Source organism: Sander lucioperca, chromosome 19 (assembly GCF_008315115.2).
Source record: "Sander lucioperca isolate FBNREF2018 chromosome 19, SLUC_FBN_1.2, whole genome shotgun sequence".
Lineage (NCBI taxonomy): Eukaryota > Metazoa > Chordata > Actinopteri > Perciformes > Percidae > Sander > Sander lucioperca.
This window is the reverse complement of record NC_050191.1, coordinates 23,185,433-23,329,611: the sequence shown is the minus strand read 5'-3', so window position 1 is coordinate 23,329,611 and position 144,179 is coordinate 23,185,433. Positions and strand designations below refer to the sequence as shown.

The 144,179-nt window shown below is 40.8% G+C and overlaps 4 protein-coding genes and 2 long non-coding RNA genes across 8 annotated transcripts in view; 4 read left to right on the top strand and 2 right to left on the bottom strand.

Moving 5' to 3' along the window:
• Positions 1-8,605, top strand: part of fkbp1b (FKBP prolyl isomerase 1B) — a 10,617-nt gene extending 2,012 nt beyond the window's left edge. The window contains exons 3-4 of the mRNA XM_031288031.2: positions 6,218-6,330; positions 7,800-8,605. Of these exons, the coding sequence (XP_031143891.1) occupies positions 6,218-6,330; positions 7,800-7,928 (242 nt within the window). The 3' untranslated portion in view covers positions 7,929-8,605. The remainder of the gene's footprint in view (positions 1-6,217; positions 6,331-7,799) is intronic.
• On the top strand, positions 4,588-6,211 carry LOC116041950. The gene is made up of 3 exons (XR_004103063.2): positions 4,588-5,056; positions 5,228-5,232; positions 6,102-6,211. It is a non-coding gene; the product is annotated as an uncharacterized LOC116041950 (long non-coding RNA).
• A 304-nt stretch (positions 8,606-8,909) lies between the features above and the next one.
• mut (methylmalonyl CoA mutase) lies at positions 8,910-32,309 on the top strand. Of its 3 annotated transcripts, XR_004895884.1 has the most exons (14): positions 9,154-9,177; positions 10,104-10,536; positions 11,164-11,531; positions 11,985-12,142; positions 15,422-15,593; positions 15,700-15,948; positions 16,229-16,340; positions 17,991-18,106; positions 18,932-19,047; positions 20,604-20,735; positions 26,132-26,279; positions 28,405-28,572; positions 31,158-31,360; positions 31,414-32,309. XR_004895884.1 is itself a non-coding variant. In XM_031288045.2 (13 exons), exons 2-13 carry the CDS (start codon positions 10,140-10,142, stop codon positions 31,284-31,286), a joined length of 2,265 nt encoding a protein of 754 aa, XP_031143905.1. In that variant the 5' UTR covers positions 8,910-9,105; positions 10,104-10,139; the 3' UTR covers positions 31,287-32,309. The 3 variants fall into 3 exon arrangements, 2 of the variants coding, with proteins under 2 accessions (XP_031143905.1, XP_031143904.1); XM_031288045.2 differs by lacking the exon at positions 9,154-9,177 and adding an exon at positions 8,910-9,105 and having other exon boundaries at positions 31,158-32,309; XM_031288044.1 differs by having other exon boundaries at positions 31,158-32,309.
• An 8,086-nt stretch (positions 32,310-40,395) lies between these two features.
• opn8b (opsin 8, group member b) lies at positions 40,396-50,224 on the bottom strand. The gene is made up of 4 exons (XM_031288134.2): positions 50,016-50,224; positions 44,625-44,918; positions 42,113-42,438; positions 40,396-41,378 (listed from the first exon to the last, which is right to left on the bottom strand). The coding sequence occupies exons 1-4, from the start codon at positions 50,095-50,097 to the stop codon at positions 41,028-41,030; spliced, it is 1,053 nt and encodes a 350-aa protein (XP_031143994.1). The 5' UTR covers positions 50,098-50,224; the 3' UTR covers positions 40,396-41,027.
• A 7,946-nt stretch (positions 50,225-58,170) lies between these two features.
• Positions 58,171-82,233, bottom strand: opn8a (opsin 8, group member a). The gene is made up of 4 exons (XM_031288009.2): positions 82,038-82,233; positions 66,604-66,897; positions 63,513-63,838; positions 58,171-58,582 (listed from the first exon to the last, which is right to left on the bottom strand). Exons 1-4 carry the CDS (start codon positions 82,108-82,110, stop codon positions 58,190-58,192), a joined length of 1,086 nt encoding a protein of 361 aa, XP_031143869.1. The 5' UTR covers positions 82,111-82,233; the 3' UTR covers positions 58,171-58,189.
• On the top strand, positions 75,813-122,978 carry LOC118493888. Its single transcript, XR_004895945.1, has 4 exons — positions 75,813-75,914; positions 77,360-77,455; positions 104,560-104,667; positions 122,536-122,978. It is a non-coding gene; the product is annotated as an uncharacterized LOC118493888 (long non-coding RNA).
• The last annotated feature ends 21,201 nt before the right edge of the window (positions 122,979-144,179 follow it).

The following is a 144,179-nucleotide window of genomic DNA, read 5'->3' as shown; positions in this document are numbered from 1 at the left end:
TAGTCAGGCCAACTCTGGATAACAAATGTGTTCTATTTAGAACAGTGGAAAAAGTAACCTGATTTCACTTTGGGCCTGCTCTCTGCAGAGATACAGTACGTGAGGGTTTGGTAGTCACTCGCTTAGTACATTAGCAAAAGCAGATAATGAGTTTTAGTCTCCATCTGCACCTCAACCCTACTCTTAAGGTTATACTTATTGTGGACCCTGTGCTCCATTGTCACAATCACATCATGAAATGCGTTCTTTTAAAGGCAGTGCTGCACACCAAATGAAAATAAGACCTCAGTGTTGAACACAAGCCAGGAGATTATCTGAAGAATGTTGTTTTCTTAGAAGAAATTAGAGCATTTGTATTGTAATAAGTAGTGTTAGACACAGAAAGGCTTGTATGCAGTGCACATGTAAGCAAGTTTCATACCATATACTGATGCATTAAAGAGGTATTGCTCACTTTATTTTGATTTCATTCACATGTGTTGTGTGTAGTTTAACAGGCAAAAAGTAATCCTAGAACACACACAGATTAAATATCTTTATATTTTGGGAAATCCCTATTAATTGGTATTAACTGTTCAGCCAGTGTGCGTTAGTTATCCAGGAATTCGTATGAAAGCTAAACTAATGAGGATTTAAGATTACATAAATAACTTTTTGGGTCAGTAGGCTGTAATAAAGACAGACAGTTACCCACATTTGTTTTATTTTAAAAACTCAAATACGAGATTAGAGCCATATCTGATATAGAGATAGTCCTGGTAATAGAGGTTAGCTGTAGATCTGGGGCATAGGCCTGTCCAAGTCATCCAGCTGGCTGTTCGTGCAAAACCACAGACTTCACCCTCCACTGCACCCTGCACTGGTGTTAGTTTTCCAGATAGCAGAGCTAAGAGTAACAGTAAGAGAGGGAGAGAGTGATTTCCCAGTACATAATGAGATTGGAAACCACTCCTGTTTCAGCATTTACCATTAGGGAGCCTCATTCTCACAGAGACTGTCTCTCACTCGCTCGCTGCTATTCCTTTTTAATCCTCACTTTCACCTTTGGGATTTTAAACATGCAGACACACACATGCCAGAGCACATAGACACACAGATATGTGAGTGACCCCCCCCCCCCCCCCCCCCCTTCTGACTCTAGTGAGAGTTGTGGTTGCCCAAATTAGCAGAGTGCTCATTGCCACGAGGCAGGTAAGGGGCTCTGGCTTGGACAAAAATAATTAGAAAAGCTGCCCACTCTTTCACACTCATTCTTGTTTCTGTCATGCCTGACTGCCAGTCTGTTCACAGAGCAGCCGCTCTATCAGCAGCACATCTCAGAGCAGGGTTGCAAAGACAAGCAGTCTGGTGTGTAAATGTACATGACTGGCAAAAAATGGTAAAGTGCCTGATTCGAGGGCAGATCATATATATGAAGAGCTGTTAGGGGCTCAGAGGCTTCCGTCCCCTGTTTGTGCGCAAAGCTGAGCAGGCAGTCCTGCAATCACAAGCTGATTTCTCTGTCAGGCTCTCACTGGAGGAAGGAAATGAAAGTAGATCTGATATTAGTCATTATGAAGAAATCTACAGCAGCCTGTGGGTTTCCGTGATCGATGAAGTTTGGCACTAGGCTGTGATGATAAACAGCCTCGTCTCTACTGACAAGACGCATGAGCTTTGGGAGCAACAGGCTTATCAGATATGATGTCATGCCTAAATGTGAACGTCATTCCTTACCATGTTTGAGCTCCAGACTTCACCACGAAACATGCTGAAGCGGAGTCCTAATGGCCCTTGGTGTGGGACACAGAAATAGATAGAGACTGAAACACAGGGTTGTATGTCAGGGGATGCCAAACTCGCCTTTCAAGGAGAATGTTGTGATTGAATGTCGTGGGAAGTGTTCAATCCAGACATTGTTGAGTTACAGAAAGCAAGAAAAGAGTTGAGAGTTTGACTTTTAACAGCTTGTATTTTGATAGAGTAGGCACAAGATCTTCTTGCAGTGCCCCGACAGAAAAGATGGGAGAGGGATTTGAGGAGAAATATTACAGCAGTGTTATAGCACGTTAGTAATTATGCAGCAAACTGGTCCACTGACGAACCAGGACACTCCATATCTTGTCCAGAATGGACTCTTGTTTGGCATCTATAATGATAGGATTAGAATACGTTTTAAGCCACTGCTGAGGATCATTTTCAGGGTGGTGCAGCAGTGAATTTGCTATTTATTGTTTTTTTTTCTGAAAAAAATCCTAATTACCTACTCCCAGTTTCTCACACTCGATATATTAACGAAGCATGTGCAAGATTTTATTCTTTCCATTGAGACATGCGTGCTCGCAGCTGTGAAACGCGGCAACACATATAAGTTTGTCGTCGACGGATAGCTTTACGTGCATCTCATTTCATCCACACTTGGGCCAAGGGGGGGTTGTTGTTGTGCTGGCCACCGTCCTAGATGGGGGTGAGACAAGATACAGTAAACTGAGTAAAAATAACCCCACCCCTGTGGGCCACAGATTTTTGCAGATCTAGCCAGAGCATTACCAAGTGCAAGCCTTTTTATGAGGAGAGAGTCTGGGAGTCGGCCTCGGGAAGGGACTGCGTTATTTTTGCAGAGACCCCACCCGTGCTTAGCTGTTCAAAGAGTGATAACGGAGCACTGATACAAGGGCGGTGTAGAAGTAGTTTTGGATGTTTTTGCTTTGCTGCAAGATACAGTCTGACAGCCATGAGCCATGTTTAGCCTTGCTGTCTTTATATACTGTATATATTGTAGCAAGAATTGAAAGTAGCATAAAACATTACGCAATGCGTCACCATGCTGTAACTCTGCTGTGAATCGTCATCTCTCTTTAGAGCAATACTGCTTTATATTTGCTTCCGCAGGAAACAATGAGCTTGTGGTGGTTTCTTCATTGTTTTTTTTTATTTCCCTTTTTCAATCTGGTTGTAGCCAATTGCCAGTGTGTACCACAGTCCCTGTTGCTGGTAACCCCTCTGCTGGCTGCTGTTGCAGCCTCCTCCAATACGATTGGCGTAACATGGAGGAGCCTTTACAATAGCGTGTAACGTTTTCTGGGGTAGGCTTTTACACCAGCAGTCTCTGAGCAGACAGCCACAACCAACCAGTAGGACTAATAAGTGCAACGCTCAGGATATGATCCCTCACTGGCTCCCCACCTGTGGACGTTGCCTATCTGTGTTTCCTTGCAAGTTGCAGCCACCACTGCCAGAAACTGAATCCGCTATTCTGCAGTTGACGCAAGAAGGTTTTGCCTCTCTGCTACTCGAATGCCCTGCAGCAGGTGGTATTCGCCTTGGTGTGTGCACTCAATCACTCCACGGTTGGACCGAGCCCAATCCAATGTTGGACCTACTAAGTTTAGAGGGAATGAAACGGAAGAAGCAGTACAGTACCAACATTCATATGACTAGATGACTTCAGTGAGCACACAACTTTAAATGCCAAGTATTCACACTTGTTGAATTACGACAGAGGAAGATAAATCAAAGGACAATTACAGGGCAACCTCCAAAAAATGCCAAGTGGATGTTGTGGAAAGTTTTAGCTTGAAGCTACTTTGACTCACTGCTGCATGACTGTAAAACAAAAAAAAAAAAAGTTAATCATCCATATTAGGGTTGGGCCATATGGATAAAATCTTCAATCATAGTGTATGTCATTGTATCGCCTACAGTTAGATATCGCTTGTTCCTCAAAGATACGTTCGTGCAAAGAAAATAAACTGTCTTGTTGACTTGCTCTCTCGGACGTCGAAGAGGGTCAGAAAGTTCACTTGAGTTATCAGAGTAACACAACATCGCTTCAAATGGCAGCTTGGATTCCCTCAAGTGAAAGTGGCAAGGGGAAGTCAGGGAGGGCATGTTAAAGTGCCCATATTATGAATAAAATCACTTTTTCTGGGATTTGGGGTGTTATGTTGTGTCTCTGGTGCTTCCACACACATACAAACTTTGAAAAAAATCCACCCATGCTGTTTAGAGTGAGATACGGTTTCTGAATGTGTCCTGCCTTCAGTCTCTGGGTGAGCTGTTCAAAATCGGCACGGCTTGTGATGTCACAAGCCGAAACGAGCAGGCTAACCGCAAACATTAGCTCGTAGTGTTAGCGTTAGCATGCTAATGCTAGCATGCTAACGCTAGCATGCTACCTCATTCTCAATAGCAAAGCACTGCTACAACACACACAAGTTCACCATAATCTACAAAAGAACTACTTACATGTGCACCCTCATTTAGAAGTCTCCCAGCTAATCCTGCCTTGTAACTGACCGAGGTTGTAGAAACAGCCTTTCTTTTACTGTCTATGGAGCTAGCTAGCTGACATGATCTACATCTGAGCTACTGCGCATGTGCAAGTGCAATCAAAGATAGTCCAGAAGAAGAAGAAGAAGAAACGAGGTCTCACTCCGTAGCTAAAACAGAGACCAGCTGAAAAGAGGATCTGCAGCAGTGAGAGAGAGCGGTGCAGTACAACAAAAATATGGTGTTTTTTGAAAATTAAACCATGTAAACCTATTCTGGTACAACCTTAAAATACAATTATGAACCTGAAAATGAGCATAATATGGATGCTTTAAAATGACTGACGAAGTGGGGCCAGTGCCTTTAGTAGTGTTTAATGGCCCCAGTGTTATTATCATGTCTGAATGGTCAGTCAGTGTTCTGAAGGAGTGCAGTCCTGCACCGCTGCGCCTTTTGTTACCCTCTTTTCCCTGTGGTCTAGATACAGGCAAGGCATGGCCTAGTTAACTTTAAAAATAATCCACTAAACCAGGCCAATGCTTCCTGATTCACATTCCCTTTGTTCATTTGCGTAATTGAAACAGACCCAAGATCCTGATAAGAAGCAGCGCCAGAATAATTCCTCAGACTGGAGCCAAAATGACTTCATTCCTTTGATCTTAAAATGCCTCTTACCGAAAACATTAGCTACTGAGGAAAGGGTGTGCATTGATCTGGCATCACACTGTGATAAGTGACCATAATGAATTAAGATTAGGTACAGTACTATTACTAGCATTTAGCTATAGAGATGTGAAAAAAACTAGTGATTAAAAGGACAATTCCGGCGCAAAACAAACCTAGGGGTTAATAACAGATGTGTACCCACTCTGTCGTTCTCCGAGACATGTTTTTATGCTAATTGAATGTGTTTATAGCTTGAAACAAGCTAGCGTGGACCACTGATTAGCTTACAACGCTAGTATTCGGGGCACAGGGAAAGTAAAAACAAATCGCTATTTTGTACCACTAAAAAGGCTCAAAATATCACCAAACTTCAACAGTAGCATAATGAGGGTCCCTAAATGTTAACTGAAGCATTGAGAACTTGTGTACAGACAGTTTATTGAAAAGATAGATTATAAAGACACTCGCGTTCATGTTTACATGCCGCCGCCGTCTTGAAAACCAGTCATGACTTACATCTGCCGCTGCAAACTAAAATCCAAAGCAATTTGCTCAATATATCTGAAATAATCGCACTCTGCATAACTTGTCTAGTGTACTTACTCAGTGGATAACTGTCCATCTGGTCCCTCTGGTCTGGGTCGCCGTCTCCAATTTATTTTCGGGACATGGAAAACAGTTTCAAGTACAGCCATGTTTATCAGAGAGGGGAAATCTTCAGACTGTACAAAACACTGTGTCTCTTGGGTGTCGCGACGCAGCAGGTCCCACTCCGTGCAACACAGACACTCCTGTTCGGTGGCCAAAACTTCACAATGTCCGCAGGTACACCACCAGTTTCCCGAAGTACGAGGCTGTGTTGCGGCATTGACTACCGGTAGCTCTCTCTCACTTACAAAGTTCTCAATGCTTCAGTTAACATTTAGGGACCCTCATTATGCTACCGTTGAAGTTTGGTGATATTTTGAGCCTTTTTAGTGGTATAAATAGCGATTTGTTTTTACTTTCCCTGTGCCCCGAATATTAGCATTGTAAGCTAATCAGTGGTCCGCGCTAGCTTCTTTCAAGCTACAAACACATTCGATTAGCATGAAAACATGTCCCAGAGAGCGATCGAGTGGGTACACATCTGTTAAAAATCGCTAGGTTTGTTTTGCGCTGGAATTGTCCTTTAAGTAAGTAAGTAAGTAAAAATAAGTGTGTGCTTGGACCTTATTTTGTATCACATGATCATGGGTAGCTTCTTAACCAGATGCTTTACTACTCTCTGAATGTTGTTAATGTCATTTCTCTGTGGCAGGTATGCTGCAGAATGGGAAGAAGTTTGACTCTTCCCGAGACAGGAACAAGCCCTTTAAGTTCAAGATTGGACGGAGTGAGGTCATTAGGGGCTGGGAGGAAGGAGTAGCACAGGTAAGAGGGAAAGCTAAGGCAGATTGAATTCAATGGCTGATTACTACTATTATTGTATATGTTTGATGTTTAAATGGATCGTACCTACCAGTTGGTTACTGCTGTCATTCTTGTCAAACTTGTAGTGTTCTGTAATAATGCATGAAAAGGAGACATCTGAGACTGAAGGGTCAGCGAGAATTTGCTAAACAGCACCAGCATGTTTAAAGTGATACTCTTCTCAAAACTACAAACTTTTTTACACCACATTTGATGCGTATATAGGGGTATGACATGGTATAGGCTTTGGTTGGGTATCACTTTATTGTAAGAAACTACCAAACTTTATCCTTTTCGCAATGTCTGTGTTTCCTTATTGTCCGTCGTTGGAGTTTAAAGTGATGGTTCGGAGTAATTTCACCCTAGGCTGCTTTGCACCTTGACCTCCAGCCAAACAATCCCCCATAAGCTTTTTTTCCCTTGTTATAACGTTGGTCGAGTTAGCGTTATCAGCTGGTTAGCTTATGCAGGCGCTAATGGATCCACGTTTGTATCTCGTAAATTACTCCACTAATAATGCCCGGAATGATACCAAACTTCTACAGTAGTACAAATAGTTTTTGTACTTATAAAACGAGGCATTAGAAAGTTTGTAACTACAACAGAAGTACATTTAAATAACACTTGCCTGATGGAAACTCCTCTCGGCTGCTACCGTGCGAGATCCCGCAGGATCACGCACAGAGCACATCTATTGCTTTTAAACCGCAGCCGGGATATATACAACTGTGTGGCATCTTGTCCTATCGCCTCATGCTACAGTAGCTGCTTCTGCTATTCACTCGCTTCTTGATTCTTCTTTACCAGTAGTCTCTTCCTGCAATAAATGTGCTCTGTGCGTGATCTTGCGGGATTTCGCGTGGTAGCAGCCGAGAGGAGTTTCCATCAGGCAAGTGTTATTTAAATATACTTCTGGTGTAGTTACAAACTTTCTAATGCCTTGTTTTATAAGTACAGAAACTATTTGTACTACTGCAGAAGTTTGGTATCATTCCGGGCATTATTAGTGGGGTAATTTACGAGATACAAACGTGGATCCATTAGCGCCTGCATAAGCTAACCAGCTGATAACGCTAACTTGACCAACATTATAACAAGGGAAAAAAAGCTTATGGGGGGTTGTTTGGCTCGAGGTCAAGGTGCAAAGCAGCCTAGGGTGAAATTACTCCGAACCATCACTTTAAATGTCTAGTGACAGGAATGTGTAAATGTTTGGCTATCATGTTTCACCCAAACAAAAACTGGGCTTGAAATTGCATTGTCATTTATAAAACAAAACAGTGTTAGCTATGATGCATTTCCTCTCAGAATTTTATACTCTTGTATACTGAAATGAACAGAAACCAGTGGTGTGTAGGGCTTTTAAAACAGCATAAAAAAGAGCGTCAGCAGCATACTCAGTCATGTTTTCCTTTTCTCCTTTGCGTCAGATGAGCCTGGGCCAGAGGGCAAAAATCACCTGCACACCAGATATGGCTTATGGAGTGACAGGCCACCCTGGGGTCATCCCCCCGAACGCCACACTTATATTCGATGTGGAACTGCTCAAGCTGGAGTGATGCCTGAGGTTAAATACGAAGGGTGAAGCTTAATGAGGCTGAGTTTGTCACAACCTGTTTCTACAGGGAGACCATACTTGGCTGCTGCCTCCCACCATCCACCTACTCTTCTTTGATTTCTACAGTCTTCTTTAGTTCAATATTTAAACCTATCTACTGCTGCTTCGTTGCCATCTTGTCATAATAGATCCTGCGAGAAAGATTTCACATCATGCAAGACTTTTTCACTCACACCACAGTTTGGTTTCTGTTTGTTAGTCAGAGATGCTATTTAGTTTGATTGCATTTAAAGTTGTACATTTTGTTGAACCATGAGGAAATCATTCGTCATGGTAACAAGCCATACTACATTGCAATCAATACATATACTGCCTTACAGTTTCAACAACAGAGGACGGGTACTTATGTTGAAAGTACATCATTTCTGCTCTGTAACTTAACTGGGCATTATATACCACTGTCTGCATTGCCACTTTGATAAAGGTTTGTCCTGCTGAATGCTCTGAATGATGTTGCTATGTGTAGCATATTTTATATCCCTCATAAACATGTACTGCAAGTATACCCAATCAAATCTAACCCAATCCAATACTGTACAGAACTCTATGAGAGCCATTGCTACTATGACAGTTTATCGACCAACTCTTGAATAAAAATGGCATGTATTGTGTTGAGAAGTCTGTGTCCTGTGTGTGATTTGTGAGTGAGTGATTAAGTAATAATAGCAAGAATACAAAATGATTTACAGTATGTTTGAAATTGACAGCATGTAAGACAGGGGTTTCTCCAGCAACATCACCTCCTAGTGGCAGATTTTATAAAAATGCACTGTGGCTGCGTCTAAATAATCAATAGTACTAATAAAGTATATACTGTATATATAAGTATATAATAGTATCCTTCCTCCAAAGTAAATGGGCTGAACAAACTTAACTAACATCGTGTAATATTAAATAACATAATTGGAATATTACATTGGATTGTAATAACAATTGCTGGCATTGCTTATCTCTACGACATGCAACAATCTTGAATTAATATTTACTTCCGGGGTCCTAGGTCAAAGTTTACCGATTGACGGTAGCACGCTATTGGCTGACTGTCAATGTTATGAAATGTCATTGGATAGACGAACACACGCCTTTCGCCAATCTGAAAGAGCACAACAGACGCCAAGGTCAGGAAATTATCTTAAAATATGTCAAATGGGCGCTATAAAATGTAGTTACGTGTCTACAAAATGTCTAATGTTAGCGGACATCCATTTGGTTTCTTAAACGAATGCTAAACGTTCAAGCAAACACCCACAGTTAGCTAGCTCAGTGCTCAGCAGCGCAACTGTAGCAAAAGTAACGTTAGCTTACCTAGCGTTATGTCAACATTAACTTGCACGTTTTGCCTTTTTACTGTTCATTGAAAACGTTTCCACAGTCGTCCATATGAATTTAATCATCCTATGCCTTTATGAACTTTTTCAAAAGACATTTATATTTGGCTAGTTCTAGTTCAGCTAACGTTAGTTGACAATGCTAAACTAGCCAATGTTAACGTTGTCGCTGTCAAATGTTAAAACAATGTCATCTGTCCAGTGTCAATATCACATGCTAGCTGCTTGTTAAGAGGCACCAACCTGTACTAATTATTTTCAATATGACTGACAGACTGAGTGGTACGTGTCAGCTTTACATTAACGTTATAGCTAGCTAACCATTCAGCGTTTGAGCATGATATTAACATTAGCTAAAATAGTTTTTGTTGGATTTCTCAAAATGTTGAATTGTTATTTTTTTTTACAACCGCAACTAGTTTTATATATGCTAACTGGTTGGCCTCATGTTAATCATACACCAAAACAAAGTAAACTGTAAAGGGTGTCAGCATTAGCAAGCAGGAAACCAATACTAAAATGTCTCACTGTAAGATGATAGTACTTGGTGAATGATATCCATGCTGAAAAAGCGATTGTCTTCTTAATAACGCAGAAATTATCAGATTTAATGCACTTTTTTGTCTTTTCGCTAAGTCACATTTTATAAAGGGTTTGTAACATCTCCATAGAAGATGCAATAGGATGCATTGTTGTCTTATCCATGTGTACTGGCATCACTAACTCACTCCTAACCATGTTCACATTTAGCCATCACAAGTATTTTCACCTTTATTTATCTACCTCAGGTGATTCATGTCCTTCTGATTGAGTCAACATTAAGCATGCTGACTGCACAGAGGGCATGTGCAGCGATGGCTGCTCGGCGCCTGGTTAGAGCTTCTTTCTCCTCAGCACACACACACCGCTCTCTGATCCACACTTCCACGCCATGCGAGGACCAGGATGAGCTGCATCCAGAATGGGTCAGTCTGGCTAAGAAACAGTTGAAGGGGAAGAACCCAGAAGATCTGATCTGGCGCACGCCTGAGGGACTCAACATCAAGCCTGTGTACACCAAAGCAGACTCAGTCGACAGGCCAGATGAGTTGCCAGGAGTATTTCCCTACACTAGGGGGCCCTATCCTACCATGTACACATACAGACCTTGGACTATCAGGCAGTATGCTGGCTTTAGCACTGTGGAGGAGAGCAACAAGTTCTACAAAGATAACATTAAAGGTAGATTTTGCCCATGGGGGAGTCCTTAACAGTCCATTAACATTTTCCTATCCTATCTTAGCAGAATTAACACACCATTTTTGACAACATGTTCCTGGAACACATCTGAACCCTACAAAAAGTCACTGGCTTTTGGCTGTTGCGTCTCCCTAGGACTTGGTCGTTTAGCTAAATATTCTGTTATATGAATACACATATACAATCAGACTTTATAGTAGTGCAAATTTGAGAGAGAATATATTGCACGCCACACTTTAGCCAAACTGCCTGTGAAATGCATTATTATACTGGAGGCTACACGTTGAATTGCACTGAATAATTAGAAAACAAGATTAAAGAAGATGGATAGACTAAATAAATATTGATATAATATAAATAAGATGACAGTGGCATTGCAAGGTCACATTTGTGTCATGCAAATTATGTACTTATGAGTAAGGTCAGAAACTGCATGAGAAGTTTTAACCCTCTAGAAGGTCACCAAAGCTTTTATTCTGGTTGGCTCAAGCCAAAATAGTTGAGCATATTGACAGAATAAATAGTGGATGTGGGTTGGGTGTGAATTTTATTTTGCTATCTGCTCCAATTTATGACCCGTCCACTATCTCTTTTGCTCTTTCATGTCAGCTGGACAGCAAGGTCTTTCCGTGGCGTTTGACCTGCCGACGCACCGCGGGTATGACTCAGACAACCCCCGAGTCCACGGAGATGTCGGCATGGCTGGAGTTGCTATAGACACGGTTGAAGACATGAAGATGCTCTTTGATGGAATCCCACTGGAGAAGATGTCCGTTTCAATGACAATGAATGGAGCAGTGATCCCTGTGTTGGCGATGTTCATTGTGACAGGAGAGGAGCAGGGCGTGTCTAAAGCCAAACTAACTGGCACCATTCAAAATGATATCTTGAAGGAGTTTATGGTACGCAACACCTACATTTTCCCCCCGGAGCCTTCCATGCACGCCATCGCAGACATCTTTGCTTATACCTCCAAGGTAGGTCCCACTTTAGTGTTACTTAATATGTAATCTGCTCGTATAGTGCTTACTTTATGTCATGTTCAGGGTTTTCCCTATAGTATATCATTGCTAACCTAAGACTTACTGTATAATGGTATAGGGCCTATACCATTGTGTGAGTGATTTAGTGATACCTTCTTTAATAATTTTGTCTTTAAGCTTTCTGAATGTTATTTATTATCTGCCCTAGCTTTCCCAACATTTCAGACACAGATATGGTGATAATAATCCAAAATTATGTCAAATTGCATAATTTCCTCTAAAATGTGATGATTTTCATCACATTTTCTTGAGGAAAGACCCTTAAACCCCTCCACCTAATATGTGCACCTAAGTCTTTAACAAACCCATGGAAAACACTGATGTTGGTAATGTTATACTACTCATATTGGGATTTTCACTGATTCTAATGACGCTCCATGTTTCCAGCACATGCCCAAGTTCAACTCCATATCCATCAGTGGCTACCATCTTCAGGAAGCTGGGGCTGATGCCATCCTGGAAGTAGCCTACACCATCGCTAACGGCCTGGAGTACTGCCGCACTGGTCTGAAAGCAGGCTTAACCATCGATGAGTTTGCCCCGAGGTACAAAATAAGTGTGGAAGAGACCAATTTTGATTTACATATCTGTTGCTCACTGCTATGGCTGGATAATGTATTATTTTTAAATATGATTTAATTTTAATGCAATATTAAGAATAGCTTAATCAAGCATTAAGAAAATAACCCTTAGAATAGCTTTGAAGATTAAAAAAAAGCTACATATTGTGTGAACCTTCCTTCCTTTAGTATTCTTATTGAGGTTCATTTAGATAATGTGCCCGGATCACAGTAATGAGAGTCCAATACTTAAATATTTGAAAAATAATTTGATTAAAGCTATAGTGTGTAGTTTCTGTCGCCCCCATGAGGAATACTAAGTAATGACAACAACACTGTCAGCGCGTCCACATGATAAATCACTCACACGCAGTTGCTAGTGGCCAAGGAGGACACAGAGGATTAAAACACATGAGGGACTCTTCAGAAGAGGTAATTGTCTTGACTTGATTTTCTGTGCGGGAAAGTCACCGGACGACACAGTCTTCTGAACATAGCCGTACTGAGAAATCCAGAGAGAGTTGTGTGGACCTGATAGTCTTAATTAGCTTTGTAGCATCTCATCTGACAATGGCTTGAATGTAACAGACGTTCATAAATATCAAAAAGTTATGCACTAAAGCTTTAAATGTAGGATGAATGCCAAGTCTGTTTTTTTTTTTTTAAAGATTTGTACTTTTAGTTGAAATCTTAGTTATATCTATCACATCTCATAACACCATCACAGTATCCAATAATTGTATGACACATTCCATTCAACTCAAATCCGGCCAGACATACCTTCTAAATACAGTAAAAGTAACGTGTTAATATGAGACATTTTTAAATCACTGCAGTTTATTATTTTAAACATACAGGTCAGAAACAATACCCTCTCTCACTACCTTTCTATTTATAACATTCTTTTAATCCATGCCTTTTGCTCAAATAATTGCTTAATATACTAACGCAACCAGGCTGGATATAAGAGATGCCGTAAAATGAGAAATATGCTGTTGATGAACATTCATTAGGTAATGTCTTAAGTTAAAATTAAAAGTCCGATAAGTGGGTTTGAGTTCCAAATATATAGATCAATAGATGACATGAGGATAAGTATTTAACCAATCCCAGTGGGGGAAATTCCGTTTGAAACTGCAGCAAACTAAATACTGGAAAGCAAGCCAAGACTCGAGGGATACGAGATGTCAACCCTGACACTTGATTCTAAGGTGTGACTTAGCTCTTAGCACCACCAGTGTCAGTAGATGGTGTCGCTGAATTTGAAAGAGGCCACATTACCTTTACACTTATTCCCTTTTAAGCAGGAGCTGTGCTGTCAGTCAGTAACTACCCAGTTCAGTTTCACTCACTCGCTAACTGAAATGCCTTGTTAACAACGGAACTCTCAAATATGTACGCTACTACTGATACTAATACTACTAATACACTAGTTCTGCCATCCATGATGTTGGTCCTTATTAATATTCCGATGCCACTGTGCAGCCACATTAAACTAGCAAACCCATACCTTCCTCTTTATTTGTTGAACCACCAGATGGGACTCACAGACTGAATCAGCATACAATTAAAGCCAGATGGAAAGGCTGCTAGTCAAATCAGACCGTTTAAATAGTAATTTATACAAATACTTACAATTGAGCCCAACACAAAGTGGGTAATATAGATGTTATAGCCAACATTTTAGCTGTCTACTTGTTTCTCCAGGGACTGAACTAATTGTAATATGTATTCTTGCTGTTATCCATAATGCTTCTTTTTATGTAATTATCTTGGGCTCCATTGGCTCCATTGTTTCTGTTCATTTTGAACTAAATGATCTTTAATGCTGCTGTAGACAGAAGATGGTTCTTTTCAGTCAATTACACAATTGCTCCGCTTCAGCAACCCTGCCCTCTGTCCAATTCTTGTTCCTTGAATTGTACTTCCATTATCTGCTCCTCATGCCATTACTCCGACAATAGCGAAGGTATGTGTGAATGCAGTCACCACGAACATCCTGATGGCCCAGTCCAGCTTGACCTTTTCCACATAATGGCTTGAGAGACAGGCCTTATAGACTCTGAATCAATATAGAGATGTTGCTCTATTGTGTGAAATGGAATGGTTTCCACCCAAAGATATTATCTCTAATTGTTCCAAATAGTACCTAGACTCACAACCAGTGCTTACCTCCGGGTTCGCACAAATATTGGAACTTAGTGTTAAAATTGTGACTGTGACGTCATGCTTTTGGACTTTTTAATGCCACTGTTGTCGGCTTTCAGTGTACTGTCTTATTAGGTTTTTGGAGTAAGAGGAAAAGCTTCTACAGGAAAGTAAAAGGGTGGAGGTCAGAAGTTTGTATCTTTTCTTTAGGCACATACTGTTTCAGTTGTCCTTCCCTCTAAGCAATATGCATTGTTTTATTTGATACGCTGCAAAAACATGAAAGAACAGGTGTTGTAATTCGTCATGATTAATTCCAGCTGATTGATGCTCATTTTCCTTTATAAGTGGACCGATGTTTGAGAGTTTAAAATTGTATTCATACATAGCGACCGGTTGAATTTCTTTTTTATAAACGTAATTAATTAACAAACATTTTTGGGTCGCTAAAATGTTTGTATTTTTTTAAGAATCGTGACCACGGTATGTACTGAGCAGGACATTTTGCGGTTAAAAAATAAACTTGTTAGTGCCGTCTGGAGGACTGTCTATGTTAGATTACATATACACCGATACCAAAATATCTGCAATAAGCTAATATCCGCCAATTTATCGTTCAAGCTCTAGTACAGTAACCCAAATGAGACACTAAGACACTTGGGTTGGCTTCCTATTGAAGACCATATTAGTTTGCATTGTCTGTGTGAAAGGTTGCTGTACCCCGAACAATGTGTCAGCCTTAAACTAACTTGAGTAGCATCACAACCAGGGTTTTTTTTGCGTTTTTTGTCGGTATGGCAGTTTAGTTATAACTCTGGCACTGGACAGGCTGCTTGCTTCCATTTTCTTCTATCTATTTCCAGTAATAGTGGTAGTCATCACTGGGTGAAGCCTGTGACATTGCTATAAGGCATAATGAAACATAACGCTTAATTATGAAGTTCTTTTCACGTAGTGTTGTTTGTGTTTAGATACTCTAATTGTGGTGGGTTTATCTCATGATGTGTTGTGCTTGCTTATACAAATGGACTCTGATTTCTATTTTGTGCAGAATTGCTCTCATTTTCAATTTTCAGTTCATTTTAATAACTGACTATATTTCTCTTGTTTTGTCAGGTTGTCATTCTTCTGGGGTATTGGGATGAATTTCTACATGGAAATTGCCAAGCTGAGGGCAGGCAGGAGGTTGTGGTCCACGCTCATTAAAGAGAACTTCCAGCCTAAGAACACCAAGTCTCTGCTCCTCCGCACACACTGCCAGACCTCAGGCTGGTCTCTCACGGAACAAGTAAATACAAGCCAGTTTGAAAGTCCTTTAAAATGTATGGAGAAACTCACACATGTCAAATGAGCAAATGGTGATTAGAACTTTCCCCTGTGAACCCTCCTCTAAGGATCCGTACAACAACGTGGTGCGTACAGTGATCGAGGCCATGGCGGCTGTGTTCGGGGGGACCCAGTCTCTCCACACCAACTCTTTCGATGAAGCTCTGGGCTTGCCCACAGTGAAGAGCGCTCGCATTGCCAGGAACACCCAGATCATCATCCAGGAAGAGTCGGGCATCCCCAAAGTAGCAGATCCCTGGGGGGGCTCACACATGATGGAGGCCCTCACGGATGACGTCTATAACAAAGCTTTGAAGGTTTGTCATGGGGACCAATGGGCAACAGCCTGGACTTCCTTCCACAGTAATCAGTCATGTTCTAATTAACAGTTTATTATTATTTTACTCTGTCCTTTTTCTTTTTGCCCAAAATTCACTTTAAATATACAGCTAGGGGCTAATTACACTCTGAAATATTTTAAATACTGTCGTTAATGAGAACTTTAGTTGTTGTTTTGTGAGGTAAATGTCATTATACACAGAGTGAATCAATCATCATTGAGTCACTCTTTTACAAGCTGTGTTTTCCTTTGTATAGTTTATTAACGAAATTGAAGAGCTAGGAGGCATGGCCAGAGCTGTGGCAGAGGGCATTCCAAAACTTCGTATTGAGGAATGTGCTGCTCGCAGACAGGCCCGCATTGACTCAGGTACTGTATCAATATATCATAAGCTTATTTGCCTTAAAGCCTCTCATGCTTTCATCTTTTTAGCTTCTGCCTCTGCCTCAAGCACTAAATGCTCTCTATCTCTCAGAGAAGCCTGCTTTTGTTGATTTTCACCATGCAACATCTCTTTTTTTACCCAAAAACAGTGTCACAAGGCACATTCCCGTGTTACTTAAAGCAGGGTAATGTTTTTTTAATTTTTTTAAACCCCTTGGTATGATGGTCTTAAACTCTCTAGAGCAGGGGTCTTCAACGTTTTATAAACCAAGGACCCTTTAACTGAAAGAGAGAGACGGAGCAGGGACCCCCTACTACATACATTGTATAAAATGAAGTTGCATAATAAACTGGGCCTACAATTACGTGTAGGGCAGCCTAAAGCCTTTTTACATACATTTTTTGCATAGAATACTAAGCTTTTAAAAAAAGCCTTATAATTGTTAGCATGATTTTATAAATTCCATTTTAAATTTTAAAACATACATTCGGCACCATGAATCCTTAGGATGAGCTGTATCTGTGGATGGCTACCTTAGTGACTATCTTACCTATGGGCCAATAAGCCTATCAGTGGAGATTTATATTTGCTGATAATATGTTGAATTCATGTTAAGACTTTGTAATTTTTGAAAAAACATTCAAAAATTGACAATAATTTGGAGGTCCCCCTGCAGTGACTTTGAGGACCCCCTAGGGGCCCCGGACCCCCTGTTGAAGATCCCTGCTCTAGAGTTTAAACTTTCAATCCGGTAAGGTCAATGCTCTGTGTTATAAAAGCTTTAGGGTGGACTTAGCCTTTCATTGAGTCAGATAAGATTACTTTCTGAAGTCAAGATGAAATAATGTTAAACTTGAGTATTAAAAGGATTCACTTGTGTCCAGCATTCAGTCGTAGTGGCCTATTTTAAGTTTGAATTGAGCTGAACTGCAGCATAACACTGGGTTTGCAGCCTTGGCTATTAAAATGCTGATTCTGTCACTTGAAAGAACCCTTAACCCCAACACGTGCGTTGTTAGAACCCAAAACACAGATAGGAAAGCAGCTCACACAAGATCGTATCAAAGCTTGATTCAAACCTATGGTGTGTATTTTGTGTGATTTGTTAGAGGTTATCACATCCCATGATGACAGAAACGAGTGCGAGGGAATGTAGCAGAACAGACCCTTCACAGACTGTGGAGCTTTCCTCCATAATCCCCTTGATGCCTGCTCTCATTGATATTCATTGACTTTCTGATCTACCCTCACTGCACATCTTTGCTGCTGACATTTGTTTTCACTTCTGATGGGCCTTGAATTCTGATTGACCATGTTGGGCTCTCAGATAATTTTTGGTTGACATAATACATAATGCAGGGCTCTTACATTTTGATTTATCCCTAAGAGAGTAAACAAGGATATTAGCACAGTTAGTAGTGGGGAATAACATCAATAATTCAATTAATTAGATAGTTTCCTTTCTGAGTCTGTTTTCTATGTCTTCACTTTTGTTTTTCTAAAGGTTCCTTATTCTTGGATATCCATGGAAAACACCCTGAAAAGGTTTTTCACAAATGTGTGTTTTTGGTGGTTACTTGTATTTTTCCCCTTGATTCCCATACCTGCATGCTTTTCCCCCTGTTCTTCTTCAGGATCAGAAGTCATTGTCGGGGTGAACAAGTACCGTCTGGGAAAAGAGGAGACTGTGGAGGTGTTGGCAATAGATAACACTGTTGTACGTCAGAAACAGATTGACAAATTGAAGAAGGTTAGTGTTCCTTTGAGAATTAAAATGATAACACACACACACACACACACACACACACACACACACACACACACACACAAAAATCAACATTCTCTCCAGAAAATTCTCATATCGATGTTGGGATTTGAAGTCCCCACGTCTAAATAAATAATATGATAAATGTACCAATCCATCACATGTGTATATAAGGTGTTTCAAGATATAGACTGCTCTATAATCTCAAGATTTTGTTTTAGTTACTGTTCTAGTCAATACTAAAAAACAATTTCATATAATGTGAAGAATGCGATTTTAACTTTTTACCATTGTTTTGAATACTTCAGCAAATATCCTCATATACTAATATTGTGAATTTATAATGTACATGAACAATAAATGACACTTAAAATTACTAGGTTATTTCATCTTCTAAAATGTCATCTTCTAAAAGACATAATTACATAATTACCCATTGTCCTCATTATTTGAAATATAATGAGTGAATTTAAACATTTTTTAAGTGGTGGTATATTTTAAGATCAAAAAAACAACCTTTAAAATAGTGTTTACATGGAAATGAATACATAATAAGTTAACTATGAGGTGAAAAACATTGTTTTATGAGTATTTCGGGCTGAGTTAAATCATGGGTCAAATTTGAACACCAAAAATGTGTGCAGCTTTCTAACACATTACAAGGGTTAAACACCCATATGATTTTTTACCAGTTGACACATGCATCTACACTGTATATAGTATATCAATATATCAATTTGTGTTGTTAGCAGGGCAGATAAAAAAACAAATTCCATGTTTATGGTATGTTGCTCCCTTCTTCTGTTGTAGGTGAGGGAGAGTCGTGACCCAGAGGCAGCGAAGAAGTGCCTGGCAGCCATTGAGGAGTGCGCCCGAACCGAGGATGGCAACCTTTTAGCCCTGGCTGTGGAGGCAGCACGAGCCAGGTCAAAACTCCCACAGTCACTAAAATCTCTAATTGTAATGTGTAATGACCACTCTTGTGTCTGCATGACTTTAGTTTCAAAAAGGGTGTAAGAGTAAAAAATGACATAACATTATTTATTATACATTTATTTGATTCACAGCTGCTATATAGTGTTTTGACCTCCACAACCCAACTGCATTTTACCACAAACTTGCAACTAGTTAACTTCCTAAAGCAGTTTGGGAAGACACTCAGACACTTATGGCGTTTTTCCATTACATGGTACCTGCTCAACTCGCCTTGACTCTGCTCGCCTTTTTTGGTTTTCCATTACGAAAAAAAAGTACCTGGTACCTGCTAACAGGTATTTTTTTAGTACCACCTCCGTCGAGGTTCCAAGCGAGGTGAGCTGATACCAAAAGGTGACGTGAAAGTGACAGACGGGGGTGTCCTGAACAAACCCGCCATTTTTAAATAGTTTAGCCAGGTGTGTTTTTTTTTTTGCTGCCTCCAGCTTCATTTGAAATGAAATGTGTCTTCTGGCTGTGGCAACAACAACACACCTTCGATGTTCTGTGTGTGTGTGTGTGTCACGTTAGGTCATGGCAGTTTACTGCGGCGCCGCTATGGCGACCAGCCAAGCTCGCCTCACGCATGAGGCGGTACTAAATCTGCAATGGAAAAAGGAGGACGGGGCACCGCGGTTGAGTCGAGCCGAGCCGAGTAGAGCTGCTACTAGCAGTGGAAAAACGGCATTAGAATATCAATCTGAGTCTGTCAGCCGCGAAACGAGCACTTTTGTGAAGGTAAATACAAGCTGGACAATTGCCCTATTAACTTAGGGCTTGTTTCGCCACTGCCAACTGCAGCGATCTCGCTTAAAGGTGCTGTAGGTAGGGTTGTGAAGATCCAGGACTTAGCCAAAATATTTGAACATCGACAACTTCTCAGTCCCTCCCCCCTTTCCGCTAAAGCCCAAAACGATCTCCTAAGCCCCTCCCCCCACAAGGGAGATTGAATGCGTGTGCATGGGCAGTGATTGACACGCAGTTAGACACCCCCCCCCACCCCCTGGCCCTGATTGGTGCATCTGAACAGGGAGCTGTGTATTTTTGCAAATCACACTACAGGCTGTAGGTGGTACCAGAGGTGCCGGATTTTTTTTTAAATGACCTTTCATGTAGTTCTACTGGAACATAGGGTCAGTTTCAGCAAATATGACAGAAAGTTAGTTTTATAAGTCTTACCTACTGCACCTTTTTAATACAGGACCATTGTCAAAGATCGTTGTTCCCATCAGTCACTTAGACACAAAAACATAGGAAAATAGGGTCCAGGTTAAAAAAAACAGTACTTACCCTTTAACATTCTGTGATAATAAATAATACAGATAATCAAGCAGACTGCAGTAAAATGAAAAAGCAAGGACATTTGCATTTGCTTAAAGTCTTGAAGTCTTAAAATGAATTGGAACAAATTAAATAACTGTCTGCCTTACATTATTTATCATCATAAAGTGAAAACGTATTGAAGAAGATGCTCTCTGCTTTTTTTTTTTTTTTTTTTTTTATATAGATGTTCGGTCGGTGAAATAACTGATGCTATGAAGAAAGTGTTTGGTGAACACAAGGCCAGTACCAGGATGGTGAGCGGTGCCTACCGAAGCGAGTACGGGGAGCATGAAGAGATCGCTGGGGCCCACAATAGGTAGAACATAAACCGAATTAGCATCTTTACATTCATTATGCACAGCGTGATTGCTCGAAGGTTAGAGCCTCCATTACCCCCAATGTCCCTGACCTGTTTTATCCCATTATCTTGACTGAACTTTTAGAAACTGTTTCATAAAGATGGCGCCTCCCACTATGCAGGGCAGCTGCAGCGTTTCAATGCTGAGTGTTTGTTTGTTTGGTCGTTGTTTGCTGTTTTTGTAATATGCGGCTTAGCTACAATCGGGATGTGCTTATGAACATTAGGGGAACAATGCCTTCCAGCTTGATCCCTGAATTCCTGGTTTCTGCAGATGATATCATTAAGTCAGCGGCAAGAGTCAATCGACGCAGCCGAGCCAGAGGGAAGAGAGCTGGGGCTCTCTACAGGTGGAGAAAGTGGGGATACCGAGTTCCTCTCCCTGCTGTCTGCCTTTCTAACGTGCGCTCCGTCACTAACAAAATTGACGAGCTTAATGTGCTGTTACAGACCAACGGTGATTTCAGGAGGAATGCAGCTTTTGTCTTCACCAACACCTGGCTGAATGCTGACAGCCCGGATTCAGCTGTGGAATTACCTGGATTTAATATGATTAGAGCCGACCGCGACAAAAGACTGAGTGGCGGAGGTCTGTGTTGTTACATTAATTCAAATGTAGCACTGACGTTTCAGTATTACACAAACACTGCTGCCCTTTGCTGGAGTTCATTGCTATGGACTGCAAGCCCTTCTATGCCCCTAGAGAGTTTGCCTCTATTATATTTGCATGTGTGTATATTCCACCCGAAGTTAATACACAGGAGGCGCAGTACACCCTAATGGAGCTGATCATAAACATCGAGAATAAGCACCCTAACTCTGTGCTTCTCGTTATGGGCGACTTCAATACCTGCCATTTGAAACACGATCTGCCCAAATACAAACAACTAATCAGCTGTCCGACTCGTGGAGGATGCATACTGGATCATTTTTATTCTGTCTACAAAGCAGCATATTGTTCACTTCCCCGTGCTCCCCTAGGGAAGAGTTTAATTCAGATGGTCCCCACCTGCAAACAGAAATAATTCAAACTAGCCAAACCAGTTCAGCATACATCTAAAAGATGGACGACAGAGGCAATTGGGATGTTACAAGATTGTCTAAACACCACTGATTGGGAATCCATGCGTGCCGCTTGCGACTCCATGGACTCATACACAGACACTGTGTGTTCATATATTTCCTTTTGTGAGCAAACCTATATTCCCACCAAAACTGTGGTGAAATATAATAACAACAAACCCTGGTTCACAAAATCCCTAAGGCTACTTAGGAAGATCAAAGAGCAGGCCTACAGGGATCGGAATGGAGATGAATACAGACTTGCCAGACAAAAGCTAAATAAAGCCATTAGGAAAGCAAAAGCTGCCTACAAAGTGAGGATGGAGGAACAATTTGGCACTAATGACTCCTCTTCAGCCTGAAGGTCATTGAAGAACTTGACAGGTTATAAAAATAAAATACAACAAGTCACCCCATCTGCTAAACTGGCCAATGATTTTAATGTATTTTATACCAGATTTGAGAGATCTCCCTGCCCTTCCCCCTCCCCTTCCCCTTCCAGGTGGGATCTGGGTGTCATTCCCACACTGCCTCATAATCATGAAGTCCCATTCAGGGAGGGGGAGAACACTACCCCTCAAAATCAGGCCCCCTTTGATATTGAGGAGAAGGACGTGCACCGACTATTTAGCCGGCAGAATGTAAGGAAAGCAGCTGGCCCTGATGGGATCTCGCCTGCCCCCATGAAGCACTGCGCCAGTCAGCTCGCTCCAGTTTTTACAGACATTTTTAATCAGTCGATTGTCTTATGCAAGGTTCCCGTTTGTTTTAAGTCATCAACCATTATTTCAGTACCGAAGAAGAACAGTGCCGTGGGCCTGAATGACTACAGACCGGTGGCCCTTACATCAGTGGTTATGAAATGTCTTGAGCGGTTGGTTCTGTTTCATGTCAAACCCATCACAGCTCCCCATCTTGATCCACTGCAGTTTGCTTACAGGGCAAACTGCTCATTGGATGATGCAGTCAACTTAGACCTGCACTATTCTCTGGACCACCTCGACTCTCCTGGCTCCTATGTAAGGATGCTGTTTGTAGATTTCAGTGCTGCCTTTAACACCATCCTACCCGAGCGGCTGCAGAGGAAGCTGCCACTGATATCTGCTGCTGGATAATGGATTTTTTCAGCAATAGACAACAGCAGGTGCGGCTTGGCCAGCACATGTCTGATCTCCGGTACACCAATATCGGAGCACCTCAAGGGTGCGTGCTGTCACCATTTCTCTACTCACTGTACACCAATGATTGCACTTCCAACAACAGTTCCATCAAGTTGATTACATTTGCAGACGATACCACCTTGGTCGGCCTTGTTAAGGACAATGACGAGTCTGCTTATAGGCAGGAAGTGTCTTGGTTGGGTGGTGTGACAATAACAATCTGGAGCTTAACCAACAGAAGACAGTGGAAATGGTGATAGACTTCCACAGATCCTCCTCCTCTTTCCCACACCTAACCATCAAGAGTTCTGTTGTGAAGGAGGTGGAGTCATTTCAATTCTTAGGCACTGTCATCACAAACAACCTGAAATGGGAGAAAAAAAAAGTTCCACTGTGGAAAGCCTTCTATCAACATCCATTACGGTATGGTTTGCCTCAGCATCGGCCCAGGCGAAGAACAGACTGCAACGCATTGTGCGCACAGCAGAGAGGCTGACTGGACAGAGGCAGCTGTCAATCAGTGACCTGTATGAGGCCAGAGTCAGGAAGAGGGCAGCTAAAATTGCTGCTGAGCAAGTGACAGTTTTAGGCTGCTTCCCTCAGGAAGAAGGTACAGGGCAATGAGGACAAGGACCTCACGCCACCTCAGTAGCTTTTTTCCAAGAGCCATTTCCCTTCTGAATAGCTGATCCAATGCCCCCCCCCCCCGTCACTGTTTTATCTTTGGACTATTTTATTATTAATTGTTTTAAGCATGCTTATGCAGCTATACGCATATACTGTTTGTCAAGCTTCTGTGTTACTGATTGCCATGTCAAATTCCTGTGTGTCTGCTGATGCATTTGGCAAATAAAGTGATTCCTAGGTAGATTCCTAATAGTGTGTCCTTAAGCCCTCTTGAAGTGATGGAATGTGTCGGGCCCTGTTTGCTTTCTGTTTGTAACAGTTCGTTGTCTAGTGGTTGTGTTCCAGATTATTTTAAAACTGCTTTTGTGAACCCTCTGCTTACAAAGAACTTGGCTGGATCCCTTTCTCCCTCAAAACTATAGACCAATTTCCAAGTTCCCTTTTATATCAAAATCCAAGCAATTTATCTCTGGACTGGAAATAATAACTTCCATGTGGGTTTCCGGAAGTATCACAGCACTGAGACTGCCCTGCCCAAGGTTATCAACAAACTTTTAATGGCTGCTGATGATGGCATGTGCTTCGCCCTTGTACTCCTGGACCTTTGACACAATCGATCACAGTATCCTGTTAAGGCCCGGACACACAGAGCCGATAATCGGCCGTTGGAAAGTCTGGCGAGGTCAGTGACTGGAGTCTGTTCGGTGTGTTCCGTGCCGTTGTCCGTCCGAGGGGCCGTCATCCTTCATTTTGGCCGATGTGACATGTATAATCGGCGAGGCGGGCACTGCTGGCAGTCGGACTCAGATGACCCATCTGATTGGTAGAGTGCTAACCCGGAAACGGGGAGCGGAATGAGCGTGACTAGAGTCTCTCAAAATCTGACGAAAATCTTTTAAACTGACCTTTGTTGATCTGAAATGAAGACTGATTCAGCACCTGCATGGTCTATTTCTCTCTTAAAATGTTTTCAGAAACACGTTTCGGTGAACTATTTTAGTACAATATAGATCGTATTCTGAACAAGCCGCCATGACAGTCTGTCTTTGAATTTCCGGAGAAACCAGACCCATGTGACGCGTTCTCTTCGGTGTGTTCTGAGGTATTTTTTTGACCAACTCGGGGAGACTGATCAGTCCAACTGCCTTTTCTGCCGACGGTTGGCCGTCTGGTTGGTGTGTAAGCAGCTTTAGACCGACTGAGGCACTAGGTGGGGGTATAATCTGGTCCAGCCTTAGAATGGTTGAATAGGAGGTTCTGTATTTCTATGAACAACTACTTCTCTTCATTTTCTTCTGTTAAGTATGCTGTACTCAGGGGTTGGTTTGGGGATTTTTTTTTCTTTCTTTCTACATGAATCCCCTTGGGCACAAGTTTTATAGACATAGGGCCAGATGTACGTACATTTGCCATTTTCAGTTCCCGCGTTTTACCTCAGTAAAGGCCTGTTTGTACATACCTCGCCATGCTTTTACACGCACGTTCCGAAACAAATACGCCTAAAGTGGGCGCAAAAGCATTAGAACATCTGGCCCATGGTGTCTCTTTTTATTTTTAAGCTGGTGATATGCAGATGTGCTTGCACGTTAGATCCACGGACCCTGGAATGCTGAGTTCACTTAATGACTATCTTTGTGAACATTTTCTTCAGCTGAACTTGGACAAAACAGAGATCCTTGTCATTGGGTCCCATCACATGGCAAAACAAATTCTGCCTTGGGCTGTTCCCCTATTTGATCATATCAAGCCTGTTACAAAGAAATTCTGGCGTCTGGTTTGACAGAAATTTGTGTACTACAACGCTTGTTTGTATCATCTTAAAAATATTTCAGAAATAATTTTTAAAGACACACAGACTATTTTACACTCCCGGATCTTGTCATGCCTGGATAACAGCAACAGCCTCTTTACTTGCCTGAACCGAAAATCTGTTGATCGACTCCAGACTGTACAGAACTCAGCTGCCAGGGTTTCAACCAGTACCTAGAGACTTGATCACATCCCTCCTGTTTTAGCTTCTTTACTTACTGGCTCCCAGTATGTTCTAGAAAAGATTAAAAAAATATTTGACTGATTACTTTAAAGGCTCCTAATGGCCTCTCTCCCTGCTATATCTCTGACCTCTTTGTAACGCATGTGCCGCTATGTACTTGAGATCCTCGGGCAAACTTCTTTTGTCTGTTTTGTCTAAGGCCCGGCCGAAAACAGAATGGGACGATCTGCCCAGGGAAATCAGGTCTGCTGAGTCAGTGAAGTCCATTCTGAAAACATACTTTTATCGGAGAGCCTTTCCTGATTTTACTTGAGTTTTGAAATGTTTTCTCTTACACTGTATTGGTTTTTATACACCAAATTGTTTTGTATCTGTTTTCTTTTAAAACCTAATGAATTTATGAGTTTGTTTGAATTTTTCTGCCTTCTGGAGCACTTTGTAATTTGGATGTTTAAAAGTGCTCTATAAATACAGGTTATTATTACTCTACTAATTTGTTTTTCAAATCTCAGAGTTGCAGATTTTAAGAAGCACGAGGGCAGGAACCCTCGACTGCTGGTGGCAAAGATGGGGCAGGATGGTCACGACAGGGGTGCCAAAGTCATCGCCACAGGGTTTGCTGACCTGGGCTTTGATGTGGACATCGGACCACTGTTTCAGGTCAGTGTCAGAACACAGAATGGAGTAAAATAGACCTTATAACATACATTAAAGCAGTGTAGGTCAATTCTTGACTAAGGTCTCAAGTAATTGTAAGTGCCCTAAAATAAGAAAACGAATATAGTTATCATCAAAGGTAGGGAGTAAGATATAAGTGACTTAACCATTTGTTTTAGTTTATTGAGAATGACCTACAAAAGATGTGGGCTTTTGTTTATGCTAAAACCCACATTGCTTAAGGAAACTTGAGATTCAATGATATTCTAAGTCTTTTACAAATTAATGGTTTTGCGATTCTTTTTCTTACAGTATCCTGCCAAACACACGTACAAACGTACAGATAGGCGGGCTCTTAATTGGTGCTTTGTTGAAGCCAGGTGCACAGAAAAGTACTATACTTAACCCTATGCATGGTACAGACAGACAGTAGGGAGGCATGTAAACTGTACAGTATGTTGACTGCTGCAAGTACATAACAAGAGTAAGACAACTCTTGACCATTCACCTTATATCTAGGTCTGTTCCAGTTACATAAAGACACACACATTTCCCTTCTTAAGTTCTTCTTATATCTATTTTCTAATTTGATTGTATTTATAATGGGAGTTTTGAATGACATTAACTTGAAAAGGCCAAATAATTTGGTTAAAAAACCTTTCTGTTAGTATATTTAAAGTACCAGGCAGTGCAAAATTGCCCAAAACTGACATTTAGACTTGCCAGACGCAGGTGCAACTAGTTAAATTAATTAATGATTGCTGCATTCCATTCAGGTGTGTCAGCACCAGGGTCCTGTTACTGTGCGTGCTCGCTTACTGCACAGCTTACAGGCACTCAAATGGAATAAAGGCATCGTTAATCTTATTAGTTGCACCTGTGCTTTCCCTGCTATGACTAGATCAAATATTTGCTGTAAGACAGGTCTGTAAGCAGTTTGATTGTTTTTATTCTCTGTGTTAAAGTACAATTAAAACCTTTTTTATGTAATTAATTTAAAGTGCTCATATTGTGCTTTTTGGCTTTTCCCCTTTCCTTTATTGTGTTATATATCTTTTTGTGCACGTTATAGGTTTACAAAGTGAAAAAGCCCAAAGTCCACCCCAAAGGGACTTACCATCTTCCAGAGAAAACACTGCTCCAAACAGCTCTATTGTAGTCCAGCCTTTACTTCCGTGACGAACATGCGTCACTTTGTAACACACGTTACAATGCTCGCCTAGCTGCTAGCGTGGCACGCCCTTATACTCTGCAACTGACAAGCTAGCAGTACTTACTGCGCATGTGCGACTCCCAACAAAGATGGTACAGAAGTGAGATGCCTCACTCTGTAGCTAAAACAGAGAGCTCAACACATAGGGTGAAAAGAGGAGCTGCAGCAATGTGCAGTACAACAAAAATATGGTGTTTTCTGAAAATTAATTAAACCACATAAACCTATTCTGGTACAACTTCTAAATACAATTATGAACCTGAAAATGAGCATGATATGAGCACTTTAAAACCATCCAAAAAACATAACCCCATTTGATGATGTCATATGGAACATTACAATGTACTCTGACCTAAGATGGCAAACGTGGAGAGGCTCACCTCTCCATATAACACTTCATAGTGTTAGCAAGATACGTCGGGGCATACCTGAGCTAAACTAGCACAGCCAAGGCCCACTCTCTCCCACTGCATGACTTTGGTTTTCAAAGGCATATAAGAGGTGAATCACTGGCAGTGCGTCATTGATCTTTAACTTAATTACATGCTACAGTAAGTGTTTTTTGTTCCTATTCACCCAATTTAACTTAGATTTCGATGCTGGATATCATATAAGTGAATCAATGTAATGTGTAACATCCTGATGACTCCCTGTCCTGAAGCTGTTCAGGATGGATCAGTCTTTTTTGAGATAGCTTCCAGTAGTACAGCTTATGTTACTGCTAAAAAAAAAGTCATACAAATCAGATGAAATGGAAAATTTGAAAAGGTTGTACATTTGTTGTTTGGCTTTACTTTGTAGTGTTTGTATTGCACCAGATTATATAGTATTTTTTCTTTCTTCCTCATGTTTCGTACACCTCACTCAGAGTTGTGTTTTCTTTTATTTTTCCATGTCTGACTCTTGGGTGAGCAGACTCCCCTTGAGGTTGCCCAGCAGGCGGTCGATGCAGACGTACACTGTGTAGGGGTCAGCACGCTCGCCGCAGGACACAAGACCCTGGTCCCAGAGCTCCTCAAGGAACTACGGAAGCTCAACAGGCCAGATATCCTGGTCATCTGTGGCGGCGTCATCCCACCACAGGTAACCTTTGATTTTCATGATTATCTAATCTCTAACCGTGAGAATTCCCCCCTTCATTTCTTGACGTCCTGTTATATAACATTTAGTAGACATCCATCTTGCTTTGTTTCTCTTTCATTGTCTCTTTAGTTTCTCTTTGTTTTTGCTCTTTCCAACGCAAGCCCTTTAAAGGAATACTTGATCCAGTCAGTCACTCACCCCGTGTTACCTTGAATTAGGTAACACGGGGTGAGTTAGGGGTTTTCGTTAGCTGCGACTGTCCCTTCAATCCTATGTGTACAGATCGCGGCTAGTTAGCTTCATTTTCGGCGTAATTAGAGTATCTTTACAGTTTGAATTTCGTCACGCCACTTATATAACATCTACCCCAAGGTCTTATAAAGCTAACAATGGTGTCCAAATTCAATTTAATTAATTTTTGTGAACATTAGGGGTTTTGTTAGCTGCGACTGTCCCTTCAATCCTATGTGTACAGATCGTAGCTAGTTAGCTTCATTTTCGGCATAATTAGAGTATATTTACAGTTTGAATTTCGTCACTCCACTTATATTACATCTACCCCTAGGTCTTATAAAGCTAACAATGGTGTCCGATTTCAATTTAATTAATCTTTGTGAATTTCAGAGGAATTCTAAGAGGAGGCTAGCTAGTTCTCATTGATAGAGCTCCATCCAGCCGCAGGCTCTATCAATGAGACTCGTGGACAAGAGGTGTTTATTTCCCCGATCCTTTGCTAAAATAACTCAACACATTATAATTACACACATTATAAGATTAACTGGAACCTGTGGTAAGAGATTGCTGGCCTAACAAGCTCGTTGACCGCGCTCTCACTCACACACACCAGCCATTTAGCAGGAAGAGGGGAGCTACAGGCCCTGGAACTCTGTCAGGGCAGCGGCCTTTGGTAGTCCATTAACCCAAAAAAACGGTGACTTTGCGCGGGTATGGAGTGCCGTGGGCTGCCAGCCGTTACAGAGCTCCATCTACCTCACAGCAGGCCGGGCAACGAGGCAGCAACACAGGCAGCACCGGCCGCTGAACTCCGACACACAGTCGGACAAAATTTGCAATTAGACATCAATTTTCGTAAAACAGCCCATATTTGACCCCTACATAGTTGATTTCTCGCATAAAAAAGTCTCAGAAGTGAATTTAGTGGTAAAATAGCAGATGAACAATGTATACAATTTCTGAGATCTGCACGACCTATTTAGAAGACTACCTGATCTCAGATCAGTGGTGTAGCCTATGTAAATGTTTGGGCGTGACAAAGATAGAGACTAGAGCCAAATGAGGAGGAGCCACCGAGTTGACGTTAACTAGGCGGCGCGTTGAGATTTGCCCGTTTTCAGAGGCAGTTTCAAATTGTGAGATTTGCAGAAGAAAGAGGTGTCAATGGGATTTTGAGGTTCTATGTATGTCCTAGTTACCCACTAAACTGTCATTATTCAACTATGACAACCTTTAATCGATTAGTAGTTTTTTGTTACTTTGTTGTTGCATTATGACATCACAATCACTATATTTGACTACAATATCCCTAAAAGCATGTTTTGGGTGTATTTATATCAATATGGGGGTAATACTCAGGTGTCCACTTGTATATAAATTATGTGAAAATGTGCCCCAGCACATACAGTAATGCTATGCGACGTCCTAAACTGGACACATCTGAGAGTAAGTGTTTTCATGTAAAATATGAATATTTCAATGGATATTCCAAATATATTTAAGACTATAATGAACTATGTGTGGAGCTAATTCTCTGCTTTGGTAGGACAGGTGCTCACACTGACACACACACGCATCCCGTGCATGTGCCCACAGCCGCGCGTCGCTCCTCCTTGTGAATCCTAAATAGCGCGCTGAGCCACAGAGCTGGATGGCATTGCAGAGTGTCTGGTGCCAGACTGGAGCAAAGACCACTGTAGGAGTCGTTAGCGCGAATACAACTGCCCACCGGCCTGGGAGCGCACAATCCCTTTATCACTATTAAATCACTGTTTTTTATTATCAGCGTTTCATTCCTTTGAAGACATTTGGCAGAGCAGCATTGTCTTTTTTTTTTTTTACCAAGTTGGATAGCTTTCGTGAACTTCTACTATCTAGCCTACTTTTAGTTCTCAACACAGTCTGTTTCAGCCCCCCCTCCCCTTTCCCCTTCTCACACAGCTTCACAGCAAGCAGGGGCGCCAATTTGCCAATTCCCCACACAGTGAAATGATAGATAATAGAAAAAACGCTTGTTCCGCTCCCCATGTGTCATGAAAAAATGCCGCCCCGGGTGGCTGCCTGCTTCACCCGTGCCAAAAAACGCTACTGGTTGTGATCATCATGACCACACTATAGGGTTTCTTTGCTTGCATGCAGTGCAGTGTCATTTCCTGTCATCCTGTTCCTGTCAATCTTAGCGTTTGTCTTCAAAATACATTTCATCTCTTTCCTTTTGGTGATAACTTCTAATTGAATCCATTGTAGCATAATTAACAACATAGGGACTGTGTACATCATTCTTTCACTACATGAATAAATTCATTAACTGCAGTTCACATAAACTGTGTTCCACCTCTGTGTGTATGCAGGACTATGAGTTCTTGTATCAGAGCGGCGTGTCCGCCATCTTCGGCCCAGGAACCAGAATCCCACAAGCTGCTGTGGAGGTTATTGACAACATTGAAAGGAGCCTGGAAAAAATCCGGCAGGTTATGTGAACCCAAACTACAACTTGAAGAAACTGTCTATTTATGTTATATCAACAACAAAAGCCACAAGTGGGAACCCACACTTCTGTAGAGAATCAGGTTGACTTGTCACAAAAGATTGTAAAAAGCTAAAATGTAATTTCCCACCGTGAGAACACAGCATGTTCAGCAGTCAAAATGATTAAAAACCTGTTGGACAGTCATGGTTGTATTAACATTGCATTCTTAGTATACCGTATGAAATGAGATTTTTAGTGTGCTCACAGTTTGCCGTTTTCAGTCCTGTAACTTCACAAAGAAAAAAAGTGAACATGTACCCAACAGTATCTAGTTTTGTTCATTCAATATCGAAAGAAATCCTCTCCCACATGACTTCTTCAGTCAGATAAATGGTGATTTCACCCTAACAGCATGCCTGTGTGTGAATTGCAGTGGTTACAGCATTATTAATATCCTGTAAATATCCTAGGAATTCAAGAATATGAATGGGAATTGGGAATTGGTCAATACTTTAAAGTTAACACAAATTAAACTCTATTAAGACTTTTACCCACACTTAAAAAAACAATACATCATACACTACATTTCAACTAATTAGGATATGTTAAACATAATACAGTACCATGTGAAACATTGGCTTGAGATGAGCAGAGCATCTTTTTTGGCATCCAAGAATAAACCTTACATCACAGCACTATAAACCTACTTGAAATGTTATGCTTTTATTGTGAAATGTGTGTTTCATTTTCAGTTACGTAGCAGGCTGTTATTAGTGCTAGTGCGGTGGAAATGGAGGGGTAGAAATTCATATCAAAAACCTCTTATTACCCCCGGGGTTTTATGTTGATGAATATCTTCATCTTGAAAGTGGCCTTCTGTTGTCTTGATCTCTTGCATCATGTTTAATTCTTGCTTCAGTTCAAAGATAAAACCATCACAATTTATTTGGAAATAATATTTTTCTACTTGTGATTCTAAATCAGATTTAGCGCTATTTGGTCTAAATAAATTACATGAACTTTGGAAATGTGACTTGTGTCTAAAGATTATGTGAATTGCAGCACCTTTTTTCTGAGATATTCAATCACTTTTGGAAATGAAGTTAGTAAATTCAATATTTTTTAAACCCTGGTAAGATAAAGGTCAACTCTTTTATCTGAATCACAGTATCCCAAACCTACTGTAACTGGTGAGAGCTTGAACATTGGGAGGATGATTTATTTTGACATTGTTTTGACAGTAAATTGCAGTAATTGGCTTGATTGGCTTGATGGAGGTGGAGTGCGTGTACTTGTTAGACTGCAGCAGTAATGAGCACAGTAATTTCTGGTTTCAGCTGGTTATAATTGGCTTGAAATCAAACACATTTCAGTGAAAACATCAGAAGGACAGTATGTTACTTTCACAGACTGTGCTCATTTTCAGTGCAGCACCTGCAGTTTACTATACTTAATTCCATATTTATACAATAATCTTAAATTGTGCTACTAGATAGATTGCCATAACATTTGGCCTCCTTGGGATGATTGTAATAACTTTGATGATCCTTAAAAGAGAATAACACTGATTTAGCATTGCACCCTTACAACATTGTTGGACCAGCAATATTTTCATTTTTATTCTATGCATTCTTCTTTTTGTTGAGAAAACCAAGTGCCTACATTACCCACAATGCAATCGACCGCCAACTTGATTCGAGATTCGGGTGTGATGCTAGCAGCTGTTAATGTAGCCTCAAGCCGATAGCAGCGATGAGGAGCAGCCTAAACCCGTCTGGTAAGCTCACTTCATTCTAATTTCACATCTCCTGATTTTTTTATTTACTGTATTTTTAAAACTTGCAGTCCTCAGTTCAGCCCCAACAGATGCTAACTCAAGTGACATCACTTGAGGACATTTCATTTATTTATCATGTCACGCAGCTGGAGCCACACATCATTATGTTTTTGTTTTTACATATGCTGTAGTATACTTCACAAGACCTGATTTGATATGTTTTTTAATTTATGGTTTAGTAAATGCAACAGCCAGCCAATATACCAAATACCCGTACAACTAATGACAGCCCCATCAGCTACTGATGGTGAACATAGAAAACATTATATCTGTTACTTAAGACAAGCTATAGTCATTGTGAGCATGTTAGCATGCTGCCTTGAGCGTATGTCTTTAAGCCCTGCTGTTCCTTACAGCCTCACGGAGCCGCTAGCGTCTTGTTGCTAATAATGTTACTAGTGGGTGGGGCAGCATCTCAGCTCTAATGGATATACTGTATTATGACAGGGGTTCTTAAAATTTGGATGAATTTTTTTTAGGGAGCCAGCATATAATTGATAGCTGTACAGGAAAAACGGCACTCTTTTAGCATGTTCATGCACAACACTGCTGTTAGTTGCCATGCAACCAGTAGCTTTCTCCAAGCTGCTAACCTGAAAGACGCTTAGGGGGGTGCAGTAGGACGCAGTAGCTGATTAGTGTATAAAATGTAAGCTATTGAAAGGGACCACTGATGGTTAAAATATAATGCATGCAGTTCGTATTACATTCGGGGTTCGGACAAAATGTTTCTAAAGGGAGGGCCATGGGCCCGCATTCCGCACTTTGAGCAACTATGTATGATAAGATGTAATACATGTACATCCGTTACCCCTTTGGACACCAAGTCAGCTACTGTGTTGAGGATCAAGGCTAGAAATCATTGAGAAGAGATGACTGCATGCAAAGTCCCACAGTTGCAACTGTGTCTGACTGGAATTCAGGATGAGAATCACTGCTTGTTTTTTCCTAATGGAGGAAGGAGGAAGTGTGATGAAGTGATACTACAGGGAAGTCATTGTCCACCACTTTATATTATTCAATCAGTGTTTATTTTCAAACATGACCAATGGATTATGCACACACAAATGCAATGTTCATAGCTCTACATTCACAAATTCTAGACAATTCAACACTGTCAACAGTAGTTACAAGATGCAATAAAAAAAAAAAGCTACACATGACTCCCCAAAAACTGTATTTGTATCAGTATTTGCCATTCAGTCAAGCTTATTGAAAAAGGAAACTTTGAAAAGGGAATTCCTAGATTGCAGGTTAATATATGAGAAAAGAATATTCTCTGAGGAAAGCAAGACAAGAACAGTTCCCTGTTAGGCAGAACGTGTATAGTAACATGCATTGATTATCCTAACAGAAATCCTTTTTTAGGCCTAATACAATAATATAATTGTTTTATTTTTATCGTACTTTTTAGCACTCAGACACTTTACAGAGTTATAAAAATAAATCCACACTAAAATACACACACACATATATCAAACATTAAAAGCAGCTCTAAAAAGGTGAGCTTTGACTGTGATTTGAACATGGACAAATTGATGCAGTCGCAGATGTGTGGGAGAGAATACAATAATATGCTCTTATATACTATCAAGGGAATTTCCAGTGAAATCTAATACCTTGGTGACTTGAAAATTGATTGCACACTGATTTCTAAAATAGCTTTTATTTCAGAGTTGCAAATAAAGGATTTAAAAGGATAAAGCTTTATTTTTTTAATCTTTTTTTATATATATATATATATATATAATTAACAAATCCAATGAAAGGCCAAAAACAGTAATACATTTATCCTACTAACATTGACAACACAACCTGAGATAACTTGTTAGAACTAACTCCACTATTACTGATAAATCAATACCAACTCAAGGTCCACTTACTCATTTGTTCTAGTGCCTTCAACTGCATCATGTGGTTCTCATTAGCAGACTGAGTTTGACATTGAAGACTTATGGGACTTCTCATCCACTTGAAAGGTCCATAGTAACTGAGCAAACATAATCTGCTAGTGAGAACCGCTGTTTTCAAAGTCACAAATGAGCTGTCTAGGGCGCCTGGGTCGCTCACCTGGGGCCTCATTTATAAAACTGTGCGGCGACTTTGCTTCAGAAGTGGCGTACGGACGAAACTAGGATGTGAGTACGCACACAAATATTCTGATTTATAAAACCGTACGCACGCACGTCTTACGCCGGTTTCCCTTTATAATTCACAATCGACTCTAAATGTGGCACAGCTTTGGCGGCTTTGTCATGCTCATGGTTGCCCCTAAATAGTCATTAAAACTCCCCAAATTAATATTCATCCATACCGACATCATGAGCAGAGAGGAAAACAAAACAAAGGAATTTCCCTCAATGTGAAATTGTAGTTCTTATTAGAGAGGTGAAAAGAGGAAAACGTGTTTGGAGGGTACAGTGTGGGCATTACTGATGCCCACAAAGCTGCAGAGTGACAACATGTTGCAGATGCAGTTAATGCCACAGCCTCAGAGGTCGGACCATGGCCCAAATAAAAAGAAATGGTCAGATATTAAAGTTGCTGCAACAAAACGCCTAGCGCTACCCCGAGAAAGTGTTTTTGCAACGGGACACCGGAGCTGACCCCTCTTGAAGTGGGACTGGCATGGCGTGGTTTCTCCGAGTGCTCCTCTCTGTAACGCTGGGCCCAAAACAGCACAGAGATCCAACAGGACAGCTCGAGGCAGTCAGATCCTAGCCTGGCTCCGCCCTCCTACTTACTTCCGCTCAATTTTCATTTCCCTTCAGTACTCCGTCTGGGTTTGCGGTATATTCTTAGGTTTTCTCCGGTCAAATATTTACCGGTCCAATCGGCGAACAGAGGGAGTGGCTGAGAACGATGACGTTGACGACGTGCACTAGAAAAAATGCGAGCGAAGCCATTCGGTCCGTTGTGGCAGCAACGCTGCCGAATATCCAGAAGTTAAAGCCTGAGCAAGAGCAATCTTTGCTGAGTTTTGTTGGTGGCCATGATGTTGTGGCCCTCCTCCCCACGGGGTTCGGGAACAGTTTGATTTTCCAGCTCGCTCCGTTAGTGGTGAAGTAGTTGGCTAAAGCTATCGCTAGCGGTGCTAATGCTAATAGCCTTGACGGTCTCCCCTCTTGTTGCACATGCGCATGGGATACATCACGACCAAACGTTAGCAATTGGTTATGGCAGATCCAGAGTGGCTCTGGGCAGATCCAATAGTTTTAAACTTCAACAGAGTACCCGCCTTCAAGGAAGTTAACACTTGTCAATGGAGAGTGGCCAGACTCTCTGTACAAATGAAATGTACGAGAATCTGGTAGGACCAGGCTAGTCGGATCTGGCTCTGAGGACTTTCTTCCTCATTTGCCAGCAAGTCTTCTTGCTGTCGGTCTCCATTTGCCACATCTTCTAACATTGCAAAGCCAGCCATTGTGCGTCTTTACGCAAGACATGCCTTTACCCATTCATTGGATTGTATCTAAAAAGCTAAAGGTGTCGGAATTAATCTAATTGTAAATGACAAATAGTTCTGCGCAAGGAGCACGTATAATTAGTAAAACGTTCTATTGCACCTCTCGCAATGGTTAAAACATGCTTTAGACCTGCAATAAAAACAAACATTTAAAACAAAAATAAAATGATCTAAAGCCAGCAACAGTGTATGATACTGTATATGATGACCATATTAAAACGATGTGCGCCGCCAGACGGAGGTATCGAAAACAGCATTAGTCTATTTGTCGTGTTTATCGTATTGTTCATGAGAATAAATTCCAGAACGTGCCAATATAATTAAAGAACATTTGAGTTTTCTTTGCATAAATATCTTTGTTTGAATTTACGATAGTATCTTGTTTTATTTTGTCTGTTTTTCACCGCGGATGGATCAAACAGGTGTTTATATAGGATATTAATTGTAAGAATAGCTTTGTGAATTCGATTGAATATTTCGATTTATTTTACGTTTCATCCATCTGCCGTCGGTGTCACCGTTTCTCACGTCACCTGTTTCTGTGCGTACGCCTGGGTCAGCGTGTCCGTGGAGGACCACACATTTTCCCGTCAAGTTTGCTTTTTATAAATCCCAATTATTGCGTAGAGCGCGGCGTACGTCTTCTTTTTTGCGTACACCGCGTTTATAAATGAGGCCCCTGGTAGAGCGCGCGCGCACATATATAGAGGCTCATTCCTAGACACAGCGGCCCAAGGTTCGACTCCGACCTGCGGCCCTTTGCTGCATGTCAATTCCTCCCTCTCTCCCCTTTCATATCTCCAGCTGTCCTATACAAATAAAGGCCTAAATTGCCCCAAAAAATCTGTAAAACAAAAACAAATGAGCTGTCTAGTTGAACTCCTTTTTGATGTTCCAAAACTTGAAAGCAGGGGTCTTCAAAGTTTTTCAAGACAAGGACCCCTTAACTTAGAGAGGGACAGAGCAGGGACCCCCCTATTACGTATATTGTTTAAAATGAAGTTGCATAATAAACTGGGCCTACAATAATGTGTAGGGCCACCTTTATACCTTTTTGCATAGAATACTAAGCTATTAAAATAGACTACTAATTGTCGGCATGATTTTATAAATGTAGCACAGTGAACCCTTAGGATGAACTGTATCTATGAATGGCCTTAGTGACTACTTTACCTATAGGCCAGTAAGCAGTGGAGATTTATGTTTGCTAATAATATGTTGGATTCATCTTAAGACTTTTTAATTTTTGAAAAAATTTGGAGGCCCCCCCTGCATTGATTCTGAGGACCCCCTAGAGGCCCCGGACCCCCTGTTGAAGATCCCTGCTTTAAAGTGCTCATATTATGCTCATTTTCAGCTTCATAATTGTATTTAGAAGTTGTACCAGAATAGGTTTATGTGGTTTAATTTTCAGAAAACACCATATTTTTGTTGTACTGCACATTGCTGCAGCTCCTCTTTTCACCCTGTGTGTTGAGCTCTCTGTTTTAGCTACAGAGTGAGACATCTCACTTCTGTACCATCTTTGTTGGGAGTCGCACATGCGCAGTAGCTAGGTCAGCACTGCTAGCTTGTCCGTTGCAGAGTATGAGGGAGTGACATGCTAGCAGCTAGGCGAGCATTATAACGTGTGTTACAAAGTGACACACGTTTGTCACAGAAGTAAAGGCTGGACTACAGTAGTATGGAGGGAATATTTATTCATAATTCAAATTGAAAGTCCAAAGAAAAAACGAAGCAAGATCAAATTAAAAATAGTATTATTTTAATTAAAAATAGTATTATTTTACTACGCTACTAGGAAAAATCATGCCATAATTAAATGTGAAATGTAAAAGCTTAAATGGAAATACTTAAATTAAAATCTCAAATAGAAAAAAGAAATTATTTTATTTTAGCCTTTCCCCTTTATAATTTTCAATTTTCAATTTGACATTTTATCTTTTGAATTTTACGTTTTACATTTGACATTGACATTTTAAGATTCACCTTTTACATTTCGATTTAACGTTAAGCTTTTCATTTAGAAGTGACAGGTGTCAATTTAAATGAGGAGGTGTGGCCCAACGGTCTGAAACCACTTCCAGCTGACAGCGGTTGCTGTGAGGATTACTGGCCGCTAGTAAGCAAGCGATTCCGGCCACCGCCAGCTGGCTGTCACCTAAGACTGGAGCTTCCAAGTCCGACAACATATCAGAGAAAATGTGCAATTGGCCATCCATTTTTGTAAAACTGCCCATATTCACTGTACACAGTTAATTTCTCGCATATAGACAGCGACGGACCACGTCGCTTTTTCTTTCTCTCATTTCGGCCGTGTGGCGCGCGTGGCCGCTCGCGGTGTGAAGCGCGTCCGCGCTATTGTCCGAGATACACTTGACGGCCTTTTGTGCAGCGGATCTTTTTTGATGACCCAGTTAAGGCGGTAGGGTTCCCCAGCTTAGGCGGCCGCCCAAGCTGCAAAGTGCTGCGGGAAACCCTGCACAATAATGGAAAGGGGAAAAGCCAAAAAGCACAATATGAGCACTTTAAAAGAACAAGTTAGACTAATTCGCTTTCTTATCAAGAGTTAGATGACAGGATTGATACCACTCTCACACCCCTGGACTCAGTTTATCACTCGGCCCTCAGATTCATTACAGGAGACCCCCTATCACGCTCACCACTGTACTCTGTATGACAAAGTTGGTTGGACCTCTCTGGCGTGAAAAACATTTGTATCTTTTTTTTTTTTTTATCCATAAATCTCTCATTGGGCTGTCACCACCATATATAGCATCTATGCTGAACTGGATCACAGGACCTTGCCAAATTCGCTTAACAATTTGCCTTATGCTTCATGTCCCACAGGTTAACTCTGTTAACTCCAATGGAACCACCTTCAGTGTTCACTGACACTGGACACTCTTACTGTTACTCTTAGTCTAAGTTATTTCAGATCATTTCACTTCTGTGTGCAATTATTTTCATTGAGTATTATTTATTTGTTTTGTGCTTTATATTTTAAAGATTATTTTTTGGGGCATTTAAGGCCTTTAATTCCACAGGACAGATGAAGACATGACAGGCAGGGGAGAGAGAAGGGGAATGACATGCAGCAAAGGGCCACAGGTCGGAGTCAAACTCACGGCCGCTGCGTCGAGGAGTAAACCTCTATATATGTGCGCCTGCTCTACCAACTGAGCTAACCCAGCCACATTGTGCTTTATGTTTTATGTGTCTTGTATCTCGGCATCATTAATGATCATAAATCATAAATGAGGGAGACCTCAATGATTTCCGAGATTTTAAATTAAGGTTATAATAATAATACAAATAATAATAATAACAATATGAAGCTACCACCAGCAGCCAGTTAGTTTAGCTTAGCACAAAGACTGGAAGACAGAAGGAAACAGCTAGCCTGGCTCCATCCAAAGGTAAAACAATCTGCCTACCAGCCGGGAGCTTGCTAATTAACACATTTGGTTTTTGTAAGTAGTTTAATTTGTACAATACCTGAAAGTGTAAAAAAAGACACTCTGTCACCTTTTGACAAGTTTTCCTGCATTCCACGACATTTCTCGGCAAAACACACCCTGTGTAGCAGCAACAGTTAGGCAGGTTGTGCGTTGACCTCAGGATAGTCTTGCATTGCCGGACCTACAGTACATACCATACCCTACATCTGCATGTGTTGAACAGCCAATAGGATCACTCTCTCTGTTTGAAATGACCTGTGATTGGCCAAAATCTAGATTTTCTAAAGCCTTAAAACAGAGCCAAGAGAAGTTTTCTCCGAGACCACTTGATCTACAATATGCTGAGAGATTATTATGGAATTTTTGCTTGCCATATACCACAGCTTTAATTAAAACATTTAGCACATATACAGTAAATGTTATTCCTGAACTGAAAGTATTCCCCACTACCCGGAAAAATAACTGATTTGGTGTTACAAAATTATAAAAAAAGTTATGTAGTTATTAGTTATTTTTAAACTAACAAGTGTCTATCACAGATTAAACCTGAAACATTAAACATCTCAAAATAAGGTTTTTGTCAAATTCTGCTGTACAACTTTTGATTTGTAACGTATTAAAATACATGATTTTCTTTAATCCTATGTGGCTGCCACTTGTTGATTTCACTTCTATCACATCTGGCTGTTACTCAACAGGGAGTAGGACTTAATTTCTGAGCTACAACGGTGTAGGGTTTAGCCACGTGTAAACATAGAATTAACTCTAATCAATAGCTCAGTTGGCTGACCTTTCACAGCATTTAACATATTGTGCAAACATGCCCTTTCATTAATCAAAGCCACACACATAAGAGGCCAGCATTACTCTACTAGGTGTTTTCTATCCTGATAACATTTGTGAGATAACACATTATGAGATTACACATTTTTTCCCCCACATTTAATAACACAAAAGTCTGTCTTCTCATATCCCAAAAAAATCCTTTCAACCCAAAATCACTGTCTTTCGCTCCTCCATCTCCTGCAAAGTAGACAGTGCTTGTACTCTGTACGTGACGTCAGCACTGACCATATACATTTTGTTGTCATTGATGTTGTTGGAGACGTGGCATGAGTTAGAGCAAAACCAGCGCAGCTGCTTGACCTCCCTTTTGAAGCCCGGGCTGAAGATGTAGTAGATGAGAGGATTGTATGCAGTGGAGCTCTTTGCAAACATGCACGGCAGGAGGCTGACTTCAGGTGGGATGGTGCTACTGTCACTGAAAAGAGACCATATGCTGACTATTCCATAGGGCGCCCAGCAAACTATGAAGCCTAAACTGACAAGCACAGCGATCTGCAACAGAACAGGAGGATAGAGTCGTGAAAATAAAAACCTGTCTTGACCTACCAATATGGAACAGGCAATATGTACACTACAGATGTGTGTATGTGTGTGTGCCAAGTAAAATTTGAAAACACTTCCATATTCTGAACGTAACCCTAAACAAACTTGGTTTGCATGTTGCTAAAGACGATGCATTCTGCTTAAAGGACAATTCCGGCGCAAAACGAACCTAGGGGTTAATAACAGATGTGTACCCACTCTGTCGTTCTCCGAGACATGTTTTCATGCTAATTGATTGTGTTTGTAGCTTGAAAGATGCAAGTGTGGACCGCTGATTAGCTTACAACGCTAGTATTTGGGGCACAGGGAAAGTAAAAATAAATCACTATTTTGTACCACTAAAAAGACTCAAAAAATGGTAAGAAAAATAGGTGTTGGTTCTATTTCTAGCATGCACGCGTTTTCGGCGCAGCTCGAGCCGCACCTGAGACGTGCGTGTCACGCAGGCAGTGTGCAAGCTCTAACCTGTTAACATGGGAGCCAAAATAAAAAACCGCGCAGCTGACATGCTCACGCCACGCAGGCAGTGCGCAGGAGCCCTAAGGCTTTTCATGTATGCACATGGAAGGGCAGGGAGGCCCCAGAACAGAGCCATAATTGCAGATGAATTAATCTATTTACTGAGAAAGTGGTTCTGACTGAACTATAACAATAGAGCTGTCTCATGAGTAAGAGTAACTCACCGTTAACAGCCTTCGTTGGAGCTTGACAATATTGGGGACTCGGTTGCTGTTCATTGACTTTTTGTAGGCCAAATAGAGCTTGATGGAGATGCCAAAGTAACAGCAGATAATGATGACACAAGGCATGATTAGGTTGAAGAAGAACATGGAGATGACCATAGAGTAGCCCTCATGTTTCATTTGTGCCCAGGCAAGAGAGCAGGACAGGCCGAAGGGCTCCGGGCCGTACCGTCCCCAGCCCAGAATGGGGAACAGAGCCCAGATCAGAGCGTATAGCCAGGTCCACATGCACAGCATCTTCACGTTCTTGAAGCTGATTTTCTCATCTGTAGAGAGAAAAAGAAAGGCTGGTTGTTTTCTTGTTTCTTTTGTTGTTTAACCATGCTGTACAGTATAGATAGGTGGTGCTTTATTATAGCACAATGTGAAGCAGCTTACAATTTATGCAAAAGAGAGAGGCTATATTCCTAAGTCTCCCAAAATGACATGTTGATTGCAAGGATGCGAGAGCGTCCAAATACTGTAATAGAGATAAAAACATATTGCTGATATAAGACCTGACTAGACTGAGCTGACTGACTGTTGAGCCCTATAGAAAACTGTGCACACTGACAGAAGGTCGAGGACGCACTTTAAATTCAGAGAAACGGGCAGTTCAATTTCATATTCATGATAATAAATCACGAACTTCAGAACTAGGGTCTGTGATCATGATCTGCGATCATCAATAATTTAATCCCCCTTTCCAATACCATGGATACGGTGCCACACGGCCAGGCATACCAAAACACTTATTTATGAACTTCAATATTCAATGGAAATAATCTCAAAATGAAATAGCAGAAGCCGGGGAGCAAAGTGCACTTTCCGGAGAAAACAAAATACTTTCACCCAGGAAACGCCTGTTCGTTTCTCTGGAATGTTTAAGTCCAAACCGTGATCTTTTCCCTAAAACTAGTCGTCTAACTAGTCGTTTTGGTGCCTAAACTGAACTCTCTTCGTGGCATAACGCTCACTTTTTCTTGGCTATAAACTCAACTGCCACGGCCTCTGAAAGGACCGTTATCTGGCCGTGCCTGTAGCCGGCTCACACTCACCTATTGGCAACTGACGCCTGCTCGGTTTTTATCGTTTTATCGTCTATCGCACTATAGACTGTTCACGTACTTAGTTTAAAATACCTAGACCTATGTCCACAGACCTTTCTTCCTGTTGAAGTCGGGTAGAAGATACCGGAGACACCAGGCCAGCACTGAGAGGGCCACCCCCCCTCCCATACACATATATTTTATTATTATTACTGTTTTTAATACAATTTTGTATGATTTCACGTGAAAAATGTGGGTTGATTGATTGATTGATTGATTGATTGATTGATAGATTTGATTGATTGAGTGATTGATATCTGTAAATATAAGGCGATAGCCAGCAGCTGGCTAACTAAGCTCAGCACGAAGACTGGAATCAGAGAAACAGTTAATCTGGCTTTGTCCAAAGATAACAAAATTTGCCACCACCACCTCTAAAGCTCACTAATCAACATGTCATATACTTCAATTAAAAAAAAAAAGTGCAACATATTTCCCATTTCCAGCTAACTAGCAGCTGGCCATAGCCGTATATTTGCTGGAGAGATATGAGAATTGGTAATTGGTATTAATTTGCTACTACTGAAACTAAACAACTGCTGTAGGTCCCTAACGGGCTGCTCAATTTTCTCAGTAAAACAGTGTTAAAAGAAGCTAGAAATGTAATGTAGACATTCTTTATTGAAAATATTAAGTAAGTAGCCTAGAAATCTAGACGCACCCTAGCAGCAGCAAATTTAATTTGCAGCCGGGGGGGTCTAGCAACTCTCCGTTGGCTTGCAAGCTGGAAAAACCAAACTCTGGCCGGGCCAATCACATTGTGTATAGAGTCGGTGAGCGGGCTTATGGCTGCTGCTGCTGGGAACAGCGGTCTTTCGAATCGGCTTTGGCCGCGACTCTGGAAGACTTGGAGTTAAGTTTTTCTTTGAGAAAAGAACAAAGAACGGCACTGAAGTCATTCTTAAAAAAGGAAGATGTGTTCGGAGTTTTGCCGACTGGATACGGCAAAAGTTTAATCTATCAACTAGCTCTGCTACCTTCTTCGTTGCTCTGCCTGGTTGTAGCGTTATCCTATTGCGTGCAGAGAGAATTTGAAAGACAACCGTTTATCCCGCCCCTCGGATTGAGCCCTGCCAATGGTGAGTTCCCAGACCCAACATCTTGATGTGGGTCTGGCTTGTCAGGCTATTAAGTAAGAGCAGCCAATTACTATCTTGCATGCAAAGTATATTTCAAAGGTTTCATCACTACTAGAATGTATCACCCATCAATGATGGCATTGTCTCCTGGAGCATAGAACATGGAGTTCACAGTGGTTAAAAGTTGCTGCATAAAATGTGCATTGTGATTATGTTCTCCAAATGATAAGTCTGAAAATACCAGGTAGTAATCATATCAGGCTTTTTGAGCCCTGAGTTACTCACTGGGTGACGTCATATTGATGGCCACAATGAAACGCACTATGGCCAATATAGTCAGGTTCATGATGCTGGCGACGCCAAAGAAGAACCCTGCCAGACCGTAACATAAACAAGTAGCATCTCCCCCGAGCCAGTGGTGGCTCCAGGCAGAGGCTGCAGCCAGGGGGTACATGGTAACAGCTGCTCCCAGGTCTGTCACTGCCAGATTCACGTTTAGCAGCTCCGGCGGTTTCATCCTCGATGACCTTTTGGCTGCCACGATGAGGACCAGCACGTTTCCCCCGATGGAGAAAACAGCTGAGACAGACAGGATGAGGAGGAGACAGAGAGAAAAGATTCAGGTGTACTCCCGCTTTCTTTTTTGTTCGTGTTATCGGAGCCCTGTTGTTCTGTGTTGGCTAATGCTGTCCCGAATGGCGAAAACTTAAGAGACAATTTACTAGGCACAAAATAAAACATAACCTTAAATCCAGTTAGAACTGTCAGTCACACTGAGTGGATTTGAGCGGGTTTCCATGTTATTACCAGCGGAGTTATAACATCGTTATTTCTCTTTCATGGGACAGGCAAATGACATGCATGAATGACCAGGTGTGACAACTTGTTTAGGACGTAACTCCTAACCCCTCCCCAAGTCCTCTGTTTGTTTTGGACACTGCTCACCTTGAATGATTGCATCCAAAAAAAAACACAGGATGTATTCCTTCTGGAGCAGCAGAAACACAGAATGAAAACATTGATCAGAAAAAAAAGGGTACAGAGCGGTCATGTGTGTAATGTACGTAAGGGTGAGGGAAAGTACAACAAACACAGGATGGAGGTTGCCTGGGAGCCAATAACAGACATTTTATAGTGTAGAGGAGATGGACAGGTTTGGCTAAAGACCCTCAACTCCACCTACTAGCAGCCTTCAAAAGAGAGGCACAATGATAAGCCAATTAACTACAAAATATAGTTATACCTTAGGAATAGGGAGAGAAAATATATCTCACTGTGAGCACCACATCTAAGAAAAGTACCTATTTTTTATCTCATTTCCAGAACAAGGACATTCACCTCAGTGTCTGACTCAGAAGAGGAAGACAGCACATAGGGAATTGAATGCCCCTGTTATAGCTTTAAAAATGTATAGATACTTTCACCTCAGCCCACATGGCCATAAGTAATTTATACAGCACAGTCCAGTCTATGTACACCTCCTTTTGGGGTGACTGAACATCTGCTACTGCATTAGCTTTCTCTGCTCGTCAAGTTAAAGGCTGCAAAATCTTCCGAGCTGAAATACATTTTCAATTTAAACTTGACTTGAACACCGGTGTTACATGTGCCTCTTGTGTGTGTATGTGTGTGTGTCTTGTTTTCTCCCTCGGTCTGTCTGTAATGGAGTGTAATCAGTGCTCAGGTAGAGTGGGGGAGGTGATAAGAAGGCAGAGAGTGAAGGGACAGGGGCACATGGACAGCACACCAGCAGCACACCAGTGAGGAGTTTTCTCCTCATCTTTTTTTTCTCCACAATAAGCAGGTTTGTGTTTTCCTCATCTCCATGCACATTTAGGTGCCGGAGTTTAGTTATTTTAGTTTGTTGTGTTAGTTTGGGCTGGAGGTTACCGGTAGTTCAGTTATTCGTCCTTTTTTTTGTTTGTTCCAGGTTTAGGTTACCCTTTTTAGTTAGTTTAGGGGGAGACGCGGGGAGTGACGGCCCACTGCGAGGTTGGTCCAGCGTCTTCCCATCTTTTGTTCTTTTTGGCCGGGGTCTCGTTTTTCCTTGTTTGTTAATTTTGGGAATATTCTTTATTTAATAAAGCTTGTTGGTTAATTCTTAACTTTGTGTCTGGCATCCTTTGTATATGTTGCATCCTCCAATACCTTTTGAGCCTTGGTTTATTCCTTTAAATGGAGGCCGTAACATATTTGGGGGCTCGTCTAAACGCGGTTTCCCGCATGAGTGGTATTTGTAGGCTTTGAGGTGTGGTGGAGCGTTGATGGCTTTTGTTTTTTGCCTCAGCGTGTGGCTGTGCATTTTTGCTTTTGGCGCGGTTACTTGTGTTGGTAAACTTGCATTTCATTTATTTCGACTTACCTTCCCCAAAGCAATAAACCAACTGCAATTCAGTGTACCCAACGAGTTTGTGAAGCCCAAAACCTTTCAGACACCTCACAAGCTCAATTTTCAGGGTTAGAAAATGCAACAACTTTCGAGCACCAATTAATATACTTAAAGAAATTGGTAACTACCACTATTGACAATCGTAAAAAAAAAAGGCCTTCTGGCTGTTACGAAAGAGAACAAACTGAAGTAGTATTCAGACTAAACGTGGGAATTTGCTAAATGTTTAAACAGTTAAAAGGTCCTTTTTTGCTAAACCGGACAATAACAATAGATTAACAGATATCAAATGAACGGAGTGTATGAAACACAAGTGTCAAAACATTGAAACTTCACCTGCATAGCTTGAGGCTTTTTACCGCTATAGACCAAATCAACTAACAGCTCGCTGATAATCATGTTAATGGAAGTGCAGCCGAGCCAATCAATCGCACCCCTTACTGCACAAAATGAAAAAAGGAATCAATGGGGACACCTCAAGTGATCCTCACTGCTGCGGATTATAATGAAAGTGGGTCTTATATAGCTCAATGAGAAGCACAGGGCTGCAGACCTTAAAAAGCATCGATAAAGTAAAAAGCAGGTAATGAAATTCAGAATATGTGACTCTCACTTAAAATGAATGCTGCATTAAGCATCCATAAGCATCAGCCCTAATTGAGTCTAGGAAATCGAATTTCTTACCACTTGGTTTAAGGTTAGCAGAAAAATGGGAGTACACACACACAGAGTAGTTATTTAACAAACCTTAACCATTTTTATATTATATTATATATTAACCATATCTCAAGCATAATCACGAGGAGTGTGAAGATGGCACAGATTGCCGTAGAGTGTTCAATGTGCATGTGCATGAGTGAAAATGTGGGAGTTTTAAGAAGGGGCAACTGCCTGGTCGTAAAAGAGTAATTGGTTACACTTTACTTGAAGGTATTTACATAAGAGTGACATGACACTGTCATGAACGTGTCATTAACATTACAAACATGTCATAAACGTTTATGACACAACACTTCTTTTAGTAAGGGTCATTCGGTTTTATAGTTAGGGTTAGGGTTAGAGTTGGGGTTCATGTGTCATGTGTTCATGACACTGTCATGTCACTCTTACGTAGATACCTTCAAGTAAAGTGTTACCCAGTAATTTTATACAGCTAGAAAGATAGATAAAAGAGGCAGATGAGGATGATTTCTTCACCCTAATCCTAACAGGGCTCAGTAAGGGTCTCAGACGGTACACTATTCACTGAAAGGGATTACATGAGAGATGGTGTAAGGTGAAGGGAGCAGTGGGGGAGGGGTGGAGGATGCAGAATGGGGGATTGAAAGGTAAAGATGGACATTATCTACAACCTTCCTTCACTTACTCTTCAGCTTAAAGCTTTAGTGAAAACACTAATTACCCTGGGGAGTTCATTGCTTTTCCTACCACACCTATAATTTTCATTTAGTTTTTAGCTTTTATCGCAACTCTTGAATGAAATTGGTACGTACAGTATATGAGCACAGACTGACACTCAGTATGACATTTTTTGTGCCTGTGATGGCACTGAAAAAAACATTTTCAATTCACAGCAACCTTATAATAAGCCAATAATCCTCATATTGAATTTCCTTTAATAAAAAATGAGGTAATCAAAGCCCTAACAAAGTGTGAAACAACTGAATGTAACGTACAGTATGCCTCATACACAGCTGTAAAAGCCAGCAAGCCTTATCTTCTTTCTATCCTTTTTCTATAGTTATTTTTGATGTGAATTGTTTACACACTATGTTCTCCTTATGGTTGTTAAAGTCTCAAACCATGTCTTTTGTCATCTTGGATGTTGTCATATTGCCCCAAAAGAAAAGAAAAAAGAAAAGAAAGGTCATAAAGAGCACTGATATGGGAGTTCTTTAGCACATGTCTTTGTGTTAATGTTGAATCCGTTGACATTTCTTTTAATGTCAAATGCACTACACAGATAGAATCAGGCACATACTCCTTCTGGTGGCTAGCAGAGAAATAAGAAGGGAGGAACTGCAGATGTGAAGTGAATGTCAATGCTCAACCACGAGGTCTACACCAGCTCCTTTTGGCCATTACAGAAAACAAATCCCTTCAGAATGTGGAGGTTTTATCACATGACAATTTTTTTCCCGTTGCCCCATTGTGCTTCAGCTGTCTGTGTGTTGTTTCGCCAATTAACATAAAGTGTGTCTGTCCTAAGCTTCTTTCATCCATCTTTCATTTCGCTCTGTAAATCTACCAATCTGCCTTTGGTTGCTCAGTAGATTTACTGCCTTATAATAAAGACAGTCATCATGTGTGGAATAGCAGGAGGATGGCTGCAGCTTTTTTCATCCAGCAGATTACCTATTATTACTAATACTATGATTACTACTGCTGGATCTAAGTGGCTGTATGAGATGACATGAATGCAATCCTGTTGAGGGAGGATGTGAGCAGTTGCGAGCTGCAGGAATCTTACTAAAGGTGAGAGCTACATTTTCACGTAAATAAAATGGAAATGAATGTGATATACATACATACAGTATTACAGTTAACATATCAGTAAGAGAATAATATCCACTGGATTAAATGCTCACAAATGTGTGCTATTTATAGCCCACATGAAGTAACTTAATGTATATTTGAATTCCTCTGATTAACTCAGTTATAGCACTATACATAGATACTGTTCTATGTTATATGAAAGGTTATGTGTCCTATGGGGTTGAAAGCTGCCCTCTTACACATGGACTCATTTGTTTTTGTCACTTTGGAGGACATTACTTATTCTCTATACACTAACCTTAATCATGACCACTTCATGCCTAACCCTAATCCTAATTGAAGACGAAGTCTTCAAATTGAATGGCTAACATTGTGGGGACCCTATTGTGTGCTTCTGTCCCCACAGCGTGATTAATATGATTAATTTATGGAGATGTAAGCAACATGGTGGCTCTCATATCCATTTAAAAACACTTTTTAAACATTTCTAACTGAGTATCGTCTTAAAGTTTTAGATGAGGAAGAAAACGTTACAGCAGAGACTTTAGCCAGGTCTAAATGACACGTGTATCCATCAACTTTAACGTGCGTAAAAATGAATTATGGAAAAGTGCAATTTAGTGCTTTTTGATTCTTTTTACAAATCTCCACATCGTGGGGAAGAAACTAATCCAGTTTAACTGTCTTTTTCACCTACACATAACTGAGCCGAGCAGGGATGCGCAGATTTAAGAACGCTATAGCATCTTGTGAGATTATTCACTCAAGTTTACGCGCGGCTTGTAACTTACCTACAACAAGCATAAAACAACCTGTGCAGATGTCCAGCGCGGGAGATAACGTGGAGGAGTAGATATCCATTGGAACTGGCATCAGTAACAGACCAGAAGGATAACAGAGAAGAAGTGATCTGTCTTCATAGGCTGGAGAAAGTCAAAATGTGCCGCTGTTGATGCTTCCTGGCGTCAGATCCATCTGTCCTCGAGTAGGTAGTAGGCAGAGACGCATAGGCGCGGGTGAGTGTGTGTGTGTGTGTGTGTGTGTGTGTGTGTGTGTGTGTGTATGTGGGGGGGGGGATTTATACATCACAGAACCGTATAAAAATAAAGTGCAATACACTTACAATAAACTAGATTTAAATTTTTTTTTGCTGTACACCGTTTTCAGATATGAGGAAACAGAACAGAAATAAAGTGGTACACAATTTATTTCTTACAGCAACAAGTGCTCTACAGCGAGTTCAATATGTTTCTACTTCTAAACTCTCAACAAAGTACACAGTTGCCATACAATGTGTGTTTAAAGTATACACTGTGTTCCAAATTATCATGCAAATGATATTTTACACTGATTTTCCTAAATAGCCGATGCAAATGATAATATATATATATATATATATACCACACACCATGAGTTTCTCTCCCTTTATGCCCATAGCAGCCTATGACACAGAGGTTCTTTGCAGCATGAGATGGTGCATTGTCATGCATGAAGATGATTTTTCTACAGAAGGCACGGTTCTTCTTTTTGTACCATGGAAGAAAGTGGTCAGTCAGAAATTCTACATACTTTGCCGAGGTCATTTTCACATCTTCAGGGACCCTAAAGGGGCCTACCAGCTCTCTCCCCATGATTCCAGGCCAAAACACGACTCCGACACCTCCTTGCTGACATCGCAGCCTTATTGGGACATGGTGGCCATCCACCAACCATCCACTACTCCATCCATCTGGACTATCCAGGGTTGCACGGCACTCATCAGTAAACAAGACTGTTTGAATATTAGTCTTCATGTATTTCTACTTGTGAGCATTGGTTAGGGGTGGCAGAATAGTAGGTTTATGGACAACTGCAAGCCTCTGGAGGATCCTACACCTTGAGGTTTGCGGGATTCCAGAGGCACCAACAGCTTCAAATACCTGTTTGCTGCTTTGTAATGGCATTTTAGCAGCTGCTATCTTACGCCGATAAATTTGTCTGACAGAAACCTCAGTATTTGAAAAATCTTGGTTATGACCCTGTTTGTTATAATGTTCAATAGGTTTGGCTTACCAGCATTTAATTGTGCAAGATGCGATGCTATTTTCTTCATCTGGCCTTGACAACATATCAACAGGCCTCTTGTATCCAGGTTACAGTCGGTCAGGGCCAGTCCACTATGAAGAGCTTTGGCTGAAATTGCTTCCCTCTTTCCCCCACAGTAGCGCCTCGGGTCAAACAAATTCATAAATGTCACTGTAAATTGAAATCCTAATTAATTACATCTATGGGGACTTCAATTAGCTTTGCAATGAACATGAGCGACAGTTATGACACTAATTATTAAATAATGATGGTTGTCTTATTGGAAATCCAGAGCCTTTTGACTGACACAATCTATTAAAGTAGAGTAACATAAAGAAATGTGTGGCAAATGTAAAAAAAACAAACTGAAAGGCCTTGTCTTTTTCAAGATTGAGAGATTGATTGAGACTTTCTCTTTGGAGTCTCTACATCATTGTCTAAAGGCCCTGACACACCAACCAGACGGCCGACCGTCGGCAGTAAAGCCAGTCGGACTGATCAGTCAGGTCCCGAGGTCCAAAAAATGCCTCAGAACGCACTGAGGCGACGCCGACTTGAGCGTACACTCTGTGCGTGTGCGAAACGTAATACGTCTCCATAGCAGCAGGCGGCGCTGCTCTGTATTGTGTCCATTAACAGTCTGATTATTTCCCAGAAAATGAGAACCGTCAGCTGATTGGACAAACGCGTCACGTGGTTCTTTTTTCTCCGGAAATTCACAGCCAGACTGTCATGGCGGCTTGTTCAGAATACGATCTCATATTGTTCTAAAATAGTTCACCGAAACGTGTTTCTGAAAACATTTTAAGCGAGAAATAGGCCATGCAGTTGCTGAATCTGTCTTCATTTCAGATTGACAAAGGTCAGTTTAAAAGATTTTCGTCAGATTTTGAGCGGCTCATCCGCTCGCCATTTCCGGGTGAGTCCCGACTGCCCTGTCCTCGACTGAACATGTCGGGTCGGCCCAAATGAATGCCGACGGCTCCTCGGATGGCCGACGGCAGACTCGAGTCACTGACCTCGCCAGACGGCCCGACGCCCGATTATCGGGCTGGTGTGTCTTCTCTCTAACCTGCAATAGAAAATCCATTGTGGAGACTCAGTGACCCTCGCGGTCCAGGGTCAGACAATCTGGCAGAAGTGACGCAGGACAGAGCTCAAGTGTGATGTTTTACCGCTGCGTAGGAGTGGGTGAGTGTGAAAAGGGACAGTATGATAATAGCAGGCTGTTAAAGGTAAAAAGCCTTTCTGTGGCGAGAGAGTACGAAGCAATTTTCAAAAGATTAGAAAATGTTGGTTTTTGGAGGTGTGAGGTGTTGATTGGAGTGGTGTTTGTCTGACAAAAAGTGGATATAGCCAGAAAGGAAGGCGTTGACGGATGTGGACCAAACACAGTTCTGACGACATCCTGGCCTTTTTCTGGCTAGAGGTGTCATGTAAAGGCATCAGGACCTTCAGGTTAAGGTCAAAGCCCACCACAACTTCTGTTTTGTTTTTCTTCAAAGTTCAAAAATAACTTTCTCTATCTGTGATAGAATCAACCTCAGGACTGTCCAGGCAACAGTCAACTGTAAACAAAAGCGCTTCTGTTTACAGTCCACAGAAACACAATAAGACCTGTGTTGAATGCAATTCTTATCTTTTAAAACATTAACAAACTTGCGCTGTTTACATTGTTGCCGTCCCCCTTCCTCTCCTTTCTTATTGGGACATTGCAACATACACTTAAAGGCTCCATGCACCCCAACTCTACCTCCACTGTCCTGACAGCTGTTGCCAAGAAGTTAAAGCTGCAAGCATTGTTATATTAGCAATGAATAAAATGACTACGTTTAATGTGAAAGGTGTTGCTTGTAGTGATGACCACAGAGAACTGTCATCCCACTCTCCAGGTTCTGGCAGCTCTATGAAGCCATATAGTGTATTCCTTATTGTCTGAGTTTTTACAGCCCTGTTTTGATTCACTCTTGCCGCTCCCACTGTGTGTTGTTTTTGTCAGTAAGCTGCTATTCTATATACTCTGATAAATCAACTGTAATCTAATTGCCAAACAGCTGACAAACAAAGCACATCTGATATTGTAAGTGGAGGCTTATGATATGGAGGCTTATGATGTGCTTTTATATAAGGTGTGAGTATACTGTATAACTATTCTCGGGCTAGTTTTGTATGACGGCTGTATGTCAGGGAATCAAATTAATCATATACGTCTGACCTCAACCCCTCCTTTGTAATATTATATCTAAAGGTCATATCTAGTAGTGCAGAAACCTGATTAAAAAATTACATAATCCTTACAATATATATATATATATATATATATATATATATATATATATATATATATATATATATATATATATATATATATATATATATATATATATATATATTACATTTGTGATAACATTTAAGATGAGGACAAAAGGTCCTTTCATTCTCTACAACACCCCAGCCAATAATAAGCATGAAAGAAGCTTCTCCGTGCAGAGACTAATTATGATCCTCGTCATTGAAAAAAATCTTAGATAACCACCAAGGAGGTTTTCTTTTCGATCACAGCACATTTCAACATCCAGATAAGGCAAGGTGGGCACAGAGGTGTTGGGTTTATTCTTTTATTTCTATTCTTGTTTTGTTTTTTTCAAGTCCATATCATTACAAAAATCCTTCACATTCCTGCACACACCTTTGATTTGCTCACAGTTAGAAAGAACCGGCTTTGAGGGAATTCATTATTGTTGTGAAAGTACTTTTTACCCAACAACCAACTGCAAGTCTTGCCTGGCAGTAGTGCTGATTTTACCTTCTCTTCCTTTTCTGTGGAGAAAAAAAGCACGATCATTTGTTCTGTGGTTAAAGGTACCATGTAGGGTTTTTTTGACTACTAGAGATGCTGTTTAGACAACTTACTTTTAGTGGTATCTATAATGCAGATAGTTTGGTCTTTACTTGTCCAGGTTATGAGAGAAAACAAAACGAGACTTGGTTTGAAGGAAATCCCCTCTTGATGGGAACACTTTCACACGGTCATTACATAATGATTTAATCTGCAGCACCATGTTCAGTTTTGTTTTGTAGATGCGTTTGATTATTTACACACACTAAATTATTTACACTAAATTATGCATGTGTTATTGCTAGTGGCACATTAAACCAGTGCTCCAAATACTTACTGTAAAGTTATGCTAGTACTATTCCTATTTACTCTCTATTTATTTGTAATGTTTTTTCCAGTGTTGCTGCAGTTTACCTCATTCAACTTTAATAGCATACAATATATCTAATATATAATAATCTGTGGCGGTAAATATTTACTCAATATTTACTCCATATAAAAACTGTTCTCCTCCAGTTCCAAATTGTGAATGTGTGTGAATGTTTATCTGATGAGCAGTAACATCTTGTCTGGTAGGCAGCCTGTCTGTTCGGTGTGTTCCGTGCCGTCGTCAGTCGGAGGGGCCCTCGGCCTTCATGTGGGCCGATTTGACATGTTGAATCGGGAGGCGGGCAGTCGGACTCAATGGCCAATCTGATTGGTGGAGCGCTAACCCGGAAATGACGAGCAGGATGAGCTTGACTAACGCCTCTCAAAATCTGACAAAAATCTTTCAAACTGACCTTTGTCGATCTGAAATGAAGACAGATTCAGCAACTGCATGGTCTATTTCTCGCCTAAAATGTTTTCAGAAACATGTTTTGGTGAACTATCTTCGTAAAATATGAGATCGTATTCCGAATGAGCCGCCATTATGCTCGGTTGTAAAATCCGGGAGCAGCCAGACGCACGTGACGCATTCGTCCAATCAGCTGCCGTTTTTCATTTTTTGGGCGACAATACAGATTGGCGCCGCGTGCTGCTATGGAGATGTATTACGTCTCGCGCACGTGCAGAACGTACGCTCAAGTCGGCATCGCTTCGGTGTGTTCCGAGGCATTTTTTTGACCAACTCGGGGAGGCAGTCACTCCGACTGCCATTTCTGCTGAAGGTTGGCCGCCAGGTCGGTGTGTCAGAGTCTTACCAGTGTGTGAAGGCGGTGAATGGTAACTGTAGTGGAGAGAGCGCTTTGAGAGGTCGCAAAGACTAGAAAAGCGCAGTCTATTTACTTTATAATAAGTACCTCCCTCTACCTCCTTCCATCTCCTGAAATAACACCATGTGAGCCTGACTTCTTGGCCTCATCTTCAGTTAGCTCTGATGAACCACTACCAGGTACAATGGTTTCAACACAGATTGGACCCTGCCCGCCCCGTTAATGGAAACATTTCTATACAGCTATATTGGCAGAGCAATTTACATTGTTGTGTGGGATAAAAGAGCGTAATGGTGTGGTTGATGGAAGTCTATTGACTGGACTGTCAATCAGTTGCCACTTGTTTTAAACCAGAGTAACAGACAAAATGCAAGACTCTCACAAATAACATGTGATTTTCGAAATCCAATCATTAGGATTTTTAATGATGAGGTGTTTTTTGTACAAAAACATAATTAATTGTGTTTTTAAATGAATTGAATTAGTAGTTAATAGGTGAGATAATTTACTTCTAGCCTATATCTGCCACCAAAGATAGAAAATGGTGCTTGCCTGCAGGTAATTCAGATGTCTTGATGAGGCATTTGCTGGGTAATCCATACGAGAACTAATAATAATAATAATAATAATAATAATAATAATTAAAAAAGAACAAAAAAAAGAACATAAAGATACATCCATAAAATGTATATATTATATACCAGACATACTTTGCACTACTAGCATGGGGAACACTTGCAGAATGTTGATGCAGTACAGGGGGTCGCTTAGCCATCCAGCTGCTAATCTATGAATTTTAATTAAATGATTATTTTTAAATTTATAGACATGGAAGGACAAAGGCAACAGAAAACATGTGCCTTCTGAAAAAAGAACAGTTACAAAGACATTAAGCTTCTGAATGATGGTTGAGATGTATTCTGTGTGTGTGTGTGTGTGTGTGTGTGTGTGTGTGTGTGTGTGTGTGTGTTTGCAATGAATGTGTTGTGAGATTAGTTTTATATATATGTGTTACAATGATGATGCACCTTAATAGAATGGCTCTACAATTTCATTGTACTTAAATGCAATGACAATAAAGGCATTCAATTCAATTCAGCTTAAGAATTCATAGCTTTCAAAGCTCTGTGTGCTGATAAAAGCAAAGCATGCAGTGTTTTGAAGCAAATGCCGGCGGGCTTCCAGTTCGGATGTAATCCATTTATGCCGTTTATTTGCCTTAATTCAAGGTGAACCTTGCGTCAACTGTGAAATACCTTTGTTCATATTTTGAATTTATGCGTTTGTCTCCACCACTTCTCTTTTTGTTTCAGTACGTCGCTTCAATCAGAAAACGGAACTCCTTTAGATGAAATAAATGTATGTAGCCTACTGAGCTAAAAGGTAAAAATAGAAAAGCAAACTGTAAAGCTACAAACATACCACTAAGAGTAAAACTGCTATTCCAACCCAACCAATTAGGACTAATAAATATCTAAGTTAGGGGATATAAGCTGTGGAACAAAAGCACAGACTGTAATAAATATATAAATAAATATATTGCTATTTTCTTTAATACAATTATTAAAGAAATGTAATATTTGGGTGTAACGATGTACAAAAATCCTGGTGTACCTCGGTTTTGAAGTCACGGTTTGGCTCATTTTCGGTACATTAAGGGGGGAAAAAAATGCAAAACTCCCAACAAGTAAAGCAAAGTGGCAAAAAAATGTGCTTGTTGTTTATTATGAACTTTTGTAAATAACAATCAGTTTACAATTTTCCAGTTCAGAAAATAAATCAGAAAGATCTAATGAATCATCTTTATATGCTAAGGCAAATAAGGCAAGCAATGAATTGTAATAAATATGGGGGGGTATGACTTTCTGGCTGAAATGTGGACAAGAAGGAATTTCATACCAGCAAGCATATGTGTTTGGTTTGAGTTAAACTATGCAGCACATACACTGAGGATGCTGTGGACATTGGGAACACTTTGACCAAAGTTCATCAAAGCCATAGCACAGTTGATGGAAGGCCAAGAAAAGGTAACAAATTAATATTTTCATCTTCTGTCTGTCTACCATCTCTCTCTTCACTTCTGTTTTTGTAAAGAATAAACGTAAAAGATACAATGTTTTAATTTGTGAGCTTAAAAGGTGCTTGCAGATGGATTTTGTTACGTTTGGATAGAGCCAGCTGTCTTTCTTCTAAGCTACACTGTTTCTCCTAAGCTACCTTGGTCTAGCTACAAATTTTACTACTTTTATTCTATCTTCTGTCATCTTACTAAACAAAAGACTTCAGAAATCATGATGATTTAAATACCTTAATTGATGCATTAATTAACGTATTGTTCCTGCATTAAGTCATGAATGAGATACTATTAATCATGGTAACTGGCAGCTATGAAACTGACACTTTATGATTAATTTGTCAAAGGAACAGTAATATGTAAGTTCAGCCCTTGACACACATGTAGCAAATGCATACAAATATATTCTCTGTGTGAACATGGAGTGAAATGCTGCTATGAAGTGCAGCGGGTGATTGTTGTGCATTTTACAGTGCTAAATGGTATCATTATATGTAATCACATAGCTGACCATTACTTTTTTATGTATGATTATTTGTAGGATTTTGAGCATAACAGATACATATTACACCTCATCCATGAAGTGAAACTAATACAAAGAGTCATTCTGTGAACCAAGAGACGTTTTATAATAAATTATAATTTATAATAATTAATATTATGTTACCGACACATTTCCACGCGATTGGACATTATACTATTCTATTCTATATTTACCATATAAACATGAAATTCCTTCAATGACAATTTAAAGAAAGGGATTCAATAAGAATGTAGAATTCATTACATGTATTAGCCCAGAGGCATCATCTGACTCCCAGACTGTTTGTCAGGAGCTCCCATTGGACCCACACAGGTTTCATCAGTTTCGTTTTCAAAACTGGCGCAGTCCAAACCTTTGACCATTTTGCCTTCGAGCGTCTCTCCTTCAGCAGATGAATTGGCCTGATGAGAACCACAACACATGAGTTTGTGGAGATGGAAGAGCTTGTGCCAGGAGGTACCCTGGAAGATGAAGTATATGAAAGGGTTGTATGCCGTGGAGCTCTTGGCGAAGAGGCATGGTAACATGGTGATGATTGGAGCCATGTGGTCCTGCTCCTGAGAGTGAAACATGCTCCAGAAGCTCACAGCCACGTAGGGGGTCCAGGCAATAAGGAAACCTGAACTGATCATCACAGCCACCTGGAATAAGAAGAGCAGATAAAAGAACATGGGAGGGCATGGAGGAATAAAGAAAAGAAAACAGAGGGGTGCGTGGAATATGTGTGATCAGTAAAGAAGGCGAGAGGGCTCGGCAAGAGTAGCCTGGTCCTACCAGACTCTCGTACATTTCATTTGTACAGAGAGTCTGGCCACTCTCCATTTACAAATGTTAACTTCCTTTAAGGCGGGTACTCTGTTGAAGTTTAAAACTATTGGATCTGCCCAGAGCCACTCTGGATCTGCCATAACCAATCGCTAACGTTTGGTCGTGACGTTGGCTTAGCATCGCTAGCGTTCGCCTTAGCCAACTCCTTCACCACTAACGGAGCGAGCTGGAAAATCAAACTTTTCCTGAACCCCGTGGGGAGGAGGGCCACAACATCATGGCCACCAACAAAACTCAGCAAAGATTGTTCTTGCTCGGGCTTTAACTTCTGGATATTCGGCAGCGTTGCCACAACGGACCGAATGGCTTCACTCGCATCTTTCTCTTGAAACGTATGCTAGCATTAAGTGTTTCTCAGTTAAAAGGTTGTTGTTTAGCCTAAACCAACACATTCTCACTTACAACTCACACTAGAACATGTTAAATCCAGCTGTAGCTCATAATTAATTGGAAACTATTTGTTAAAGAAAAATGCATTCCCATGATAGAAGAAAGTTAAAGTGAATGTTACAGGTACAAACGTACAAACTCACTCACTCACTCATTCACTCACTCACTCACACACCCTCAACAGCCATAGCCACACAAACACATCTGTTGTGTTCACAGTAGCCCAGATGTTTAAAAGTGATGGCCAGTCGCTCTGTAAAGCACAATCGGCAGAACGGCCAGACACTTTCCCTTCTGATCTTCGTCAATCCCTCCTCAATTTCCTGCAGTCACATTGCCTGAAGCCTGACCAAAGTTTAACCACAGATAGATTTACAAATAACCTCAAAAGAATTACGACCTTTAGCTTCATTTTCTAATCTGCTGCATTTTAAATATGAATTCAAAGCACGCATTGTGACACACTCATGAATATGCACTTACACTTACACTTACACTTACACTTACACTTACACACACACACACACACACACACACACACACACACACAAGTAAATGCACATGTGGACATACAATTTAAAGGCTTAAGGCTCACACGAGGGTCACTCAGATCACGCAGATCACTCGAGGCAATCATTCCACCGATCACTGAGATTCTGAGATTTCTACAATTCTCACAAGAGGGACCACTCTTTATCTAGTGTCCTTCATTCTAAATCTATAACGGGGTGTTTTAAGTGGCACAGTGTTGGTAAATAATGAAGGTGAAATCCCTAAAACCACTTTGTACCACTTGGCATTGTTAATGGGTGTGAAAGGCATAAGTGAATTAAATAATAAGTCTGGTCATATTCTATATTTATCTTATATTAAAATATTATGAAAAGGTTACATAATACCAACACTTTATCCTAATATGAAATAGCCTATTACATGTGTAGCCAAATCTGGATGTAACTTATACGCAGTGCCACAGACCTCTGTTGAAAATTAAAAACTATTAAAAGACTAATAAAAAAAATTAAAAAGACAATTTACACTGTTCATTATTCATTATTATTACATGCTATTTTAGTCTATCCCACATACAGTGCATCATCCTTCCGCCATAATTACTCACTAGAGCACCAAATGAACATAGTAAACACAGTTTATATTGACTTCACTTTTTTGTTGAGAAGATCAAAACCACTGGGCTAGAGCCAGCCATTGGGAAATTAGATTAAAGGTGCTCTAAGCGATGTTGGGTGACGTTACTTCTTGTTGACGTTTGAAGTATTTTCAAACAAAACAAGGCTAGCTCACCCCTCCCTCATCTCCCTCCCTTCCGTGCTTTCACGCACTAACCCCCCACCCCCAAATCCTTCTTGTCGGTTATTGGCTGGAACGCTAGAAGACTGTTTGTTATGTTTGGTGGTGCAGGTTGGCACAGATTATTTTTGTTGCCGTTTGTGGAGCCTGGGCTGTCTACAGACACCGTGGTTTTTTACAGTGTGTTCAGGGAACAGGCAGCTCGCGGATAGTGAGGAGATGTTTGCTGTATGTGACAAAAAAAATTTGTAGCCTAAAAAACGCATGACATCGCTTAGAGCACCTTTAAATTAGCATTGAGACTGAAAGCAGGGGAAATAGCTACCCTGGCTCTGTCCAAAGTAAAACAAAAAATATCTAAAATTGACTAATTAGCACTTATTTGTTAAATGTCTACATACACAGAAATGTTGAAATGTAAAGTTGTGGTTTTAAGAGGGGTTAACTGCTGGATTCTTTCTTGACCAAGCCATTGACTTCCTGGAGTCTTCACTGGTTGCCTAGCATCTAACAGTGATGACAAGATGCTAGTAGCAGCCAGAAGATATTACATGTTAATTGACATTTTGAAGTAGGCCTATTGGTATTATTTTCAATTGGACAGAGCCAGGCTAGCTGTTTCCCCCTAGGCTAAACTAATCGCCTGCTGGCTCTAGCTTCATATTTAGCATAGAGACGTGAGAGTTGTGTCAATGTTATTTAAATATTGGCAAAAAAATATGTCAATCTAATCCGTTACAGGTTAACATCATATTGAGCTTGAGCTTCAGACAGGGCAGGGAAGTTGGAAAGTATTGACAGATGGACTAACGCATTGCTGGTTTTGGTCTTTTAATTAGAATTGTAGCTCCAACAGGGACTGTAGTGTGAAATCCAGTGGTGTAAGTTAATTGGCTCCTCGGTGCCTTTGTTCAGAAGGTAAATGTAACTGGCAGCTATGAAACTGACACTTTATGATTCATTTGTCAAAGGAACAGTAATATGTAAGTTCAGCCCTTGACACACATGTAGCAAATGCATGCAAATATATTCTCTGCATGAATATGGAGTGAAATGCTACTATGAAGTGCAGTGGGTGATTGTGGTGCATTTTACAGTGCTAAATGGTTATCTGTTTCAGTCCAGACAATAAACAGCAGCACAGAAATAGAAGCTGGCCTCCCCATCCATCATTCATCCACAAACCTCATCACAGTTGAGTCAAGGGGTTATTTAAATCGCCAGTTTCAACGGTGTCAGGCTGAGCTGGATGAGCAATAAGAAAAACACAAAGTAAGGCTGGCCACATCCTTTGAGCCCCCTTTGCCAGGGACATCCACATGCAACGCTTTACTTTAGTCTTCATTTGTCTTGCTTGTGTTTCAAATGTGGCTTTAAAGCAACACTAAAGAACTTTTCCCGCTATGGTCCCACCAAGGTTGGAAGCAGAATTGTCCATTACATTACATTACATTATGCAAGTTTGCCAGATCGGGTAGCGGATCTGTAGTTCGAATGAACTGGACAATGTAATGTAATGGATAATTCTGCTTCCAACCTGTAGGGGGACCGAAGTGGGAAAAGTTCTTTATGGCATTTTTCTACTACATGGTACCTGCTCGGCTCGGCTCGGCTCGGCTCGGCTCGGCTCGGCTCGACTCGACTCGACTCGACTCGGCTGCGGTGCCCTGTCCTCCATTTTTCATTGCAGATTTAGTACCGCCTCATGCGTGAGGCGAGCGTGGCTGGTCGTCACAGTGACGCTGCAGGAAACTGCCATGACCTAACGCGACACACACACACACAGTACGTCGACTGTGTGTTGTTTTTTATTCTCGGCACGTGAAGAAGAAGACACATTTTGTTTCAAAAGAAGCTGGAGGCAGCAAAAACACCACCGCTGGCTGAGCTATTTAAAAATGGCGGGTTTGTTCAGGACATCCATGAGGACACCTCCGTCTGTCGCTAGCAATGATGACGCAATGATTAGTGACGATTCTCTCCGACCAATCAGTAGTCTGCAGGTTTTCACGTCACCTTTTGGTATCGCCTCAGCTCGCTTGGAACCTCGACGGAAGTGATACTAAAAAAAGTACCTGTTAGCAGGTACCAGGGACTTTTTTTCATAATGGAAAACCAAAAAAGGCGAGTAGAGTCGAGGTGAGTCGAGCAGGTACCATGTAGTGGAAAAACGCCATTAGTGTTGCTTTAAGTGAGAGGAGGAGGGCAATCAGGAGGTGAGGTGATTATTAACTGTGCACTCAATAAATTTACTATGTCAATGTTGTCAGAATGATCCTGTTTACTCGGAAATCACTTTTATGTCAACGTTATTTCAATAGACTTATGCCTGTCAAATATATGCTCTGCCCAGATTTAGCATGAACATTGATATAGTTACTGACATATGATAGTGTGACATGATGTCTATAAATATTCAGCTTTGTAAAAATATTCAAAAGAACATAAAACAGACTCTACTCTCTACTGGAAAGCACAAACAGGGCTGCTGCTGAGACATTTCTCCCAGCTATGAAGTTTTTCATGGGGATTATTGAGCGATATAGAATATAAATGTACATACCTGAAGGGATGGATCATAGTTCTAATTTATAATATGGTTGGAAACAATATAACAATAGGATTTGATCGTAAAGGCAAATATTCAGATTTCTTTAGGCCCTGATTTTTTATTTTTGTTTTGTTGATATGATTGCTTATTACAATTAGCATGTTAATACTTGTTTTTACGTCATGTTATTTAATTTAGGTTGGTACAAATATTAAGAAAAAAGCAAAGTGAAAATATTTCCTTTTGTGTTTTCACTTATATTTTTGCTTTGGTTTTAGCATTTATTCTTGTGCTGTGCATTTATTTGACTTAATTACGTCACCTAAATGCTATATTATTTGTTGCTTAGAGTATGTATATAAGTGTATATAAGAATAAACGTCTACAGCATACCACACACACAAATATTGTCTTTAATTACAGTTAAGGACTAAGGCCTTTTAATCTCTGCAAGGACAGAGTCAAGACAGAATTGATGGTCTTATACTTACAAGAGTGATTTTCTTCTCAACATTGCCATTTTGAACATCATTGCTCTGCATGGATTGGTAGGCCCTATGCAGCTTCCAGGCAATACCAAAATAGCTGAAGAGGATGACCAGACAGGGGAGGAATGTGCAGAGTACAGACAGAGCCATGATGAAGGAGGTGTGGTTCAGGGACTCCCCATAGCCAGTCCAGTCTATCGAGCAGGCGAGTCCAAACGGCTCCGGCCCATAGCTGCCCCAGCCCATCAGAGGTAACAAGGCCCACAGGATGGAATACAGCCAGATCGCACTGATCACAATACTGATGCTTCTCCTCTGGAACTTGACACCTGTGCACAAACAGATTTTAAATTCGGTTTGGTATGTTGATTACATGACGCTATTGTGTTAGAATAGATAATTTACTACTTTGCACTACAGTCCTTGCTATCTCTTCGTCTACAGCATGGCTTTTACACCATAAAGCATAAGCATCAACTAGGCAGCAACTTCACCCCCTTCAGTGGCACAGCATGTAATGAGGAGCCTGAAGCGTCAACGGTATGTAACCATCATAGTTCAGTCAGAGACATATCAAGAAATTCACTGTTAGATTTGACGGGAAAAGTTTTGCTTTTTGAGTGACAATACGATTGTACGATAGTCTTACATCGTGAATGTAGTGTGGTTAAGGTTGGAGAAAGATTGTGTTTATTGTAAATAAATGATTGTAATGGTATAGCTAGGGTTAGGCGACTAGTGTTCTTGGTCATGGTTAGGGAATGATTATGGCTAAGATAAATAATGAGGTGAATGTTAGTTGCAGGTCTTTGACCCTTACATCCCACCATGTTAGTACATATAGGGCAGGAAGTGCCAATGCACTGGCATGCCCACTGATCTATGCAGAAAAGGGTGTTGTGGTTAACAGTAGGTCACAGAGACTCGTAGAGGAGCAGACATGCACACCTCCCAAATCTCGACAATGTGTTGTGTGGACCTGTGAGTACGTCAAGCAAGTTGATTGGTTGATTCCATTCCTGTCGGGAGGTGGGTCCCAAAATTAGACATAAACATACTACCTACAAGCATTAAAAAAAAAAACAGCCACGCAAACATATCCGAGCGTCCCCTGTGCATGTTAGTTTTATTCCAGTAGAGGTATGAAATCATCCAATTTGGGCTTCATTCCTAGGGATACTGGGCTGCTTTATAATGGCCATACTGTAGATCTGCATGAATATGACTGGAAGTTACTAGTCAGCTGGTAGCCAAACAGCTGGTAAGTGAGCCACTGATTGTAAAGCATGAATAAAACAGCTGTCAATCAGCTAATGCTAATGAAAGATGATGCAACTGTGACTATAACGCTCTGCCTGAACTAAAGCTAAACCCCATTGATACTCTCCAAAACTTTACATATTAATTAAGTTAGCTGCTCAAAGCTCACATGCTCATAGGGAAAACTTTTATCCAGGACACTTGTGAAATATATGACCACCCTAGATAAGGCTAGAAGCACTCGATTATCTAGTATGTATTTACAATAATCAATTGTCTAATTAACTTTTGGTTCAAAGCTCCCTTGTGTGTTGGCATTAGCATGCAACGTGCCTCCACTATACTAATCAACTACATCCATATTGATTTACACTTATAACTAAGACTTTTAATCTCCAGCAGTCCAGCTGTCATTTCCCATGCACACAAAATGCAAACTGCCACTGACAGTTCTTCAGCCTTTTTCCATGTTGTGTCAATTATCATGACACGCTCTTATGTGAGTGTGATTTTGTATTTCATGAATCATTTCATGATATTGTTTTTATATCTCCAACTCCTGAAAGCTCAAAAGGGAACCTATCTGCAGCATATACTGTATACATGTATACTAGATAACAACATGGTATATGAAAGTCAGCAACAGCAACATTTGGATCTCAAACCCCCTGTAGAGGTGCTTTGATATCACTATTGTGATACACTTGTGATACACTATGGCTATGTTCCATGCTTATTTGGTATGCTCAAACCTGCCAATCACTGTCACTGTATGCAACAAATTGTCAGTAGAGCACCTTGTCTCCTATTTGGATCTGCAGATTTTACCCACTTAATTACTTGTACGATATGCCATGCTATCAAATCAATATTTAGCTTTATTTAACTTCATTTAGCATCTTTAACATGACCTATTATCTGCAAGTTTAAGAATGATGGCTAAACTTGTAGGAATTCCCAGCATTTTATATGTTTTTTGGTTGGCTAATTGCAGGAATAAACCTCCTTAGTTATTATCCTTTCACACTTTTTTTTGCTGTGCTTGTGGCAACACCCAGACTAATACAGCAATGTGGACTGCTACAATATTCACGGGTTGTGTGGATGCTGCTTAACTACCCTTGTACTGAGGCTCAGAGGTCTTATGGGTTCCTATGCCTGGACATCAGTGTAAATGTCAGTTAAGGCATTAGTTGTATGTGTTATGGTGATGACGCAGTGGATATGACACCTGCCTTTGGTGTGGGAGATCTGGGTTCAATTCTCACTGCAATACATCAACCAATGTGTCCCTGAGCAAGACAGTTAACCCCTAGTTGCTCCAGAGGTGTGTGACCTCTGACATATAGCAATTGTTGCAAAAAGTCGCTTTGGATAAAAGCGTCAGCTAAATGCCATGTAATGTATTATTCAGCAAACTATGCTGCACGTACTGCTTGCTTGGCATCCTTTTAAAACCAACTACCTGACAAAAATGAAGTCCTCAGTGAGTGGCTTCAATCACCCCAAAAAGCTTTTTCATCGAGCTTAGCAAAGATTTGACTGGGAGTAAGTCAAACCATAGCAGGTCAATATTACTTTTGACTTTGTTTCTTGTAAAGTGTTCAGTCTCATTAATAATTCCAGTAAGGTTTATGCTTGATGATAATCTGAAAGGTTTTAGGATGTGGTTAAAAGATTAAAGGCTTTCTTTACCATTTGATGTCACATCAGAAGGTAAATCCCAGTGGCCTTTAATACAATTGACTGCTTAAACATTGATTTCTTTATGCCAACTGGTATCCATTAAAAACTGCACTGATCCCCTATAAAATCCTATTTGAGATTACACTACCTCTCTTGGGTGGACTTCCTGTTATCAGGTATCTGATCATCCCCATCACAGCCAGAGTCAAGATGCTGGTTACGCTGAAGATCATGCCCATCAGACTGTAGTAGAGGCAAGATGTGTCGCCTCCAATCCAGGCATGGTTAAACGCTGAAGAAATGGACAGAGGATACATGCAGAGGGCCATGCCGATGTCTGTTATGGCCAAGTTCACTATCGGCAGCTCGGGAGCTTTGAGCCGGGCGTGACGACGACCTGCGCTGACCAGGACTGCCGCATTCCCAAAGATAGACAGGATAGCTGCAGGACAGAATAGGATGGAGGAACAAAAAAAAGAGGGATTTCAAGACAACATTTTTAATAAATAACCTATCCCTGTAGAGCTATGTGCTTGATCTCACCCAGTGATAGTGAATGTGCCTCAGTAATCTGATCAATCCCCTTCAACAGTGATTAATACATGTAGCATGCAAGCAGTTGAGCGAGTGGATGATCACACGTTTTCGTCCAGTGGCAGCCTATGCTGGTGACAACCACATCCATGGCGATTCATAGTGGTTCTTAAAGAATAAATTGACTTGACATCAAAATCTGACGCTGCTTTATGCTTTATGCTTTATCACCCTTTCACAACAAAGATCAGAAATCATAAGAGCATGCAGTAGAATTCTCCAGTGATCATGATGTGCTTACATTCCATATACAAACAGAGGAACAACCGTTTTCTGCTGTCTTCTAACCCTATAATGAACAATTTTTTTTGACATCTGTTGCTGTGGGTTCTTTCTCCCTCAGGCTTACTGTTGGTTTCTATGCTATGCTCGATTAAATCCAACCAATCAATCAGGGTTAGGTTAATGCAGTTTCAAAGTGATTCACAAATGACTGACAAGCCAGGAATAACACGTGCAGGTCGTACACAACAGAAAAGACAAAAACAATTTAACAATGCACATGAGACAATAAAATGATAAGAATTTAATAAAATAGATTTAAAAGCTACAATAACAATAATAGCAGTAAAATAGAGTGAATTAAACCAGATTAAAGAACTAGATAAAATGATGACAAGAAAACAAAATAAGAAAGATTCTAAAGCTATTATAACATTAAAATAGTTTGATTAACAAAAAAAATAGTTTTAAAACATTAAAAAGACAAAACAAAACAAAGACAAAAAATATATAGTCACGGAGTAGAGCCCAAGATTGTGTATGGGGGCTGGCTGTTTGTGAGATGAGAAGACTGGCACCCAGGTGGGCCCATGACACAACTAACACGTTATACAGCTACTTATGCTAAAAAAATATATATATATTTTTTTATTTTTATATAGAAATAGGCTATGTTATATAGCATCTGTATAATCTTGCTGATCACTTAGATCTGAATCTCTGCACTTGATTAGGCTATTGTATACATTTGGATATTATAACAACACAATTAAAGGAACGGTTTATACAGTAGACATTTAGGAAAGTATGTTCATTTGCTTTTGTGCTGAGTGGTAGATGGGAAGATTGATACCACTCTCGATATATATTGTAAGAGTGGTATCAATCTTCTCATTTAACTCTCGGCAAGAAGATGAATAGGCCTATTTCCCAAAATGTCTAATTAAGTGAAGACTCACCTTATAGCTTTGTGTTGAGTAAAAGACAATAGATTCATAGGCTACAGAAAACAGTCATATAGAAAACAGATCCCAAATAATACAATCATTACACATCTGTTAAATAAAACTGCCTTAGCTAATGCTCAAGTTAAAGTCATAGAAATTGTGCACTTTCATAAATTGATCACATCACATGTACATTTTTATCCATATTTGACAACAGGTGAGACCTTAAGTGCAGCACACAAGCTCAGGTTCTGACTGAAAACTGATATTTAGCTTATTGGAAAATGTTAGCCTCATTATACAATATTTCTTTAGTATATGGACCAGGGCTGATGTCGAGTGCATGCGATTAAAGTGCTTTCGCCACGATGTCATGATAAATATAAGGGAACAACAATGGACAAAAAAACTAAAGGATTTGGAATTCACAGATACAAACAATTTGATTATTAAGTGTTTTAACCATATAGTGATAATGTGTATAAAGGAAAGGGAAGACGATCTGATTAGATTACCGGGTTCCACAAATTTATAGTGAATCTTATATACAATTTTAAGCAGGCAACCAAATATGTGACACACATGTTAAAAAAAAAATATTTTACCACTGTGCAACAAAATGCTTACAGTGCATGTGATCCTAAAAATAAAGTATTAACTACAAAATTGCTGCTTTAATAATATAATGTCTACTTCATTATAGAGATTGGTTGATGTGTTCTTGGTTCCACCTGCTTTACGTAATGTCTCTCTTTTACATTACAAATTTGATTGACACAACATGCAATATTGTGCTGACATATTCATTTTTTAAACAGCCTTTTTAATCTGTGATAAAGCATGTCAGGTTTTTGTCCTTAATGGATTTTTCTCTCCCAGAGCGACCTTGACACCAGTGCTCTGCATTCACACTGTATTCATTAACTAACATACGTACATAAATAAGTGCTTTGAGTAGTAGACTTTAAATGCTAAAAAATGTAGAATCTTTATTGGAAATGGTCCTGGTTCATGCTGAATGTGATTTGTATCCTTGTAGTTAAATATATTGCATAGACATTTCAATCAGGAGAGACTTCATTTTGAGTGAGTGAACAATTATTTATTGACGTACACAACAGAAATGATAATTGAGAAAGTCTTTTGGTGATTAGACCCCATTGTGTTCTATTCAGCTGATAATGGGAAGCAGGAGGAGGGGGAGAGTGAGGTGAATGAGTGAGTAACATAAGATAGTCTTCCTGACTGAACTTACACTAGGCTTGATTTATCTCACTCAATGGTTTTGTCATAGCAGATCTGAACTCACAAGAAACTCGCAGAAATCTGTTGAAAGAAATAGTACACATACACCCTTATACATAAAAAATACCTTTGGCTACCAAATACAATGATAGTCAGACACTGCTGCAGTCCCTAACAGGTCCCCTCTTGTAAAAAGTGTGATTTCCATATCTTTTTTATTTATTTATTACAAAGCAGGTCGAGGTGCTATATAAAGACTGTGAAAGTAGTAATTTAAAACACTCAGTCCAAAGAGAAAAGCACACAGCCCGTATTTAGAAACTGTGCCTTTAAACGAGCCATCAGCATTTCTGTACGGTCCTATTGTCACAGCTATATTTCATGTACTATATATATATTTAAAAAAAAACAGCAGGCAGGGATTGCAGACAGGGAAATACTGAAGTTTTTCATGGCCACATGCACATGCGTCCGGACCGGCTATTAAAACACAGAACAGAGAAAATCGGACTACAAGTGACTTCATTTTCTGCTCAGGATGCCATTACTCCACTATATTTTTACTTAGCAAATATTTATTAGATATTGCTGCTATATTAATGTTTTGAATATCCAGAACTGCCCCTTCATAGAGTTAGCTGCAAAAACTGAGATATATTTTGAAGATATTTTTCTTTCTTTTTTTGAACACATACTAAAAATTGCTGACATGTATGTATTTATTAGATGTTCTGCTTTCAGCTTGTGAAATGAAAAGTTAAATCAGCCACATTCATCATTTCCATTTGTGCCTCTTCTCTGTTCTCCTACACCCTATGTCATCTCATCCATCCAATCACTGCCTCAATTCCTGGCTCAAATTCATGCCTCCTCCCTTTTTATTGATTAAGTTGATCTTTTTGTCACTTATTGTTTTGCACATCTCACAAGCTGTGACCACCATCTATGACTCAATGCTACCAACATAGGCTTAATTCATTTGAAAATCAATTTAGATGAAGAAAATGTTAAACACATGATAATAAAATCAATGAAAACAAATGCACCATGATGTAAAACACCAGTGGATTTACAGATGCTGTGTTGCATTTTAAACCCATGCCTCTTATCTTGAAGGATTTGGACATATGCATCACTGGGGACTCAGGCTGACTCTTCACTGTCTGACTAATTGTGTGTATGTGTGAGTCATACTATGCAAATAATCACTCCTTTATTTGGCTTCAACCATTATGTCAGGATGATGTGGCAAATGATGGGTGGTGAATGATCTCCACAGGGAACAAAAAGAGGCTTTTGTGGTTGTGATGTAAGCAGCACTCATTAGGATGCATTATTACAGAATAATAATGTCTGTGGTAAGCTAGACTGTAGAACTTGTTTATTTGCCCCTTTCTGGTAGCACCTATGCTGAATGTGACTGTCAACCAATTATGTTATAATATTAATCACATTGATCACAACATGCTGACCAGATACACAGCCAGATGGCTAATGTGATGGGTAAATACGGAGCTACATCTCTAACAAATCGGGGAACCTCTGTATATATATGTGTGTGTGTGTGTGTGTGTGTGTGTGTGTGTGTGTGTGTGTGTGTGTGTGTGTGTGTGCGCGCGTGCGCGTCTGTCTTTAATATATCTCATGAACCGTTCATCCAATCTACACTCATCTAAATGATTATTAGGAACACCATACTAATACCATGTTTGACCCTATCCTATCAATATGGGCCAACATTTCTAAAGAATGCTTCCAGCACATTGTTGAATCAATGACACAAAGAATGAAGGTAGTTCTGAAGGCAAAAGGGATCCCCCACACCATTACACCACCACCACCAGCCTGCCCAGTGGTAACAAGGCATGACGGATCCATGTTCTCATTCTGTTTACGCCATATTCTGACTCTACCCTCTGAATGTCTCAACAGAAATCGAGACTCATCAGACCAGGCAACATTTTTCCAGTCTTCAACTGTCCAATTTTGGTGCGCTTGTACAAATTGTAGCCTCATTTTCCTATTTTTAGTGCAGAGGAGTGGTACCCGGTGGAGTCTTCTGCTGGTGTAGCCCATCCGCCTCAAGGTTGCGCGTGTTGTGGCTTCACAAATGCTTTGCTGCATACCTCGGTTGTAACGAGTGGTTATTTGAGTCAAAGTTGATCTTTTATCAGCTTGAATCAGTCGGCCCATTCTCCTCTGACCTCTAGCATCAACAAGGCATTTTTGCCCCCCAGGACTACAGCATACTGGATGTTTTTCCTTTTTCAGACCATTCTTTGTAAACCCTAGAAATGGTTGTGCCTGAAAATCCCAGTAACTGAGCAGATTGTGAAATACTCAGACCAGTCCGTCTGGCACCAACAACCATGCCACGCTCAAAGTTGCTTAGATCACCTTTCTGTCCCATTCTGACATTCAGTTTGGAGTTCAGGAGATTGTCTAGACCTGGACCACACCCCTAAATGCATTGAAGCAGCTGCCATGTGATTGGTTGATTAGATAATTTCATTAACGTGAAATTTAACAGGTGTTCGTAATAATCCTTTAGGTGAGTGTACTTCACACTTGGTTTCCAGGGTACCCAATGAACTTTCGCTAAGAGGAAACTCAATAAAAATCCATTTTGCAGACACTAGATATCAAACAAAAGCCAGACAGACACTAAATCGTATTTAGTTGCTGTGAGCTGTAAATTCACCACTTCTAAACAGACGGAAGAACATAGGCCTAGGCTAACTTAATCTAGGAGCTTCCTCTGCAGCGCTGTGCAGATACTGTAGGTCTTGGCACGAGACTATCTTGGAGCTGCTGACTGCAGTAGCAGTGGCAGCAAAAACTGTCCTGTCCTGTTAGTAGTGTCCTGTACACTGTCCTGTGACTCCCATGACTGTCCCGGGACAGTGGACATGGAGCCCCAGGACAGTGTCGGGGAGTCACAGGACAATGTACAGGACAGTGTTTGACTGTCCCGGGACAGTCATGGAGTCACAGGACAGTGTCTGGGAGTCACAGGACAGAGTACAGGACAGTGTCTGACTATCCCGGGACAGTCATGGGAGTCACAGGACAATGTACAGGACAGTGTCTGACTGTCCCGGGACAGTCATGGAGTCACAGGACAGTGTCTGGGAGTCACAGGACAGAGTACAGGACAGTGTCTGACTGTCCCGGAACAGTCATGGGAGTCACAGGACAGTGTCTGGGAGTCACAGGACAGAGTACAGGACAGTGTCTGACTGTCCCAGGACAGTGTCTGACTGTCCCGGGACAGTCATGGGAGTCACAGGACAGTGTCTGGGAGTCACAGGACAATGTACAGGACAGTGTCTGACTGTCCCGGGACAGTCATGGAGTCACAGGACAGTGTCTGGGAGTCACAGGACAGAGTACAGGACAGTGTCTGACTGTCCCGGAACAGTCATGGGAGTCACAGGACAGTGTCTGGGAGTCACAGGACAGAGTACAGGACAGTGTCTGACTGTCCCGGAACAGTCATGGGAGTCACAGGACAGTGTCTGGGAGTCACAGGACAGTGTACAGGACAGTGTCTGACTGTCCTGGGACAGTCATGGAGTCACCGGACAGTGTCTGGGAGTCACAGGATAGTGTACAGGACAGTGTCTGACTGTCCCGGGACAGTCATAGGAGTCACAGGACAGTGTACAGGACACTACTAACAGGACAGGACAGTTTTTGCTGCCACTGCTTCTCGCTGACCGGGCAAAGAGAGCAGTCTTCATCAGACTCACCCTGGGTCTGGTTGTTTAAGTGTGCTGCTAATTTATAACACTAATAACATTACCGTCGGCAAAACACCCCTGCAAATCAAATCCATAATTTAACAATAATCGTCAAGCCCATGCCTGCTTGGAAATAACACCTCTGCTGAAGTGTTAAATTCGTTAACAATAATAATGACGAGACGAGGCAGCAACGCCATTATTAAAGGCTGACTGTGGCAATATGAACATGTATCATTGACGAAAAAGACATCATTAAAATGTAGTTAAACAAAAACTCTTTATTTTCATTGCCTCCCACCTTTGCTTTCGGCTGACTCCATTTCTGCAGGCTATCGGTCCAGTTCTGGTGGTTGATTAACGCAGATTTCTGCTGATTGGCTCTTATAATGTGCCAGATGGGTGGCGCATGGTGCACCGCCAAGAGGCAAATGTCTGATTACTCTGCATTTAAATTATTTTAGGATTTTAATATATTTTTTATATTTTGTGAGTAAAATCGTTCTCAGTCAGTAGGTAAATGTAGTACAATGTTTTTCTAAGTAAGTCAGGAGGCCTATAGGCTATAATGGTTGCATATTAGGGACTGTTCATTACTTAATTAAGGGGCCACCAGAGGAGTTTTGGGACCTCTAGGCTAAAAAGACATGACACTCCCCTCGCCAGTAATAATTTTTCTATGACCCTCCAACGTGATTTGAATAAGAGGAATGACCCTCCCCTTGCGTGCAAGTTTGCACTTAACATAGAAGTACAGATGTCATTCGATTTTTTACAGCCATGATGTACACAAGTTAACCTCTGAATTCTCATCTTACACATCCCACTCCTCTGTTATGGTGTGGTGGCGATTTCAGTAGATTTACTCACTAACATTGTTGTGGAAACACAATAAGCATGGAAACTAAATGCACACTTCATGTATTACTGCATTACCTAAAATACTAAGTTACTCATCTTGTAAACTAGTATTCATATGAAATAAAACAATAAAACATTGAGACCATTCAGCAAAGGACACTGGGAAATAACAATTCAACACTGGTTGCTATGGACTTGTCACTAGGCTTCCTCAGTCATTGTATATTATAGCACATAGGTAAAGGTGCCGAAGCTGAACATTATATTCCAAAACACATCTGTTTATTTTTAAAGCAGATTTTAAATTACATTGTAACAATTTAACAATTCGCCCTTATGAAATCCAATCGCGGCACGGCTGTCTTGGAACGCAATAGACAGAAGGTGGCGGAATGCCCTGACACTTGAATTCAACTAAAATGTAACAGTGAACAATCAGTGTTGGACCTACAGTCTGTTGAGATGCCTCTCCAAACCCAGAAACGAAGCGCAGTCACACCATAAAACGTAGACACGTTGAGAAAAAAAGATCCGTATTTTGCCATAATCCAATGACACGGAAAAAAAAGTAATCACAGCGATCAGTAGATCCACAAACAGAGTCACGGTGTATCCAGCAAGGCCTATACGAGCGTCACATTCACCAGCCAGCTCCGAACAGGTGAACGATGCCTCTCCACTTCGCCGTTTAAACAAAGTGGAATAAATGTATAAAAGTCCAAATCTACACAAAACCTGCAATCAATTAGTAAGCTGACATCACATGTATATACATGGCATGTAGGAAACCTTTATTGCAAGGTTGGCACGGCAAGATGTCCAGACTAGTGCAACAGTAACTTTCGTTTTTTGCGTCTTGCTACTCCCATCGTCAGCCAGGTAATATTTTTTTTACTAAAGCAGTAGATGAAATCTGATGTATTACCTACTACCATTTAGTTGTTTTGTGTTATTTAAAATATTTATAAAATATCTGGTCATGCCAGACATCATTATTCCACTCATTTTTTAAACAATGCAATTACCCGTTTGAGCCACCTCCCTGTATGCGGTCCGACCCATCTGCTAGAGGGCCGAGACTGAGAGCTACATGGATAAATATGCACCAAACAAGCCACTTTGAAATTTTGCTCTTTTCATGAATACAAAAGTTGGGTGACCCCCCCCCGACTAAAAAATGTTGGGTGACCCTCCCCCAACAAAGAATAAAAAGACATGACCCTCCCCTATTTTCCTCCGGTGGTCCATTCCATAAATACCGAGTGGTCCCTTAAGTGCTTTGGGGTTGTAATACATTTTTGGGTACAATGTTTTTTGGAGAAAGCTACAAGAAGTAATACCACAGGCCAAGCAGTTGGCCCGTTCCAAACAGGCACATTTTGAACGGAACTAGTTAGCATTCATTTTGAGTTGTTTTTCTGACCTTATTAATGTAACTCCAATATTTACACTAGTTTTAGTTATGTTTTAATCTGCCCCAAATTGTCTGGGTCTTCAGCAAGCCCAAACCCCCACTAGCTTTGCAATCCACTTGCTGCATATTCTGGGCAGCTTTAGTGTAGGCCTATATGGGTTTATCAGATGTTTTGCTGGATACTGCTGCCTATACAGTATGACAGAGGAAATAATGTATTACGTCCGACTAAATAGTGTTATGTAATGGCCTGATATTCACAGTATTTATTTTTTTTATTATATTTTATGCATACCGTTTTACTGCTAGCAGCGTAGTAAGAGTTGTTACCAAATGTCTCCAGTAGGGAGAGCGCATAGGTTTTGAGCTGCATTGGGCGAACGCAGCTTCCTTCAATTAGAAACATGAGCTGAGAAAATACTCCGTTTTTCAGGTATAAGTCCTTGTTAATAATATCGTATGTGTTGTTAGGTGATGTGGTGTGGTGTTAGTGAGTTACGTGTATGAACACTTTCTAAGGACGCCATTCGTCTTTTAGCATGTTTTTGTATTGTGAAGTAATACGGTAATGGAACTACCAGTAGCTGGCTAGCTTTTGCGAATGATAGCAGCACTCCCCATTGAGGAATGTTAACGATAGCTATTAGCTAGCTAGCTAGTACGAAGTTACCTTGGAGGTAAAATACATTTAACGGTAAGTTAGCTAGTTACTGTTAGTGCTGTTGTGGGTGTGAAATGTGTTAACTTAGCTAGGTTATGTCTAAATTTACTGTACTGCACTGTTAGTGAAGTGACAATTATATATTAGGCTAGCTATATTTAGACGGAAGCCAGTTAACGTTTTGTGAGCTTTGCTTTCTTACAGGTAACGTTAACGTTACCTGAGAGTAGTCATACAAAATATCAATTAAAGGTAACGGTATACGTGCAGTTTAGTGTCACTAATTCCCCATACTGTCCTTAATTAATTATGAACCTGGTAAACCACCTGTGCTGTTTAACAGGTGTTTTATAGTAGCTAAGTAATCAATGTTGTTGCAAATGTGCATATTTACAAGCGAAACAATGGCAGGGCGACCCCGTTCTTCGGAAACGATTGTGGCAAATTGCGAGGTCCTCAATGACGATCAAATTAAGGGGGAGGAGTGGAATTTAACGAGGCTAATTCCCGAACTCGCCACACCGACAACGACTTTAGAGTGGCTGGCCAGACGTCGCCTAATCGCGAATGCGATGGAGTGCACCGCTGGCCGTCACCAAGCGCGACTGGTGCGTCTGGAAAGGGGGATAGACGGCTTCAGGTGGTACTATTACACACAGTTGTCACAATTTACAGTGTAGCCTAAAGAAATCACGATAGGCCTACTACTTGCCTAACCCCCACCCCTCAAAACTCGTTTTATAAACACTACCATACGGCGCTTTTCCGGCCGCGCACCCCGACCCAGTCACGAACGGCTCTGCTCACCCGATCCCAATCGAGGGCCCGTCTGGGAGAGATTCTGCCTTAGAGGCGTTCAGTCGTAATCCCGCATACTGTAGCTTTATGGTAGCTTTGGGACACTCACTTTTTGGAAAATAATAAACTAACCTTTCTCAGATAAGACCCTCATCATTTGTGACCCCTCATCATTTGTGACACTCACTTTTTGGAAAATAATTTGTGACACTAAACTGCACGTATACCGTAAAGTTACAGTTTTTAATTCAGGTTTTGTCATTGCAGAGAATAGGGAACATTTTAGAAAACTGTACTTATTGTAAGATGTATAACATTACCTGCCTATATATCAGTGCTTGAGTTGGAACAAAAAAGTGCAGTTAGCAAGGGGAGGTCACAGCAGCCGAATTTATTGATATTTCCCCCCCTATTGGTAGACTTGTGCTACATGGGTTCATCAGGAGGTTGTGGTGTGCAATAAGAAGTACGGGCACCATGCAGGAAAACTGTGACTTGCCAGCATCCTGTATTGGGTAAGTGATTTCCAGTAATTACTGACTAAAACCAGAACAATGTATTGAAAGAAGTTCCATAGAGTCATAGAGCTGTGATTTCAGCACTATGAGCACTCTTTCACATTACACAACGTGCTTTTTGAGTTCTTGATTCAATGTTAATAGCCAAAAATATTGGTTTCTGCAGGTTTTAGTGTCTTCGGTACAGTTATCTCAACTGTATGGAAATGTTGTATAAATTTAGCTGCAGAATGAATGTATCAATTGATAGCTAGTGGATTAATGAGAACTGATTGTAGTTGCTAAATAATTCAGCCAAGTTCTAGGTAATACGGGAAATTGTATTTTGTAAATAAAAATAATCATGAAAATATAAAGCGAAAAATATTAACACAGATTCCAGAGATAGGGCACTACAGATGCTTAATGAATAATATATAATTTATATATGAATAATAATAATTTATTAAATGTGTTGCATATTTCTGCTTGAACTAGAGCTATTGAATTTCCACTGGGCGCAGCTGATCGCGGACACACAATACTTGTGATTCCACCAGTGTTTCAGAAACGTCCCAGAGTAGCTCTCCGCTTTGCTGCCCAAGTGCCCATGACGAATTTCCCACCTTGTAGGACAGTAAAGTTAATCTTGATCCTGCTCCGCTAAAGTAATACGTGCATGGTCTATGACCCCGGCATGTTGCAGAATTTGACCAAAAAAAGATGCCTGTAGGCTACCCTAATTCAGCAGTTGCATGATATAATCATCGCATGTGTCTTGGATATATTTATATTTATATGCATATCTTGGTAATATAGCACTTCAAATGTATTATTGTATGCATTTTATTTCATACATTCAGGGCTTTACATGAACTTTTTTGCTCTGGCTAGTGGTTTTCCAATGTTAGCCATGCAGCATTTTCACTAGCCAGTATTTTGTGGGAACATTTTATTTGATTAAAGTTGACTGTGCTGTGATACACTTTACTTGAAGAAGTAAATTTACAACCCTTTAAATGTACATGACCACCCAACTCTAGACTACATAACACGTAGGCTACACTACAGTGATGAAATATTCAGCTCTGATAAGGTTATGTGTAAAGCTCTTTTTACATGAAAACATTAACCCATTTAGACACAGTCATACTATGAGTACTCAGTACCAGTGAGTACAGCCTCATTTCCAACACTGCTCTAAGCGACTTATTCTAAAAAGCAAGTATCGACAAATTTAGCGACTTCAGACCAAAAAGCGAGATATGTATTATATTGTAAATCATTTCCATGCATGTTGCTCAGAGTAATTACAGTCCCCGGCATTTCTTCCAACAGCACAGGGTCTCTCTCCTCTTGTGCCGTGGGCAGCAGGCAGTCAGCTGACACAACCACTACGTTTTATGCATATTATGCAATGATGTCACCAATATGCAAATTAGCTACACCATCAAATGGCGACTTTTAGCTAGTGCTAGCTAGGGTTGGGTACCTTTCACATCTGAACCAATATCAGTACTGATACCGGTACCTGAAATTCGGTTCCCGGTACTCAACGGTACTTTCCCTCTGTAATTACAAAAAAATTATTTCAGTTGTAAAAATAATTCCAAACCTGTTTATCCTATTTACTTAGAACATTGTTATTTATTTAGAATATTTTACACTGACAGAAAATAAATCAAAATAAAACCCCTCCCTCTCTCCTCCCAAACCCGTCCCTACAACCTATTAAATAATTATTCAACTTTTATTCTTGTACTTGTATATTATTCTTTTTTAGCCTGTTTTATTTTCATCGTGACCGTTTTTAATTGCTCTTTAATGTTTCATGTAAAGCACTTTGAATTGCCTTGTTGCTGAAAGGTGCTGTAGAAATAAAGTTGCCTTGCCTTACAACCTCATCCTGTCAGTCAGTCCCCAGGGCATAGAAACCACTGTTGTGCCTGCTTGTCTCACAGGAAGTGTAACGTCGACAGCAACGCGACTGCTTTCGGCTCGCCATTTATATCATATCACAGTGAATGGTGTCTGCGGGAAGTTTTGAAAAACTGTAACCACACTTGAAACCGCTTTATCGGCATTGCCGTGACTCACTGTGACTTCAACAAAACTGCAGAGCCGACGTAGTTTGCTCTGGATGCACCTCTGCACATGCGTGCGTGTGTGTATGCGTGTCGGAGCTCCGCTCTCTGTCAACAATCAGAGAGGACATATAAGCTTGCGCTTACGTGCTCTCAGGTACCGAAATTTGGCACCGTTTGATTTTACGTGAACCAATACTAGTAATACTGATGTGATTTGGTCGGTACCGGTAAAAGTACAGGGTTCGGTACCCAACCCTAGTGCTAGCTATTTTCATTGGAAAGGAGTCAGCAACACTGTTTTTGTTCGCTGTTTTTGCGCGGCAGAGCGCCTCATGTTTGCTAGTAACGCACCTCACGTCTGCTAGTTGTTATTCACATATGCCTACCTGTATACGTGGTCAGTATCCAGGTTTGGTAATAGAAAACAAGACAGACAATACAAGTTGTGATCTGCATTGCCTAACTCAAGTCAAGATTTTTCCTCTATTTCACCTTGGTCATCATTACATCATTTACCTTCATATCTTTGGTCGATGGAACCAACTACTACGGTGCTTGAGTGTATGACAGACCTGCAAGCATGTTAGAGAATGTTCAGACACCTGTATAAGGTATACCCAGTATCCTGTTTTTCTTTGGAGTACAACAGCTAGCATATCTGGGTTTTTCAAAACTAGGAAATGGCTAATCCAGGTTTCTGAAACCAGGATAAGATGTTTACAGGCTCAAAACATAACCAGGATGCTACAAAAAAAAACAGATCCATAACCAGGATACTCATGCACATATAAATAAACTCAATATGTTGGCTCTGTATTTCAACACATTAGTTTTAGCTTCATTCAGCTCAAAGTAATAATAATAATAATAATAATAATACATTTTATTTATATAGCGCTTTTCATGGTACTCAAAGACACTTTACAGTAAAAACCAGCACATATATCACATTAAAATCAGATAAGCAATAAAACCAACACATAAAACACGCATATTAGAAGCAATTAAAAACAATGAAACCAGTAACTATCAGGTGAGAGATGTAAGACTATTGTGTGTGGAAAGCTAATCTGAAGAGGTGTGTTTTGATTAGTGTTTTGAATGTGTATGGGTATGGAGTTCCAGAGGGAGGGGGCTGTAATGGTGAAAGCTCTGTCACCCCAGGTACGGTGCGTGGTCCTGAAGTAGCACTGAAAGATGACATGCTAACCTCACAGTCATCATTTCATTTTAAAAACAATGCACAATAGACAGCCACTTCACTGTATACTAGCATAATAATGCAACCAAATAAAAGCCTTACTGAACTCAAGTTGGCATGAAAACCGAAGTGAAAGAGATAAAAAGCTGCCGCCCACCCAGTAGAGTGCACGCTCCATGTAGGCTGAGTCCTTGGCAGTGGCTGGGTTAGAATCGGACCTGCGGCCCTTTGCTGCGTGTCATCCCCTTTCTCTCCACCCCATTCCTGTCTATCTACTATCACTATCTACTAAAAATAAAATAAATAAGCCCAAAGAGATGAACGCTCTCATTTTCAGGCTGTGAAAAGTAGGCCACATAACTGTTGCCAAATAATATACTCTTCTATATTACACATTGTGTTACTGGTTGGTGTGAAACATATAATGATTGTGTGCTTATTGGAGAGACTGTGCCAGATCTTTTGTTAACACACTCAACCCCACCACCTCAACAAGGTTTCTTATCAATTTTAAAGTTATAGCAACAAGAAATAAAGCAGATCAAACTTACAATATTATATACACAAAATGGGGAGCTCATAAGACTGAAACAGGAAGTTTGACACTGAAATCATTTTTTTTACCTCCAACAGGGGGCAAACAAACCAACAAATTTAGAGGCTTAATACAGGGTTTCCGCGCAATCCTCAAAAGTCTAAAAAAGTCTAGAATTTCAAAATGAAAGTGCTCATATTATGCTTTTTGGCTTTGTGAAAAGAGGAGCTGCAGCAGTGTGTGGTACAACAAAAATGTGGTGTTTTTTGAAAATGAAACCATGTAAACCTATTCTGATATAACCTCTAAATACAATCATAAACCTGAAAATGAGCATAATATGAGCACTTTAAAATTTTAGTCCTTAAATCCAATAAAGTATTGTGTCTTAAATAATTTTAAACGGGTCTTAATTTTCCTACGTCCATGTAACGCTAGCTTTACTGCTCATTGAAATACTTTTTTTCCGTGGTGTTGTAGTTCTTTCTTCCAAAAAGTGTGATTTGTTGAAACCTGCAGAACCCCTGTAATAAAGTGCATGCTCCTCATAAGTCATTCACTTCTGTTTGGACGCAAACTGCATTTCGTTGTCTTTATACTTGTACTCTGCACAATGACAATAAAGTTGAATCTAATCTAATCTAATTTATGGGTTTTAGCTTCTAGCCTGCAGCCATTTTAAATAAGTGGCACTTTCTCAGAATCCTAAAATAAATCTATGCTAAGCTTAAAATATTGATCTTAGGAGATATGTCAATAAGTAGGCAACGTACTTACCAATTATCACCAGGTACATCCCTGCACAAAAATCAACAGTAGGTGACAGTTTGGACACGTATTTATCATCCATGTTTGTCCACTCAGTGTTAAAACAAATGCACAAATTACTTCCAGCAGAAAAAGAATAATAATTTGAACAGGTTCTTGAGTCTAGTCCTTGAATTTTTGTTTTCTGTCTCTTCTGTCAACTCTCTTTGTGTGCGATGCAGCATCTGCCTATTATACCGGCAGTAACTTGCCACATACACTTACACACATGTATACACTCACACACACACACACACACACACACACACACACACACACACACACACACACACACACACACACACACACACACAAAAGTGATTCATCAAAAAAATTCTTATCTCTTACATTCATTAATGAATCAAATTCCTTAAAGCTAAATTAGGCTATACAGCAGCATTTTAATAATAATAATAATAATAATAATAATAATAATAATAATAATGGAAAGTGAAGTAGGGACAAAAGCTTTATTGTCTGCTTTTAATTGAAGATTGAATTGAGGACACGATCAAATGGGATTAATATTTTACCCGGTGGGATTTATAGTACAAACCAGGCCATTGTCTGTCCACGAATATACGTACATAATCTCATGTGTGTGGCTGCATCTTAGTGCATATGGTCGACATGGATTACAATGTGCTTTTCATAGATAAAGATTTTTATTCTTATTCTTCAAGCAATAGGCTGTATGTGCATAATATTGAATTTACAATTTAGTAGCAACATCAACTTTAGAAAGCTGTATACGAACAGCATATTGCTAATTCCCTTCATGTTTTGAGACTCCAGGGATAACTGAACTCTTGACCCTTGTTATAGCCTGCAGCGTCTTTATCTTGCACCCTCTCCGAGAGATCTTTGCACCTCTTTATGTGTGAAAAGGGCAGTGAAAACATCAGAATTCACATACTGTCTCTGTTAAGTAAAAAAAAGCTGTTTATAGATAAGGGTGTAATGGCTGGGACCATGTACCGTGTAATAATGGCCTATGCATTAGCAGAATAGTGTGAGGAAATGGAACATATCGGTCTTAAAGAGTATTTATTTATTTATGGAGCTGTACAAAAGCAAACAATCTTCAAGGCTCATGGACATTTTTCAAGAATAAATAAGAAAATTATATACATAATAGATTCTAAATGGGCAACATATACATGGGCCAAAGCTAGCCTCCAGCCAGCGACTAAGACAACCTGAACCCAGCCAGGACAAACACCAGCGCTGGGACTACCAACACCAAAATGCTAATGAAAGAAAGTTTAATAATCCATCAGGGAACAGACCATATTGGACCCCAAGCACCTATGAATGTTCACAAGACTTGATTCCCAGAATTCCTCAGTGAGGGGCACCCCCAATTCTGTCTCCCACTCAGTTCCTGACCTATCTGTGCTGGTTGCTTCATGGCTGATCAGATTCTGGTATAAGATTGCCACTGCTCTTTTGCTTCCTGGCCGAACATTAGTTATGTTTTTGAGTGTATAATGCCGTGGTATGTCTGCAAGACTTTATAAAATATCGGATTTGCAGATATCGGAAAAGGTGTGAGGCTGGGAGCCTATATTTGTTCATTAATTGCTCAAAGGACATGAAGTGCCCCCCCCCCCCCCGATACAAGTCCTTCAAACATTCCACTCCTTTTTCCCTCCAGAGAGCAAACACGGGATCCGTCCCCGAAGGTTTAAAGGCATGGTTGTCGCAGATAGGGCTGTCTATGAACATATCTGGGGCTTTCAAGTACAATTTAATCTGCTTCCAGACTTTCAAAGAACTGTGTACTAGAAAGTTCCCCCCGTATAAAGATTTGTTTGTCTTAACAAGGCTGTTAAATAGGGTCGGGAGAGAGGTCCCGCAGCAGACTGATTGTTCTATAGAAAGCCAGGCTGGGGTTCCCCAACCATGCTGAGAACATCGGAGAGGAGACACTGACATGTGAAATGTATTGTTGGGAATTCGTAGGTGTACAGATTATAATTATTGGCAAATTATCAAAGATGTTTTATCAATGTTAATAAAGTTATGAATATGGTTATTAATAACTTTATCAAATCGACAAACAATCAAAACGGGGCACCACCCTGGAACTTCAGGGGCCAATAACCGAACTGTGAAAGTCTCATTTAGGTGGTGTTCCTTTTAAAATACAGATCTTAACTTGGTTAATCTATCTGGTATTCTTTAAAGGAACAAAAGGAAGGGTGAATTCGAGCACTGACCTGTGTTCAACCAGCAATTATTACAACAAATACAGAAAATAATCACAACAACTGCTATTTAAAGTATAATAGAATTTATTCAACTTCAAAATCATCAATGGCCAATCAATAATTCTTCGATCAATCAAAACCAATATACCTCTTTTATAAACTACAACCAAAAGCAAAACAGCCAACCGGTGTGTGTGTGTGTGTGTGTGTGTGTGTGTGTGTGTGTGTGTGTGTGTGTGTGTGTGTGTGTGTGTGTGTGTGTGTGTGTGTGTGTGTGTGTGTGTGTGTGTGTGTGTGTGTGTGTGTGTGTGTGTGTGTGTGCGCGCGCGCGCGAGGAGGGGGGTGAAGAGACCGCGGGGGTTGTTCAAGATTAGCTGTCAGCTCGTTCAGGCTAGCCTATGTGCTACAGACACAAATAGATACACAAAGAGATACACAGGTTTTAGCTATTAAACTCCCGTGTGTGCGTTTAGGTGTGTGTATATGCGACTGTCGTGGCTAACAGTGTTAGCTGTTCACAACACGTGTATGCATGTCTGGGTGGATGTGTGTAAAGGTGTGTGTATGTCAGGTTAGTGTCAAAGAGGGAAGGAAAGCATGTTTTAGAGAAAGAAGAAAAAGGAGCATTCAGAGTCTTGATTTCGAGGCTCTGAGGAATAAACACTCCTCTTGTCCACTCAGGATTCTGGCCCAACGTGAAGTTAGGGCAGAGTCTGAGACTTTGTCAACGAGGGGAATTGTTTATTATACACACTCTGGTGTGCAAACAGCTGATTCTTCGCGGAGATAAACACATGCTCCATCGGTCTAAGCGGCCGCGGGGTGTATTCAGACGGACCAACGGAGCTTATTATCTTGCTAGCAGTAACTAAACTCCGTGAACGGAGCAGCAATGTAGCATTTTCAGTTCACAAGCTACAGTATTCAACACAACATATATCAACAGTATCGTGATCAAATGATACATTCACAGCAAAACAGATTGGACTCGGCGGTCCAATCAGATTAATAAATCACGCGTGCAGCAATAGCACAAGTATTAATCAAAATCACATTAATGTCATGACACATTTCGCAGCATTAGTGGTCATAAACATCAATAAACACACCGTTTTCTCTACCCAGAAAAGCTCAAGCCTTACGTGTGTGTTCAGTCCGTTCGTTTCTGTCCATAGATTTCCACAGAAAAACAGAACGAGAATCCGGATCGCCTGTCGGCGAGTTCACGGAAAATTTTTCCCTCCAAAAGCAGCAGGAAGGGAACAGTTTAGTCGACTTGAGAAGAAAAACATTGTTTTCTTCTCCTGCAGATATGAAAACACTGGCGCGTAGTTTCATAGGATCCACGGTGCTCCCAGCACTGAAATTAAATCCACTTTGTTTCAAAAATGGAAGATGGAAGATGGAAAGTGATGAGTTTGGTGTGTCAGCAGGTTTTATAGCCCCCGACCTCATGCTGTGTTCAGGGTCTTGCTGAGCAACGATCAGTACAAGATCAGTTTATGCACATTTGTTTGGATCCAACAGTATTTTGTGACTGGTCAGCTACCAACACAATGTGTGACTGGTCAGCTACCAACACAATGTTGGGAGTTGGTAAAAGTACAGATTTAATTATTAGCAATTTATCAAAGATGTTTATCAATATTAATAAAGTTATGAATATGTGTATTAATAACTTTACCAAATTGACAACAATCAAAATGGGGCACCACCCTGAACTTCAGGGGCCAATAACTGAACTTTGAAAACAGTCTCAAAGGTAGTGTTCTCTTTAAAATACAGATCTTAATTAATTTGATTAATCTATCTTGTATCTTTTAAAAGGAACAGAATAAGGGTGAGAAATCGAGCACTGACCTGTATAACCAGCTGTTATTACAATACCATACACAAATACCAGACAACAACTTCTTGTTAAAGTCTAATAGGATTTATTTAACTTCAAAAATTCTGATGTTCAATCAATAATTCTTCAATCATCAAACTCTATCGACTTGTTACAGTTCTAGCAAAACACAACCACATGCAAGCTTGTGTGTGTGTGTGTGTGTGTGTGTGTGTGTGTGTGTGTGTGTGTGTGTGTGTGGGACAGGAGGAGGGAAGAGGGGTCAGAGTAGCGGGGTCTCGTGGTCGGGCTGACCATGCGAAATCCAAGATGGCGGTTGGGGACCGTGTGATTTGGGGCTATTTGTAAGTTTGCTACAAAAGCACAATATGGCTACTCCTACTGCTGAAATGGCAGGGAACACCACAAGATTTCAACACGTGTTTCAGACAAGGGGGGAACACACCACGGAGCGCTATAGCAGGCAAGGCCAGCTGTTTCATATGGTGTGTGTGTGTGGATAGGTTAGAAAAGGGAGGGAAAACACGACTGAAAATAACTTGAAAATCTTGATCCTCAGGGCAGTGACAATAACCACTCTCCTTGTTCACTCAAGACTCTGGCCTAATTGGAAGTTACCGCAGGGTCTGAGAGCAGAGTTTGTTTAACGAAGGGAGGGTATTTCTCTGTCTCTGCGGGCGAACAGCTGACGCTCCGCAGTGACAATAATCCAGCCGTTTGTCTGACACAGGGCTACGATATAACGTCTCATTATGTCGCAGCGGCGTGGCTTTGAGTGACGAAAGAAATGATTATTGTCTCGCTTGTGCAGTGACTAACTTCTCCGCGGTAGGAGGTAGCAATTACAGTTTCAACACAAACTTCAACAATATCGTGATCAATTTTTCATTCACAGCAAAACTGGGACGCGGCGGCCCGATCACATTAATGGCAAAAACAATGGCAACAATAGCCTTCACTCATTAATAAAACACACTGTTCTATATCTGCCCAGAACTATCAAGCCTCTTACTTTGTGCATAGTCCATTAGGTTGTCCGGCGGATTTTCCGCGGTGAGCAGAAACGGATTAACCACTTGCCAGTGATTAACGAGACAGCCCCGTCCAGGGCAGTGGTGTGGAAAAGCTCAGTTGACTTTGAAGAAAAAGCAAAGCGCGATGTCCTTCTTTTTCCTCAAAAAACTGGGTTAATTACCCTCTCTGCAGATTTGGTGAGATACTGTTTAGTGTCTCACTAGGATCCCCTTGTATCACGAAAGATACAGAACAGCTCACTTGACCAGCAAATGATACTATTTATTCTCATACAGCGTTGACGGCGTGCTTTCTTCAGCCACGGGTTGCAAGCGAAAAGCGGTGAGAAATGGGTGACAGGGTTTTTTTATTCCTCCGCCACCTGGTCGCGGCCCCTGCTGCATTCAAGGAACCTCAGCCAATGGGACGTCAGGACCTCTCAGCCATTTTGAGCCTCTTTTCCTTGTGGTTTTGTACTTTCGACCATTTTGAAGACTCTTTCACATGGAGCTGTGAAGTCTTAGGCTTCTGAGATTACATGAAGGCCTTTCTCTTTGTTTGAGAAGGCCTGTGGCCTGCCTCATGTTGGCCACATGTGAATTCCCTTTGTCTCACTGGTATGGTCCCAACAACAAATAGAATCTAAGTGATTTATGTGGGAAAAACTGCAGCTATTTCATTAGAATGACATGAATAAACGTTTCAAAATGAAACGTTAAACGCTGACGCCGATTTAATGGCTGACGAAGGCCGACACATGGCGACAGTGCTGGACACATCGCAGAAACTAGGCCCAACTTAGACCAACGGCCAACGGTCGCCTTGGGGTGTCAGGGCCTTAAGCCTTAATTTCCTTACAAATGGTGATGATGATGTTGATGCATACAGTATAATGATTATGACAGCAACATATTAGATGGGCTTTTTTCATCATGGCAACAGTAAGTTTTTATTGATAGTTATAATTTTTCATTGCTAAATGCGGGTGGTTTAGGGATATTTGTGATTCTGCTTTATAAGATTACACACTCAGCCATATGGAGAGTGAATGGAGATTAACAGAGGGTTTGCTTTGTCTACGTATATGTTTGTATTGTTCCAGGATCATAGTATATTTGGATTAAGTGCCATTCTTAGTCCCAGTGAGAAAAGATGCTGGACATCAAACAAACGTAGTTTGATGTCAAACAGTCCAGAACAGGAGATTTATCCATTGTGCATTGTGCCATGGTCTTTTTTTGTTATTCCTCCACTCCGGTGGCAGCCGTGGCCAGGGGTATTATGTCCCAGGCTGTCTGTTCGCCTGTCTGTTCCTTTATAGTGAGCGCAATATCTTAGGAACATTGAGGCTTGAGGGACAAAGGTCCAGTTGGACTCATGGATGAACTGATTAGGTTTTGGTGATCATGGTCAAGGTTACTGTTACCTCACAAAACATGTTTTTGGCCATACCTCAACTATGCTAATTATGTCCAATTGTCACATAAATGTCAAATAGAATAAAATGATGAATTTATGACATTTTATTTCTAAAAGGTCAAGGAGCCACTTCACTGTAACATCATAATGTTCTACAAAAACATTTTTTTGGGGCGCCTTGGCAACTCACCTGGTAGAGCAGGCGCCCATATATAGAGGTTTACTCCTTGATGCGGCGGCTGTGGGTTCGGCTTCGCCCTGCGGCCCTTTGCTGCATGTCATTCTGCTCTCTCTCCCCTTTCATGTCTTCAGCTGTCCTGTATAAATAAATAAAGGCCTAAAATGCCCCAAAAAATAATCTTATGGCCATTATTCAAACCTCGACCTGGTTAATTCCATCTTGCTTTGATCTTGTCCTTCATCCTTCTCTCTGCAACAAGCTGCCAATCTGCCACAGCTTGTTGTAGAGAGGGTGAGAAGGGTTATCCAAGTGGCTTTGATTTTTTTTTTTTTATTTTTTTTTTATTTATCTTTTATTGGAAAAGCATATTGAATTTTACAATTGTATGACATATTAAGTATATTACATTACTTTACCGTTTTAAATGTTTAATACAAGAACAACAGAACTCGAGTGCGGGTGGCGGGGGAGCCAATTTTCTTCCATATTATTTAAGTTAGTGGTATTCATTTAAAATTGAAAATCTGTGCAAAATTAGTAAGAGGCAGCAGTATCTACACAAAGTCTGATCTAATCGGCTTAACATATTCCGTCCACTTGGACCATATCTTATAGAAAGTGTCCCTCTGCAATTTGAGTGAAAAGGACAGTTTTTCCATTGTGTAGATCTCGTGCACAATGTTAATCCAGTCCTCAGTTGTTGGTGGTTCTGGTTTGAGCCATCTCCTCGTTAGAGCCTTTTTACTTGCTGCCAGTAAGATGTAAAGAAGTTTCTTCTCCTTTGAGTCCAATAGATCCGTTGAAATGTTGCTGAGATATAAGGTTTCAAAAGCAAATGGAAAAACAAATGCAAAAACATTCTGTGTATGCTCATGAATCTTAGACCAATACGGAGAAATAACTCGACAGTCCCAAAAAACGTGGTAATGGTTAGCACCACACCCCCCACATCTCCAGCAAGCATCTCCATTGCCCCGATACCTCTTCTGAACCGGGGTGATGAAAAATCTCATTATACTTTTCCAACAAAATTCACGCCATACATTAGAACCAGTTGAAACCCATTGTATTTTGCATATATGTTCCCAACATTCCTCCGTGATTCTCAAGTTACCTTCTTTTTCCCACCTCGTTTTAACATAGAGTGTGTTGTCCCTTTTACACCGCAGGATGCTGTTGTATAACCTAGATATAATTTTATTGTGTGCTCCTGAATTTGTAGTTAATGATATAAATGTACCCACGAATCCTAGATTGTTTAAATTCACTTTCAATTTCTGGTTAAAATAGTGCCTGATCTGAAGATACCTAAAGAAGTCAGCAGAGCCTAGTCCATGCTTTCTTTGCAAGGATTCAAAAGATTTGAGTGCCCCCTTATGAACAAATGAATAATAGTCAGTCAATCCTTTTAAAATCCAGTTCTTAAATCTATCATCATACTGATTTGGGGTAAAATCTGAATCGTATGCACACCATTTTAAAATTTTTGAAGTGTCTTCCAATCCACAAGTCTCAATTGCTTCGTTCCAAGCTGCTATCATTACATGGGAAATGGGTTCGTCTATTAAGCCAACCTTATTCTGCAGTTTGATGTCTGCTAATAAAGCTTGAACTGGTACTGCTTTAATATTTGTCCCCTCCACAACCTTCCATCCTGCGGTGTAATATGAAGAACACAAACATATTAATGGTCTTAACTGTGCAGCACAGTAATATGCCTGTAGACAAGGGAGACCATGACCTCCCTTATCCTTCTTCAATTGTAAGGTTTTATACTTAACTCTGGATTTTTTCCCTTTCCAAATATATTTTGACAGCATTCTATCCCACTCTACAAGGAATAGGTAAAGCAATCGGGGGAGAATATTTACTCTTATTGAATCGATCCTAGAATTTAAGTCCAAAAAAGGAATGTCATTCCATCTTTGTATATCTGATTTAATTGCTTTATTCAGAGGGCCATAATTAGCTTCAAACATTTTAGAAAAGTCTCGGTGCAATACCACCCCTAAATACCTGATACTTTCTGCCCCCCATTTCCATTTATAACTATTCTTGACTTCTTCTGGAGGGGTATAGTTCAGAGTTAATACCTGTGTTTTATCTACATTAACCTTGTACCCTGAAAAAGAGCCATAGTTTAATAATAGTTTAATGATTTTAGGAACCACCCGAGTGGGATAAGATATAGTCAATAGTAAATCATCAGCAAAAAGTGCCAATTTTTGTTCCCCTCCTACTGTACCTATTCCAGTTATATCCTTTCTCTGCCTGATCCACTGGCTTAAAGGTTCGATAAACAAGGCGAAGAGGAGAGGCGAGATGCAACACCCTTGTTGAGTCCCGCGCTCCAGTACAAATGATTCAGTGAGGTCTCCATTAATTTTGATCCTTGCAGTTGGATTATTGTATAACCCTGAAATAACCTCAATTACAGATTTATCAAAACCAAATTTCTCAAGCACCTTGTATAAAAAGGACCACCTCACTGAATCAAATGCTTTTTCGGCATCCAAACTCAAAACTAAGGTCTCTAATTTTTGCTTATCCACCTGCCTCAATATGTGTAAAACCCTTCTAATGTTGTCTTGAGTCTGTCTGTGTTTGATGAAACCTGTCTGATCTTTATGTATTAGCCCTGGTAAAATGGTTTCCAATCTTCTTGACATAATAGAGGTGAACAACTTATAGTCTATATTCAGAACACTAATTGGGCGATAGCTACTACACTGCAGTCTATCTTTTCCTTCTTTTGGGATGATAGAGATTATTGCTTCCCTCCAAGAGGGTGGGACTATCTTATATGCAATCACCCAATTAAATGTTTTCAGTAATGTGGGGACCAAAAAAACTTGCATTATTTTGTACCATTCTGGACCAAATCCATCTGCCCCTGCCATCTTCCCTCCCTTTAATCTTTGAATTGCTAATTGAATTTCTTCTTTAGTTATTGTGGATAACAGCTTTTTATTTTGTTCCTCTGTCACTGTTGGTAACTCAAGTTCAGACAAAAAGGTATTTATGTCCTGGTTATTATCTGTATGAGGTTGAGAATATAATGTCTTATAATAATCCAGAAAGCATTGTTGAATTTTTCCCTGTTCAATTTCTATTTGATCATTTAGGGGATTCTTAATTTTGTGGATAGTTCTCTCTGCTTGCTGTTTCCTAAGCTTATAGGAAAGAAGTTTTAGTGATTTCCCCCCTACTTCATAGTACTGTTGCTTTATAAACATGAGTTTCTTCTGTACCTCCATGGTGTTCAAATCATCTATTTCTTTTTTCAATTTTATTATATCCGCTTTAATATTACCATTACAAGACCTAGACTGTTGGTATTGCAAATCTAACAACTTTTTTTCTAAGTCCCGGAGTTTTTGCTGACCTACTTTTTTCAGGTAAGAGGATATACCAATTATTTTCCCCCTAATCACTGCCTTAAGTGCATCCCATAGTATTCCCGGTGACACCTCTTCCTTATCGTTATATTCTAGGTACTCCTCTATTTCTTTCTTCAAACGCTCTTTAATATCCGGGTAATTTAAAATGTTTGTGTTCAACCTCCATAAAGTAGATCTATTCTTCCTATTCAGACAGATATTAGCGTAAACCGGGTTGTGATCTGATATAGTACATGGGCCTATTTCACAATTTTTTAACCTACAGAGGTCGTTTTTAAACATGAAGATATAGTCTAGCCTTGAGTAGACATTGTGTGCGCACGAATAATGGGTATATTCCCTATCCGTTGAATGGCAATCCCTCCACACATCAACTAGTCCTAATTCGTCCATAAAATGTACCATTCTTTTTCCAATATTTCTCGCATCCCCTTTCCCATTAGAAGAGTCCAATTCAGCATTTAATGTGAGGTTAAGATCACCACCACATAGTAAAATTCCCTGACTCCTTGTTGATGTTAATTCTAAGATCTGTTTATATAAAGACCAATTGCTTCCTGGGGGAATATACACATTTAAGAGACTCAAAATAATACCATCTATCTTACCAATTACCATTATATATCTACCCTCCTTATCTTTATGTTCTGATATATGTTCATAGTTTAGAGCGCCGTGTACCAGGATCGCCACACCTCTTTGCCTTCCCGAATTGTGAGAGGAATAAAAGACATGTTTAAAACCAAGCTTGTTCAATTTTTCATGTTCACTATCAGACAGATGAGTTTCCTGTATAAAAACAATCTGAGCTTTATCCTTTTTGAATTTAGATAGGGCTTTCCACCTTTTTACCGGGTTATGTAAGCCATTAATATTGATTGATACCATTTTCACTGATCTGCTACACATCTGAGTTATAGGACAAGTACCCACATTTTAATAGGCTCCCCGCACGCCCTTGTAAACACTGAACATGGAACATGTGAACAAGTGGAATAAAAAAAGTAAATAAAAAAAGACAAAAATCAAACTGAAGTAGTTCTAACTTCCAAGGTGGGGGTCCCTGAGGTGGACCCTGCTTCGCCTTTAGAGGCAACTTCTTCATCAGTCAGTGGAGGAGGCCCTTAATGGCTGAGGTGTCACTGAGAAGAACACCCTCCAGAAACCTTATTTATCCACTTATTGCACACCATTAAACTAAGCAACAGGTGCTCTTTTTTTTTTTTTTTTTTTTTTTTTTTTTTTTTTAATTTTTTTAAAGAAAACAAAATGAGTAAACCTCAATTTCCCGATGGCGCAGGGGATGACCTCTTGAATGCTCTGAGCTTTTCTTTATAAACGGGATCTCGCCTCTTGTTTGCTGCGCTGCTCCCCGCTCCCCTGCCAACTCTGGTCCAGGTCAGCTGTTTCAGTTGCTCCAACGCTGTTTCTGGCGTTCCGATGACCTTCACCGCATAACCTCTCTCGGACATATCTGCAGTAGCTTCCGCCACGGTGTTGTAAATTATAGTTCCTTCAGTGTATTTCACCTTCAGCCGAGCTGGAAAGAGAGTCTGAAAGGGGATCTGCTGCTCTTTCAGAAGCATTATTATTCTCTACGTCTCTTTAGGATGAGAGGAGGATAGTCATGGTCTAAACTTACTTGTTTGCCCTTCCAAGTAAATCCTTTTTTCTGCCATGCCTTACGGAGCAAAAGTTCCTTGGTCTTAAAGCTGAGGAATTTCACAATAATAGAGCGTGGGGGTGCATCGTCTGGCGGTGATGGACCCAGAGAGCGATGCGCGCGTTCGATGCGTATGTCACACTCATCTTGGGACAGCTCCAAACCGTCACGCAGCAGCTTTTCCACAAACTCACTCATTGTTGGAGAGTCACGCTCTGCTGTCTCGGGTACACCATAGATGTGGACATTTTCCCTTCTCGTGCGGCTCTCCAAGTCCATTAATTTATCCTCCAACCCTATTTGTAGCTTTATTATTTCCGTCACGGCGTCCTCCGTGTTCTGAATCCTCTCCTCCGCCTTCTCAATCCGTCCTTCAGCCTCGTCCATTCTCACGCTCATCTTGGTCATTTCTTCCTTAATTTCCCCCAAACTCACATTGTTTTCTTGACGAAAGTCCCTCAGTTCCTTGAGTACCACGTCTATGCTGGCCATATCGATTCACCGTGCGGAAGCAGTCCACCTGTTTGCGGCCTCGTGTCGAGCAGTGAATCACCTCCGCGCTATTTTCCCAAGTTTAAGTAACGTTACCCACTATGTTGCTCAGTCGAAGCGTTAGTTATGGTGTATTTCGCTTACCCCCTCACTAATCTAACTAAAAGCACTAAATTGCGTTGTCTTAACGGGTTAAAGATTTAAATTTAACAGGTTTCTTGAGGAGCCCGTTCACAGTGCTGCCATCTGGGTGACGTTCAGACCGGAAGTCGTGGCTTTGATTTTTGTCCCTCGTCCTCCTCTCTGCCACTGCCTCCGTCTGCTCTGTCCCTTCCTGGAGAGGGCTTCACTGTTGTGAGCAGAGCCTGAATTGGACCAAATAAGGTGCCGGTACTCTAACTTAGCAGTTGCATGACCTGATCATCGCATGCGTCTTGGATATATTTATACGCAAGTCTTGGTAAGCTGTTCCTCTGGTAGTCCACCACTAGCTTATTGGTTTCACTGATATTAGACTAAACTTTAGGGGATTGTCATTGCACCATGTTGCGAAACTCTTTTAGTACTTCACTGTAAAAATAGTGAAGACAGCATGTTTCTCACTGGAAGTTATTCACTGGATGTCAATATAGTTATAACAAATACAGTAATAAAAAATACACTTAATACTAGGGGTGTGCAAAAAAAAATCGATTTAAATTTGAATCGAGGTTCAAGCTCTACCGATTCAAAATCGATTCATAGAATTCCAAAAATCAATTAATATTTTTTTTTTCTCGTTTTGACACTATTGTCCTGAAATGACATTACCTCGCCATTCCCATAGACGCCTGGGCACTCGAAAATCGATATTGAATCGAATCATGAGCCTAAAAATTGGAATCGAATCGTGACATTTTCTGAATCGTACACCCCTACTTAATACCTTTTTGTTAAATTCCTTTAAAATCTTCTATTATAATCATCTAATAAGCATCTGGACCGACATGGATGTAAACTTGACTGGTTGCCGGAGGCATATAACCATGAGGCAGTAATTAGCTATTTGAGTGTTTCTGTATCCCTGTGTGTGTTTGTGCATACTGATGCACTAAATTGAACGTGTCCGTAAAGCCTTCATCCAGTTATCAAGCATCTCCTTCTCTTCCTGGTGACGCAGCAGCTCCCCTTGCATTAATTCATCATGCTGTTTCTTTTGCATGTCCATAAAGGCCTCCATCATGTCACTCACATCTGTCTTCATCTTTCCCCTTCTTGCCCTGCTCTGAGGGTGTATTAGGTGTAGTACTATCAGTCTGCACCTCATCACCAGCGTGTGACTGATCTGATGTGACTGAAAATAAAACCAAAATAAACATCGTAAACACAAATAAAAACATCTGCTCATTTTCACAGGCAAAGACTAATACAGGTGTGAACTGTATCCCCTGGCAACGGGAGCGCGTTTGCATTCAGGGAAGTGTTCTTTTAATGCTGCGCAGGTGTGGTCTGGGGATGGCTCGCTCCTTCCTGCCCTCTAAGGTGATTTCTGTTTTTGGGCAGGGAGAGATAGTGTAGCCATCCCCAGACCACACTCGCAGAGGATGGAAAAGTGGATTACAATAGAAGCAACTCAAAGAAAAGAAGCATTTATGTTGATGAATTAGCCTCTTGTTACTTTGGAAAACACTGTCAATACAACCGCAATACTAAAACAATGAATTAAACAATTCACATTTTTTTCATTGAAGAGGTAAAAGCGAAGCGCAGCAATAAAACAACACTTCCTTGAATGCAAGCGCGCTCCCGTGGCATTGACTACACACTGGCATGTACAGATCTTAAATGACTGAGCGTTTTAGTATAACAGTAGTCATCAAATTTAAGCTAGCATAGGCTAATGTTACTCACCGTTCAATGGGCTCGCCAGTCCAGTGTCCTCTGTAACGTTGTCAGACGCTGTTCCCAGACGCGACTCCAAAACATTAGGTTGGCTGGTTTTAAGCCAATTATTTTGTCGACAGCATCGTACCAATGCAATTTATCCTTAATGTCTGACGAGCTACCAGATTTACGGAGTGCATCCCGTACCTTCAGAAACTGAACACGCAGTTTTTTCAGCTTTTGATGGCACTGCTCAGTGGTTCTTTCATACCCATGAGCACGTAGATAGTTTTGAATTTCTCCAAATATCTCTTGAGTTCTTGTGGGTTGTATACAGTTTCCAATAAACACTGCACTTCTGCCATAGACCAAAGTGTTCCCTTGCTGCCATGATGTTTGTAATGGAACAGTCGCATCAATAATCTTAATTGGAAGCGGGCCAGGGAACAGTTAAGCCTACCGTGTCCGGGCACGGTACGTAGATCACACTAACACACTCAAATGATCCAGACTTTGGGGTCAAACGTGCTCAGGCACGGTTTAACTGTGCCAAGTGTGAGTACGCCCTAAGAGTTCAGGATTTTGCACTATATCCAATACTGACCAAGAGAAAAAAATACACGATTGAAACAATAAAAAGAAAGTAATTTTTCTATTTTTTTTTTTTTTATGATTTAGAAATCTTATCTGTCAATATGTTGTATTCAAACGGCTGTAATGTACAGTATTGACAGTAACCGAGCATAAAATTACCTCTGTTAAGTTTATGTCATCATCTCTTTTCAAATTGTAATTACCGCATCCACACGAGAAACCATCTACTGTATAATCATACTTTTACAAATATTTGCCAAGGGCTTATGCAGTAATGGGGGAAGATGAATGATGACTAAATGACAACAATACACTCTGATGTAATTTGAAATTCAATCATTTGAGGAGAAGGAACAGCAGGAATCAGCTTAAATAACCACAGCCTGCTAGCGACTGCTGTAGGCATGGCAACTGCAGCTGCAAACCTGGGGTCAGAGAGGTAATTTGCTGCTTTTATCCAAACCCACAGCATTGGTTTACATTTAGCCGACTACTCATATTCTTAAAGCAAGACGCAACAATAGCCTGTAGAACAAGTGGAAGGACATGGGGCTGCAAAAGAGGTAATAAGTTCTCACATGGAAGAAAAGGGAAATAAAAAAAAAAGATATGGTATGATGTGACATTGGATGGGATGTGAAGCAGGCTGTAAGCAAAAGTCAGTTCTGACAGTCTATACCAGAAAGGTGTGAAAATATTTAATTGAATGTCATATCAGTTTGTTCTTTTAACGCATTTGCTGTCAGAATAAGGATCAATAACAGGAACGACAAGTGTGAAAAGGGAGTGCATAGTGAGACATTGAGGGCTTATTACCACATACCTCGTTTTTAAGCATCGTCACTGTTAGATAATCTTGAGGGCCTATTCCAAAGACCAGAGGCTATATAAATAGCTCCACATTGGCCTCAACAATAGATGAAACATGTCCACAGATCTCCTCTCTGAACATGATGTCATATGGATGTAAAGTTCTACATCTTGTTGGAGTATATGGAAAGAAAATAGCATGTATTGTGTATCCCCTCTGTACTTGTCGTCAGTCTGTTCTCAGTTTAGACTGACAGGTCTAGTATGTCACTCAGCTATATTGTTATTCAAAAATACATAATATGGAAACAAATCCTAATATGTTAGGTTGCTGCATAGCTACAAGACTAGGTATTGTGTATTAGTATAGACACAGGTATAAAGGTAGGTATTGAGTTCCTGCAGTGACATCGCCATCTAGTGCTGCACACCACATTAAATGAAAGAAGCAATGCATCAGGTTTATACATGACAATATTATAATTCATTATTTTTAAGGAGTGAATGCATTTTTCATGAAATGAGGTCAGTTTCCACCTACTGATAACCTGTCTCACCTACTGTAAATTAAGAATTCCAATATCTTATTTCCATGGCCTGGAAAGCTGAATCTTTATTCTATTGTAGTGTTCTCAGTTCTAAAACAGAAAATGTACCCATATACGGTACTCAGTAAGAAGTAACGGTACTCATGTGGACAAAAATCGGAAGTGCTGGTACTCGGTACCTTTTGAGTTCCAGCCCCTTTCAGTTTGTGAGTCCAGTCCAGTTTTATTGATTTGGAAGGTACTTTTATGAGTACACTCTTTTCACTTCTTCTCCATGGATGACACCCAGGACAGGATGCTGTCTGTTCCTCTGGTAGTCCACCACTAGCTTATTGGTTTTGCTGATATTGGGCTAAGCTTCAGGGGATTGTAATAACATTTTACCTAACTCATTATTCGTCTATGGAGCAGTTCCAGCCTTTATACTTGATGACATCACAAATTTGAACATGAGAGATTTGCGAGAGAGTTGTATATGTTTACTAATAATTTTGCACTGTCTTAGACCATAGGAATAGCATGTATGAATTGTGAAAACGGGCGTAGTTCACCTTTAAGAACTAGAGAGATCCCCTGCTCACTTGTTTACATGCTAAGCAATGGGATGTATCCCCATGCAACCTCAGCTCGACATTGCCTACATCATACTGACCATTGAAAGTGATGAGAAAAGTCTTAAAGGTCACATGGCATGAAGATATCACTTTATGATGTTTTTTAACATTAATATGAGTTCCCCCAGCCTGCCTATGGTCCCCCAGTGGCTAGAAATGGCGATAGATGTAAACCAAGCCCTGGGTATTCTGCTCTGCCTTTGAGAAAATGAAAGCTCAGATGGGCCGATCTGGAATCTTCCCTTTATGGCGTCATAACGGAAAGATTACCTCCCATTTCTCTGCTTTGCCTATCCAGAGAATTTGGCCCACCCATGAGAAAGAGAGAGACATGGCAGTTGGTCAAGGCCACACCCCCACCCTCCACCTTGCCCCCCCCCTCTCTCTCTCCTCCTCAATAGTATTTAAAGCTACAGACACAGAAATGGCATGTCCTAAGCAAATCTCATTGTGAGACTGGCTCGTAGTGGCTGTAATTCTGCACCAAGGCTGAATTTCGGGAAAGAGACTTCAGATACAGTATTAGGGGAACGCTCAATGGTGTTTTAAGCCCCCAACGTCTCCTTCCAGGCAGCGCTGCGACCGTTGACTTCAAGGCACCTAACCCTAACCTTAGGCTGAGTCTCATTTCTCTGTCTTACCCCACCCTTTCCCCTTAGTTTTGTGCGTTCACGTGACCCTAACCCTAACCATAACCATTGCCTAATCCTAGTGCTAGAGATGCTAGAGATGTTGGGGGCTTAAAACACAGATAAACGTAGGGGACCACTGAGGCCTATATAAAAGCATCCAAAAAGCAGCATGTCATAGGACCTTTAAATGTTGTGCCAAAAAACTAGCAAGGAGGAGGTTAGGCTAGGAGGTTAAACTTAAACTTACTGTATGATTTCTACAACTGGCACCAACGTGGACAGCATCATGGTCATGTCGTGCTTCAAATAATAACAGAGATTGCTCTTTTCTTGGCAGGATGGACACTGGGCTACTCAACAGTCTCAAATTAGACAAATATGTGAGGTGAGATTATTGATCTGTTTGTTTTTATTTTAAAACAACTGCGAACCTCTAAAATCCAATTCAGACGTATTATAGCTGAGATCCTCTTATGAGTACATGAGGCCCTCTAGTGTTCCAGCAGAGCCTATGATATTGCATACAATACAGTATGCTCTGCTCTGCCTGGCCAGGATGGACACAGTAATCAGTTGTTATTGATCTGCTAATTAAAAAAAAGACCTGCTACAATGCAAATGCAAGATAACGTCGACAAGGACTAAGTCTTGTCAGGTAACACTGAAAAAAACGGAAAGAAAGGAAGACAGGTAGAGCAGTGAAACTTCGCCTTACAATCATTTCTTATGAATGATACATTTAAGACAGCATTTCATTTGTCGGAGTGCCTTGGTATGTGCAATGGTGCACAATTGTCTCTGCTAGAGCAGCAGAGAACATGATTTTAAACGAAACCTCACTTTAATAATGCAGGATCTTCTGGAGGCCTCGGCATAATGTATCAACAGCTCAGTGTGGAGAGTTAAAGTCACTATAAGAATATGAAATCAAAAGAATCCTAAAGGAGGGTCATTCATAATTCAGTGATCTGTCATCTTAAACAGAGACACTAAGCTAGAGAAAGGCTTAGTCTGAGTTTGTCAGGGGTAAATGATGAGGAGTTACTGCTTATACGGATTTCTGCACAATACAGCCTGCATAAGATCAAGTGTAATGTGAGACAATAAGACAATCAGCCCTTGTTTTCTAGGAGCTTTATATGGTATTTTAAAAGTTTGTTTAAGAGCATGTAGAGCAGAAATCCACCTTTTTTTTTTTTTTTTTTACTTTGGAGCAATGCAGAGACATTTAAGTATTTATGACCTCTAAGCTTTTGAAACTTTTTCTTAATCAAATTTAACTAGGGCTGCAGCAAACTTTATTTTTCATTATTGATTAATCAGTTAATCTCTTGGTCTATAAAATACCCAAAAAACAATAAGAAAAAAACGTCCATTTCAGTTTTCCAGAACCCAAGGTGACATCTTCAAATGTCTTTTGTTATCTGACCAACAGTCCAAAACCCAAAGGTATTCAACTTACTACCATTGAAGACTAAGGAAACCACCACATATTCAGATTTGAGAAGTTGTTAGTTTAGGTAGTTCTAGGTTAATTATTTTAGGTATTTCTGCTTCAAAAATTATAACACGATTTAGTAGATTGTCAAAATTGTTGCTACTTAATTTTCTGTTAATCAATAAATCAACTAAATGTTTCAGCTCTAAGCTTAACTACAGAGTAGAATACATGTAGGAAAAGAATAATTACGAGTCATTAAGCTGCAGTAAAGAATATCACCACTAGAGGGCAGGATTGCTCATCTCATTTATTACATTCACTCAAAGTGCATATCATGTACAATTTTACAGTATGATATTTCTGACTTATATATTTGAGGCAGTTATAGATTTAATGTTGCGCTAAAAATTGTACTTTCCTCCAGTCTGCTCTTTTATTCAGACATATCAGTCTGACATAAAGATAAATGTTGGACATTACATGTAAACCTAATTTATCTGTAACTGGGAAGATGATAATAACTGTGAACCTCACTGGGTACAAATTCACGAGACAGCAGATTCCCATATCTTCATATATTATATTACATTATATAGTAAATAATACACTTTAATTCTAAATATTCAAAATGACAAAGAATGAAGACACATTTTCTTTTGGATTTTCTGAAACGGTGTATAATTTGTCAGCTCCTAATCACTCATGTTGGTCTTGTATCATGTTAAAGAACCCACAATCTTTTAAGTAAACCACAACAGTCCTAATGTATTTCCACTCCTATCGTGGCACTGAAAATAATTTCTTGCTGAAATGTATTGGTGTCAGCATTCTGTGACCACTAATGCAGATAAAGTTTCAATGTTTATTTTTCGCATAAATAATCACACTCATTCTGTTTAAAAAAAAAAAAAAAAAAAATCCCTGAATGCTCAGGAGAGGCATGATAAATTTAGTTTCCATGTGAGGGAGTAAAAACAACTTTGACAGCAGCGATGTTTTAACAGGGCAAGTGAATTTTGGCACCACCAAAGGCACATTTTCTGTATTTCTTTTTCAGAGGGTACATACAACTCAGCTTAATCAAGACTGCTGCGCACAAAGGGGGTATTTGTTTAATCATTTTGGCACTGACAGAGGTATGCACTGACAACCTGGACTCACAGCCGCTGCTTGTGTGGTGTCAGTGTACATGTTCCTGTGAACATGTGTGTGTTCCTTCAATGCAGTTGTGTGTCTGCTTCTACTGTATCTGTATGCATGCAGCTATAACAATTTGTATTTGCTTCTTTTTAAAATGTAATCTGAGAAAAAGCTGCATTTTGAAAAGCAGCAGAAAAGAGAGATATTAAATCCAATGTGGTTGATAAGATTTCAGATACTTTTGTGGATTGGGACATGTCTGAGACAACGGCTAAATCAACAAGACTAACAGTCTGCAGCAAAGCGGCTCTGTCAGGCTGTGCTTTCAGCTAAATGCTAACTTTGGGATGCTAACATGCTCACAATGACTTGGCTAGCATGCTGATGTTAATCAGGTATAATGTTTACCATGTTCAGCATCTTAGTTTAGTGTGTAAGCATGCTTACATTTGCTAATTGGCACCAGCCTCAGTACAACCGAGGATGATGGAAATGGTATTCGTTTAGCAGGTATTTGTTCATAAACTAAAGTATGGGAGAGGCTGGAATTTTGACCTCATGATGCCGCTAGGCTAGATGAAAAGTCATGGGATCACCAAAAATGTTACATTTCATCCCGAGGGCAACATTAGTATTTGCCATCAAATATTAAAATGTGATGGCCGTCATTCCAGTGTTGAAACATGTCAATCAAAACCACAAATGTCAAACTCATGTTGACACTAGAGGAAAATGGATTTCTCCTCTGGGCACCATGCATATCTGTTCTAAATGCCATGGCAGTCTATCCAATAGTTGGTATGATATTTCACTAAGAAACACTACTGTAGCATGGCTTGCACTAGCCATGGGGTAAAAGAAATAAGTGTAAATGTGTGTGTTTGTTGCTACATGCATTTTTCTGCATTTTTGTGGTTAATTTTTTAAGCAAAGTAGCAGCTTTATTGCAATTGTCTCAGAAATGCCTAAACCAATTAATCCTAGATCTTATTTCACTGGCTGTAGATGTCTGTTTAAGGGGGGCAGACACCACTGCAAAGGTATAGCATCTACCCTTTAGCCTTTCATGTTAATTGCTGTTATTTGCAGCACAGTCTCCAACAAAGGTCTAACCATATCCTGTCAGACACAACTTGAAAAGTGGGGTGCCATTATGACCTGCTGTATGAATTATCCACTCACTGCTAGCTGAGGCCCTGACAGCACACTGTCAGCGCAATGTCCACTTCTACTGTACGCCGCCAGCCTTTGAGCAAAAGAGAAACCATGTGAGGAACCTGATCTCTGTTGACACAGTGTTTAAATGACAGTATTCCACAAACACAGGTGGTGTGCCTCCTCTAGGGACTTGTACGAGCCGGCAGCTCCTGTGTACAGTTTAAATAGCTTGTAGATGATCAGAAGGATTAAATGGTCAAGGGATAAAACCACAAAGGGGTGCTCTGCTCCGTGTGAAAACATTAAGGTGCTCATTATGATTACTTACGACCTGTTGACTCACTAAAATTGCTGTGAAATTGGCCATACTGCTGAGGAATGCTGTGCCCAGACAGACAGTAATTGCATTTCCTGTTAGTCTCTGAGTTTGTCTCTCTCTATCTATGTGTGTGTGTGTGTGTGTGTGTGTGTGTGTGTGTGTGTGTGTGTGTGTGACTGAACACCTATTTCAGCTGCCCTTGATCATAGTGTAGACTGAACTGACTGCAATACAGACAGTCAAAAGAGATTAAGCGACATTGCACACATTACACTAGTCACATATGAAGTGAAACATTTTAAGAGAATGTTTTTCATTAGGATTTTATCATAACGAAAACAGCTTTGCAAAGGCCTCACAAATTGACATGACCCTATATTAGGTCTAACTTGACTTTACAGGACTTTTTGATGTCATTGATTGCCAGGAGAGCATTTACCTTTCGTTTACCCTTTTTTCACATACGTGCACATATAAAAAGTGCCTGCTTATGGGAAACGCAACTCTTGAAAATGGCATCCAGGCCTCCTAATGGCACTGAGCTGAGGGAACAAGCTCACTCCTCCATGTCCTGTTCGATACAACTGGGTTTTGGGTGTATGCCATTACTAGGGGCTTGGCAGGATGAAGTGACTCGCTGAGGTTTGAAACCCCATTAAATATTGTCACTTTATTTTAAGCAGCTGCCACACTTGTGAGCCCCACATCCTTCTGGTAAACTAATCAGAACCCCAGAGCTGGCCGGGGATTGGCCAAACGACATTCATACTGTGAATCTGAGTTGTTAAAGTTTGTTTCCCCTAGATGACTTCAGGGTAATGAATGCTTTAAATTTTCTTGTCAGCTGAAGTAAAGGCGTCTTTCCGGCGTGTTGTGTCTTGAGACGCTGGGAAGATTATTTATGAAATTTTCTCTGCATACCTGAGAAAACCATGATGGTTGTGTGTGGGCCAACTAATAATCCCAACTAGATTTAGTGAATTTGCTACAGCTAGACACTTTATAGTACAGACTGACAGTTCTCCCACTTTTGTCTGCTCGTAGCTGCATTTCCATCAGTGTTTCCTTGTCATATGTCTGTCCGCAGTGTACACTTTCATTGAATGATTGTTTAACGGACATATCTTCTTTATTGATACAGAGAGGATCAACAGAAAAGATGATGAAACAGAACAAAGGAGGGGACCTGGACTCCAAACGGCATTTCCCATGTGCCTGAGCCTAGTGCAAGACACATCGTGTGAAAGAGGTCAGTGACCTAAAACTGGATTTATAGTCGACGTGATAAGTTACTGTTAACAGTCTCACTGTAGATACCTACGACATGTGTTTAGATTTTTACTTCAGTGTCAGATTCGATCCGTTGATAGCACCACGTTGTATAGGAGAATAGGAGACTACTTTCATTCATTCATAGAGAACAGCGACCTCGGTGAGCAGAAGGTTTGGAGTGTAAATGGCTTTACTAGATGTGTAACTTAACTATGGAAAACACTTCCTTCAATCTCTTTAATGTTGTCCTCATTATCAACTACTTCTATGGGCATTGGAAACTGTTTCGCAGTGTCCCCGACATGTAGTTATAATTTTGAGGACCTGCACGTCCAGCTATAATTTGGGCATAGCTGCTACGGGTGTAGGCTCTGTAGTTACGCTGTAATCCCTTAGCTCGCAACCATAAAGCATGATGATGTCATCCGGGCGATAGAATATCTAGAAGTACTATGGCAGCTGGTTTTACTGTTGAAGTCGATAAGATGTTTTGCCCTAATGCGCCAGAGTGGTTTGTTAACCCACTAAGAAACTGTCATTGGAAACTGTTTGGGAAAGGGCGGGCACTTAAAAAAATACCTGGCTGGTGATTGGATGAACCATCTGTCTATCACGTCCGTCAGTGTTGTTTTGAATAAACAGTCGCAGCCGTCACACACACCTAAACCACGCCCATAGCTGCCAGTAGCTTCTCAACAGACGCCGATTGGTTCGTTCGCTGCTGTTCGGACACAAGCGCTGTTCGCACAAGTACTTGAAGCCTGACCACATGGATTTTCGTGTGATATCGTGATATCGCGAGAATCCAACTGCTGTGCAAGGTAAGTTTCACCCCTGGTCTGAAAGGTTAGTCTTCATCAGTTCTTTCAAGATACCTGTTAAAAACTGATGTTGCCCTTGGATAAGTTACAAAAAGGCTTTAAAACTAAAACTTAGTACTTCTAGATGTCAGTTTTAGTAAAAGCACAAACGTGTTCACTCTCACGTTAGTTTTGTTGGTCTTCACCTACTCCTGTGGAAAAATATGCCACAGTTTTGGGCTGTTCTATCATGTCCAGAGGCCAAAATGATGTTTGGTCATCCAAATGAGTGCCGTCTCGTTCTTTATCTGCTAAGTGCTCAATAGCCTGAAAGGCTCTAAAAGGCTACAGCTTGGGGAAGAACTGCAAAGCCTGCGATAAACCCCCGTGGTTCATCACCGTGAGTGATCCCTTTCACATTCTAATTAGGAATTTCATCCACTGTTCGTATAAAAATGTTGAGCAACTTGAACTCAAATCAAGTCAGTAAAATGAAAAATGACAAACATTTACATGTGAGTTTTACAGAATGAGATGGCTATTGTACAGCAATGGCTTACAATACACTGTTTTAGTATTTCTGTCTCTTTCTGGTTCTCTTAAAGAGCCACGCACACACATACACAAAATCACACAAACAGACACTCTCATGTATGTGGAACGGTTTTGTCTCGCTTGCTGGACATCAAGCTGGCAATTTAGTCCTTATAGCATGCAGATGGTTGGTGTCACTCCAAGGTAAACCTCAGCTCTGCCAGACAGAGTGCACACTACCTGCCAGCAGCCTCAGCTCTATCATGGTCTAGTAGCGTCCACCAACCCTATGCTTCATAGTGGGCGTCTGCCTAGCAAATCCATACACACAGTCTAGTTCCTGTTGTGCCTCTGTCCCCAAACGGCTAGAGATGAGTATAAACAAGCCCAGAAACCCAGCTGTTTATTGTTAAAGGTATATGCAGTCAAGGCCTAGCGACAGGGGTGAAAACGCGACTGTTTATTTTATATCCAGTTCTAAAGTGTGCCTGGAGACACACGGAACAGGATGAATAACACATTTAAGAGGAAAGAAAAGACTAAAAATCAAAATAATCAACACTGGAGCAGAAAGATGGAGGGGGTGTGCGGAGGAATTTTGGCAGAATTTTGCAACAGCAGCAAAATTGCAAGACCAAAATGTTAGTAAAAACATGTCCTCTCAATGCTTTATAAAAAATATTTTAGAACTGGGAGAAATGGGGGGAAAGAAAGGCGAAACGGTTTTGTTTTTGTCTATGAAAGTTAAAATGTTTGGCTAGGCTGAGTGCCAGCGTGGAGGACAGCCTGCTGTGGTTCCCCTGTTCTGGTGGGCCATGAAGCAAAGGTCAGCTAAGCCTGCTGAAATCAAATCCAGTGTCTCCCACCCGCAACAACAATGTGGCAGAATGGCCCAAGGGTAATGACATGATTATGTTGTTGTGTTCTGGGCTAAATCTAACGAGAAGTTCAAGCTCTGCCCTCGCTGTCTCTCTGGATTACATAGACATGCAAGGCCTGTCTAAGCAAAAGCCAGGTGCCTTATCCTATCGCCTTGTGTGGCACAGAAACAGCTGAATTAGCAGAACCTTGCCAATTCTTGGCAGTCTGGTGCACTAACGAGATCTCTTATCCTCTTTCATGTTTGAAACCTGCTCGACATCTCTGTCAAACAGCCCTACAATATTCAGACCTGATGACAAAAGCAGATATACTGTGACGGTAAAATACCTTTATAAATGATAGTGTTCCTGCAAAATGCTAAAACAAAATCCGTTTTAGACTTGATAACACATCTGCTCAGTGCAACATGAAATTTAACTTCAGACTGGAAGGTCGCTTGGTTGCAAACAGGAGATATACGGTAATGGGGCCTACAGTACACACCAGTGGGTGTAAAAACTGTTTGAAATGTTACACTGTTACAAGAGATTGCTTAATCAGAATGAGCCATGGTTTTCAGATGGTATTTAGATATGTAATGCTAACAAATGAGGCTTTTCTATTATTGTAACAGGCTCTTAATGTTATTTCAGCAGCCAAGTCTGTCTTTCTAGTGGTAAAGGGAGCTTAGACAGTTTCCTGAGGCATGGACTAAGCACGTTTGTGTAAGCACATTCTCTTCTTAGCATGTAATTGCGATATTATTGCCATGAAATATTGGTATGCAAAGTCCACGAATTCAGCGTTCGACATGGCAGCAGTTTGTATCTTCAATACCTTGCATGACTTTTGTTACATTTGAATTTGGAGTCTCATTAAGCTGCACTTCTGGATCTTCTTAAAATCAGTGCAGACACCTCTTGACCACAGTATTCATTTTGACAAACATATTAAGATAATTGCCGAAGACTATGATATGCTATCAGTGATCACATTTAGACCACTTTTGATGTCAACTCAGTCCAAATTCTGGGCACGTAAAAATTTTTGTAGATTAAATCTACACTCAGCGGTTTACTTTCTATATGTTCTTTTTTTCAGTTTTTCCTTCCACCTCACACACCCCTCAGCTCTACATCAAGGAATGCATTTTTTTTTAGTCACGCCCCTGCACTCCTGACAGGTAGCGACTGCATGAGAGGACAGTTTGTCCTGCAGAGCTATGCTAGCTGCAGGGGCCCATGTTTGGCTTGGATGCCAATGAATAACATTGTATGGAGAGAGGAAATTAAAAATGCAGGGTTATAATTTACTGGAGAGGGGAACTGATTTAAAAGCTTCTTTTTTTCTTCTTGCTGCTTTGCTTGAAGTTTTCCAAATCTGCCACAGCTGAGTGTGAACTGAGCTTCGTTGTACTGGCAATAACAAGCCAGACAAAGCTGCAAGTTCTCTCTACCTTAACCCCTCTTACCATTACGTCTTGGCAAACACATGACCATGCTAAGGTAAGCTTTCATGAAATCCAAATGCTAGACATGCCTAACTGATTTCACATCTCAAATAAAATGCAGCTTTATGCTATCATGGGAAATGCAAAGGCATTTCCTCATGCAGTTAGACTATGTTTGTGCTATTTGCTAGCTAGCCAGAGCAATGAGCGATGTCATGAGCAACATTTTTCAATTATTGGTCTCGCAGTGAGCATGTGCCTGCCTGTGGTCGCTGTGGGTGGTTCCCTGGTGTGACACAGGTAACAACAGATTAATGGTGTAATGAATCTAACTTTACAAGGCAATCAAGCTTCCATGAAATTGGAACTCCTGGCTTTAGTCTCTTGATTTAAGCACGCCAATGAACTATAACACTAAAAACGGAAGTGTTTTACGTTTCTTCTCCATTATCTCTGACTGTGTGTTGAGGGCAATCCTAACATTGACTAATGACAATGAAAGAATTACAGATTAAGACAGAGTGCCTCACCCTGGCTAGCTGCTGTGTTAAAGGAAACTGCACTCAGATTTTTTTTTACGGCTTTCTCCCTTTATAAACCTCAAATTTGCTGCTGGGTAACTCAACCACTTCCTCCCTTCCTGTGAGATCAGGCAGTCAAGCAGGGTGAAGCCAAGCAGTGCAGGGGCTGCTGTGGCTTGCAAACAGCTGGCACGGTACTCACTATACCTTTGGCACCTGTGGGTGGGCGTCAACACTGTTGGCTAAACAAACAAGGCCATCATCCAGCTCTTACCGCAATCATGAACAGGGAATGGAATCAGAGCGCTGCCTGCAGCTGAGGAAGCCGAAGCAAGACATATAAGTTGACTTTTCCTAAACTGTGGTGTCAGGACTAAACTAGCCCGCTGATATAAAACAATATAATATTACTTCTCGTTTTGTAGTAATTGTATTGTTTTAGTAGTACTGAGATGTGGCAGATTATTTCATTGGTTTCAATCCTGCTGCTCTCCTGCAGATGGTGATGTTGTCCTAATTTGAGATTATGCACTTGCAAAGCCCAAGCCACTATGTGTGAGGCCTTTTTCCTAATTGGTGACTTTTAACAAGCCTATGCAAATCGCTCCCTGTCTCCATCTCCCATTCCCTCTTGGCCTCAAGCCTTATATCAAAGACTTTGTCACATCTTGTTGAAAGTAAAGTGCAGCTCAGGGAGGGAGGTGACGGGTTGGCGTGGGGGTGGGGATTCTTGGGCTTTACAGAGCCCACGCGAGCGTCTGGTAGAGCGTCATCTTCCAGGACAGAGAGGACTAGAACTAGATGGAAGAAGTAGCAACTGATCTGTTTGCCTAAAACAAACACAAAATGGAAATTTGCCTCCGTGATGGTCACATGGAAGACGTTAGTACACCACTACTACCAGCGGAATTTTCCTAAAACAAGACAGGAAAGTCGAGGGCCAGATAGACAGATATAAAATGAGCGAGGAGTCAAGGGGACCCTCCAGAGAGGAGTGAAACTTTCCACAGGTTCACCGTGGTTATGTGGGGCTGGCAGTGCCTAAACTGAGGAAAGGTAGCTGAGGAAGTCAGACTTGTTGCTGAGAATGGTTCTTTCTCTGATCTCGTGACACGCTGCTCTTATTGCTATCTTTCCATCTCTGTCCTTGCTCAATGTCTCCCTTTTTCAGTCCCTTATTTGCCTCCTCCTTTTCCTCTTTTCTCACACCCTAAATATGCTGATGTGTGTCCAGGAAAAGAAGGCATTAACAGGCCTAGAGAGCAAGCCTGTGAACCAGCCAGATTTCCCACTTTACTACACCCCCCCTACCACCCCTCCACTACCTCCCCCGTGATCCGTGATGACACAGCTTTTTCTGTTCCTTGATGGGAGCCCAGAACAATAGTGGACAAAGCTGAATCACAGACATTTTTGCTAGAATAATAGTTTTCAGACATAAAGATTGAAAACAAGCACATTTCATGGTGGTTAAAATAGTTAAGCGCGAATAAACATTCTTTGTTTCGTCAGGAAAATATGTCTTTATTATAATTTTAATAACATTCATGTTGAATATATTTAATTTACATTAAGAGATCATCCTGAAGATAGGCAAACTTCTCCAAAGCTTTCATACAATAGCCACAGTGTAGCCTACCTCACCATCGCCTCATCTCCATCAACAGACAGACGTTTTCTCTTCAGCTCCCCTACCTCAGTCTCCGGGATGACAGGCACACTTGGAACTTTTGTATATGATAAAGTATGTGATAGGTAACCCCAACCAACCTCCCCTCCACCTTTTCCTCTTTCCCCTGCCTCTTTACATCCACCTTTTTTCTTTCCTCCTCTCTCAGATTTCTCTCTCTGCCCTTCATGCGTCACCCCCCAGCCTCAACCCCAGCTGCTGGCTCTCTGCCCACAGCCGAGGATGTGAGTGCCCAGCGACGCTGTGTGATCCCCGGGGATGGGGAGCCGGCGAGACAGGGGGGCTGCTGATGGTGGTCAGAGCCTGAATGAGCTGAGCGGCCGCAGGAGAAACCACAGCGCGTGTTTGTGTGTCGTAGCGTGTGCGTCGGTGTGAACCCACGTCCCATGGGTCAACATACTATGTCCTGAAGATCCAATAATGGCAGACCTGAACACACGCATATGTTCCCCTCACATTGTGTGTCTGTTCAACAGCTCACAAGGCTGGGCAGTGCTGGTTCACTGCTGTTGAAAGCATTACGTGTCCAGCCATGTCCAGCCAGCCAAGTGAGCCATTAGTTAGAATTAGCTGTCGTAAAGAGATTCCCTTGTCTGAAAATGAGGTTTGTTAAGTTAGGCCAAACAGGGCCACTGCTGCACACTGTGGTAAAGCTTGACCACGAAGCTGAGCACTAGAAATCTTGAATTGAAAACAGTCTTTATTTTTAATAAATTGTGCAGTAGAGACTTGTCTGTTAGAGCCCATGGAGCTTTGAAGTCAATAGAATGTTTGACAGAGAATACGCTAAAATACAAAGATAATTCAAAATATAAAAATCAGTGTGAACAAAATTGCCTTTGTTGTTTGATGTGTCTGAAAGTGCATTGTTCACCAAAATTTTGAAATGTATTTGTGTAGAAGTTAATGAAAGTAATTATATGGACACATTTTTGTACATAATGTGTAATAAAGATGGCATTCTGTAGTTAGTATTATCTTTTTTAATGAAGAAATCATTGTGGTAGAGTATTGTAAAACACACAACCCCTCATGTTTATGGTGGATGTAGGTAGTGTTGTGATTTGCTGAGTGTGTATCGCGTGGTCGTGGCTTGTCAGCTCATACCTTTGGAGGTGATACCTTTCACACCATGTTTGTTTTTCCATGCATTAAAATCAACACCACAAGCCCCAGTGTTATCATACTGTGCTGCAGGAGCTGGTCTACGTTATAGTTTTTAATTTTTCAATCTGATATACAACAGGTTTTAGGTACCACACAACCTTCCATAACAACAGCTGTAAATTCCTCGAATGTGGGTGCTGACAATGGGAGGGAAAGTTACACATATCAGCTTTCAGTTTGTCTTATTAACTGGTGTGTCAGTGTGTGTGGTTGGTGTTGGTTTGATGCAGAACAGTGTTTAAAGAAACGGTTATCTCATAAAATATTTTAGTTTGGTGGTTGAATAATGTCTCTTGAGTAATATGGAAGGGATGTGCTCTGTATAATGCAACATGGAGAAAACTATCGTGCTCTGTAAAGTTTGCAGAAAGTACGTATATCACAGGTGAAAAGAACTGTTGCACCACCTGAGACGGAAACACAGCAGAATGGGAAGCAGATTTCACTGCTGATTACATATATATTTTTAGAATAAAATACGTGTTTGCATGTCAAATTCATTCGAGAATAAAAAAAACAAAAACTGATTCAAATGTTGCAGTACAGGATTAGCAGTGGTCTCCAATGCCACATAATGCCATCATGATACAGAACAAATAGGCCTCTCGGTTCTTCATGCAAGATTCCCCCACTCTCTGTATAGTAAGGAATGGTTTGTGATGGTTTGGCAGTAACCACTAAAGAGGCAAACACAGTCGCTCTTTTGCTGATCTCGGGGTGGCGGTGGAGGGGTAGCAGTGATGGTTTGACCTGTCGTTGTATTAGTCCTGACAGGTCTTAACAGGATTAGAAGCCCTCCGCCTGCACTAAAAGAAACTGAGAGAAAATGAGAGAAATCGGGACGCATAGAGGTTATGCTTGTCATAATACACATGCGTGAAGTGAACTGGATTAAAGTTTGACACACGCAAGGCCTGTTAGGAGTTTGCATGTAGAGTATGCATACGTTGCTCTAGAATGTGGTGAACAGCAACTCCCCCCCCTCCTCACACACTCACGTGCTGTTTGTTTTTACAGTTGTATTGTGGGACACCTTTGCCTTGCTGCCCCTGCTCCCAACTGTCAAACAAGATTATTGGGGTTGCCCCCTTTTCTCCTGCAGTACTGAGGATTAAAAAGAGTAAGCTTTCTCAACAGCTTGTGACAAAGAGACGCACAATTGCATGCACAGTCTAAGGCTAATGGAGACTACATTTTTACCCAACTCCCCAGCAGAAATAGAGACATGAAGCCATAACAAATGAAAGTCTTTTAAAACAAAAGGTCCACTATTTTGAGTACAAACATATCCAAGAAAGACTGTTTCCTTTCTTCAATGACCGAAACAAAGACTCTTTAAAAATTGTTCATTATGGTTTTGAGTTGCACAGTGAAATTGGATTGGGGTTCAAAGTCGACTTATTGAAGTTTTTCCCAGTACAACAAGAACAGTGAAGCTTGAGAAATAGCATATGGCCTGAGACAAAAAAAAACCCACGAAGTGTCTGACTAAGTCTTTGACTGGTTACTGGGCTAGAAATCTATGAAAGCACAAGAGCTATATTAGTATGGCAGAGGTATATAATCTCAGCAGGTACCTCAAATTTACAAATGAAAGCCCCCTAAATACCCCTCAAGTGTGGGACTTGACACACAGTATATTGATTTATTTCTTCTTATCTGGAAAGTGCATCATGAGCATGCAGCTAACTCGCCATTCAAAGCTCTGGGTCATAATTCAGTGGGAAGAAGGCCAAATGTATATACAAGCCCACTTCCCCAGCCCAGGCCAGGAGCTACCTGATCAAAATGCATGTGATTTGTGACAGAGGGAGATCCTCCACTGTCAGCGACCAGGCACAGATAAACCCCATACGGGGGGCGCACACTCTCTGACCTTCAAGTTTGTTGCATTGCTGTTATTTGGAACTGCACTGCTGTGTAATTCAGCTTTATTTTAAACTCTGCTCTGTGGCAGGTTTGAAAAATTTCACTGAAAAACATCCCACCGTAGAGAGTTGACATGTCACACTTTACCCCCAGTCAGCCATAAATGATGTCACATCCTATTAGCCCTCCTTGGAAGTAGATCCTGTGTGTGTGTGTGTGTGTGTGTGTGTGTGTGTGTGTGTGTGTGTGTGTGTGTGTGTGTGTGTATGTGTGTGTTGGCTAGCTGTGGTGCTAAGTCAGAGTCCAGACACCTGGAGAGGAGAGAGTGAAAAAGAGAGTCAAGGGAATAACTGCTTCAGCATAGAGAGGGGGGGGGGGGGCAATACAGGAAGATAAAGGATGAGAAGTCTGCTCGAAGATGTAGCCGTAAATCAGCCTGTCTCTAGTTTTAGAATCGCAGAGAATCGACGCACGTGATTTATGAAGTCATTATAACCAAGGGAGGTGGCATTACGCGCAGCAGAGAGTTACAAATGGAGAGGCATTAACCTCTACCTGTGTCTGTCAAATTGATACAGTTTCCTCCTTTGCTTAAAAAGACATAACCATCTGAGGCTGAGCAATGAGATTCAGAGTTATAACCCTCCATCAAGGTTAGATATTCAGTATGGTCAATAGTGGAATAGAGCTTACATGAAGCTCTCTGCCATCACTTGGTTGTTTAAAGTAAACCTTTTGAATTTCCTTTCTTTGAAAATAGGCTGTTGGAGAGATTACGTAACTTTTTTAAGTAAGCTTCCTGAGCATATTTTACACCGCAATGAGTAGGAATCCTTATGTAAATGAAAAAATCTCTACAGCAGGAACAGCCTGTGTGTTCTTAATGATGAAATGAGGCGGCGGAGTAACACCAACAAAAGTGAAAGTGATAAATTTGACATCGACGCTGCGAAAACACATCAAACCGAAAATCCCTTTTCCAAACATTCCAAGCTCGTTTGAGCACCTTTGCATTTATTTGTTTTTTAATTCGTTCTCATGCATTTTAATAGATCCATTACCTATAAATATCCGAACATACACAGGGACGTGTCCTTAACGGGGACCAAGAATAACAAGCCCAGGAAGGCTCAGATAGAGGGGGCTGTGTGTTCATTATGATATGCAGCATTCAATTGCCACATTAATTAAGCAGCTTGAGGCAGCAGTGGCAGGATGACGGACAGGCCTAGTCACTGGAGGCTCGTCTGATACTCTGCCAAGTCCAAGTCCCCCTGTCCGGCTGCTGATTTATGAACAGAGCCAGAAGTCGGAAAAGTATCCAGGAGTCGTATTTTTAGTGGGTGGTAGTGCTGTGCACATGTGCAGGGGCTTAAGCCGGCCCCGTGGGACGCCATTCATCTCTCATCACTGCAATGTTGATAACATCCTCCCCTATATGATACACACACATCCCATCCAGCACATGCACTCACAAACTCAGAGGAACCTGGTGGTGGTCAGCTTCCTACAAGTGGAGTCACATAAATACACAACCAGTGTTTAGATGACACTAGGTCTCTGGTATACTCTTTTTTTTAATCCTTTTGTGAGTTTGTGATTTGCGGATGTTTAACAGGAAGTTATTGAGGAGTGTATAAAGCCTGGTTTCCTTCCTGCTCAGACAGTGGTGTAATTTAGCCGTGTTTTAACAGCTCTACAGCTCCCTGTGTTTGGCCTCTTTTTCCTGATATTTCTTCCTTATGCCTCACTTCTATCCACTTTAATCTCCATCTTTACAAAGTAAAAAAATAAATATGTGAGGCCATTTTCATGCCAGCTGTCCCTTGATGTATTCTGGTCATGTTCGAATGATGTTTTTCTGTACTTATTTGAATATCAGAATGGCTGATTATGAGGGTGGCATGCGTGAGCACAACCCTTCAGGGGCAGAGAGTGAAAAGAAAGGAGAGAAAGATGAAAGGAGGCTGGAGTTAATAGCTATGGGTCTGGCATTGCATATCACAGTCAAAATGCACAGAGGTCTGTGAGGGTACAGCATCAGTAAACAATGCGATTAAGATGGTTACAATATTCAGTAGTTCCGTCATTTTCAAGTCAGGGGGAAAACATTGAATAATTAGCCATTAGGGTCAAAAGCTTCTGCTCCTTTCTTCTGTGGAGTTTTTAGATGTGGATTTTAGTGTAGTTTGAAACTGCAGATGTTTCCAAAATACACTGGCTGTGTTGCTTTCCAAAATAATATGCAGTATATAATATGTTTAGACAAAAATGGTCAATAGGCCAGAGAAATGGAACACTTTTCAACAACTCTTTTAGTATTAGGAAAATTTGAGTTTTTCATGTCAGACAGTGTTGGGTGTACTGCACATCTATGAGGACCCCAGCCACACTCATGAATAATACAGACAGATATTCATCTTTTTATTTATTTTTGATGATTTCTTTGGAGTACTTTTGCTTGTATTGGACAGGCCATAGTGAATCTGTCAGGAAACAAATGAGAGAGAGGGGTGTGACGGGCAACTAAGTTCCCTAGCAGAAACAGAACCAGGGACTCTGCAGTGATGTAGGATGTGATGCAACCATCAGTTCCAGGGCCCCCCAAGATATTCATCCTAGTAGTTTGTTGCACTGCTTTGCAGTGATATTAAACCAATCTTGTCATTTATTACAGTAGTAGTACAGTGCCCGTTGAAAATGTGCCTGTTTGGAATGGGCCGATTGCTTGGCCGGTGGTAGTGCTGCTTGTACAATTCTCCAGAACCAAATTGTTCCCTAAAATTACCACTTAATATGCAACTCCACTGTATAGCCTACTACTGACTTACAGTGTACTTCTACATCAGATGAAGACATTGTACTACTACATTTACCTGACGGAGAACGTGGCAGATTAATGTTTTAATCACAAAATATCACAATTAAAATGTGGAGGAATCAGACATTTGCCTCATGGACTCATGGCAGTGCGCTACCCATCTGACCAGTTATGAGAGCCAATCAGCACATATCTGCGTTAATCAACCACCAGAACCGAGTAGTAGTAGTAGTAGTAGTAGTAGTACTAGTAGTCGTAGTCGTAGTGTGTGTGTGTGTGTGTGTGTGTGTGTGTGTGTGTGTGTGTGTGTGTGTGTGTGTGTAACGAAAATAAAAGTTGGAAGGCAATGCAAATAAACATTTCAGTGTTGTCTTTTTCGTCAACGATATTGCATGTTGATATCTCCACAGTCAGCGTGTAATGACGCCGGCGTTTTGTCATCTTGTCTTGTATTATCGTTAATGAATTTAACACTTTAGCAAAGGTGTTCCATACAGGCTTAGTGGCTTTTGATTCGCAGTGGTATTTTGCCAACGGTAATGTTATTAGTGTTATAAGTTAGCAGTACACTTAATTATCCGGACCCAGGGTGAGTTTAATGAAAACTGCTCTCTTTGCCTGGTCAGCTCCGAGAAAGTCTGCATTGCACAGCGCTGTGGAGGAAAAATCTCCAAGATTAGGTTGTTCTGCCTCTGTTTAGAAGTGGTGAATGTACAGCTCACAGCAACTTAATATGATATAGTGTCTGGCTTTTGTTTTATATTTAGTGTTGGCAAATGGCTTTTTATTGAGTTTCCTCTTAGCAAAATAATAGACACGGAAAAGCCGGCGTTACGTACCACCATTTTTCCCAACCTTATTCAGAGAAGCAGTGGCAGCAAAAAACTGTCCTGTCCTGTTATTAGTGTCCTGAGGAGTGTCCCAGGACAGTCAGACACTGTCCTGTACACTGTCCTATGACTCCCAGACACTGTCCTGTGACTCCATGACTGTCCCGGGACAGTCAGACACTGTCCTGTACACTGTCCTGTGACATGGGAGTCACAGGACACTACTAACAGGACAGGACAGTTTTTGCTGCCGCTGCTGCTTATTCAACACAAAAGTTGGGATTTTTCCTGTCAGCTATCCGCTCATGCTCCAGGAAAGTGAAGAAAAGTTTGCTTGGTATATCCAGCAATCATGTTACACTAGAAGCAGCAAAAAGTGAACAACAGTCCAAGCCAGTAAACCTCCCCCACCCCTGTTGTTGTCCAGAGCGTGTCAACAGCGTGATGCGCCATCAGTTTATTGTTCCGCCGTTTAGTTTTATTCACAGTTTTTAATATACAATGCTGTCCAAATTGCTCCAAATACTCCAAAATCCAAACCCCAAGTTCATTGGGTACCCAGCAAACCAAGTGTGAAGTAGAGTTGATGAAGGGCTCATGAGATATTTCAAAGACAGATGCACACACACACACACACACACACACACACACACACACACACACACACACACATACAGAGGCGTCCCACTTTATTAGATAGATTGAGCTGACAAAGCGGTCATTGGCATTTCTTTATAAATAGCATTTTCAATGGTAGAAATTTATATTCTTATTTAACTTGTTAATTGTTCAAGAGTCCATGTTTGTATTACTAAGGCTTATTACCAACCAGGAAAAATGGAAAGCCACCCAGGGCCCCAGACTTAAGGGTTCTCAAAAGCCCTAGGTGCACTGTGTGACAGTTAGTTTGTGGTAATTTGATTCATTCCAATTTGTTTGCTAAAATGCACCACCAACGCACTAAACTGAATTGGTAAGGGCCTCATAGTGGTTCCCACAATTTTACACGCTCTGCCCCATCTTGTAGAGGGACCCTTGGTCAAAATCTAGTTACTATACCTTTAATATTACTATCGCTAAATAAGTTTGTGTGTAATCAAATGATCACCACCAATCACAAACTATCTCAAGGAGCTGAATGGGGGCACCACTGCTAATTTTTTTCTCCTGAAGCCTCGGAGTTGGTTAATCCAGCACTCTTTACCAAGCTACAGCTACAGTATGTGTACAATGTTTAAGTATAAATGAAAGTAACGTAATTTCTAATTGGTTAAATCTTCCAATTTTTGTATTTATAATATAATATAATTTATGTCACACATCTACTATAATGAGTCATAAATGCAGGCTACACACAAAAAGTAAGTCATGTGTTACACAGCACTACATTTATCATACTAGATCAACACTTGGGAGTCATCTGATCTCAACATATAGAGAAAACAGAATGGTAATGTTGTGGTGATCGAAACACGCTGCATTTTTCATCAGTGTCAGATACCGGCAAGTGACAGGAGGCTGGAAACTGGCGGGAGTGTTTGGCTCCATAACTGCACAGTAATGACCAGATGAAATGTATTCATGTATGCTGATCTGCTGCTGGTTCTGCTCACAATATGTTGCTAAACCAGATGCTATTTGCTTGCATTCAACTTCTCTTTTCCACGTTAGGAAAACTGGTGTTTCAACACTGATGAACATTGTAAATGCAAAGGTGTGTTAAGAAGATGTTTTTATGATAAACTAAATAAATAAACCTCAGTAAATGCAGTCCATTTACCATTTAAATTCAAGATAAATGATAACAAAAACTGCACACAGTACTTGCTAGTGAAGATATACAGTAACTGCTCTTATATTAGTACCATGCAGGGCGTGCTGTACCAGACTGGCGCAATCTCATCATTGCATTTTAGAAAATGATATATGCTCTAATTTCTGTGTTACACAAACACAGAGCATTATTATAATAAAATAATTTTTGCCCAACCCATTTTTAAATAAATCATTTTGAAGTGATATCAGAATAAAGCCAAATATATAATTGAACCCAGCTTTCATATTGACAAATGGGGAAAAAAAGGATACTGGCTTTATTTCATTTGCCACTGGGATGGTGCCTCTTTAAGAATGAAAACCGCAAATTGCTCTCAACAATTCCTATACCTCTGGAGTTGACCACTTTAAAATTGGCCCGTTCGGAGATTATAAATATGGCTATTTGATGGCTCTGTTATTACGCCTGAGATGGGGGAGAAGAGGGAGGGCTTGTGGCTATAAGGCCGGATGGTTTCTCTTGATGTGGGCGAGAGCTTTGAGCTTCCACACCACATGCTTCTGTGCTCTGCAACAGGAAAAACACAGGAGATCACTTCCAAATGAAAATGCACGTGCACACGCACATACACACTGCATATGCAGTTGATAGAGTGAAGTGATAAACAAAATAAACAGCTCGTCCCTCCACCGCACAACACCCTAAGTGTTAGGTCGATGACAATGCCGGGTCCTGTTGCAGTAAATAGTAGCTCCGTAAATTGTGTGTTTGCATGGTTCTATTTTAATAGGTATACCTCTTTCTATATGTGCACACCTAATCCTATCCCTTGAATGTTTAATGTGGGTTTTTATTGAACCCTTGAACCGAGACAAAGACAAATTTTCATTTCTGCCTTCATTAAAGGACAGTAAAGTCTTGCTCTTTCTATCTAGTTATAAGAGACATGTGTATGTTGTTTACTACCTTTTTCTCTTTCTATTGGTGTGTACAGTTGTGGGTATGGGAGTTACATTAGGCCACAACAGCAAAGGTCGGCAGGAGCCTTGTATGCATCATAAGTCTTTATTGTCCCTAGTGAGCAACATTTCCAGTAAACAGGGCCGTTATATAGGCCAAGTTTCCCATTTGTGTTTGTGTGCTACAAGGTCAAGAGTGGAGTCATGGAGTCAAATGGTGGATGACAAAAAAAAGTCACTCCCACAGCAGGAGTCCTTAACAATCCCGTTTTAACAAGAACCTTGGGTTGTTTTCTCACTCCCCCTTTTTCCTTTTTCGTTCCCTTTGCATCTGGCCATCTCACAAGTACACACACATTTCTCCCTCTCTTCCCCTTGCTGTGGGTAACTGCTGCTAGGCTGACTCAGCCCTATGCACTATTCTTGGGCCCTGACGAACAGTGTTGATGTAGCCTGTCTGATGGCCACACGCCATAAACCAGTCTTTGTTCCCCCTGCCACTTCTGCGGAGCCGTTCGCCTTCGCCTCCCCTCCCAAAACTGCTGCTTGACCGACCGACCGATTGATGAAGCATAAGCTAAGCACTTTAGATCAACAAAAGGAGTTTATCTTTCAGTAAGTGAGTGGGCCACTGTAGTGAAATGTGATACTACAACTACTGCAGAGGCCTGACATAAAAAAATAGAAATGAGCGCAAGTATCTCAATGTGTTCCTGTGGCCTTTGGGGTCAAGCACTGTGTGAAGATGTTCTTTAATAGAAGCCTGGGGCTGATGAAAATCATTAATCACTATTAGCCTGGACGATTGAGAAAAAAGTACTTTGACCCAATATTGCCAGACGCAGGAAGAGACTTCGGTACCTGAGGGAGAGGCCCAAGTTGTCCAAGAGGAAATGGGATGGTTTGATTGTTCGGATCACTCTGTAATGAGGTTTATTATCAGACAGACAAGCATTTGACAGCTCTCATGACCGCAGTCTTAACAGTTAAATGTCCGACCATTCATTGTGGAGCTCCTACCCCTCTCACTTTCTCTGTCTCTTTCTCACACGGGCCAATTTTCCTCATTCCTTGAATCCAGTCAAATAAATACGGTAATAAACAGAGGGCGAGAGGAATGGTTCGGCAGTTTGCAAAGTGCCTGTCTACCCTGTCGTCCATTAAGATGTGAGATAAATTCAAAGCATGTCTGATATTAGCGCGCAGCGGCAGAGCTCAAACTCAAACCATCTGTCTGCGTGTAATCACGCAACTCACAGAGAGGGAAGGGTGAAAGGTATAACCGTCGCCACGGAAGGCACACGCTGCTTATTATGAGTGTTGAGAGACACAAATAAGAGACTGCGGCGTCCCCGAAAATAGCGTAACCGTCATCATATTATCACATCTCAGAAGAAAATTCACGTTGTTCCCACTCTCAAAGGGACAAAGAGACCTTTAAACATTCTTGTCCCAGCGTGGTGCAGTCGCAAAGAGAGATTTGGGGTTGTGAAGCGCAGAACAAGAATGATTGATGGGATGCCTGGGGACAGTGAAAAGACAGGATAGATAGAGAGTGTGAGAGCGCCACAGAGAGAGAGCGACAGAGATGTGCTGACAAAAAGTGTTGATCTGACAGCAGCGAGATCAGGAGGTGTGTATCTGGTCTCTCTCTCTATGACCCACATGTCTGGATGCTGGGAAAGAGAGCACACACACAGATCTGGCTACCATCGCTCATCAGTCATCTCTGTAAGCAGACTCTGCTTTTTGATAGTTGACATGGCTGCCATCAGCTGGATATGGAAAAAGCAAGAGACTGAGGAGTTTGAAATCTTACGCTCCATCGAAAGTATAACCAACTTCAGCAGATTGTGTGGAATGTTTGAAAAGGAATGCAATCCTTAAAATAAGAGCCACAGACTACTTTTATCAGTTATATAAGGCTTAACAGATGCCAACCACTAATCTAATGATGAATATCAAGTGCAGACTTTGTCAAAAGCTTTTATATTGAAGGTGTTGTGATTTTAGCAAATCTCCAGATCATTTTACCTCTTGAAATTGAAGGAGCTTGGGTAGCTGGTCATAATAAATTATGTCACATAAATCAATCCGCTGAAAAGAAGAAAAAAAAAGACCTGTGGAAGAAAATCTCCATTCATGATGGGAAGAATGAATGCATTGTCTGAGCAGCACTGTACTTCACTGTACGGCGTTCCGCGTTAAAGAGACAAATCACCCCAGGCCTTCTTGAGTGAAGCATAGTGGGAGGCCAAGATGAATACAGTACATTTCCCCTCTCTGTTTCCCTCTCAGCTAAAACATAGCAATTAAAAAGTCCCCATAGAAGCAGAGCTTGAAGGAGCCAGCAGCTCAGTGAGAGACACAGACCACGGCCTCTGCTCTAATTGAAACAGGGCCTAAAGTCTAACAGCAATACCCACATTTATTTATTTTCAGCCGTTTAACATGTCTGAGATCTTTGTCTCGGAGAGCTAATTGCTCCTTCCGACAGGAAGACCGTGAGTCAATGGGTAGTTTATGTACAAAGAGATTTTAATCTGATCCCTCTCCTTGTTTTCAGCTTCATGGAATCAGCAGAAAATATGGAAAGTATGAGGATCTTTTCTCAGTGTTATAACAATACAGGATAATCCCCAACTGTTTTACTAAGGTTGGTAAATATTTAAACTGTTTGCCGGGGTGTAAACTTTTGGTTATTGCTCTAGCAGTAGAGGAGAGTTTTGTTTTGTTGTTGCTTGCATCTCTTCAGTCCATTACATCATGAGATCATTTGTTTGAAAGTTTGATTAGGGGTCTCAGAAAATCCACAAGAATGCACAAAATTGTCCGTCCTTTTTGGCCTGGCACATAGTGAATAAAGGCAGAAAAAAGAAAGCAATGGGTGAAAGGAATGTAATCATGGCGTGTTCATGGATGTCAGTGCACTGAAAGATCTTTTTAAAATCCCATCCGATGAGTCTCCCAGACCACTCTAGTAAAGTAGAAAATGGGAAATGTTATACTTTCTCTCTCATCGACCACACACTCGCTTGACTAGCTAAGTAACAGAGGAACAGAGTCCACTTCTGGAGTAACCAGAGCTTTTGATTTCTTTTTGCCCCCCCCCCCCCTTTTTTTTTTCTTACTGTCTCCCTTGTGTCTATTTTCAAAATGTCTGCACACAATTTTACATGTGCGTGAATTTTTTTTTTGCAACTCACTTTTTGCTTCTCCTTGCTGAATTAGCTGAACATCAGGTGAGCAGGGAGGAAGGAACCAAAGACATGGTCACTGGCTCTCGTCTGAGCACATCTGCTTGCCAGCTGTGCATATGTTTACACCTGACCCCAGCCAAGTCACCGTCTGGGTCGCTCCCTCACTCTTCCCTTCACATTACCTCCATCCACTCGCAAAGGTTTTCCTTCCTACTGTCGAGGAAACTCTTCAGCTCCTGCTCAAATGAGCTACTGCAGTGATGCTCAGTGTCACTCCTCAATCACACACACGCCACCAAGTAGGCCCTGGAAAAGATACCACAAAGTCAGAAAATTGGTTAGATTCAAAGGTGATTAAAGTAATCAAAGCAAACTGAGGTTATTGAAAGAAAGGGGATCATATAAAATTTGTGGCAGAGACTAAGCCAGCCAGTGCTGGAAAAATTGTGATGGGACGGATTTCAGAGAGGAAAGGCCAATTCATGGTGGTCATATGTGTCATGGCTCACATATGACTGATACTAAAATTACAGCCTTTCCCCCCATAAACACTAGCATTGCATCATGTGCTTCTGCTTTAGCAAACAATACAAAAAATACCATCACATTCACATTTCTGTCCTTTCTTTATCCAAATTAAGCTGTTTTGAGAAGACAAGTGTTTACACTCGCACGGACAAGGGGAAGTCTCGGTTTGACTGATTACTAAACAATGTTAATCGCCATGATAAAAATGGAGCATTAAAATCAGCGTTCAATAAACACGAGCCAGGGAGTCACCAGAAGATAGCCTTTGATACAAAGGGTTTTCCCCTAGTCTTTGTTTTTTTTCTTGCTGTTCTGTAGGTGGCCAACCACTGGGCCGAGTTTGGAGTGTAGTGAGACTTTGGTTTAGAGAAGGACTTGGGGTTTTAGCTGTCATTTTGTGGAAACAAACAAATCTTGGTAATCAAAGTCACTGTTTGGAGCGAGTCAAAGTCCCATTCCATCTTGTCTACCAACCATGGGTTGTTTCATTAAAGGAATTTGTATTGTATTCTAAGTGCTCTTTAGCTTCCTCTGTTTACACATCTCTGTTATGTTACAGCTATTGTCTGCCTTACAAGTTCTTTTTATTTATTTTTTTTGAAATCTCATGAGTTCATGGGTTACATTATGTGAGAGAAAACTTTTTTGAAAATTGTGTAAAAAATGACCAGCAGTGCTTTAATTTGGACTAATGAAAGACTCTTTCATTCATATGATACAAATTTGAATTTGTTGGTTACCAAATTTAGTGTGGCAAATTTCAATCATCTGTTAAAATGTTTTTGTACCATGACATAGGTGAGGTTGGCGACAAAATCCTTCTAATTGTAGCTCATAAATACACTGTAATACTGCCAGTGTTGCTTTATAAGGGAGTCATGTAACTTTTTTCTGAAAATCACTCCCACACAGAGGCCTAACAGCCTTTGTCAGGGGCCAGGGGGGCCACGAGAGCCAATGGGGGCCACATGGATGAGCACGGCCTGGTGAGCCAGACAGTTACGGTTCGCTTGCTTTTAATTAGCGGCTTCACATGCAGTCCGTGTGGAGCTGCAAGCCCACCGCAAACGCATGGAAGATGTGACAGTTCACCCTCTGGGAGACACGGCCCGGGGAAAGGCTCCGGTATTACTGCAGCGTCTCGACTCAACACAATGCCCAATGTGCACGCCAGACCCACGGCAATTAGCTTCTAAGGTTCCCCCTCGTTCTTTGCCTTCTCTCTTTCTTTTTAATGTCGGAGCTTGGAAAGGCTCAATATAATCAAGTCAAGAAAAGTTTATTCTGTTTAGGATTCCATCTGGTTCCAGGGGGGCTAATTTTAGCGGCGCGCAGAGCGGTATGCAGTGAGGCTGCATGTACCATCCTACTTAGAGTGGTGGGGGGAGAGCTCAGCGCAGACACCCAGGCTCCTAGGCAATAGACTGGCCGACTGGTGTTTCTAAACACTGCTGTAGCCGTAGCTCCCATCACTCAGCACACTCTGTGTTCCAACTAAATGTGTCCCTCTGGCACTTACCACAGGATCCAAGACTCTTTCACCCCCTCCACCCCCCAATCCCTCTTGCCCCCTTCTCTTTCCTCACCCTTTCTTTTTTGCTTCGTATCGGTAACTTTTACTGTGTTTCAGCGGTTGAGTATCACCTCAGCTGAAGGCCCTGCAGAGAGAATGACTGCGCTCCAAGCTGTGATGCTTTGTGGTGATAGTGCTGATTGGATGTGGCACTTGAAATTACCTCGGTCTGACTACGCAGTCATTACGTACGCCTGCATCATTTACAAGCAAGACGGAACGGCAAAATTCAATTCACTTGGAAAGTATCGTCTTTGTTTCTCCATATGATGATTGCAGGATTGTGACAAAACATAACTCTAATTTCAAGGTTAAAAGCGTTGTCTCTGGCCTCTCAGACTGAACATGCACATATGGATTTTACATTTTACAGTATGGCAAACATATATTGTATTCATTACATATCATACCAGTACGTGAGTGGAGTTTTTGATAACAGATTTAAATGTATTTTGATTTTATTTTAGTACAAGTCTCACAGTGCATCAAGCACATCAATCTAATTTGTTGCCACCTGCAGATGTACAGTATGGTGAAGAATCACACCTGATTGAACAGCTTTCACAATGTAAGGACCTTTTAGGTCGTGGAAAATTATGGCCTGACTGTGGATGTGTCGTCCTCATCCTTTCGGGTTGTGTTTGACTCTGTTGAGATGGGGAATAGAGGCAGACTTGTCCTCTGTCAGGCTTGCATTACACCAGAAGGGAAGCCTTTTCACGCCTAGCTGAAGAAACTTGAGAGAGCTTATATACGAGCTCTGTGGGACCCGCAGAGTCCAGTAGTGATTCAAACTGGTTAAGAATAACACACCCTCACCTACTAAGTACTGTTTGGGCTAATATTTTCTCTTTGGAAAAAAAAACCCTCTGGTCAGAGCACTGATTTGTTCTCGTCTCTGGACTGTCATTTGTCATTTTACAATGTATGTCAGCATTTCGCCCTCTGTGAAAACGCTGTGAATCCCCACTGACAATAAGTAGATTGTTTATGGTTTCACTAATTTGAATTTAAGGTATTTGATGGATCATGGACAAGAGCAGCAGCCACATAATCACTGCACTGAGGAATGTATACTCTCCATAATTAACAGGCTTATAGTGAAAACATCATGGCTTTTTAACCATGGTATTATTTGTGCCCTGCTAATCAGAGAAATGTTTATTGCGCGTAACATACAGCTGGGGGTTATAAGTATCAGTAATGTGTTAATTTCACGTTTTTATAGTGGCGATGGGGGATTTTACTTTCCTGTAATTAATAAAATGTATTTTGTGCAAACAGTGTAAAAGGCGATTTAAAGACAGCGAATGAGAATTACAGGGAGTGAAATAATAGCCTACTTCATCAACGGTTTAAATGTACCACTAATAGTCAAGTAACTTAAAAAATCTGTAAGTGTGCGAATAAAAACAATCATTTATCCTGAATGTCCAGTTGTTCCTACCATTTTTCTTTTTTAATAACCCCAAGGAGAAGTATGGATTGGTCATCAGAACACGCCGTTATTAATCTCTGTCTGTAGACTTAACAAATGAAGGCTACAATCATATGGAAACAATCTGGCCCTTGCCCTCGAAGAGACAGAAAACAGAGCCAAATGAAGAACATCCTTTCTCTTAAGACCTGTAATTTGTTTTTATTACCTATTAGGTAAAACACCTCATTTATCAATGTCAAACTTCTCACAAAATGATAGCTGTCCACATGTAAATCAGCTAATGCGATGTATGGTTCAGAATTAAGTGGGCTCTTTCTTATGAAATGCTCTACTCTGTGGGCTCAGTGACCCAGCTCAGCCACCCACGACCAGACGTTTTTCTTTCACAAGGCTGTGCTGGAAAACCAAGCAGAGAACACTTAAAAAACAGAACTGATTAAGCACAGACCAAACTGTGTTCCTGTACCCCACACAGTAGAAGCCAGGAACATGAGCGCATGTGCGTGCTACATGTCCAGGACTTAACGCTGAATAATATTAAACACGAAAAGGCTGAAGAATGGAGAACAATCTCAAATGCAATACGGCGCTTGTCTCACTCTCCTTGTCTATGCATTTTATTTGACAGTCATTTAACGCCTATATTAAAAAAAAAAAAAAGAGGGTTCAGACCTATTTTTCCACATTGTCTCAGTGAAGACTCAAAGTTTATTGCTTTTACGTTCTCTGAAATAAATCCACACAAATATGTTCAATGTTAAACTGCGTACCCCCGGCTGCTAAGCTACACATTACACATAATCAGTAAAAGCTTTGATGCCGAGTATATACTTTCAGTCTACTCTACATAACTTGCAACTTTATTTCTCTGACATGTATAAATATTTTTCTCTTCATATACCATTGCTTTAAGTTCAAACATGCCAGTCAAATTGGAGGAGTTTGTCATTTTACGTGTTAGTTGTTAGAGGTGGAGGTGAAATCTCCTAGTCTGCCACTATCCACAACCACCTTTACTTATTCAACATATTGCACACTATGCCATCATAAGCAACTCGGAACACTACTTTCAGCTCAGCAAAAGCATGATGAATGACAGGTCTCATCTGAACTGTGCCAAGTAACACAACTCAAAATACATGATACGGAACCATCCAATACTACTGTAGAGCATATCTGTCAGTCTGGCAGACCTCTCCAAAACAGGGACCACACACTCTTTATTACAGCCAGTAAAATGTCCCAAAGACGTGGCTCGACTGTGCTTTCTGCCTAGCTACCATGAACAATAGTAGGATTGTGCTGCTCGTCTCTTTTTCTTTTTGTAGGCCTATTATTTTTTCTAGCATTTGTTATTCTCACTTAAACTACAGGCTGGCTCCATGAGTGGGCCACAGTGTCTCAGAACCGAGCCTGCTCAGGCCAGGAAAAACCCGGCGGAGCCAGACGAATAAAAAGCCAAAGCGCCGACGCCGCGCGCCTCCCAATCTGGTTCCTGTCAGGGGGACATCAAGGGAACACCCGCAACGCAATCTCCAAACGTCTCCCCTTCCCTTTTCTCCCTCCCTGCTTCTCTCCCTCCATCTCTCCCCACCCTTGAAGCGATACGTCTTACAGATGACTGAACCATCGCCAAATGCTCCCAAAATGCTTCTTTTTTCTCTCTCCTCCATCTCTCTTTTTCCCCCTCTCGTGTCTCTATGTTTGGAGCCAGCCCACATGGATTGGGATCAATTTAGGATGAAATGATAATTACCCTGTCAGTTTCAATTCCGACGTGATGAAGTGAGAAACAGGAAATGTAATAAACATAAATGGAATCTCAAGCACTTTTGATTGGGCACGGAATTGAATCAGACTCCACAAACTTGGTTGAATTGTCAATTCCGTGCCATCCACGCTGAGAGACAGTTATGCATTTATGCCTCGCCTCACACCAAAATGCTGGATAAAGCATATTGCTGCAGATAATTACCAAATTCCACATTCAATACTGAGACTATATGCCTGTTTAGTTTGGAACTTCATACATAAGAAATGACTCGTGTCACATCTTTCCAGAGGGAAACTCCAGAGCCTTTTCCCTCCTTCAAAACCCTCAGCAGAAGCCACATATCTCAGTATATTTGATCGTCGCATCCAGCACCTGAACTAAACTGGGTTTGACGTTTTCGAGCATATTTGGCGTTGGGAGATCAGTGATAGTGCGCGGCTAACGGTAGCCAGCTCTAACCCTGTCATGTTGGCTATTCCACAGCTGATATATGGAGCTGATTCCTGGCGGGCCGCGCTGCCTGGATTTGTTTAACCCGGCAGATCAACCTTCAGACAGGAGCATGTGTGCAGGTAATGGCTGCCAGATGAGGTGAGGCCAGCTCATGGAGGCCTAGTGGATGCTACAGACAAGCAACGAATAAAGCACACACACACACACACACACACACACACACACACACACACACACACACACACACACACATACACATACATACATGCATACACAAACAAGCAATAGCCGCTCGAACTGTTATGAAAGACAACAACAAATGTACAAATAAAAAAGTCAATATTTAAAAGCATCACAACCCCTTCCCTATTTAGGTGGTTTATTGAAAGTTTCAGTTTTGGGATTTTTAAAATGTTGATACAAACCTGAACTAATTCTAGGCTCCGTTTGCTGCTGCGATGCCAGCGTGGCTTCAAGCTGAGCCCCGTCGTGCCGATGGTTGCCAGATAGTATCTGGACACTGAGAGTGAGAAGTGAATGGACACGGGCTAAAGGCGAGGTTGCCAGGCGGTGTCTGGACATTGGTTTGGAGGAACGGCTGCCTGACCAACCACAGTCTAGCTGAATGAACGGCCCCCTGTAATGAGGATACACTAGAACTAATAGATGTTTCCAGCTTGCATATTCATTCACAAAGCAAACAAATAAATGTCGAAGATTAAACACGGCGGGGGCATCTTTGGCATGAGCCACGGCCACCCAGGTGGCCACAAGGGCTCTGAATGACGAACTTAGCCGACAACCACTCAAACAAAAAACAGACACCCTTTTAGTGGGGATGCAAATAATTAATTGTGCATACGTTTTAGAGTTAATATTCTCAACGAATGCATCTTCATATGTTGGCGATTTTAGAATTAGCAATTTTAGTATCTGATTTCATCTCTTTCACACTGTTTTACAGTGTGGCTTTTAGGGGCAAGCTAAAATTAATTCTTTCCTCCAAACGTCATCATCTTCTAAACTGGTCAGCATGACTGTACAGTAAATTAATTTGTTCCCTTCGCTGTACAGACAGTGAACTTGAGCAGTAAATTTCCAAGAGTAAGCTCGGAAAGGATGAAGGAGATCTATCTCCTCTAATCATTAGTGAGTGTGCCTCCTGTGATGGGTCAAATAAATTGAAGTAGCTGTTACACAAACCATCATTTTCCCCTTCAACATGGTGATTAAAGATCCTTGAGCAATGTAACTCTGGAAAGATCCACAGCGAACAGCAAGGGAGGCAAGATGTGGAGAAAAACACAAAAAGAGAAAACGGTACCACCCTGGCTCATGAGGCTGCTTTTATGAGCTAGCTTCTTGTAATTAAAAAAAATGAACGGTGTAGCTGATATTTCACTTGACCTTCTGTGTGAGAGTCGTCAGGCAGGGATCCGCCAGGGAGCTCCCCACATCTCCTGCACTCTAATTTATAACGGCAACCCACCAAGCAGCAGCAACAGGAGAACAAACTAGACCCAGGGGTTTGATAAAGAAGCTTAGCGTTGAAAAGGCCTCCGCTACCAGCAGCCACCCTCCTGCCTGCACAAGCCAGAGAGCAGAGGGGGAGTCGAGCCAAACTTTGCACCTGGCCTCTGCAGAGTCCGCCAAGTCTCTTTCCTGTTCCTGTTTCCTGTTATGACGTGTGTGTTTTTTTTATTATTCATTTTTTCTTTTTCTTTTTCTTTTTTCTGGCCATGTAGTTTGGAGCAGGTAAAAGGGGCATTCAAGCATTGAAGCCACCTGGTATAGCAGGTTGAGCAATGCACCAGGGAGTTGTGCTCTGGAACATGTCTGCAGGCAAATTACTCTGCCTTTACTGATTAGTCCGGCCAGCCTCTCACCTGGCAAACACAATATCACCATGTGACAGTGGAACAGAGGTAACTCTGTCAGTTAAGATATGTGAAACATGGTCACGTTGTTTTTTTGACGTTTCAGATATTATAATTATGAGTGGTGGTAGTATTTATAGTGATGGGTGTTTGAGTGTGCAGAGTTTTACATACAAAATCAATATATGGAAAACAAATCTTAATTGTAGCCTTCATGGACTGAATTATGTATTTATTCAAACATCACAAACACTGTCATTAACAAGAATTAAAAAGCTAAGGCACATTGTTACTCAAAGGCCTAATTTATATTTTTAACAATATAAGTTACATTATTATTAGACTAGTCACACAATAGAAATAGAAAAGACACATTTTGTGTGTTTCTCAGCTGATGAGATGAGTCTTTTTACTCCTGTTATATGACATATGTAAACAAACATGATGGGATTTATTTAATGGCTTCATAAAACTTTAATATCTTCGATTAAGTTTTTGTCTTGTATTAAAACTCCTAAATTAATATGGGAGTGATAGAAAGTTCTGAATTTTGATGGTATGGGTGATACTTTTGGTACATTTAGGTCAGAAATTATGCCTTGTTGCACTCAGATGTTTGTTAATATTTAATATATTAATTCATATCATTACTAACTAACCCACTTTCTTCTTCAAAACAGCAGAAAGATGCAACAAGCATTGATGAATTGATTACTATACAACACATTTTCTATTGTTACCAGTTGTGGAAAATAACTTTTACGGAAGTACTGTGCTTTGCTACAATTTTGCGGTACCTCTATTTTATTTGAATTATGTTAATTTTCTGCTTTATACTTCTACTCTGCTACATTTCAGAGGGAAATATTGTATTTTACTCCAGAACATTAAACAGATATACTGTACAAGTTACTTTATAAAATACATACAAAACACATGATCATTTTATAATATATGCATAGCTCTAGATTCAACTACCGGGCAGCAAATAAAACCTCTGAACTCTACCTCAACCAACTACAACATTAAATTGCTGCTTACATGTTATGCAACAATAAAAATGATCCAGTAATACAATAATACATTACTCACAGGGGCCATTCTACATAATATGTTTATTGGTGCTAATAATACTTGATTATATAATGAATACTTGAATGCAGAACTTTTGCTTGTACTGGAGTATATTTACAGTGGGGCATTGCTACTTCTACCTAAAGTAAATAATTGGAATACTTCCTTCACCACAGATTAGTACTTGAACTCATATTAACATTGTTTACTCATTTTCTTTTTGCTGTAATAAAGCCCCGTGGTTGAACACTGGGTGGCACTGTGCAGGCTGATGCTGAGATCTTGACAGCAGCACAACAACAAAGCTTAAAGATGGAGAGAAAGTGTAGCAGCCAATCTAACTGGTGGTCCACTCTCTCACCGTCCTCCTGCATCAGCACAACACTGCCTGAGAGCTGGGCAATATTTAGCCATAAGAAAATATGAAACCCTGCTTCTATGACGGTAGGCTGAAGTACACAAAAATCTGGAATGAAAACATTTTGGAAGAAACCCCCCCACCCCAAGAAAACGAACTCACATTTCAGCAGCGCTGTACATAATAATTAGTCTGACCACTCTTTTCCTCGCCTTTCTTCCTCTTGTCCTTATCCTCCTCCTCCTCTCCTGCCTCCTCCATAAGACAGAAATAGACGGGCAGATCCCCATGCAGGGTGGCTCTGTGTTTTTATTCAGGATGTACTTTCACTGTATTTTCTCCAAGTGCTACATTCATAATGCTAATCAAATATTTATAGAAAACCCCGCATCATTTAAATGTGAGCTGTGCATCTTTTTGTATTTGAGCAAGTGGGACATGCATATGTGTCTAAACATCAGCCTGTGTGTGTGTGTGTGTGTGTGTGTGTCTAATAGTGCCGGGTATTAGAAAGGCTGCTTATTATTGAATGGACTCTCTGTGAGGTTTCCGAGGCAGGAGGACATCTATTAGGAGGTTAACAAAACACTATCAGCTAATACGACCTGTAATTACACCAGCAGTGAGGAAACGCAGCAAGCTAACACCAGTATGGAAACAATCTGACAATGCAAACACTGCAACTAAGCCACCGCGTGTGTGTGTGTATGTACATTTGTAAGCGTGTAAATGGGTGAGTGAGTGCACGTACAGTGTGTGTGTGTGTTTGTGTGTGTGTGTGTGTGTGTGTGTGTGTGTGTGTGCGCGGATGGAGGCCTCCTTGCGCAGATTGTGGGTGTGCGAACTGTCAAATTGGAGTGGGTGGGTGGAAGTGGAGGGAGCACATCTGGAGGGAATTTATTGTATAATTCAGTCTATTATTGCTGTGGTCGGTGCTTAAGGAGCACGCACACAATTACCGTCCACTCTGCAAGGCTCTTGCGCTGCAAGTGGCCTCTGGCCTAAACTAATAAACTGTGGAGGAGGGTGGAGAGAGGAGAATTCATTTGAGGTTATCATCATCACACTCCTCTCTGCTACCTCTCACACTGACACTTACCAGAGTTTACAATAAATCAATGAGGAACACCTACTGATCAGGCCCAGATTATGGTCAAATTAGATTTGAATCTGGTTTTCAAGGTATGAATTAGAAACACATTGCTAGAACAGTACATCTTGTGGCACATGGTGAGATTTGCTGAGCTCATGTCCAAGTGTGTTGTTTTGTAGTACTGAAAGTGTACATTTGAATATTAACTGAACCATTTTCTATGTTTTTCTCATTATCTTTAATGTAAAACCATTGAAACATCGAGCAGTGGTGGAATGAATGTTCTTTCTGAAAACACTGAAAATAGGATTATTTCAATGAATGTCATATATATTGGCTGCGACTAATGAGTATTTTCACTATTGATTAATCTGCCGATCATTTACTTGGTCATTGCTTGTTTTGGATGACTAACAGTCCAAAGCCCAAAGATATTCAAGCACAAAATCCTCACATTTCAGAAGCTGCAACCAAATACTTTTGCTTGAAAAATGACATAAGCTATTAATCGATAATTGAAATAGTATAGTATCAATGATATAGATTTTCTGTTAATCGTCTAATCAGTTTTTCGACTAATAATTTTAGCTCTAGTAATGTAATCACACAAACTAGCGTTTCAAGTTCACCACAACAGCTCATATCATTATCTGAATGCATTTCGCAGCTGTTATGTTTCATGTGAAATACCCTGCATGGTGCAGTAAGTAGGTGCATGAGCAAGGGAACGCTATTGGTTTATGAGGTGATGTCTTCTCATATACATTAGTTTGTATCATAAAATGCTCCGAAATAGAACCTACCTCGCCTTTTCCATTTCAGCAGCCTCTAGGAACAGACCGTTGAGGCGTCTAGAATAAAGTATTTACCAGGGGAAAAATGTGCTCAGGCCAGGCAGTATCTGGCTCAGGCAGCCCCGAATGACCCACAGAGTGTGTGTGTGTGTGTGTGTGTGTGTGTGTGTGTGATTTGGGAGCTCCTAACAGCACTGGCGAGGAGCTCGTAACCCAAAACAATAAAGCGTTTCCCCTCCCAGCCTCCTGGCGGTGACCTCCACTGAAAGTTGAAGGTTCAACTAGCTACACGTGTCAGGGTTGTGACCTTTCACCCCCTCCGCGTCTCGCTCTCCTGCTCTTTTTTCTGCCTCTTCTCTCCTGCCTTTTCACTCACTATCTCTTGCCTCCTCTCCTGCTTTCTCTCCCACTATTAACCCCTCAACACACCCCCAACCCATTTCCTCCCCATACCACTTAATGACGTTCAGTCTTGCTGTCAAAAGTTTGGACTCTATTATTACTGATTCGTTAACTTTCCATTTCAAGTGCTTTTTTTTTTTTTTTTTTTCAGCGTAATCAAAAATGTATTCAGCTATTATTTTGGTCAGGCAGGCTTCCAAAGCTGCATTCTACAGGCTGACAAAATTGCTGCTTGTGTTGCTTCAGAAGAATTGCAAATACACAACGCTTAGACACACTAGTCATGGGCTATGCATAATGTTTTGATTATCTCTACCTTAGTTCTTAGGAACTACCTGACTCACCCAGTTCTCTCTCTCTCTCTCATGTCTGTACGTGAAATACAAAGCTACGGCTAGCAGCTGGTTAGCTTAGGATAAAGTCTGAAAACAGGTAAGAGCTAGCCTCGCTGCTGTTCAAAAACTGAAGTGTATAACTGATAAGTTGTGGTTTGACATGGTTTTTCTAAGCTAAGCTAATCAGCAACTGGCTGTGACCTTTTATTTTCCACATTGATATGAGAATGGTATCGATACCGTCATTCAATTTTAAATTATTCCCATAAGTTACTAAATGACAGCCTCAAACTCTGACGTCAAACTGATCTCTGTGGTTCAGTTTCTTTTAGAGATACTTTGTTTAAAGCAGTTTGCATAAGTCAATACATATAGACAGATAGATAGATAGATAGATAGATAATTGTGATAATTTCTTGTTATCGGCTCCTGTTTCACAATACAACCGCAGTATTATATCTTTCCCGTGAGGTGTTATGTCTGCTGGGTGCAGCGCAGTCCCCAGTCTGTGGATTCACTACAGTATTCACGGATATTGAAATAGCTTGGGATGAAGTGAGTACTGAATCAGGAATGTGCTTGTGGCAGATCTCCACCCCTGATAATATAGGGTGTTTTTTTTCCCCCCAAGTGGTTTTGCCCACTTGTTTTTCTCTCTGTGTTTTTTTCTCCTGTTGCATGCTCTGTCACTCTTCCAGTAACTGTGTATATGTTTGTGTGTGTGTGTGTGTGTGTGTGTGTGTGTGTGTGTGCACGTGTGCGTGCTTTAAGGAGGTTTGTTTTTATTCCGGTTGCTGTCTGTGTTTGTCGTTATACTATCTTTACAAGCCTTGGGTAGTGAGTTGGAATGTTAAGTCCAAAGAACACAATAAGTTCTGCTGGTTACACTTCCTATACGCAACCTCTGGGCTATGCTTTATCCATTTATCGGGCTTATTCACATCTTATTCACGCTACTGTAAAAAAGCTTTTGTGGCCTGTTGTGGTAAATAAGTGCGTGCTTCTGCATTTGGCCATTAGTGAGTTTTCTTGGCTTTTTTAATGATGAAACTGATTTTACAAGTGTGCTATTTATTATGATGATAGTACTGTTAGTACGATATAAAGATAGTTCCCTAACTGCTGAGGTGGCATGAATGATTTTGTAGGTTAAGAGAGGTAATTCTCAAAGATTATTATAGAGCAGCAAAAAAAAGTAATTTTGACAGGCTGTCATGACGTAAAAAGACACACTCTAGAATATCAAAGCACTGGAGGCACTTCAGAGGGAGATCAAACATGCACACTAAACAGGCAGCGTGTACAGTATGTCCAGCTTAATACTTCATTCATTTAATACTGTGAAACAGCATACAGTAGTCTAAATGATACCCTACTCTTTTGTCTGTCCCAATGTGCAATTTACACAGCTTGGTGATTTGGTCAGATGGAGACCACACGATGAAGGGTGATAGACCACAGACCAAGTGGCAAAAGGACAGGAAATATGCGATGAAAAGTGGATGAGGTCACCCACACGCAGCAACTGAAAATCAAGAGATTCGCAGCCTCAGAATTAAAGATAATAATTTCTGTGACCTATAACATTTATGCCGCCACCACTAAAAAACTTGTACAAGTCTAATTTTTTTCCTCCTGAGTGTACATTCATTTAAGCTAAGTGTAGAGAGACCACATAAGAGGAGGACACAAGCAGAAGCCAATTAGAGAACGATGGGAAAAAAACGACAAGAAAATAAATGTCACGAAACAGCTGCGGTCACTACTTGTGCGACAGTTAACAGGCTTTCATAAAAGGGGGAAGAGAAAAAACGCTTTACATATCTTGACAAGTACAAGGGGATGTGGAGCAGCCACTACCAAGGCATTCCTTTTTTAGTTGGCTCTCTGTTTTTATTTTCGCCTTTTTGTCACTTAAAAGGATCAGGGTGTCTTTGTTCTCTTGATAGCGTGGAAAAAGCGTTGTTGGGTGTAATTGAGTTTTTTTCTTTAAGTGAATTTGGTGATTCAGAGGGAAGATACGGAGCATCAGAGAGCACCTGCGCTCACTCAACTCCACTGGCCGGAATATCGTAAAAAAACACTTCTCGGGGGTCTGACCCCCTTGTAAACATGAGAATGTGTATGTTTTTATAGTCCCATAGCTCTATGGATGACAATGTCAGTCAGCCAGTTGGCTGGTCAGTCTAGAACTGTCTTAACACCAATTGGATGGATTGCCATGAAATTTGGTACAGAAATCCATGATCCCCAGTGGATGCGTCCTAATGACTTTGGTGACCCCCTGACATTTCCTCTAGCCCCATCAGCAGGTTGACATTTTTATTTTTAGTGGCATGTCTTTGCAAGCAATAAATAGATTCCTATTCAGTTGTGTACATGCATTCAAGATCTTCAGAGGATGAATCCTGATTACTCTAGCGCCACCCTGACAATTATTGGATGGATTGCAGTGAATAGATGGCATTCAGAATCTGGCACCTCTGAGCCTAAGTACAGCCTCATACAGCCGCTAGCATGGTTGTAGACTCATACTGTTATGTAAACTTAGCACAAAAAGTAAGGAAATTTGTGTTTGGTAGATTATTTCTCTGTGGTAACAATGCTTTTTGGCAATAAATCTTATACCGTTGGAAAGCCTGTTTAGTTCCCTTTCAAATGGTGCCCAATTTGTAAGGAACATGCATTTGTGGGATGAGCAGCAGCACTGAGTATGTGGGTTGCGCCCATGAAAAATTTGCCAAATCTTCTCTGCCAATGCCAAACAGCTTCTTCTGCCATTGACTCGTTTGGTGTTTGGTGGATTGGATGATTGAAGTTTGAAGAAACAAGACATATTGGCAATTTAACAATTTATTCATTTCACAAACAGGAGCCTCAGTAGCGTGTGGAAGAACCATACACAGCCACAACAGCCTGGCACCTCCTCCTCATGCTGGTCACCAGCCTGGTCACACACTGCTGTGGGATGGCACCCCATTCTTCAACCAGCATTTGTCGCAAGTCAGCCAACGTGGTTGTGTTGGTCACTCTGGCACGAACAGCACGCTCAAGCTGATCCCACAAGTGTTCAATGGGGTTGAGGTCAGGACTGCTGGCAGGACATTCCATCCTCTCCACTCCCACATTCTGGAGGTAGTCTCTAATAAACCCTGCCCTGTGGGGGCGAGCGTTGTCATCTTGGAGGATAGAGTTCGGTCCCAGACTGTGGAGATATGGGATTGCCACTGGTTGCAGAATCTCATCTCTACATCTCTCTGCATTGAGATTGCCTCCAATGATGACAAGACTCATTTTCTCAGGAGGGAGATGCCGCCCCACACCATCACACTGCCTCCACCAAAAGGTGTTACTCTATCGGTGCAGCAATCAGCATAGCGTTCTCCGTGTCTTCTCCACACTTTTACCCTATGATCCAACTGCCGTAGGCAGAATCTGGACAGTCAGGGCAGCACCTGGGGGTACCAGAAGCTCAAAACAAGTGTCAATAGCAACAGCAAAATAACCTGTTTGGCAATGGCAGAGAAGATTTGGCAAAAAATGCATGTTCCTTACAAATGGGGCACCATTTGAAAGGGAACTAAACAGACTTTCCAACGGTATAAGATTTATTGCCAAAAAGCATTGTTACCACAGAGAAATAATCTACCAAACACAAATTCCTTACTTTTTGTGCTAAGTTTATATAAAATGTATTTTCATGTGTCCCATCTTGTCATTGTCAAACTCAGACAATCGTGCATGCTCAGTGTTATCCTGTCCACTTAAATTTCCAGCTTTGCCCATGTTGAGCAAACGGTCAGCAGAAAGATGGTTACAGTGTGTAAACCCCAGCTGCTGTCAAGTTTCAAAGGCTGAATGCTGTGTGTGGCAGACATACACTCCAAATTCAATCATTCAGAATCTTACTCTGTCAGAACTCATAAACAGTGGCACCACAATTACCAGCAATTGCAGAGTAAACTTCCATCTACTGTTACAAAATGATTTTTTTTGTGTTTTAAGGGGCCTTATAAATGTAAGTAAATGTAAAAAGCTGTTTGTTTTTTCATTGGGTCCACAATCTTCTAATCCTGGAGCACTTGAAAGTATTTACAGGAACAAGCCATAACAGGATCAGTCTCTGAGAAAGGCTGGAGATCAAAGCGGGGGGCTGCTGCCGACTTAAATATGGAAATAATATGACTCAGTGGGAACATAGTGTGTAACAGAGCTTATTGTGTAGAGCTGATTGTCAGACAAGAGAGAAAAAGATTGATAGACACACAAGAGAGGAAGAGACTTGATTTAAAGATTTTGTACATTTCAGTTTTTGTGTAACTCAATTACTCAAGTTCAGGAGTTTTTTTTTATTATTCCCCTGGAGCAATTTGTCTCGCAGTTTGCTAATTTTTCCCTGACCCAAACTTAGCGTTGTGTGGGGGTTCAAACCAGCAGGCTTTTCCTATAAAAATACAAAAAGTAACAGACAACAAAGCCATGTGGCAGGAACTTGGTTGATTTATTTGTATGCAGGTAGTCAGAGACTTGTTAACTAACCATGACGCACTGGCAAACAGCACTGTATCTCTCCATCTCAAGGAAAACAGTACTGTAGCTCTCAGCCCGCAGCATTCTGCTGACGAAACACTGCACACGACCCATGGTCATTTCATAACCTTTGAAAAGCAAAAAGGAAATGTTTAAGTGGCTATGAGGAACTTTCAGTTTGTGTTGATTGTAGCGGCCCATTTGGACAAAAGCGGTAGTGTTTTTACCACACCTGCTGTCGTAAAGCTCTTTTCTTCACGGTGCTGTATTACCCACTGCATATTACTGAGTTAGCGTTACCGGGAGGTCATATAGTTGCGATGAATGTTTTACTCAGACAGAAAATCATTCATTTACAATAAGAGAATACGTTACCGATGCATCGTTGCGTTTCAAGTGTTGCATACGGTAAATTAGCCTACTTTGGATGTATTGTGGTCTAAACCTGGTATCCCTGTCACTGTGTCACGAGCCAAAGCATTAGCAATATTTTGATATAGCAACTAACATAATATTGATAACTTAGATTTATATAGCGCATTTCATGAAACCCAAGGATGCTTTACACGTGCAGGGGGACAAAAAGAAAATAGTAGGTCAACACAAACACGGACTTGCATTGTAAAGTTAATTTATGAATGAAATAGACATATTACATACCTGTCTAGGAGGAAGAGGGCCAATTCAGGGTCGGCTTTGAATCATTTACAATCTTTAATTGTCTCCATGAAAGCCCGACCAACTCGGGTTTTCGCCCCTCACCTGCCACTCTCCCTTTTAGCTTTTAGTTGTTGCCATAACGGATAACTTCTAAGATAAAATGAATCTCCTGCTACCTTTTAGCTGGCTGAATACTCAAACACAGGCTTTTCCGGTGTTGCACTGAAATCTGTGACCCATCAGAATGTGTGACTGTAGAGCCGGTCTACCTGCCACAAATCATTTTGTGACTTCGCTAGAAAAATCAGACCCGGGCAATTAATAAAAACGATATAAAAAGAGCGTTCTTTTCACTGTTAGTCTCGTTTGCTGTTACAGGTCATTTATAATCATTAGATGGAAAATTAAACAGTTTAAGAAACATTTCAAAGTTCCACATAGTTATTTTAATTTCATAAACCAAGTTCCTGACTGCTGCTTTAAATATATATATATATATATATATTTATTTATTTATTTATTTTTTTTACCTTTAGGCTGTCCAAATTCATTCAGAGTACACACATGCATGTACACATACTACTGGTATGTGAAGATACTGCTCACATTTCTTTACAGTATCAAAGTTTATTTTACACTTTGTTACTAGAGTTTTCATAAGTTCTTTTTGCTATAATATAGTTTTGCATTGCTAGACCTACCTCCACAGTGCTGTGTCAGCGCTGTAGTATGGTCTGGCTACACCGCTTATCTATTCTGAGATAGAGGGGTAAAAACACTCTGGCTTGTTTGTATTTCTTTAAACCAATCACAGCTGTCTTGCGAACAATATGGTTAGTCAACATTGTCAGGAAATGACTCCGAAAAATATGAAATATCATAAAAATGTCAAACAATGTCCCTAAGACCCTAAAAGCCAGGGGACGCTAGAGAGATTTCATCAGACCATGTTACGCCAACCTTCTTTGCTCTAATACAGAGCTACAGAGGACTGTTGGTTTGTGTGGTTTGCAATATCACTAATTATTTCCTTTGATATTGGCCTCATGGGAACCTCTTTTCTCCATACAGCTATTGTCAGCTAAGCACTGGAGAATATTAAAACTTCACCTCACAAAGTTCCCTTCACTATTCTTCATATCATAATTTGATCTAAACTGCTCCTGTTAAACAGTTACTGCTACTCTCACCTGCAATCATTTTAACCATACGCTTGTATCTTAACCTAAGCTTGTATCCATGTCACCAGCTGCTTATCAACAGTATGTAACATTTGATAAAAGAGAATGACTGCTTCTTGTCATGAAGTTTTAATATGCATAAGTTAATAATTATCTGCTGGTAGGAATTCAACTGGAACATAGACTTGCTGTGTTCTGGTAAACAAAAGCCAGCATTTCATCCATTTAACACATTATCACTAAAACTGAGCTTAAACTGAGAACTTAGAGCTGACTCTCGTCAAAACTCGTCCTTTATCAAACCTCATATTTACCCTGAACTTGCTGAACTCGAAACAAAGTGACACAGCAGCAGACATTGGGGATGGTGTGACAGTTGTCCCTCTCTTTAAAGGTTTGTTCAGAAAGGCAACAACACTGCGTAAAAAAGGCAGCAGCCTCATTCATTTTAATAGGACCACTGTGTTGGCATAGCTGGGGGATCCAATGAAGAGGGCACGGCCAAATAAGCGCTTGGCCTTCTGGTTAAAAAGCTGAGTTGCCGCAGCTCAGTGCAATGTCATCAGACACAGTTGGCCAATCAGTGACTTTGTCACGAGAGTGTCATATTTTGAACGTCCTCATCCTACTGTTTACTTGCCAATCAGCGCGATTAAAGACACAATTATTGTCACTTTCCAGAATAAAAATAAAATGTATTATAAACCGTGCAGTGTTTTGGCATCTAATAAGACTCCAAAATTATTTATTTGTTACTTAAACAAGCCTTCTTATTTCATCATCTTGCTGGTACCTGAAACAACATGCAGCTCCTTGTGTTTTTCTGTCTGAAAACCTGAGGTTGAAACTTTTGTCAGGCCACTAACTACACCTACCAGAGTTTTCTCCTTTCAAACCAAGATTGAAAAAACCAGAGAGAACAGAGAAACCTCGATTCTGAACTTTATCCTGAGTAAGTGCAGCACCATGCCAGGGTTAGGTGATGAATTAAATTCACGTTAGTTTAATGTGTAAAGTGTCTTGGTACCACGAGGAGTAAACTTGAAAATCTGCTGGCTGTGGCCGGGTTGGCTCAGTGGGTAGAGCAGGCGCACATATACTAAGAGGTTTATGTCTCGATGCAGAGGTCCCAGGGTTAAAATCCGACCTGTGACAATTTTCTGCATGTCTTCCCCCCTCTCTCTCTCCGCTTTCTCACCTAGCTGTCCAGTCAAAAATTAAAGGCAAAAAAATCTGCTTTTTTGTGAGTTGTGTGAAACGACCATAATTTTTTTTTTTACTAATTTCATCACTAATCTTGTATTGCATATAATATACAATATAAATAATTATAGATGTTTCCATAAATTTAGATAGCCTGAACCGTCATTAAAACATGTCATCAATCACCAGTTGTATTTGTAGACATTGCACCCACTAAGGTCTGTTGGCAGGGAGTTGTGTATTTACAGTTGGGGATGTCAGAAACAAGATTGCATTTTTAGCTCTACATCAAGATAGTCACAGCTTTGTTAGCTTTGTTTGCTTGCTTTAAATGAAGGTTACTAACTCTTGTTCCTCTCGAAGCTTAACATAATAAATCAATTGTTTTTCACTTCCTTAATCACAGTACATGTTTATATGTGCGCTCAGCCCGACGCGTGTGCACATCTCTGTGCGTGTAGTTTGTCTCTGTGCGTATGTATTTTCTGTTTGTGTGTGTGGGAGAGTGCGAGTGTGGGCGCAAGGCAAGAATTAAAGAGACCCTGGGATGAATATGTAGAGCAGATGTATTAGCCGAGCTTAAAGGCTTATGCCTGGAGCCCATTTGACACTGTAGGAAATGTCGTCTCTGACAGAAGGCAAAGCATATGTGGGTTCACCAGGTTGAACTAATAACTGAGATCTTCAAAATGATATAAACATATACAGAAGTATAAATGCTTGACCCTTCCAGAGGAGCGTTTCTGTTTAACAGAATAATGGAGGCTGTTGCCATAAGTCTGGGAGTGCGTTTTTACGACTTCCCCATTTAATTTCTGTTCCTAACACAAAGGCATTTGTAATATAATAAATGCCAGCGACTTCTTGGGGGAAAATCTATAATTCACTCCAGTTGGGTAATTTATTCCATTTGTTTAGTCACAAAGGGCTTTGGTCCGGATCAGGAAACTACAGAGACAACTGTCTTTCGAAAGCGAGCAGACTGGCCAGTGATCAGTCAGTTCCTCCGGAGCAAAAACGAGGAAAGCGTTTGTCTGTAGTCTCAACAACGCCTCCGAACTCACGGGCTGTTTCTACACCATAAGGAAACTCCATGTCAGCGTTACATCTCAGGACTCCCACTCGTTCTCTCACACAGCTCTCCATCTCTCTATGTCACTCCCTCCCTCTTGGATTCTTCTCTTTCAACTCACAAAAAAACACGCACATGCCCATAAACAAGCACAAAAAAAACATGTATTAAAAGTCTGTGAAATGAAGCCTTAGTACCACAACATAATGCTAAGCAGCAAGAAAGAAGTGTATTGATTTAGCAGCTGGCCTGCATGCCGACAGCGTAGCAGGAGATTGGTCATTTCAACTGTGAGCTGCAGCCTAAAGGTTAGAAAAGCTGATTTGTGACCAGTAAGTTGCTGAAAGGCTGTCAGGCTGCCGTGTACAAGGTATTTAACCCTCATTCACTCCAGCAGAGCTGCTTTGTGGCCAGCACTTGATGACTTTGGATATTTTTGCAGCTACCAGGTGTGAATGTGTGTAACTAGTGTAAATGGGAAGCAGGGTGTTGCTGAAAAGATCACGTTCTCTGTCAACTTTTGAGCGGTAATCAAAAATACCTAACTGAAGACAATATTTGAGATTAATAATATGAAAACAAAATGTTTAAAACACAATTTAACAAATAAAAGCTGAATGATAATGTGAAAGACGAACGGATGAAGAACTAAACTAACATGT

What these genes read in the sequence shown, in the direction of transcription:
- opn8a (XM_031288009.2), bottom strand. Translation starts at nt 82,110, where the DNA reads ATGGATGATAAATACGTGTCCAAACTGTCACCTACTGTTGATTTTTGT. An exon ending in AGGAAGTCCACCCAAGAGAG is followed by an intron (nt 63,839 to 66,603) that starts GTAGTGTAATCT and finishes GTTTGTGCACAG; the next exon opens with GTGTCAAGTTCCAGAGGAGA. An exon ending in TTGAGAAGAAAATCACTCTT is followed by an intron (nt 58,583 to 63,512) that starts GTAAGTATAAGA and finishes TTCTTATTCCAG; the next exon opens with GTGGCTGTGATGATCAGTTC.
- opn8b (XM_031288134.2), bottom strand. Translation starts at nt 50,097, where the DNA reads ATGCCAGTTCCAATGGATATCTACTCCTCCACGTTATCTCCCGCGCTG. An exon ending in TTGTTTTATGCTTGTTGTAG is followed by an intron (nt 44,919 to 50,015) that starts GTAAGTTACAAG and finishes TGTCTGTCTCAG; the next exon opens with CTGTTTTCTCCATCGGGGGA. An exon ending in TCCAACGAAGGCTGTTAACG is followed by an intron (nt 41,379 to 42,112) that starts GTGAGTTACTCT and finishes GTTCTGTTGCAG; the next exon opens with ATCGCTGTGCTTGTCAGTTT.
- mut (XM_031288044.1), top strand. An exon ending in TCTATAACAAAGCTTTGAAG is followed by an intron (nt 15,949 to 16,228) that starts GTTTGTCATGGG and finishes TCCTTTGTATAG; the next exon opens with TTTATTAACGAAATTGAAGA. An exon ending in ACATCGGACCACTGTTTCAG is followed by an intron (nt 26,280 to 28,404) that starts GTCAGTGTCAGA and finishes TTGGGTGAGCAG; the next exon opens with ACTCCCCTTGAGGTTGCCCA.